Source organism: Daucus carota, chromosome 9, assembly GCF_001625215.2.
Source record: "Daucus carota subsp. sativus chromosome 9, DH1 v3.0, whole genome shotgun sequence".
NCBI lineage: Eukaryota > Viridiplantae > Streptophyta > Magnoliopsida > Apiales > Apiaceae > Daucus > Daucus carota.
In genome coordinates, this window is record NC_030389.2 from 27905931 (window position 1) to 28050109 (window position 144179).

The window sequence follows — 144179 nt, forward strand, 5'->3', positions numbered from 1 at the left end:
ACATCTCAAAATGGCAACTCGAACTCAGCAAATCCACAATCGACACTAACTACAAAACTCAACGAAAAAGCCGAGGCGACTCAGTAAGACGCGACTCAGTACAAAACAAACGCAGCATAACTCTCGACTCAGTACGACAAGCTTCGAACAGCCAAGAACTCGAACAGAAAATTGAAGACCAAATCGCCAAAGGCTCAGCGAAGAAAAAGCAACGAAAACAGCACAAACTTGATTACAAACCCAGCGAAAAACAAACTCAAAACTCAACAACTCTACGCAATCGAAACAAAACTTAGTAGAAAACGAAGCAGAACAAGCAAGAAACAACTCGGAAACTGGGGACTCGAACAAACAAGCAACGAACAAAACTCAAACAACTGACTCGGAAAAATGGTTACTCGACTCAGTTGAACCCAGCAACGAAAACGCAAATAAAAGAGAAGAAAAACAGAGCAACGCAGACCAATACTCAGTGAAATCAACTACAGCAAAAACTCGGAAAAAATAAGAAAAAGGGTTTGATGGGTTTGTTTAAGCAAAACGAAAACAGGTGAGCGGTGGGTTTATGTTTTGTTAAAACAAAAGAAACAGAGTAAATCGGGGCTATGAAACGAGGGTTGTAAATCTGATTTTTAATTTTTTTAAATTACTACTTAGCGATTTAAACAATAAAAGCAAGAATAAGAAAATTTGGGGTTTTAAATCCAAACCCTAACACAAATTGATTTTGTGCTAGGACTTAGTTGACTATTTCAAGAGATCATAAATCTACACTAATCACAAGCTCAATGACTTCTTTTTTTCCCAAAAAGCAATTAAGCATATGGTGGTACTAAGAAGCAACATTTCACTTGGAGCAAGAAAATTAAGACAATACAAGATTAAGCTAAAAGAAGATTTGCATTAAAAATAAAAGTGTTTACAAATATGGTATGAAATTGAGAGAACAAAAGAAGATCTAGCACTATACTACCTACCAACTAGGAAAAGACTAGGTTAAAAAGATGATGATTACAAGTAAAGGGGGTGGGGGTATTTATAGCTAGAAATGTAGGGTTTAGGGGTAGGGTGGCTAAATCTAATCCATCCATGTGTGATGTGTGTTGGGTAAATCATAGCCATCCATGTGCCCTCTTGCTTGCCAACTCTCTTTGATTTTCTTCTTTTCTTTTCTTTTTCTCCCTTTTTCTTGCATTTTCTCTTCTTTCTTTATTTATCTACCATTTCCTGAAATAAAATAAATAAACGATTAATACTACAAAAATAAACAAAAAATAGGCACTTAAATATGCAAAAATATGGACTAATCAAACTTCCCCATACCTATCTTTTGCTCGTCCTCGAGTAAAAATCAAAAGAAAATAAAATAAACTAAGAAAACTAGATGCGATTCCTAGGCTCCTTTTCGTAGGCGTGACGGGTGATTTTAGGTTCACCAACCCGTTAAACTCGTAGACGATCTCTACAAGAGGATTTTTGTCTCCTAAGGGTTTACAGAAGATATACCCATAAAATCTTCGAGACATTCTAGCAAGTGTCTACTCGACTCTACTCTAATTTCATTGGTGTTAACAAAAAGCGTTTTTAAGGAAAATACGACTCAAAGACTCTTTTACTAATAATCAAGATACAGTCGTCTCTAATCTACTTGAATCGACACAAAAATTTACTAGAAATCCAAGGAGTGTAAGTAATTTAAGGCCTTTGATGGATCCTAATTGTCTAAGAACATTTTCTCTTTTTCAACCAATTTTGAACTGACCCAATCTCTATCGAAACAAATATCTAGCCAAACTTCACAAACTCTTATTCCTTTTTTTTTTTTTTTTGCATTGACTTTATTTTGTCCGTTTTCTTAGGCAAACAATGTTACCCATGTAGCGAGCTTTGGGTCAGTGACTCCCAAACCAAACGGTCTTAGGGCACTAGGTTTTGAAATCCCCCTACGGACTTAATTGCTCGAGTAACAAAGGCCACAAAACGAGACTAGTCAATCTACTTTTGCCCATTTATCTAAAGATTTTATCTATAAAGAACAATGGGTATTGAAGTAGTTATTCTTCTCTTTTTTTTCTTTTTTTCTTTTTCTATCTCTTTTTTTTCTTCTATTTTTTTTTTATTCGCAAAGGTTCGATTCGACATTGTTTCAACATGTGGGTTCTCTCTCAGGTATCGAATAATATCACTAGACAATTTCTCCATCAAAGGTCTCTTGCAAAGTGTGTGCCATCTTGGAATTTAGAGTACAAATCGGTCGATACAAGCTTCAAAAAGACAACCTTACTCAACTACGTTTAAATTATCTAAAAGACACTACATATATATACTTTACGAAAACATGCTAAACACCAACTACTCCTAAAGTTCGAGTGAGGGAAAGACAACTTAGCTAAAAGTATCTCTATTTTTGGATTTTCTAATTTTTTCATTTTTTTAGGGTTTTTCATTTTTTAAGAATTACACTAAAGCCCTCCCCATACCTAAATCATGCATTGTCCTCAATGTATGCAAAAGAGAGAATTGAAAGGAGAGAGTAAAGAGAAAATACCTGAAATGGATATGAAGGGGATTTTTATTAACTACTGAAGCAACTTACATGATCAAGGGTCGACGAGGTGGATGACCTCTTCCTCCGAATCAACAGGTAATTCTAAAAATGGTTTAAGGCGTTGACCATTAACTTTAAAAACATTACTATTTTTAGGATCCTGAATTTCAACAGCACCATGAGGAAACACAACTTGAACAATGTAAGGACCGTCCCATCTAGAACGCAACTTGTCGGGAAACAAATGAAGCCTAGAATTGTAGAGAAGAACTTTTTGGCCGGGAGAAAAGGATTTTCTCAAAATGGTTTTATCATGGAAGGCCTTGGTTCTCTCTTTGTAAATTTTAGCATTTTCGTAGGCATCATTTCTAAGTTCGTCCAACTCGGTCAATTGCAACTTCCGATGACTACCGGCGGTGGGTAAGTCGAAGTTCAATTCTCTAATGGCCCACATGGCCCTATGCTCTAACTCAACCGGCAAATGGCAAGCTTTACCATACACGAGTCTATAAGGAGACATTCCTAAGACGGTCTTAAAGGCGGTCCGATAGGCCCATAAGGCATCTATCAACTTGGTGGACCAATCCTTCCTATTCGAGTTGACCGTCTTTTCTAAGATTTGCTTAATTTGCCGGTTCGAAACCTCTACTTGGCCACTAGTTTGAGGATGATAAGGGGTAGCAAGCCTATGAGTGATGGAGTACTTCTTAAGAAGTGACTCGAATTGACGGTTTTTAAAATGCGTCCCTTGATCACTAATGATAGCCCTAGGAGTTCCAAATCGAGAAAAGATATTCTCTTTAAGAAATCGGAGGACAACATTGTTGTCATTGGACCGGGTCGGAATGGCTTCTACCCACTTAGAAACGTAATCAACCGCGAGAAGTATGTAAAGGTGGCCAAATGAATTAGGAAATGGACCCATGAAATCTATGCCCCACACATCAAAAAGTTCAACAACAAGGATTGGGCTCATAGGCATCATGTTTCGCCTAGTGATTCTTCCCAGATGTTGACACCTACTACATGCGGAACAATACTCGGCGGCATCCTTAAACAAACTAGGCCAATAAAAACCGCATTGGAGGATTTTAGCGGCGGTCTTCTTCGCACTAAAATGCCCTCCACATGCTTGATCGTGACAAAATGAGAGGATGCTATGAAACTCACTATTTGGGACACACCTCCTAATGATTTGGTCGTGACAATGCTTAAAGAGATACGGGTCGTCCCAAAAGAAATGTTTCACTTGAGAAAAGAACTTGGCTTTATCATTTTTGGACCATGTCGAGGGAATGTCACCGGTCGCTAGGTAATTGACTATGTCGGCGAACCAAGGGAGAGTGGAAATTGAGAGAAGGTGTTCGTCGGGAAAGGACTCGCTTAAAGGCAAGTCGTTAGTGGATTCAACCACTAATCGAGGGAGGTGATCGGCGACAACATTCTCACAACCTTTCTTATCCCTAATCTCTAAGTCAAACTCTTGGAGTAACAATACCCACCTAATCAAGCGGGCTTTTGAGTCTTTTTTAGAGAAAAGGTACTTAAGGGCGGCATGGTCGGTGTAAACAATGATTTTGGACCCGATAAGATAAGAGCGAAATTTTTCTAAGGCAAAGACTACGGCTAGAAGCTCCTTCTCAGTGGTAGAGTAATTGAGTTGGGCATCATTTAAGGTCTTACTAGCGTAGTAAATGACATGAGGCCTCTTATCTATTCGTTGTCCTAAAACCGCTCCTATCGCATAATCGGATGCGTCACACATGAGCTCAAAAGGTTGGCTCCAATCGGGAGACTTCATGATCGGGGCCGAGGTCAATTCTCTCTTGAGGTCTTCGAAGGAATGAACACACTCGCTTGTGAACTCGAATTTGACATCCTTAGCTAGAAGGTTGGTCAAAGGTCGGGCCTTTTTGCTAAAATCTTGGATGAATCTACGATAAAATCCCGCATGTCCAAGGAAAGAACGAATTTCCTTAACGGACTTGGGAGGAGGGAGATTAGCTATTAGGTCGACCTTAGCCTTGTCTACTTCGATTCCTTTTTTAGAAATTTTGTGTCCTAAAACGATTCCCTCCTTGACCATGAAATGACATTTCTCCCAATTTAACACTAGATCCGTTTCCTCACATCTTTTCAACACTCGATCTAGATTGTTAAGGCATTGGTGAAAAGATGGACCAAAGATGGAAAAGTCATCTATGAAGACTTCTAGAAAGTCACCTATCATTTCCGAGAAGATGCTAGTCATGCACCTTTGGAACGTGGACGGGCCCGTGGTTAGGCCGAATGCTAGACGTCTATAAGCGAAGGTTCCAAAAGGGCAAGTGAAAGTGGTCTTTTCTTGGTCTTCGGGTGCAATCGGGATTTGAAAATATCCCGAGTAACCATCTAAGAAGCAATAAAACGCATGACCCGCTAACCTCTCTGGCATTTGATCGATAAAAGGCAAAGGAAAATGGTCTTTCCTAGTGACGGCATTGAGCTTCCTAAAGTCTATGCACATTCTCCAACCGGATTGGACACGTGTTGGAACTTGCTCATTGTTCTCATTCGTCACTAAAGTGATGCCCGATTTCTTAGGCACTACATGGACGGGACTCACCCACTTACTATCGGAAATGGGATAAATGATCCCATTGTCTAAGCACTTAAGAATCTCTTTCTTAACTACCTCCATCATGGGAGGATTTAACCTCCTTTGAGGTTCTCTCACGGGCTTTGCATCTTCTACCAAATGAATCCTATGTTGGACAATCGCCGGGCTAATTCCTTTAATGTCCGAGATGCTCCACCCTATCGCTCCCTTATGCTTTCTAAGGATTCCTAAAAGTTCTTCCTCTTGTGATGTAGTCAAATTAGAGGCAATGATAACGGGATAAGACTCATTAGGGCCTAGAAAAGCATACTTAAGAGTATCGGGAAGAGGTTTGAGTTCTACTTCCGGCGGTTGTGACTCAACGGTTTTATTAGAAGATGGCAAAGGCTCGGGTTCAACATCACGCTCTTGACTCGTTGTAGGAATGGTGGATTCTAACATTTGGTTGACCTCATGTGTGTAGTCGGAAACATCCCAATCCTCTCCAAAATGTTTTAAGCAAAATTCAAGGGCATCTTTGGGATTCATGAGATCTTGATCAACTATTTCATCAATTAGATTAACGTCCATAGGTTGATCATAGAAATCATCGGATTGTTTCCCTACATGAAAGATGTTGAGGTCGATTGTCATGTTGCCAAATGTTAGCTTCATTAAGCCATTCCTACAATTAATCAACGCGTTGGATGTAGCCAAAAAGGGTCGTCCTAGGATGATGGGAATTTGATTCTTTGGGTTCCTAACCGGCTCGGTCTCTAGGACGACAAAATCTACGGGAAACACAAAATCACCTACTTTAATTAGCACATCTTCGATCATTCCCTTAGGAATTTTCACGGATCGATCGGCTAATTGAAGTGTGACATTGGTTTGTCGAAGCTCCCCTAAACCTAAAGCTTGGTAGACAGAATATGGGAGGAGATTAACACTAGCCCCGAAATCAAGTAACGCCTTATCCACAAAAGTTTCTCCTATGACACATGAAATTGTAGGACAACCGGGGTCCTTGTATTTCACAAGAATTTGGTTTGAGAGAATCGAACTAATGTGAGAGGTAAGGAAAGCTTTCTTAGGAACATGGTTGGTTCTCTTATGGGTACATAACTCCTTAAGACACTTAGCATATGACGGAATTTGTTGAATTGCATCTAAAAGGGGTATGTTGACCTTGACTTGCTTAAACACTTCCAAAATCTTCTCCATTTGAGCCGATTGCTTCGGTGAAATAAGTCTTTGTGGGTAAGGGACTCTCGGTTTATAGACTACTTCACTTTGCAACTCGGAATTCGGTTCCGAGTTTGGGTCACTCGACTCCTCACGGGCTTTTGAACACTCGGGTTTGTCGTGATTAATGGTAGTGCGGGGTGGACTTGGGTTAGAAGTCGAATCCCCTTTCTTACCAAGGTTCTCACCAACGTGGGTATCAACTTGTTTACCTGACCTAAGAGAAATGACCGAATGCACATTATCCGGGGGTCTTTGATTAAGTGGAAATTTTGGGTTCGGCTCCGGTTGGCTCGGGAATTTGTTCTTTTCTCGCTCACACAACGTGCTTGCTAATTGACTCAATTGGGACTCTAACTTAGAGACGGCTTGCACATTCGAATGCAAAAGTTGCCTATCTTGAGTTAAAGTTTGCATGAAGGTTTGTTGGGATTGAGTCAAGTTAGTTTGCGATTTCACTAAGGCCTCTATGCTCTTTTCTAAGGAATTGAGTCTCTTATCCGAATCATTAAACCCGGGAGGACTTAACGGAGCTTGACTCGGGTTTTGATAATTCGGAAAAGAGTTAGGATTGGGCCTTTGAAAATTAGGTTGTGGGGCTTGAAAATTTTTCCCTTGGTTCCACGAGAAATTCGGGTGATTCTTCCACCCGGGGTTGTAAGTAGGTGCAAAAGGATCATTTCTAGGCTTAGGTTGAAACATCGCGTTCACTTGCTCAAAATCTTGAGATTGTTGGATCTCGGGATGGGGAGCATTATAGTTCGGGAACATAGGCATGGATGAAGGGCCACTATGAGACTCCAAAGCTTCGAGTCTCTTAGTAAGGGTTGCTAATTTGGCATCGGTTGCCACATTGTTTCCTATCGAGTGCAAACCCCTAGAGCTAGACGCCTCGATCGACTTTTTAGGTTCCCTAGTAGACTCCCATAACATTGTTTTCTCGGCTAAGTCCTCGAAAAATTCCCACCCTTGGTCCTCATCTTTTTCCATGAATTTGTCTTGGCACATAGACTCTAACAAAGCGGTTGTTTGACTATCTAAGGCCTCGTACACAATCTTACAAAGTCTCCATTTCTCTATTCCATGGTGGGGGTATTGTGATAAAAGATTTTTGAAACGATCAAAGAATTTCCAAAAAGACTCATTTTCCCTTTGATGGAATTGATTTATTTCATTTGTAATTCGAGTCGTTTTGTGGTTTGGAAAATACTTTTTAAGAAACATTACCACAAAGCCCTCCCAAGTGGAAATAGAATTGACGGGAAGACTATACAACCATTTTTTAGCATTTTCTTTTAAAGCAAAGTTGATTAGTCTAAGCCGAATGGAATCTTCGCTCAATTGTTGGAGTTTTTGCAAACCGCAAACCTCCTCAAATTCTTGGATAAAAAGATAGGGATCCTCACCATCACTCCCTAAAAATTTAGGCAACATGCTAATGAGATGTGCCTTAATCTCGAAATTATTCCCATTAACGGGAGGAAGGGTGATGCACGAAGGTTGAGCGGAACGGGACGGGTAACAGCGGTCTTTAAGAGACAACGCCATGTTTACTATCGGTTCGCTAGCTTCTATGGGTTCGGAGTCGGAAGAGGATGAAGACGGGATTTCGATTATCGGTCTAACTAATCTAGACGTTTCGTTCCTAACCCAAGTAGTTCGCATAAACAAGATAGTAAACACGTAGCAAATAAGTGCGAAGAAATAAAACAAACAAAAGAAAGGGTGTAAAAGTGAAAGAAAAACTTAATTCTAGGGTTCCCTAATAAAAATGAGCTAGACCTTGCTCCTAACGTTAAGGACCACCAAAAACTCGATAAATCCAAAATTATTCGGACCGGTTTGGCCAGTTTGGAGCAGGCATTGCCAAGAGGCCAATCTCCGCGCTTAGACACCAAACCTTAATCGGCCAGGTAAGCTTTCGCTTGCCTTAGACACCGAAAAGTCAGAATAATTAAAGATTACCTCGTTGTTAGGTCCAATCAGACGTAGAAGGGGGGGGGGGTTGAATACGTCGTACCAATTTCTTCGATTTAATTTAATTGCGGATAATCTTTGTTTCAGTCCATGTTAAATCAATCGTAAATAAATAACTCCAGCAAGTCGGGGAATATTCTTTGTATTAGAAATAATCCTCGGGTGCTACAAATTCCAACACAAGTGTCGGCTGCAGAGACTACAATCACTCTATTACAAACTCTCGATAAACACGATCTTCTAATTTAACTCTCAAGAATGTGTATAGTGTGTGCACTTACAAAGTGTGTAGTTGTTTTCAAATGAAAACACAAAGCTCTATTTATAGGCTTTCCAACAACTAACCATGGTTAACGAGTTCGTCCTGAACGACTTGAGTTCGTCCTGGACGGATTCGTTTTATAAAAATAAAACTAACTCCCCAAGTCTTTAAGAAGTGGCGCCACTTCAATATACATATATAAATACATATATATATATATATATATGAAAGTTGCGCCCAAATGCATCCATACACCACTGGAAGTCAACAGGTCCAATCTTGCGCCTATACAGTGTCCTCCTGTAGCAGTACTTAGAAAAAATTCTAAGTGAATTGAAGTTGCGCCAAGGGCAAGAGTGGAGGCGCAACATTTGACTAAAGTCAAATGTTGCGCTTGAATGAAAGTGGCGCCAGTACTGTGTACACAGTTAAGTGTACTTAGAGAAAAACTCCAAGTAGGTGAAGATTGCGCCAAGGTAATGACAGGAGGCGCAACATTTGACTTTGTGGTCAAATGTTGCGCTCCTTTCTTCTGTATACTTAGAACAATACTTAGCCAATATACTGATGAATAAACCAAGCGCAAGTTTTGACTTTTAGTCAAACTTGGCGCCTGATTCATTCACAGTGTATGCATGGTTTGCATACTTAGAAGAATATGCCTTAGCCTTCCCATTTGTACCACTTATTAAATATATATATATATATATACATATATATAGAATTAATTGTGTTTAAATAATTACTTGAATTATTTATGTTCAAGTAATTCACAATTAATATAAATATATATATACATATGTATATTAATAAATTCTTTGGCAATATCTTGGAGCAGCTCGATTGACTTGATCAATTAATCCGTTGATCGAATCCACTGAATACTTTCGTACGTCCTGACGTCCTGTGCACTGGTCTGGTTCACGAACGACTCGAACTGAAATAATTCTTTGAATCCTTTGCTTGATAACATACTTGATTAGTCATTCCGGGTTAGATGTTGCTTCGATAAATTTGATTATAAATAATCAAAATAAATATACTGGAATCTTCTGGTCTTTGATACTTGATCTTCAGACAATCTTGATAGCAGACACATTGAACTTTATTCTTCACTGAGGCTTGAACATATCAATGAACTTCTTTCAGTGGACGGATGCTCGTCTCAGATATCTTGATTGTCTTTGTCTGTTCGTATCGAATCTCTAACCTGTAGATTCCTGTATTATACTTACGTATTGTTTCCTGTCTTTCGTTGTGTTGAGTTATCGTAATTACATTTACGTTACATTATGCTTTACAATCTCCCCCTATTTGATTGTTAGAGTTCGACAAGCAAATCCTTTAAGAGGATAACTCAACTGACACAATGAAAAAGCATACTAATTTAAACAGGAAATAATACTAAGTACAGTCTGGATTATATCTAACATTTTCCAGAATTCAAAAGTAAATACAAGCAGCCATTTGTTCCTCTAGTCTGAACTAATCTGTCCTTGGTTTCTTGGCTCTTGCATTCAGCAGCTTCTGCTCAGATTTCCTTTTTGCAGCTTCCTCTATTCTCTTCTGAGTAAGCTTGTTCTCAATTTCTTCAATCCTAGCAGTGATGGTACTCAGTGCCACTTGCTCCAGTGTATTCTCAGGTGGAGGTTGCTCTAGATTTTTCTTCATCTTCTCTAAAGTTTGCAGGTGAACCATCTTCTTCAACTTCTTAAAAGTGACATTCATCTCCATTCCTTCAATTTTCATAATGATCCTTGATGGATGAGCACGAACTCTAGAAGTGTTGTGGACAGTCTCTACAGCTTTTCTTATCTCCAGAAGATCAATCAAATCTTTGAGCACACTCTTGTCTTCTTTTACCACTGACCACTTAACAGCTTCAACTGCACGAGTGATTCTTTTGGAATTGAGTTTTCCAATCTCTGTGAGTGGTATAGCAGTGACTTCAGAGTCTTTCTTCTTTTTGAATATTACAGATGTAGGATTGTAAGTAACAACAGGTGCATTTGGATTTTCAGGAATTTCAGGGTTGAGTGGAGGCAGTGGATATGGTGGTTGACGATTGATGGCTGACAAGTCTAAGTCTCTCAGAGCAGCAAAGTTCAGACGATAAGCATATAGCAATTCAGCAGTTAGTCTTCCCTTGCTAGTCCTTGAACACTTCTCCCTGACTTGAGCTTCCAGATATTTCAGTATACGAGGATTATATGTTGACAATGCTTCATCAGTGAGTCCAATACTCTGAATCATACCATCCTTGAAATACTTGATAACTGAAGGCTTGTCATGAATTTCAACTCCAATGTCAGAGATCCATTCTTCCACCATATCTCTGAATATTTCATTATGCTTTCTGCCGGTTGAGATGATCTTGTTTCTTACCACAAACAGCTCAGTTAAAGAAAGATCTCTGAGAAACTGACTTGACACATGCTTGAGTCCATGGCCTTCTCTCTGTAGCTCAAATGATATGTTTACCATCCATCCTCTCCTGGGAAGAACAGCAACAGACACAGTAGAAATGATATCATTTAACACCTCGTGATAATCATGTAAATCTTTGTAGTTGTTCCTGAAGGAGTCAAAGATATCCTTTACTTCGTCATCATCATTATCTTGAGTGACCTCTGGAAAGTCAAACACAGATCTAGCAGCATCCCATTCAGCTCCATCTTTATGTATGTTGGCAAGTCTCCTTTCCCTTCGAATCCGTCTTTGGTTTTCTAACTTCTCCCTTGCTCTCCTTTGCTCAGCATAATCCCTAGCAACATCAGCAATGTCTTGTGGATTTGCAATTTCAAACTCTTCAGCAGGAAAGATATCATTGTGATATGCAAGTTCATCAGCAAAGACTTCAGTGTCTGGGATTTCTCCTTCTTCAAGATCTTCATTCTCAGCACCAACCATCCTAATCACCCTGTCATCCACAAATTCAGGGATGTATTCATCATGACTGTAACTGAATTGATGTTTCAGAGCAGAATCAATCAGTTCTTCAGACACCCCTATTATCACCCTCTTTCCTTTTGCTTTTTCTGCTGCTCTCTCCCCTTCAGTTGAGTAATCCTCTCTGGAAGATTGAGATGCCAGCAACTTAGCCTCCTGGGCAGCCAACCTCTGTTCCATTGTTGATTTGATTTCTACTAACTCCTCCCGTAGAACAAGATTCTCAGCTTCTAGATGTTGAACTTTGAACTTTAGAGCTTCAAATTCTGTCACAGATACAGTTGGAATAGCATATTCAAGTGCAGGTTGGGTTGAGGGGTTCTCACTAGTACGTTCTGCAGGTGTTTCTCTTATTTCACTCAAGACTAGATCACTCAGTGGGTCAGAGGGTTTCTGTATATCACTTTCTGTTGGTGTTTCCCTCTCACTCAAAGATGTTCCAGTAGCCTTAGATGTACCTGCAGAAGAAATCTTCTTAGCCCCTTCTAGAGAGGTCACAGAAGGTGCAATGAAGGTTCGTGAGCCTTCGTCCTCAGTTTCCTCGTCAGATGAATCTGAGTCATAAGAAACAAGTTGCCAACTACTCGAAGGTAGTGAGTCCTTAGTTGGATCCTGAGTTGGAATCTCAGGGTGGGTAGACACAGGGCTCGAAGGATGTGATCCTTGAATTGGCGAAGCACCCTGGTTTCCCACAACTGCCTTTGACGGCGAAAGACTTTGTGACAAGTCCTCTATAACTGGCACACTTCCTGATATGAAGGGCTCAGAAACAGATTGTCGTTCACCTTCGAGAGGTGAAGAGTCCTTTGAAGGATCTGGGAATGTTCCTCCCAGGGGGGTAGACAAGGATGTAGAAAGTGGCATTTCACCCAAGTTTCCCCCAGAAGCCTGTGAAGGCACTTGACCCTGAATAGGATCAGTAACAACAGTGTCTATCCCTGACATGGACGACAAAGTGTCAGCAACCGTCAATTCTTCGAAAGTGTGTGCAACCTCACTGTGCATAGGAGTAATATTTGTCTGAGGTGGTGAAGAAAAAGACAGATCTGCAGTTGTCTCAGATTCTATTCTCCTTTCATGACTAGGAGACAGAGCTGCAGTTTCAGAAACAATCTCCTTATGTGGTGCACTTAAGGCACTTTCTCCCTCTCTCTCAGAAATATGAAGTGGTTGGCTGAGGGGTTGAGAAGTTTCTGCTACAATTGTTTGTGAGGTGGTGCCTTGGTTATGAACTTGGGGGATTTCAAATTCATTGGCACTTGTGATAGGAGGTGAAAGCTGATTGGAATCCAAAAGATTCTGAACCCAATCAGGTGCACTAAAGGACAAGTTGTCAGAATCAGAAGGGATACCTGACTGCAGCAAAGGATTGTAGGTGTTGGTGAAGAGTTCATCAATGTCCACCATCACATCATCTGAAGGTGCAGCTGCAGTGGTTGGAGCAGGACTAGCCACTTCATCTTCAGAATCAGTGGAGTTGTCTTGTAAGGAATCCTCTCCTTCAGATTGAGCATTGTCATCTGAGGATGTCTGTGCATCTTCCATTATCACCTCTTCTTCCATTTGTGAAGTTTGAGTCTCAGAGATATCAGCTTGATGAGATGACTCAGGGACTTCAGTACTTTGAGTTTCAGGGGCCTCCTCTTCCTGAACCACTGGATCAGCAACATTTTGAATGTGGGGTGGAGGCACATTTTGATTGTTCAGGAATTCTTGCATTGCCTCCGGAAGAACCACAGCTTCATTGTTGGAGTAGGTTTGATGGTTTTCCAGCATAGAAATGACCCTGGTAGTCATGAAAGAGCATATGACATTGTCTATATTGGGATAGACAGCTCTTTCAGCAGGAGTCAGCATTTGGTTGAGCACAATCTGAAAGAACCTAGGATAGAGAAGTATATTTCTGTTTTTCCTGAGGGAGTCCTGAAAAGCTCCCATGATCAAGTGTCCCAGATTTATCCTTGTATTCTGAGCTATTGCAATTCCAATTTCTTGATTGAAGATTGTAATCCCATGGAACCCTCCAGTCTTTGGTGCAAATACATGAGAAATGGAATTAAAGAAGAAATTCCACTCTCGAGGTAAGTGCTTCACATACATTTTGCCTGGAAGATCACCATTCTCCCTCTGGCAATGAATAACAAAGAAAAAATTTGTCCTTTCAGCCCTATCTGGAACAGCTTCAAAGTTCTCTGTTGGAAGTTGCAGAGCAGTGTTCAGGGTGTTCTCAGTAATTGACAGCGTTCGTCCCTGAATTTGACAAGTAATACCAAGTACCTGTCCTGCATTCACAACAGAAATAGAAGACAAGAAATCTCGTAGAAGAGATTTGTTAAGATAAACAGATTCGGTCATAGCAAATCTAGCATACGAGAATTCAGACATATAACGAACCCAGCGTCGATAATTCGCTTGCGTAATTAAATTATTATTTTCAACAATAGTGAAATTTGTTTTCGGAATCTCAAGATTTGCAGCCATTTTTAATTGAAATTAAAAATGATTATAAATTTCGTTTCACGAATAAACACGAACAAATATTCACTTTATGTCACGAAAATAATTAATTAATAACGTTCCGAAAAACCCTAATTCCAAGAATTTTAGAATTCGATGAAATTCAAGTATGATGTTCTACTCGAAATTCTAAGAATTATGGTTACGGTTATGCAAATTATGGACACCTAAAACTAGTTCAAATCAGTCCAAGAAGCTTAAAGGTTTCGAAAAACCCTTTCGAGAAACGTCGATGGATCGTAAAGATGCTCGGTTCAAATCAAAGCTCTAGTCAGTGGGATCACAAAACTGGTTTCAAATCGAAAAATGGACAAGATTTCAAGGTGTTTTTGGTCGATTGAAAATGGCAGTTCTCGGGTTTTGAAGAGCAGTTCGTGAAGTGTATGTATTAGAGTGGCGTGTGTATATGTTGATAAAGAAGAAAAGAGCTAAGTGTTGGTATATATACACACAGAGAAACGAGAGGCGCAACTTGGTTAATTACCAAGTTGCCCTCTATGCTATACACAGGGAACTCATACAGGCGCAATGATGGAAAAGACGAAACTGCCCTCTATACATGTGACTGTATAGAGGCGCAAGTTTGTACTTGGCCGAAAAAGAGAGAAGTAGCAGTGTACAGCCAAAGGAAAAGTCATTGGCGCAACATTTGACTTTTAGTCAAATGTTGCGCTTGATTTTATACTGTTAAAGACTTAAAAAAAATCCTAAGTCCAAGTCAGTATTTGCACGTATATATGTACTCTAGGCGCAAACTTTGACTTTTGGTCAAAGTTTGCGCTTCAACATACATAGCAGCAAACTTGTCAATTTTAAAAAAAAAAATCAAAGTTAATATAGAGAAATACTTTGTTCGAGACAAAATATTTTGATAATCAACTTCAATAAATCACAATTAATTTAAATAAAGTTGAACTAAATTAAAATTAGTCAACACATATCTAAATAAATTATGCTGCAAATATTTTAATTAAAATTTAATTAATGGTCAACTTAAAATAATTTGAATTGCTTCAAATCCATTAATCAAATATAATTAAAATATGAATTAAATAAACACTAATATTCATTAATTGAATATAAGCACTTAAATAATTCAAGAAAATTAATTCTAAATATCTACCACTTAGCAATTAATCACATAATCACATAGAATCATGCAAATCATATAAATCATGGCAAATAATTAAAACTAATTATCAGAAAATTATGTAAAATACTGGATGCACTTTGTAAATTCACAAGTCCTGAAAATATGGACATTTTAAAACTTGTGAACTTACGAACAAATTGCAGTTATTTCTTGTCTAATTAATTAGACATATTTAACATCCCAAGTTCACCAACCAGTCTAGAGAAAGTGGATTCGTCTAGTGGTTTAGTGAAGATGTCTGCAATTTGTTGATCCGTAGGTACGAAGTGTAACTCTACTGTTCCATTCATGACATGCTCGCGAAGGAAATGATACCTGATATCAATATGCTTTGTCCTGGAGTGTTGAACAGGATTGTTGGCAATGGCAATGGCACTCGTGTTATCACACAGAATCGGAATTTTATCCAACAGGAGTCCATAATCTTGTAGTTGATTCCTCATCCACAAGATTTGAGCACAGCAACTTCCAGCAGCTATGTATTCAGCTTCCGCTGTAGACGTAGACACGGAGTGTTGCTTCTTGCTATACCATGACACCAACCTTCGTCCAAGAAACTGACAACTTCCTGAAGTACTTTTCCTATCAATCTTACATCCTGCAAAGTCAGAATCTGTATAGCCAATCAGATTAAAACCTGTATCTTTAGGGTACCAAATCCCTAGATTGGGGGTTCCCTTAAGATACCTAAAAATACGCTTAACAGCTATAAGATGTGACTCTTTAGGATCAGCCTGGAATCTAGCACATAGACAAGTTGCGAACATGATATCTGGTCTACTAGCAGTTAAGTATAAAAGAGAGCCAATCATACCTCGATACTTCGTGATGTCAACTGACTTACCAGATTTGTCCTGATCAAGTTTGACAGCAGTTGGCATATGGGTTTTGGCAGGAGATGCTTCTTCCATTCCATATTTCTTCAGAAGATCCTTGATGTATTTAGATTGGCAGATAAAAATACCGTCAGGCTTCTGAATAACTTGAAGTCCTAGGAAGAAGGACAATTCTCCCATCATGCTCATCTCATACTTGCTCTGCATTAACTTAGCAAATCTCTCGCACAAAAGATCATTAGTAGAACCAAATATAATGTCATCGACATATACTTGTACAAGAATTATATCATCCTTATGCTTTTTATGGAAAAGAGTTTTATCGATGATACCTTTGGTGAAACCATTTTCAAGTAAGAACTTGGAAAGAGTGTCATACCAGGTTCGAGGGGCTTGCTTCAGGCCATAGAGTGCTTTGAAGAGAAAGTATACGAAGTCTTCAAGTTCTTTGTCTTCAAACCCAGGGGGTTGTTCAACATAGACTTCCTCTTCCAGATCACCATTCAGGAATGCACTTTTCACATCCATCTGATATACTTTGAAGTTGGAGTGTGCAGCAAATGCTAAGAACATCCTGATTGCTTCAAGCCTAGCAACTGGAGCATAGGTTTCATCATAATCAATTCCTTCTTCTTGTGAATAACCCTTTGCAACCAGTCTTGCCTTATTCCTCGTAACAATACCATCTTCATCCAGTTTGTTTCTAAAAACCCATCTAGTGCCAACTATAGATTTTCCTTTAGGTCTTGGCACCAGCTTCCAAACTTTCTGCCTTTCGAATTGATTGAGTTCTTCCTGCATTGCAGATACCCAATCTGGATCACTTAGAGCTTCTTCAACTTTCTTTGGTTCTATCTGAGACAAGAAACCAGCAAAGTTGCATTCATTCTGAGTTGCTCTTCTAGTCTGCACTCCTGTGTCTGGATCACCAATGATTTGTTCAACAGGATGGTCTCTACTCCATACCCTTTGTCTTGGCAGATTCAATCTTGATGATTCACCAAAATCATAGTTGTGTTGAGTGTGATGACTAGTAGATCCACTTTGACTTACTCCCCCTGAGCTGATGTAGATTCTATTTGATGATCCTCCACTTTGACCACTGTGACCATGATGATCATTTGTATTGTTACCAATACTTCCTCCAGATGGTTCAGGATCAGCATTTCCTTCATTTGAATTAGGTTCCCTTATATCAGCTTCAGGTTGATCTTCTCCTAAATAGATGTCTTCTAAATTCTCAAACTCCAGAGAATCAGATTCATTTTCTTTTTGGAGACTTGGGAGTTTGGTATCATCAAATCTTACATTGATACTTTCAATCAGTTTGTCGTCATTGATCAGATAAACCCTGTAGGCCTTAGACTCCAAAGAATAACCCAGAAATATGCCTTCTTCAGCTTTGGCATCAAACTTTCCCAAATGCTCTTCTTTTAACACAAAGCATTTTGCACCAAACACATGAAAGTAACTCAGTGATGGTTTTCTGTTGGCCATTACTTCATAAGGAGTCTTATCCAAATCCTTGTTAATCAGGGTACGATTTTGAGTGTAGCAAGCAGTGCTTACAGCTTCAGCCCAGAAATAGATTGGAAGTCTTGATTGACTAATCATAGTCCTTGCTGCTTCAATCAAGGTTCTGTTCTTCCTTTCTACGACACCATTTTGTTGTGGAGTCCTTGGAGCTGAATACTGACGAGAGATGCCCTTATCAGTACAGAAGTTATTAAGAACAGCATTACGAAATTCTGTTCCATTATCTGATCTGATTGCCCTTACTGGCAGATCTGCTTCCTTTTCAATCTTCTTGATATGATCAATGATGACGAGTACTGCTTCATCCTTTGAATGTAAGAATAATACCCATGTGTATTTTGAGTAATCATCGACGATCACAAGAGCATATCTTTTTCTTGATATAGAAGGAATGTTGACTGGTCCAAACAGATCCATATGAATCAGTTGAAGGGGTGAACCAATATCAGTCATGCCTTTGCTCCTGTGTGATGCTTTCTTTGACTTCCCTTTTTCACATGCATCACAGAGTCCTTCTTGACAGAATTCTTTCTGTGGCAATCCTCTCACAAGTTCCCTTTTGACTAAAGAGTTCATAGTCTTAAAGTTCAAGTGTGAGAGCTTCCGATGCCATAACCAACTATCATCAGCAGAGGCCTTGGTGTAGAAACACTTGACCTCCCCCTTACTTGCTGAGTCTATGTCGGCTATAAACAAACTTGATTTTCTTACACCACGGAGTGTAAGATCCTTGTTCTTCCGGTTCTGGATTAAGCAAACTTCCTTCTGAAAGATTACGTCGTATCCTTTGTCACAGAACTGACTGATACTCAGTAAGTTGTGCTTAAGTCCTTCCACCAGAGAGATATCTTCAATGATGACATTTCCAACTTTCAGCTTACCATATCCCGTTGTAAAACCTTTGCTGTCATCTCCAAAGATTACAATTGGGCCGGTTCTCATCACCACATCTGTGAGCAGGGACTTTTCTCCAGTCATGTGTCTTGAACAACCACTATCAAGAACCCACACAACTTTACTTTTCCTTCCTGTGCCCTGCATTCACAAATGGATTAAACTTTCTTTGGTACCCAGACATTCTTGGGTCCAGGTGATTTAGTAGAAACAGGATTATCAACAGAAACTGGTTTAACATGTGCTTGTTCAGGGGTGACTGGACTCTTCTCCTTTTTAGTCTTAGCAGAGGTGCTTTTAGACTTGGAGTTGGGAGTTTCCTTCTTCTTAGAAGGACTAGCAGTCTTTGCCACAGGGGCAACAGGAGGTGCAGGAATATTCATATTCATGGTAGATGGTGCAGAAAAAGATGCATTCAACATGGTAAAGCATGCAGACATCATATTCATAGCACATAGCATGCAACCTACTCTACCACATGGCAAATGAACAGCATTCATGTTAACAGTATTAGGCATGCTAGAAACAGAATTATCTACTTTAATCACTTTACATGCATGAGTAAGATGATTAGTAGAATTGCAATTATTACAAACCTTTCTAGCATTAGAATTCCTAGACTTGGTGTTCTTAGGATCTAACTTGCCATTCCTGTTGTTCTTCTTTTTGTTGGAACTAGTACTTCCTAATCCAGTTTTATCTGAGTCATCTCTGACTTGGGAATTAGAAGGTACATCTTGTGATTCCTGTTTTACTTGAGGCTTAACAACTTCCTCATTTTTCAACTCTTCCTTGATGACAAGGTCTTCTTCTATCAGAGGTTCTGTTTGTGCCATTCTAAAGATAGGGGTCTTGGTGTTCTTCAGAATTTTAGGTACATTTGTTCCTTCAGGAGCATTTGATTAGTCCATATTTTTGCATATTTAAGTGCCTATTTTTTGTTTATTTTCGTAGTATTAATCGCTTATTTATTTTATTTCAGGAAATTGTAGATAAATAAAGAAAGAAGAGAAAATGCAAGAAAAAAAAGAAGAAAAGGGAAAAGGAAAGAAGAAAAAAAAAGAAAAGTTGGCAACTAAGGGACACATGGAAGGCTATGATCTACCCAACACACATCCCACATGGATGGATTAGATTTAGCCACCCTACCCCTAAACCCTACATTTCTAGCTATAAATAACCCCACCCCCTTTACTTGTAATTATTTTTTTTTAACCTAGTCTTTTCCTAGTTGGTAGGTAGTATAGTGATAGATCTTCTTGTGCTCTCTCAATTTCATACCATATTTGTAAACACTTTTATTTTTAATGCAAATCTTCTTTTAGCTTAATCTTGTATTGTCTTAATTTTCTTGCTCCAAGTGAAATGTTGCTTCTTAGTACCACCATATGCTTAATTGCTTTTTGGGAAAAAAAGAAGTCATTGAGCTTGTGATTAATGTAGATCTCTTATTGTAGATTTCATTTTAGTAAGAAGTTAAATTCTAGCACAAAATTTAATTTGTGTTAGGGTTTTAAATTTTCAGATTTCTAAAAGTTATATAGTAAGTTAATTCGGTAGTTTTATTTTATTAATCAGCAGCCCTTTTGTGTTCATTTATTCAGCCGTTTTTATGATATTTTTGTTTTGTTTCTTTTAAAGCAAACCCAGTACTAACTCCTCTGTTTTTCTCGCATCACCCCCTTCCCCTGTTCTGTTTTCTTTTGCGAGCTGTAGCACCGAGTTCTGTTCTGTTTCTGCGTAGTCATTTTATGCCGAGTTTAATCACTGAGTCAGTCCCGAGTTTGCCGAGTCATGGTTTTCTTCTTCACTGAGTTGTAGTTTAATTTTGTGTTGCTTGTCTGAGTTTGCGATGAAAACGAGTTGCTGTGTTTTCTTTCCTGTTTCACCGAGTCACTTGTTCGTTCAGAGCTGAGTCGTGTTCGTCGTTTTAGTCCTGTTTTCTGTTTGAGTCGAGTCAGTGTGTTTAAGTTGCTCGAGTCCCCGAGTCGCTGTTTCTTGCAGCTGAGTTATCGAGTCATTGAGTCCTGTGTCTTTGTTGTTTTCAGCTTTTAGTTTCGTCTTTCCGAGTCAGGTTCTGAGTCGGGTTCTTCTTTAAATTTTCTGCTGGGTTTTGTGTCTTCGAGTTGCTCTTCTGGGTCGAGTCTAGCGAGTTGCCGAGTTTGCTGCAGTTTAGTGTATTTGATTAATTTAGGATGTTATTTTGTAAGCATCAGTGACTCGATTTTAGTTCAAATTTTTGGTCTGTTGATTTCTTTATTTTTGGCCGAGTCTGTTAATCATGTTGTTCCCAAGTTGTGGCAATTAGTTTTGAGTTCAGTTTTATTTTATTGCTTGCTGGGATTTATTTTAGTTTGGTCGAGTCACCGATTTGGCCTGCTTAAATTTAAAGTGTGACTTGGGGTAAATTGATTCACGATAGTTTAAGTTTAGTCTAGGTTCATTTTTATTAAACTATCACAGGATTGATTAGTTGGTTTTCAAGCTTTTAGACTTCGATCTCAAATTTTTGGTTAGTTAATTTTAAATTAGTAATCAACTTGCCTTTTTGGTTAGTGAGTCAAATCCTAATTTTAAAAAAAATGTTCTAATTCGCCTAGATTTTAAGTAAAGGATTTGCGAAAAATAATTTTAATCTCTGTGGATCGAATCATAAATATTAAAACGGTGATCGTGCGCTTGCGATTATTTTTAAAATCTCTTTTCGAGCACATCAAGTTTTTGGCGCCGCTGCCGGGGATTATAATTAATTTTTCGCGTCTTTATTTTTAATCTTTCGGATTAGTTTTTTTTCTCACTATTTTTTGTTCTTTATTTCGAGGAGGAATATTCGGGTATCGTGGAGTAAAGTGGACAAATTTTTTCTCGGATTTGGAAGCTTGCTTTGGTAACCCGTATCTCTCCACTCTTGTTTTTCATTTTTATTTAGAAAATCACAAACAAATATGAAAATTGAAAAACACAAACAAATTAAAAATTTTAAAATCCAAAAAATATTAGTTAGAACTACATAATTGTGCATCATGCATTTAATCACTTAGGGCACATCATTTAGATTTTAATTTTTGTTTTTTAAATTTTCGTACCTATAATTGTGGTGATCGCTGGAGGACCCTAAGGTGCGTTAATTTCTTTCTTTCTCTAGATTAGGACACGTAGTTTAAGCATCCATATTTGTTTACCGCTTTTATTATCTCGTTGTGTGGTGCATCATTTTAAATAAATCTTAAGGGCAAAACCCACTCACAAGATAAGGGAAGGGATTTCATCACTCTTTCCTTGGCCCACAACGATTTAATTACTTCATTTTGCATTTACCTAGCCTTTAATAAAATTGAATTAGACGTGAGCCCCTAGGATTTCGCGCTCAACTAGGAAGGTATCTAAAAGACGAGGTAATCTTTAATTATTCCGACTTTTCGGTGTCTAAGGCAAGCGAAAGCTTACCTGGCCGATTAAGGTTTGGTGTCTAAGCGCGGAGATTGGCCTCTTGGCAATGCCTGCTCCAAACTGGCCAGACCGGTCCGAATAATTGTGGATTTATCGAGTTTTTGGTGGTCCTTAACGTTAGGAGCAAGGTCTAGTTCATTTTTTATTAGGGAACCCTAGAATTAAGTTTTTCTTTCACTTTTACACCCTTTCTTTTGTTTGTTTTATTTCTTCGCACTTATTTGCTACGTGTTTACTATCTAGTTTTTGCGAACTACTTGGGTTAGGAGCGAATCGTCTAGATTAATTAGACCGATCATCGAAATTCCTTCTTCGTCCTCTTCGGACTCCGAACCCATAGAAGCTACTGAACCGATAGTAAACATGGCCCTTTCACTCAAAGATCGTTGTTACCCATCTCGTTCAAGTCAACCTTCGTGCATCACCCTTCCTCCGGTAAATGGGAACAATTTTGAAATTAAAGCTCATCATATTAGCATGTTACCTAAATTTACCGGGAGTGAGGGTGAGGATCCTTATCTTTTTATCCAAGAGTTCGAGGAAGTTTGTTCCCTCCAAAAGCTCCACCAACTAACGGAAGATTCGATTAGACTTAGGCTCATTAATTTTGCGCTTAAGGAGAATGCAAAAAAATGGTTATATAGTCTTCCCGTTAATTCTATTTCCACGTGGGAGGGGTTCGTTGTGGTGTTTCTTAAAAAGTATTTTCCAAATCATAAGACTACTCGAATTACAAATGAAATAAATCAATTTCATCAAAAGGAAAATGAGTCTTTTTGGATTTTCTTTGACCGCTTCAAAAATCTTCTCTCACAATGCCCCCACCACGGAATAGAAAAATGGAGACTTTGCAAGATAGTTTACGAGGCCTTAGATAGTCAAACCACCGCGTTATTAGAGTCTATGTGCCAAGGTAAATTCATGGAAAAAGATGAGGATCAAGGGTGGGAATTTTTCGAGGATTTAGCGGAAAAGACTATGATGTGGGAGTCAACTAGGGAGCCCAAAAAGTCAATTCAGTCATCTAGCGCTAGGGGCTTGCATTCGATAGGAAATAATGTGGCAACCGATGCCAAACTAGCCACCCTAACTAGGAGACTTGAAGCTTTAGAAACTAGTAAATCTCCCCCACAAATGTCGATGCTTGCTAATTACAATTTTCAAAATCCCGGAACCCAACCTTCGCACGAACTTGAACAAGTAAATGCGATGTTCCAAAATCCTAGGAATGATGCATTTGCACCCACTCATAATCCCGGGTGGAGAAATCACCCAAATTTTTCATGGACCCAAGGTCAAAATTGTCAAATTCCTCAACCCAATTTTCAAATGAATCAAGGGCCAAATTCTTTTCCAACTCCTCAACAAAATTTTCAACAAAGGCCCAACCCAAACTCTTACCCAAATCAAGGTCCAAATTCATGTCATAACCCAATTCAAACTCCTTTGAATCCTCCCGGTTTCAATGATTCGGATAAACGCCTCAATTCTTTAGAAAAGAGTTTGGAAGCCTTAGTTAAATCGCAAACTAATTTGACTCAATCACAACAAACCTTCATGACAACCCTAACCCAAGATAGGCAAATTTTGCATTCTAATGTGCAAGCCGTGTCTAAGTTAGAGACCCAATTGAGTCAATTAGCTAGCGCGTTGTGTGAGCAAGAGAAGAACAAGTTGCCAAGTCAACCCGAGGTCAATCCTAAGTTTCCTCTCAATCAAAGACCTCCCGAGAATGTTAATGCGATTATTTCTCTAAGGTCGGGAAATCAAGTGGATAACAAAGTTGGTGAGAACGTTAATGAAAATGAGGAGTCGATTCCTAAAACAAGCCCATCTTTGTCTAGCACTAATCATGATAAGCCCGAATGTTCTAGAATCCGTGAGTCTATGAGTGAACCTAGTCCCGGGCCCGTTTCTCAAAAGCCCAACGAAGAAGTTTACAAGCCAAGGGTTCCTTACCCACAAAGACTCATTCCTCCTAAACAATCGGCCCAAATGGAACAAATCTTAGAGGTTTTTAAACAAGTCAAGATTAACATTCCTCTTTTAGATGCCATTCAACAAGTTCCTTCTTATGCTAAGTGTCTAAAAGATTTGTGTACCCATAAGAGAACCACCCATGTTCCAAAGAAAGCCTTTTTGACCTCTCAAGTAAGCTCGATTCTTTCGAATCAAATTCCCGTAAAATATAAGGACCCCGGTTGTCCTACAATTTCTTGTGTCATAGGCGATAAATTTGTGGATAAAGCTTTACTTGATTTAGGAGCGAGTGTGAATCTTCTTCCTTTCTCGGTCTACCAAGCCCTAGGTTTAGGGGATCTCAAGACCACCAATATGACCCTTCAACTTGCCGATCGTTCTATTAAAATGCCTAAGGGGATTATTGAGGATGTGTTGATAAAAATCGGTGATTTTATCTTTCCCGTTGACTTTGTTGTTCTCGAGACTCAACCCGTCTCGAATCCTAAGAACCAAATTCCTATCATTTTAGGACGACCTTTTCTCGCTACATCCAATGCCTTAATCAATTGTAGGAATGGTTCGATGAAACTCACTTTTGGAAACATGACCATTGATTTAAACATTTTCAATGTAGGAAAAGAACCCAACGAGCTTTATGAGCAACCTATAGGGGTTAATGTGGTCAACAAGTTTGTCACATGGTCTAGTTTTGAGGATAGTGAGATTGAGTCTCTTCTCAACGAGGATTTCAAAGTCAACAACGAGAACAATAGGGAATATCATGAGTCGTTGAAAGATTTGACCTCAGAGGAGTTGTTAGGAGAATTGAACGATATTTGTTCAAAATGGGAGACTCCACCCGAGATTGTTCGTGTTGACCCTAGGCCCGATTTAGAGAGTCACATAGGTGAATCACCTACATTTGACTCATTGTTCCATCATTCACATAGCGCCTTAGGGAAGGATGACGTCGTTTCTTACATCGTTCTTAGTGATTTATCCCATGACCAAAATTTAATTGTCTCTAATTTGCTTGATAATAAAGAAGCATTAAGTTGGTTTAGGGAGAACATTAGTGATACTTGTCCTATAGGGATGAACGATTGCCACATGCTAGAGAAAGTCTTTGTGCATAAAAATTTTCGAAAACATTTTGATTCTTTCTCGAAGCTTCCTCCCATATTTCCTTCCGGAATTGGTTGATTTGGTTCCTTCTTCCAACCTTCCCTCATGAAGTTCAGGTATGGGGAAGGAAATGTGTGCGTGCGTAGGTCGTGTTAGTGTTTCGTTTGTTAATAAAAATCCCCTTCATATCCATTTCAGGTATTTTTCCTCTTTACTCTCTCATTTCAATTCTCTTTTGCATACATTGAGGACAATGCATGATTTAGGTATGGGGAGGGCTTTAGTGTAATTCTAAAAAAATGAAAAAAACCTAAAAAAATGAAAAATTAGAAAAATCCAAAAATAGAGATGCTTTAGCTAAGTTGTCTTTCCCTCACTCGAACTTTAGGAGTAGTTGGTGTTTAGCATGTTTTCAAAAAGTATATATATATAGTGTCTTTTAGATAATTTGAACGTAGTTGAGTAAGGTTGTCTTTTTGAAACTTGTATCGACCGATTTGTACTCTAAATTCCAAGATGGCACACACATTTGCACAAGACCTTTGATGGAGAGATTGTCTAGTGATATTATTCGATACCTGAGAGAGAACTCACATGTTGAAACAATGTCGAATCGAACCTTTGCGAATAAAAAAAAGAAATATAGAAGAAAAGAAAAAAAAAGATAGAAAAAAAAAAGGGAATAACTACTTCAATACCCATTGTTCTTTATAGATAAAATCTTTAGATAAATGGGCAAAAGTAGATTGGCTAGTCTCGTTTTGTGGCCTTTGTTACTCGAGCAATTAAGTCCGTCGGGGGATTTCAAAACCTAGTGCCCTAAGACCGTTTGGTTTGGGAGTCACTGACCTAAAGCTCGCTACATGGGTAACATTGTTTGCCTAAGAAAACGGACAAAATAAAGTCAATTCAAAAAAAAAGAAAAAAAAAAAGAGGAATAAGAATTTGTGAAGTTTGGCTAGATATTTGTTTCGATAGAGATTGGGTCAGTTCAAAATTGGTTGAAAAAGAGAAAATGTTCTTAGACGATTAGGATCCATCAAAGGCCTTAAATTACTTACACTCCTTGGATTTCTAGTAAATTTTTGTGTCAATTCAAGTAGATTAGAGGCAATTGTATCTTGATTATTAGTAGATAAATCTTTGAGTCGTATTTTCCTTAAAAACGCTTTTTGTTAACACCAACGAAATTAGAGTAGAGTCGAGTAGACACTTGCTAGAATGTCTCGAAGATTTTATGGGTATATCTTCTGTAAACCCTTAGGAGACAAAACTCCTCTTGTAGAGATCGTCTACGAGTTTAACGGGTTGGTGAACCTAAAATCACCCGTCACGCCTACGAAAAGGAGCCTAGGAATCGCATCTAGTTTTCTTAGTTTATTTTCTTTTCTTTTGATTTTTACTCGAGGACGAGCAAAAGATAGGTATGGGGAAGTTTGATTAGTCCATATTTTTGCATATTTAAGTGCCTATTTTTTGTTTATTTTCGTAGTATTAATCGCTTATTTATTTTATTTCAGGAAATTGTAGATAAATAAAGAAAGAAGAGAAAATGCAAGAAAAAAAGAAGAAAAGGGAAAAGGAAAGAAGAAAAAAAAAAGAAAAGTTGGCAACTAAGGGACACATGGAAGGCTATGATCTACCCAACACACATCCCACATGGATGGATTAGATTTAGCCACCCTACCCCTAAACCCTACATTTCTAGCTATAAATAACCCCACCCCCTTTACTTGTAATTATTTTTTTTTAACCTAGTCTTTTCCTAGTTGGTAGGTAGTATAGTGATAGATCTTCTTGTGCTCTCTCAATTTCATACCATATTTGTAAACACTTTTATTTTTAATGCAAATCTTCTTTTAGCTTAATCTTGTATTGTCTTAATTTTCTTGCTCCAAGTGAAATGTTGCTTCTTAGTACCACCATATGCTTAATTGCTTTTTGGGAAAAAAAGAAGTCATTGAGCTTGTGATTAATGTAGATCTCTTATTGTAGATTTCATTTTAGTAAGAAGTTAAATTCTAGCACAAAATTTAATTTGTGTTAGGGTTTTAAATTTTCAGATTTCTAAAAGTTATATAGTAAGTTAATTCGGTAGTTTTATTTTATTAATCAGCAGCCCTTTTGTGTTCATTTATTCAGCCGTTTTTATGATATTTTTGTTTTGTTTCTTTTAAAGCAAACCCAGTACTAACTCCTCTGTTTTTCTCGCATCACCCCCTTCCCCTGTTCTGTTTTCTTTTGCGAGCTGTAGCACCGAGTTCTGTTCTGTTTCTGCGTAGTCATTTTATGCCGAGTTTAATCACTGAGTCAGTCCCGAGTTTGCCGAGTCATGGTTTTCTTCTTCACTGAGTTGTAGTTTAATTTTGTGTTGCTTGTCTGAGTTTGCGATGAAAACGAGTTGCTGTGTTTTCTTTCCTGTTTCACCGAGTCACTTGTTCGTTCAGAGCTGAGTCGTGTTCGTCGTTTTAGTCCTGTTTTCTGTTTGAGTCGAGTCAGTGTGTTTAAGTTGCTCGAGTCCCCGAGTCGCTGTTTCTTGCAGCTGAGTTATCGAGTCATTGAGTCCTGTGTCTTTGTTGTTTTCAGCTTTTAGTTTCGTCTTTCCGAGTCAGGTTCTGAGTCGGGTTCTTCTTTAAATTTTCTGCTGGGTTTTGTGTCTTCGAGTTGCTCTTCTGGGTCGAGTTGCCGAGTTTGCTGCAGTTTAGTGTATTTGATTAATTTAGGATGTTATTTTGTAAGCATCAGTGACTCGATTTTAGTTCAAATTTTTGGTCTGTTGATTTCTTTATTTTTGGCCGAGTCTGTTAATCATGTTGTTCCCAAGTTGTGGCAATTAGTTTTGAGTTCAGTTTTATTTTATTGCTTGCTGGGATTTATTTTAGTTTGGTCGAGTCACCGATTTGGCCTGCTTAAATTTAAAGTGTGACTTGGGGTAAATTGATTCACGATAGTTTAAGTTTAGTCTAGGTTCATTTTTATTAAACTATCACAGGATTGATTAGTTGGTTTTCAAGCTTTTAGACTTCGATCTCAAATTTTTGGTTAGTTAATTTTAAATTAGTAATCAACTTGCCTTTTTGGTTAATGAGTCAAATCCTAATTTTAAAAAAAAATGTTCTAATTCGCCTAGATTTTAAGTAAAGGATTTGCGAAAAATAATTTTAATCTCTGTGGATCGAATCATAAATATTAAAACGGTGATCGTGCGCTTGCGATTATTTTAAAATCTCTTTTCGAGCACATCAGCATTCTCAGTTCCTGCTGAAACAAATATGCCTTCATTCTCTTTTCTCTTCTTTCTTTTAGCTCTTTCCAAAGAACTATAGTCAAGGCCAATAGCAACCTTCTTATCAACCCTTTGACTATCCAAGATCTCTTTCTGTAGAAAAGCAGAATTCTGATAGGCCCTAAGCTTAGTTTCTAGGTCAGCAATCTGAGACCTAAGGGACTCCTCAATTTCTGCACTACACTTCTCCTTATTCTCTAGATATTCAATTCTATCTTTAAGGTTAGTGTTCATGAGTTTCTCTAAAGCTAATTCATCTACTCTTTCTTCAAGTTTAGCTATCTTTAGAGAAAGACTACAGTTATCTGATTCTGAAGCTAATAAACTAGTGTGCAAGTTATACATCTCTTGACCTAGTTCATTTATAGTCTTTTTATAATCAGCAGTAGTCATGTCATCAACAGAAATTTCAGGAGATACCTGAGATGGAGATTCCTCGACAGTGTCAGCCATTAATGCAAATGCATAATTGCTCTGGACAGGTTCATCATCAGAATCTGTGTCATCCCAGCTTTTTCCCTCAGCAATGTAAGCCCTTCCTTTGTGCTTGGCCACCATTGCTTCCAACTTAGCTTTTAGCTTCTCATTCTCTTTCTTCAGATCCTCATAAGAATTCTTCTTCTCATATGAGTTGCTTCTAAACAGGAGCTGCTTTGGGTTTCCTGCACTCTGTTGCAAAGTGCCCTAAGTCATTGCAGTTGTAGCATCTGACCTTGCTCTTGTCGTACATGTTTGGTTTGAAACTGCCAGTACTCTTTGACCCTGACCCTGAGTATCCTCCTTTACCCTGAAACTTGTTCCCTGAAGCTTTCTTGTACCGGGGGTTCTTTCTGAACTTGATATGCTTAAACCTTGCAGCCATATAAGCCATTGACTTATCTTCCAGCTGCTCCAGCTCTTCTTGAGTGTAGAACTCATCCTCCGGTTCATCAGAAACTTCATCAACTTCAGCTTCTACAATCTCAGTAATGGTAGAAGGATAGTCAGCTTTGATGAATGAACAATCACTCTGAGCAACAGTGTGATCATTGATACCATATTCAACTAATTGTTGATAACCAAAGTATGGTTGATCAGCAATAAGTGCAGTGGTCTTCTGTAAGGCCATACTCTTGGATTCTGTTGATCCACCACCATATATGATCTTTCTCTGTTCAAGTTCCATCTCAAACGTCTTCAGTTTTCCAAACAGCTTTTCCAAAGTCATAGTTCTGAAGTCGCTTCTTTCCCGGATGGTCTCTGTCTTTACAACTAGATGGGGTGGCATCACAAATGAGAACTTTCTGTTAATCTCTTTCTGTGGGTAAGTCTTTCCATGCAGGGTGAGTTCATTCAACAACAGCATGAACCTCTCATAGATTTGAGAAATGTTCTCTCCAGGTATTGCCTGAAATGCTTCATATCTGGCAATTAGCATATCGTATCTGTTTTCCCTGACTTCTTCAGATCCCTCCATCAATGCCTCAATAGTGTCCCACATCTGCTTTGAAGTTTTCAGACTTAGTATCAGATGTGTCATTGTCTTGGTCATTGATTCAACAATTATGAGTTGCAGATTATGATCATGTGCAACATATTCCTTATCAGTGTCAGTGTATTCACTTTTCTCTTTTGGAACAGACTTCTGTGGAATACGAACACCATTTTCAACAGATTCAGGAATAATCTTCATAGGCACAAATGGACCATTTTCCAGAATCCCAATGAACATGGGATTTGCAACTCTGATGTACAGCAACATCTTCATCTTCCAGTTGTTGTAGTCATCCTTGTCAAATGGAGGTACTTTGATTCCTAACTTGTGTGTCGACATTATTATCAGATAAAATTACGATTGTACGGACAGCTAGCTTTTCAGATTGGTTACGGATCTCAGATCTGTATATCGATCAGCTAAGCTCTGATACCAATTGTTAGGTCCAATCAGACGTAGAAGGGGGGGGTTGAATACGTCGTACCAATTTCTTCGATTTAATTTAATTGCGGATAATCTTTGTTTCAGTCCATGTTAAATCAATCGTAAATAAATAACTCCAGCAAGTCGGGGAATATTCTTTGTATTAGAAATAATCCTCGGGTGCTACAAATTCCAACACAAGTGTCGGCTGCAGAGACTACAATCACTCTATTACAAACTCTCGATAAACACGATCTTCTAATTTAACTCTCGAGAATGTGTATAGTGTGTGCACTTACAAAGTGTGTAGTTGTTTTCAAATGAAAACACAAAGCTCTATTTATAGGCTTTCCAACAACTAACCATGGTTAACGAGTTCGTCCTGAACGACTTGAGTTCGTCCTGGACGGATTCGTTATATAAAAATAAAACTAACTCCCCAAGTCTTTAAGAAGTGGCGCCACTTCAATATACATATATAAATACATATATATATATATGAAAGTTGCGCCCAAATGCATCCATACACCACTGGAAGTCAACAGGTCAAATCTTGCGCCTATACAGTGTCCTCCTGTAGCAGTACTTAGAAAAAATTCTAAGTGAATTGAAGTTGCGCCAAGGGCAAGAGTGGAGGCGCAACATTTGACTAAAGTCAAATGTTGCGCTTGAATGAAAGTGGCGCCAGTACTGTGTACACAGTTAAGTGTACTTAGAGAAAAACTCCAAGTAGGTGAAGATTGCGCCAAGGTAATGACAGGAGGCGCAACATTTGACTTTGTGGTCAAATGTTGCGCTCCTTTCTTCTGTATACTTAGAACAATACTTAGCCAATATACTGATGAATAAACCAAGCGCAAGTTTTGACTTTTAGTCAAACTTGGCGCCTGATTCATTCACAGTGTATGCATGGTTTGCATACTTAGAAGAATTTGCCTTAGCCTTCCCATTTGTACCACTTATTAAATATATATATATATACATGTATATAGAATTAATTGTGTTTAAATAATTACTTGAATTATTTATGTTCAAGTAATTCACAATTAATATAAATATATATATACATATGTATATTAATAAATTCTTTGGCAATATCTTGGAGCAGCTCGATTGACTTGATCAATTAATCCGTTGATCGAATCCACTGAATACTTTCGTACGTCCTGACGTCCTGTGCACTGGTCTGGTTCACGAACGACTCGAACTGAAATAATTCTTTGAATCCTTTGCTTGATAACATACTTGATTAGTCATTCCGGGTTAGATGTTGCTTCGATAAATTTGATTATAAATAATCAAAATAAATATACTGGAATCTTCTGGTCTTTGATACTTGATCTTCAGACAATCTTGATAGCAGACACATTGAACTTTATTCTTCACTGAGGCTTGAACATATCAATGAACTTCTTTCAGTGGACGGATGCTCGTCTCAGATATCTTGATTGTCTTTGTCTGTTCGTATCGAATCTCCAACCTGTAGATTCCTGTATTATACTTACGTATTGTTTCCTGTCTTTCGTTGTGTTGAGTTATCGTAATTACATTTACGTTACATTATGCTTTACACTCGTCTTTTAGGTACCTTCCTAGTTGAGCGCGAAATCCTAGGGGCTAACGTCTAATTCAATTTTATTAAAAGGCTAGGGAAATGCAAAATGAAGTAATTAAGTTGTTGTGGGCCAAGGAAAGAGTGATGAAATCCCTCCCCTTATCTTGTGATTGGGTTTTGCCCTTAAGATTTATTTAAAATGATGCACCACACAACGAGATAATAAAAGCTATAAACAATTATGGATGCTCTAAACTACGTGTTTTAATCTAGAGAAAAGAAAGAAATTAACGCACCTTAGGGTCCTCCAGCGATCACCACAATTAAAGGTACGAAAATTTAAAAACAAAAATTAAAATCTAAATGATGTGCCCTAAGTGTAAAAATGCATGATGCAACACATATGTATTTCTAACTAATATTTTGGATTTTAAAATTTTTAATTTTTTTGTGATTTTCAATTTTCAGATTTGTTTGTGATTTTCTAAATAAAAACGAAAAATAAGAGTGGAGAGATACGGGATACCAAAGCAAGCTTCCAAATCCGAGCAAAATTTGTTCACTTTACTCCATGAATCCCGAATATTCCTCCTTGAAATAAAGAACAAAAAATAGTGAGAAAACAAGCTAATCCGAAAGATTAAAAATAAAGGAGCGAAAAATTAATTTTAATCCCCGGCAGCGGCGCCAAAAACTTGATTTGCTAGAAATAATACCTTTAATAATCGCAAGCGCACGATCACCGTTTTAATATTTAAGATTCGTCCACAGGGATTAAGATTATTTTCGCAACTTTAATTATTAATCTAGGCGGAAAAGAAATAATTGATTTTTGGAAGATTGGGATTTATAGAAATTAATTTAAACTTAAACTAAAATTAAAACCACCAATTCAAGACTTACAAATTAAAGTTAACTAAGAATTTTTCAGCATGGTATGTTTGATAATTAAGCTGGCCAATAATAAACCAAATTCCATTTGACAACTAGGTACTACTGTGATCAAAACGTGTAAAGCCTGTAAAACAACCCCAGTGACTCGATATTAACAAAAGGACGCATACTCAGATTCAACGAAAACAAACTTTAACAACATCGACTCAGCTCAAATAATTCGATTAACAAGAAACAGAACAAACTGGAAACTAAAAAAAAGGGCTCGACTAAGCCAAAAGAAATTAAACACAACCACTCGAAGAACTAATCTCAGCCAAGAAACATATAAAAACAGGTTTCAACACTAACTCGGAGAGAAAACAGGACAGCGATTCAAGAGAACAACTCGTGACTCGGCCAGAAAACAAACGACTCAGCTATAGCCTATAGGAACTCAATAACAATCAGACTCGACTCCTAACTCGTCAGCTACTCAACATCTCAAAATGGCAACTCGAACTCAGCAAATCCACAATCGACACTAACTACAAAACTCAATGAAAAAGCCGAGGCGACTCAATAAGACGCGACTCAGTACAAAACAAACGCAGCATAACTCTCGACTCAGTACGACAAGCTTCGAACAGCCAAGAACTCGAACAGAAAATCGAAGACCAAATCGCCAAAGGCTCAGCGAAGAAAAAGCAACGAAAACAGCACAAACTTGATTACAAACCCAGCGAAAAACAAACTCAAAACTCAACAACTCTACGCAATCGAAACAAAACTTAGTAGAAAACGAAGCAGAACAAGCAAGAAACAACTCGGAAACTGGGGACTCGAACAAACAAGCAACGAACAAAACTCAAACAACTGACTCGGAAAAATGGTTACTCGACTCAGTTGAACCCAGCAACGAAAACGCAAATAAAAGAGAAGAAAAACAGAGCAACGCAGACCAATACTCAGTGAAATCAACTACAGCAAAAACTCGGAAAAAATAAGAAAAAGGGTTTGATGGGTTTGTTTAAGCAAAACGAAAACAGGTGAGCGGTGGGTTTATGTTTTGTTAAAACAAAAGAAACAGAGTAAATCGGGGCTATGAAACGAGGGTTGTAAATCTGATTTTTAATTTTTTTAAATTACTACTTAGCGATTTAAACAATAAAAGCAAGAATAAGAAAATTTGGGGTTTTAAATCCAAACCCTAACACAAATTGATTTTGTGCTAGGACTTAGTTGACTATTTCAAGAGACCATAAATCTACACTAATCACAAGCTCAATGACTTCTTTTTTTCCCAAAAAGCAATTAAGCATATGGTGGTACTAAGAAGCAACATTTCACTTGGAGCAAGAAAATTAAGACAATACAAGATTAAGCTAAAAGAAGATTTGCATTAAAAATAAAAGTGTTTACAAATATGGTATGAAATTGAGAGAACAAAAGAAGATCTAGCACTATACTACCTACCAACTAGGAAAAGACTAGGTTAAAAAGATGATGATTACAAGTAAAGGGGGTGGGGGTATTTATAGCTAGAAATGTAGGGTTTAGGGGTAGGGTGGCTAAATCTAATCCATCCATGTGTGATGTGTGTTGGGTAAATCATAGCCATCCATGTGCCCTCTTGCTTGCCAACTCTCTTTGATTTTCTTCTTTTCTTTTCTTTTTCTCCCTTTTTCTTGCATTTTCTCTTCTTTCTTTATTTATCTACCATTTCCTGAAATAAAATAAATAAACGATTAATACTACGAAAATAAACAAAAAATAGGCACTTAAATATGCAAAAATATGGACTAATCAACAACCCATATGGTAAACCACCAGATGACTTACCCTCAACGGAATCCAACATATTTTTCAAGATTAAATCAGGCAAATCAAATTTCCTACCAACCATAATCATAGAGACCACAACAACATCTTGCGAAGACAAATTCGAACGAGTTCCAAGCCTAGGACTAACATTTTCAATTGACAACTTAAATAGAGCATGAGCTAGAGGAATCAATTGAGTAGTAGACGGAAATGCATTCTCAGAAACATTATCAAGACCCGTGAGAACCTTTAACTGATCTTTATGAGTAAACCCTTCAACATCTTTAGGACCTCTCTTAGTGTGAATAGTGAGTGTGGAGGGTGGGATTTTAAGAATAGCCCCCAAAAACATAGATGACAAACAAATCTTAACATCCGACACATAAGACACATACTGATCAGATCCAACCGACTGCAAATTTGCATAAAACTCCCTAACTAAAGCAGGGTAGCAAGTTTTAGGCAAATCTAACAAAAACGATTGAAACCCCAAATCTTCAAAAAGCTTAACAATACCGCAAGTAGAAAAAGCTTTTCCAGAAATAGGCTTATCCAAAATGACCTTGCGACCGGCGAGGCCACGAACAGCAAGAACCTCAGGTCGAGGCTTCTTCTGAGTAGATTCAAGCCCGATCTCATCGCGATTCACCCCAGAGAACTCATCGCCGCTGTCCACAGTAACCAGTTCATCGTCTTCTTCATCAATAAGCTTTCGCTTATGTGAAGTGGTAGAAGGCTGAGGAGTGTGGGCTTTGACATTAGCTCTTGTCTTCTTCCTCATTGCAACACGGAGACCGATCGAGGCTATGGTGAGTACGAAGAGTTTTCGGAGAAGTAGCGATAAAACCTTAGCGTCTCGGGGAGGTGTATATTTGTAGTTGAAGAGGCGTGGAAAAAGGATATATTTTAACACCCGTTTAACAATTATCAGGGGAGTAGTTTTAGGAATAAAATTAACCGAACTAAAATTTCTAAGATAATTCATGTTAATCTACAAGATTCCGAATAACTAAAAATTGTTAACAGTCCTTATCACTTATCACATATATATATACATGAAACTAATTTGAATTTTAAAACTTATCATAAATTACATAGATAAGCACATAATCACGTATCAAAATTCAACACAGAAATTCATCGTTCTAAGCATATAACGGTAACATCATTTAAGTACACAGATTTCAAATAAACACTTAAACTGACCAGCATGCAAAATAAATAAAAATTATGTGAAATGCTAGTAGTAAGCTGATATTACTCGGACCATGCTTAAGAGCCTGCTGACTGCACATCACACATACCCAATTCCCTTCTCAGCACAATATATCGTTCTTCAGGAAGAGGTTTTGTGAAGATGTCAGCTAACTGATCTGCAGTAGCCACGAAAATTAGCTTGACAGCACCCTTTGCAACATTATCTCTCAGAAAATGATGTCGAACATCAATGTGCTTTGTCCTTGAATGATGGACTGGATTTTCTGAAATGTTGATTGTACTTGTGTTGTCACAAAAGATTGGAGTTTGCTTGCACTTGATTCCAAAGTCCTTCAATTGTTGTCTCATCCATAGCATTTGAGAGCAACAGCTACCTGCTGCTAAATACTCCCCCTCAGCCGTAGATAGAGCAACTGAAGTTTGCTTCTTGCTTAACCAAGAAACTAAGCTTTGACCCAAAAATGCACAAACACCACTTGTACTTTTTCTACCAGTTTGACTACCTGCATAATCTGCATCACTATACCCAACAAGATCAAAAGCATTTGTGATAGGATAGAATAAACCCAAAGTAATAGTTCCACTTAAATATTTAAATATTCTTTTAACAGCTTGTAAGTGAGAATCCTTTGGTTTTGCTTGAAATCTAGCACAAACACAAACACTATACATAATATCAGGTCTAGAGGCTGTAAGATAAAGTAAACTACCAATCATACCTCTATACATTCGAATATCAACATCTTTACCATTATCATCTGCTGTCAGCTTGCTGACAACGCTCATTGGTGTTGATTTCGCCTTAATATTCTCATATCCAAATCTTTTGAGTAGATTCTTGATATACTTGGATTGATGCACATAAATTCCTTCTGGAGTTTGCTTAATTTGGAGTCCTAAGAAATAATTGAGCTCTCCCATCATGCTCATGTCAAACTCACTATGCATGCACTTTGAAAACCACTTACACAAAGAATCATTAGTAGATCCAAATATAATATCATCTACATATATTTGAACAACTAATATGTCTTGACCTTTAAAGATAGTAAACAAAGTAGGATCAATTTTACCTCTAATGAAACCATTTTTGATCAAAAATTCACTTAACCTTTCATACCATGACCGAGGTGCTTGCCTTAACCCATATAGTGCCTTCTTGAGCTTGTAGACACGGTTGTGATATTTTTCATCCTCGAATCCTGGTGGTTGCTTGACATAGACTTCTTCCTTTAGATATCCATTTAAGATTGCACTTTTGACGTCCATTTGATGTAGCTTGAACTTCTTGTAGCATGCAAATGATAATAGCATCCTAATAGATTCCAATCTTGCAACCGGAGCATATGTTTGATCAAAATCAATTCCTTCTTGCTGATTGTATCCTTGTGCAACAAGTCTAGCTTTGTTTCGAGTGATAGTACCAAATTCATCAACTTTATTCTTGAACACCCATTTGGTTCCAACAATTGAAGCATCCTCTGGTGGATCTACAAGTTCCCAAACATCACATCTTTTGAATTGGTTGAGTTCTTCTTGCATTGCCATGATCCAATTTTCATCTTGTAAAGCTTCTTGAACATTCTTTGGTTCCTCTTGAGCTATGAAGGCCGCATAAGCACAAATGTTGGCTTGAGCTTTCCTTGTCTTGATTCCAGCTGATTTGTCTCCAATGATCAACTGAGGAGGATGATTCTTCACTGTTCTAGTTGATTTTGGTAGATTATGTTGAGCTATGACCTCTTCGTTCCTTGTAGTCTGCCTAGGAGGAGTCTGATCAACAACATTTTGGCTTGCTGATGTAGTTTGACTTCTGGATTCATCCAATGTGAGCTTTGACATCTTATCCAAAGTTTCTTCAAGAGATGGAGTGGATTCAGTAGCTTTATTGCCTTCTGAAGTTGTGGCAGTTGACTTGTCAGCTTGCTGATTTCCAGTTTCCTGTACTGTCAGCTTGCTGCTAGTACCTGTACCTGCACATTCTTCCTCATCCCTTGCAAGATCATCAGTAGACTCTTGAAATGAAACGTCAATAGACTCTTTAACAGTATGTTTAGCAAGATTATACACTCTATAAGCACGACTTGTTAAAGAATAACCCAAAAATATAGCTTCATAAGATTTAGAGTCGAATTTACCATCCCTATCAATGGTTTTGAGTGCGAAGCACTTAGATCCAAAAACCTTGAAGTAGCTGATGTTAGGCTTCTTTTTCCTTAGCAATTCATAAGGAGTCTTGTTGAGAATTGGCCTGATAAGCACTCTGTTAAGAACATAGCTTGCTGTGTTGACAGCTTCTGCCCAAAAGCTTCTTGGCAGCTTGCTCTCCTGCAGCAATGTCCTAGCTGTTTCTTGTAAGGACCTGTTCTTACGCTCTACAACTCCATTTTGCTGAGGTGTACGAGGTGCTGAGAACTCATGTGAGATTCCTCTTTCTTCACAATAAGTTATGAAGTCTTTTTGGAATTCCCTACCATGATCACTTCGAATACCTACAAGTCTTGTATCTAGTTTGTTCTCAAGCAACTTGATTAGTTTCTCAAATTCATTAAAAGCACAATCTTTAGTACGCAAGAATAATACCCAAGTGAATCTAGAATAATCATCAACAATAACAAAGGCATATTGTTTACCTCCAATACTCTTATAAGCTTCGGGACCAAAGAGATCCAAGTGAAGAAGCTCTAAAGGTTTAGAAGTAGATACCATTTTCTTTGCCTTATGTGGAGTCCTTGTTTGCTTTCCCAATTGACAAGCAGAACATGTCTCCATCTTGACATACTTAAGCTTTGGTAATCCTCGAACAAGCTTCTTTGCTGACAGATTGCTGAGATGATCCATATGAGCATGTCCAAGCCTTCTATGCCAAATTTCTGGATTATTATCCACAGCTGCTAAGCAAACACCTGCCTCCTGTTCTTCAAAGTTCAAAACATATATATTTCCTTCTCGTTTTGCAACTAGAGGAGATTTGTTAGCACCAACAAGTATAGTACATTTATCCTTACCAAAGTTAACAATATGACCATCATCAAATAACTGACTTATACTAAGCAAGTTATAAGTAAGACCTTTGACATATTGTACCTTGTTAATAGAAATGATATTATTACCTATAGTTCCTTTGCCAAGAATAGGAAGAGTTTTGCTATCACCAATTGTGACACGTCCACCCTTCTTCATCTTCAAGCTTAAAAACTGTGATTTGTCTCCACTCATGTGCCTAGTGCATCCAGTATCCAATATCCATTGATTTGGCTTTACTTTAGACACGAGACAAACCTACAAAACAAACACAAACAACTCAACGTTTTGGTACCCAAATTTTGTTGGGTCCAACAGTGTTAGATGATAAAACATATAGAACATTTAGATCAGATTTCTTGATCCACATTTGGACCACTTTAGAACTCTTCTTCCATGTTCTGCTGGTCTTATCAGCATACTGTCCTGGAGCTGTCTTCTGTCTGTTTCTGTTGTCAGCATACTGTCTGTGAGCTGACTTCCTTTTCCAGCTTGCTGATTGAGTATTCTTCATTGGACAATTATTAGCAAGATGACCCTTCTTTCCACACTTGTGACAAGTCACCCAAGGCATGGCATAATTATATGGAATGCCATTTTTCCCTTCATATCTCATTGATGATGTGGATGTAGAAGCTGCACCAATGCCTCCTTTGTCATGAGAACCTTTAGCTTGTTTCATCATGGATTTGAGACTTTTGTCCCCTTGAACAAACTTTCCCATGGCTTTCTGAAGATCTTTAACTTCTTGCTCCAATGACTTGATCTTTTCAGCTTGAATAGAGATTTCGGCTAAGCTTTGGGTCTTGCTTAACTCGAATGCCTCCAAGCTTACATCTTTGGCTTTAAGATCTGCTCTCAGCGAGCTGAGTTCCTTCATGAGTGTATCATTCCTTCTTTGGATTTGCATGTTGTTCCCTTCAAGTTGTGAGATTTGTTCCTTGAGAGTAGCAATGATTCCACTACTTGCCTTGGCACTCTTTTCATTCAGGAAATCACCTATGACTTTCTTCAAATGAACATTTTCTTTCTCGAGCTCATAGTTCTCATTCTTTAAATCAATGAGTTCCATAATTGATAGACAACTCTTATCCTGCATGGTTAGTTCACAAGATGTTGTATCAATAGAATGTAATTCAGAATTAATAGAATGTACCTCACTATTAGTCTCTGAATCTGAATCAGTCGTCTCTATTGAGCCATCGAGACCAACAAGAGCCAAGTTAACCAACTCATCACTTGAAACATCAGAAGCTGATTCATCTTCATCATCACTCCATGTGAGAAGTGCCTTTGATTTCTTTTTGTTCTTGTAATCAGCTTGTTGTTTAGGCGTCTTAGACTTGTTTTTCAGTTTGTAGCAATCCCTTTTGAAATGTCCTTTCTTGCCATATTCGAAACATGCTTCATCTTTTGGATCTTTCTTTGCTCCAAATGCTTTGCCCTTTTCTCTTTTCATCTTATTCTTCTTTTCGATCATTCTTTTGATTTTTCTGGACATGAGAGCTAGATCCTCATCTGATTCTGTTTCCTCATCTGATTCCAGCCTGCTGGCAGTGGAGTGAAGTGCAAGATTCTTCATTTTCTCAGTAGGCAGCTTGCTGCTTTCTGAGCTGTTAGCTTCAATTTTAGCTTCAAATTGTTCCAACTCAGCAAATATAGCTAGGTGATCCATAGTATCAATGTTGAGAGCTGACTCCAATGCTGTGACCTTGGCACCATATTCGAATGGAGCTGCATTTAGAATGTTCATGTTGATTTCCGATTGAGGAATCTTTTTGCCAAGTCTTATAAGGCTATTAAGAGTAACTTGGAATCTAGCTTGGCTTTCCCGAATTATGGATTCTCCCTTCTTGATAGCGAAGCTTCCAAATTCTTTCATGAGCTTTCCGAGCTTGACCTTCTTTAGACCTTGTGAACCTTCATGATACGTCTCCAATGCATCCCAAATTTCCTTTGCTGTTTTGAGAGAAGAGACCTTGTCATATTCAGCTTGATTCAGCCAATTGATCAATGTACTCCTTGCTTTTCCATTGGCAGCAACCTTTGATAGCTCGTCCACTGTGAGAACATCAACGTCCTTGACTTTGCCATCTTTATCAAGATATTCATATGGACCTCTTTGCACAACTCTTTGCATTAAGGGATCTCTGGATAGATGAGCCTCCATTTGGCCTTTCCACCAATTGTAATTGTCAGAACCCGTGAGGAGAGGAGCTCTAAAATCGGACTTTCCCTGAAAGTTATCAGCCATATCGATCGATACTATTCCTGTTACAGAAGTATTAGTACAAACCTCACTCTGATACCAATTGAAATTACACACCTAGAGGGGGGGTGAATAGGTGTTATGGCTAATATACCCGATTTTTATAAGTTACCGAATAATCATTCTGTCAATGACAGCCTGCTGTTAATTTTCAGAGTAAACTGTTAGCCTGCTAATAAGATAAATGCAATGCAGATAATGTAAAGCAGTATGCTAGCAACACCAAGAATTTTAGCCAGGTTCGACCCCTAACCCTAATGGTCTACGTCCTGGTCCCCTACCAACTGGTAAGAGATTATATTATTAATCAAGAAATGTCAACGATTACAAGATTCAATAATATAACTCCCTTTCTCCCTTGTTCCTGTTATCAGCCTGCTGAAACCCCTGAACCACGAACCAAAAGCTCTCCAAGACCTATACTTCCCAAGTATACTCTTCTAGCTAACTAGTCCCCTTGTTCCCTTGTTTCACAAGCTGGATACACAGCAACAAAACATTACACCTTGAACAATACAATGAATAAGTGTAATACAACTGAACTATGAACTCTCAATATAGATATATATACGAATATAAGCACTAGAGCTCAACAAAAGATTTAGCAATGTAAAGAGTTGTATTTCAGAAAGCTTGGTGTGTTCTCCTTCTTATCAAAACCGAAATCACACTCAAGTATATATACATCACACTAACGGTCATAATCCAACAAATTTCCAACGATCTTGGTAACAACCTCACGTTTAAATTTGACTTGAACAATGAACGTTTGGATGACATAAGTTTACTGAGTAAAAGATAATTCACGTTTAAAAACATCTCAGTAAGATATTTAAATAAAGTTCAACAGTTTTAAACTAGATAGGAGTTTTAGATAAGATCAATTTGAGATAAAATCTCCTATTAGTTAGGAAAACGTTTTTGAATGAAAACTCTTTATAAAACTAAGCTCTAATATTTATATAAGATATATACAAATATTAGAATCCTTACAAAGTCGTTTCCTATTAATTCTCCATGAAAATAGACTTTGATCTTTATCCGAGTGTTTCTCTGTTCACGCTATTAGCCTGCTGATAGCTTGTAAATCATCCTGTAAGCTTGCTGACAGTTATAATCATGCTAACATCCTGAAATACTGTTAGTTCGCATAAACAACCTTTGATAGCATGCTAACACATATCAGTTTCATGTTATTAGCTTGCTGTTAGTGTCATCATCAAAGCCTTGAGAGTATCATGACCCCGACCCTGTTACCAAAAGGTTGCAATGAAGCTAAAGACTACTCTCCCACTATATGTTTACTTATGCATATATGCATATATAATTTGTTACTCAGAAAATAGAGATAAATCCAAGAAGCCATGCATATATAATTTGTTGCTTCCTAGAATAGAGCAATAGATGTCATGCTCTTTCTTTAATCACCAGTTCCAAACATATGTACATTATAACTTATAAGATTTTTGGATACAAAACACTTGGAACATTAACATTTTCTTCGACAACCTAGTTATTTTCACTATATACTTCCTAAGCCGCCTGATCATTAGACTATCCACGACAATCTATCTCACATATGTGATATATTAATCAAAAATCGATCATGTTTTCTCCTTTTTTCATATGTTAAAGCACTTTCTGCTAACCAAAATAAAGTGCCAGAACCTAGAAGCCTTCTGTATTTACGAAGCATATGCGTTACTGCTTATGGCATGTGGCTTTTTCCTTTGGCTGCATAGTGTTAATGTGGAAACGGTGCCCGAGAGTAGTAGTACACCTTTTTTCTCTGTTGAACCCTCGGTTACAGAAAAATCCTGCAAAATAGGCGTTCGACCAATTGAATTTTGGATAAGAATAAGAGTTATCCTAGGCAAATGGAATAAGAATTTACTTCTACTACAATGTGAGCCAAGAAGATTATACAGAAGCTATGTTCATTTTCAGTATTCAAAATATGTTTTTATCCCGATTCACTACAGAAGAAGTGCACATTGGATTCCTATCAAAATCGCACAAGTACTGGGATTCGCAGGCACCAACCCATACCTCTATTTGTATAATGGTAAATTACACCAAGAAAAATGAAATTAAAAATTTGAACATTTGTTCATGATTTTATCCTAGCAGAATAGACTTCTTTTTTCTTTAGCAAACGATATATTACAGGAGAAGACTGCTTAGTACCTTTGCAAAATGCATGCTGAATATGGTACAGAGTAAAGCCTGGTTTACAAAATTATAAGTTTGTCGGTAAAGATTCATTAAAAGATTCCTGAGTAAATCTACATTGTCATATTTATGATTATTTTCTACCTTTGAATATTGTTGCTGGAGAGGTACCACGATACAGATTTCTTCTTGTGAGGCCCCATAGCCAATCTCTAGGAACAACAATTGGCCTCTCACTAGATTCATCGTCAGCAAATACCTACACAAACCTCTTCTACTCAGTAAGTAAGATCACAAGAAGTACAATATGGCTTTAAAGTCGCCTTATCTTCGTAATGAGATGTTAAAGTTTCAACCCTTAGAGGAGGCATGGCGAGTAAATTTAAATTCTGCAATTAACCAATACCAAAAAAGGAAGAAATAACCATTGACTCACCTCATTAACCTGAAAGTATGTGCCATTAAGGGGAAAGGTTCCATGATTTGCGGAACGGACAGGAATCTACCCACAGATGTTACAAATGTTAGACTTTTAGTGTGATCACCACGTATAAAAGTTAATACAAGATTAAATAATTGCATGTGTTGTTACATTCCTTACCAGAAGAGTTCCACAAACAAGTGATTCACAATCAGGTTCAGAACAATTGCATACAATATTATAGCGGACTTGTTTTCTTGTGGATGAAGTATGGGAAACAGAACTTCTATGTTTACCTGATACCATACCGTTTATGATAAACGATACCACACCATTTATGAGAAAATTAGTGAATAAAAAGAAAGCTTATATCTTTTTACTTCTACGTTAGTTTTACCCCAATTACAGTATGAATTGCCAATCTAACAATATCATATAGCTGCTTATGCATCGTCATTGAATATTCACCTTCATTCCAAACTGCGAAAAGATATGGAGATGGATCATCTGGATCCCGTTTATCCACCTGACATATTTTCAAAAGGAAGGAGTGTTAGAGGCTTTGTAAAACGATAAATGCGTTCGGCATGAGTCAGTAGACTTACATCATCTAGAATAGGATGATCATCTGGAAGCTCATATCTGCAATAGGTATACAAAGATTAGCTTTGATTCATGTTTCTGCAGGTCAGCTTTTATATTAATAGATCATGAATCTCAACGAATGTCAACTATCTTCGGCAGAATATACAGTACAGTAATGTATTGTAAATTAGACTTTTACATTACAAAGTATACTTACACTTGGTGCACAGTCCTTAAGCGGCCCGCATGCTTAAGTGGGGGCATTGGCAGAGCATTTGATGAATTTAAAAGAGCCAATATCTTTGAATTTTCTCCTTCAAATGAAATATTGCTCCCCTTTGCATATTCTATAATATTATTCATACATGCTTCACTGTCAATTCTGATGATAGGAATGTCGTCATCATCATAATTCCCGAAATCATTAAGTTCATTAGAAACTTTAAAAAGATCTTCAATATCTTCTGGTTCAGAAGGCCCTGGGGAAGCTGGATATTCAATAATAGGTTCACACTTTTGTCTAAGATGTTTTGAGCCTAGTTTAGAAAATATGTGTTGGTATTCTCGATCAGATACGTCAGGATCAATCTGCAGTACCAAAGGCGTTTTCGCAACAAAGTTTTGGGTGGTCACGATATCTTTTCTCTCAGGTGAAGGAAGGTCAAGTCTGTGACTGCAATTAGAAAACTTGCAAGTTACTAGATGTAATTAAGACGTACAATCCCAGAATATAGATGACAGTCATTCACCATAGAAATTTCTAGGAAATAATATTACTTTAAAATTCACAGGGCTCTCTACAACATTAAAAAATAATGCATGTATATATTCTTTCACAATTAAATGAAGCACATTATAGCACAACACTGGAGTCAAAAGTTTTGTAAAAATATTTTCCTTCTACACTTGTCTACATGTATTAATATATAGGATGTACAAGCTTTCTCATTAGATTTATTCTAGATTTCTATTATAATATTTTGAATTTCAGATAGTCAAATATTCTTTTTTCTGTACAAATAATTTACATAGTAATAACAACAGGCAAATGAGTAAGAAGAAATAATATCACATAAGCGGATATATGATTTAATACAGGAACAATTTGGCAAAAAATTGTGATGCAAACCTTGCAAATGCACTTGCAAAATATTTGCACTCTCCCCTCATTGGGCATGCATTGCAGTTAGGTTTTCTCTTCGTACAGAAAATCTGAACATGGAGTGATCTTATCATTGTTACAATAATATACTAATAAAGGATTTGTAAGGGGGGAAAAAGGTAGAGAGCAGACCTTTCCGAATGTAATTAGATGATAATGCAACAAATATCTGCACACAAGTCACTAATATATCATTAAAAGTTTTCAATTTAAAACAAAAATCCAAAGTCTGTTTAATGTTTCGAATGGAGCCATATAATTTAAAATATTGTCTACTTTCTCCCCCAATCAAACTGTGTAATTTTTTGATTTACTTGTGATTTGGCAGCACAAGATTTTTAAACTCTGGCTCCATAAGTTAGTAACACTGGTCATGCACTGAGTGCATGAACTCAAGTTAACTGAAGTTATATTTATAAAATTAGTCAAGATAGGTCAGAAAATTTACAGTTTTTCTTGATCAAGAGTGCATAATCGGGGATACAAATATTTCTGAATACTATTCACCACAGGGTACCTGTATGATGTTGACACTATTAAATTAGTCTTTACAAAATTATGTTGAATACATTATTATAGATAAATTCTTACATTTCTAAAAGATGCATTTGGAGTCCCTCCGGAAGTGGTTTCAAAGGGACCCATCCTAGCCGAACTGCTACTCGACGAACATTTGTGTCCACCTTTTTGATAGAAGAGTTAGAAAAATTGAGTGTTGCTCTACACTTCTATAAGGTAATGCGTCTAAACACTTGATACTTACTGGGAAGGCAACATGGTGAAGCGTCAAAAGGCGAATGCATTCCACACTTTTTAATCCAATTCCAAAGATGTTCAGCAAGTAGGTCCTGAGTGCATCAAACTGAAAAATTAATACATTTGATTGAGCAATAAATGTTATTATATCATAAGATGTTTTCAACTATGTTATGTTCTTTATATCTTTAACAAAACAAAACATTTCTTATTTTCATTTGAACTATTCGGGCTGACTCGCATACTTTGCTTCTTCTGGTGGAACATCTCTAAGCCACTCAAGATCTGGACACCCTTGTTCTTCAACGATTTTATTAAGAAAGTCCTTGCAAAACATTTAGAGATATCTGACAAAGTATCTTCGAAGGAAATTCAAACTAGAAACAAAATAAAAGCTTTTTGAACAATCCAAAATCTTGCTAATAATTACATACCTTGATTTTTCCAGCAATGACATTGTTCATTCCTTGATCTTTAATTATCTCCGCAACTTCATCAACATTTGCTTGTCTAACAACTTCCCAATCAACAGCATCCATGGTTTTATCATCCCTTGCTCTTCTTGTACTTTGGTTTTTTTCTTATATTATCACATGATGTGCTAGGTTCTTTCGTTTCTTCATCCTTGTATTCAATTTCTATGTACGAGGGAAGTTGAGAATTGAATTTGAGACCTCTTTTTGCAGTAGGAGCAGTTTTGCCACGGCTGGGCCACAGAGCAGAATTCTCTGGCTCTGAATTTTTGCTTTGACCATTTAATTTATGGTTTGGGAATCGCGCAGCTAAAGACCTGAAGGCTGAGCTGAAAATTGAAAACAATCATGATGATTATATTAGTCAGACATGTCAATAAGGATTAATCAACTTTATGGTTACCTCGAAAAGTGATCACAAACATTCTGGGTCAGGAAAGCTCCCACCACTGAATCAACTACTGAACTTTTCCAAGGCGAAAAGCTTCTATTGCCTATAACATTTATCTATTTCAGACCTCTATTTTCTTTGCCAATAAAACATATTAAAAAAAATAAACTTGTTGCGTAAGGCATCTTGTTGTAACAAAGAAGATCAAAACTTAGAGAGGTGGGCTTCTGTAATCAAACAAACCGACCATTTTTTCCAATGAAGTCAATAGAACACAACTTCTTATGCCAGATTCCCAGGATTAAAACTAACAAAAGAACCTAGTGTTACATGTTTTAGGCACTTATTTTTTGTTCTAGAGGTAGAGGAACCATACAAATGCCTGAATATACCAATGAGATTCTATAACCGAATGCTTTGATATATTATAAGTTAGCTATTAAAGATAAACTACACTGGATGAAAACAACTCTGAGCTGCCAGTGAAACATATGAATTATTAGTTAATTTTAAGTCTTTAAGAGGATTTGCAGTCTTTTTAAAACAAAATTAGTCAAGATTTAAGGATTAATCTTAATATATGGTGTAACTAAAATAAAACATCTATAACATAAAACTTAAAAATTAGTAGTCATATCTCAGATGTGATGGTTTGGTCAAGGGTGTTAAGGGAAAATAATATAGCATTAAATGAATGATGTACTTTTAGTAACATGGAATACAACTATACCTTGAATCATGCCAACAGTGGATATGAATGACTCGACTCTGATTCTTGTTAAATTTCTTTCCCTATCCCAGTATTCCTTCTTTTTAGAGTCTGCCTCTGCTTCTTGATCCAAAAGAATTCCTCCAGATGACATAAGCAAGTTATAAACTCTCTCCGACTCCTCATTAAGATCAACCTTTGCGTGAAATTTGTGTTTCTTATTAAGTTCAACTGACCTGCCTACATTTTGCTCTCGGAGCCCAACTTGGCCAATATATTCATCAAAAAGTTGTAGTTTCCTCCATCTCCTTTCGTTATTCTTTTCTTTGGCTGCAAGTCCAACTCTCTTGCCAACTTCAGCATCATGATTCGTGGTAAAAGCCCCCTCGCTTTTATGAAGTTGCAGCAGAGCCTCCTTAGGAACAGATGTCACATTTGTCAAGGGCCTTTGAATACTTCCAGCTAATCTTCTTCTCTTCATTTTTACAGCCGAATACATATCTAGAATTTCCAGTGCAGTCTGGCTCTCTTCAGTGGTGCAATATAGCTTCGTATTCAGATTCTCACCATTATCAGATTCACCTAGCTTCTTAATTAGTAGTATACCCTTGTCGGATCTCTCCCCAACTTCTGCAGTTTTCACATTCCTGCACGAAGATTCAAATATATGCACAAGTCTTTTTATCCTTCTTTTTTTGCGCTTCTTCAGGAATTTTGGCACACTATCTCTGCTATTTATTAAGCTCTGGGATGTCTTATGATGAACTGGAAAAAAGCATTGTTTATCCACTTCTTGAATCAAGTCTACAGTAGCAGCTTGATTATCCTTGTTTTCAAATCGATTGCATCCATCTCCTGCTCTATTTTCCATGTCAAATTTTAAAGCTCGCTTGAATGATTTAGTAGCAACCTCACTTTGAATATTTTTTAAAGAATCGGCAACAAGTTTTGAGCAACTCTTTCTGATGTAAGTCCTCTTTGTTTGTGCCTTACGAGTAGAACTCACTACAGGAGTTCTGATTTTGAGATTTGATTTGGACACTCGAATAGTAGGAGTGCGTTTGGTATTGTCTTCATCATTCAATATTTCGGGGCTACATTTTTTCAGCTTAGGTTTTTGATCTAGCTTGTCTGTACAACTATTACGCTTCTTAATAGGGTTCTGCTTCAATGGGGTAGCACTGTTACGCCTCTTTCTAACATATTGATTAATTGGAGTGGAAGGAGCAGATGCAGGAGAAGAAAAGCCAGCCACCACAGTCTGCAAGCTCTGTGTAGTTTGAATCTTATAATTCTCATCTTTGGAACAAGCCACTTCTCCAACAACACTCTTTACTTGTAGTGCATCGCCTGAGTAAAGATTCAGAATATTCTTAGTACTTTCGTATTGATTTGAGTTGAAAAACAAAAAGCAGAATTATTCCTGGAGGATGGTTAGATTCTAGAATGGTCTTATTTTCACTGAATGGCAATGAAATAAAAACTACATGAATGACATCACAAATTCAATTCTGAGTTTGAGAACAGCGCAACTAAATCAAATAAATAATTTTCCTTTTAAAAAAAATCAAATAAATAAGTTGATCAAACAATAGCGGGCCATATGCGCATTGAAGATAGAGGTCGCATGCTGAGAATAAAGTAAAGCAATTAAAAGGGCAACATATTTAAAAACATTGCAGAATTAGGGTTCTTACCATGAGGCATTTCTTGGAAACTTTCTCCGGTCTGAGTTCCAAAAATATCCACAGAGAATTTTATTGTTGGCAGATCCCCTTGCAGAAGAGTCGTGTTTGATGGTATGCAGATATCATCTTCTTGTACAAACTTTTTCTCTGCCATTTCTTTTATTACTTTTTCTTGACTGTTGTCCTGTATATTGCAACCAAATGTTAGTCACCTCCCTCTACTAAAATGTCGCTCTGATACCAACCTGTGGCGCCCTCCAAACCCGGGTCAGAAGTTTGGGGTCCACAACATAACATAAACCTGTAATTAATATAATATATACAGTGACCCTTAGCTGTCCATGGATCGTAACAGGTTAAAGTATAAAACAAGCCACAACATAACTTTAATTATTACAAACCCAATCCCAAAATATAAACTTAATTCTTACAAGCTTACACATCATTTGTGTCTTGTTATTCAAACTAATACATATATATATAAAAAGCCAGTTGCCGCTGATAGCTCTCTTCCTCTCCTAGCCTGGAATCCTGGCCTTACCACTAGCCTGAGGGTCATCGTTACCAACTTTCTCTGCCTTCACTGGAAAGAACATAAAATACCGCAAGAGTGAGCTAACCAGCTCAACAAGTATAACAATATCAATTTAAAATATTAATCATAAGCTGAAGGAAACCAGTGTCTCACGGAATCAATCTCAATACCAAGATTTGTTTTTAGAACATTGATTAGAATTGGATATTAAATTTATTTTTAAAAATCAAAGGTTAGGCTGCTGATCAGTCAGACACTAACCCCGAGCAGGTCCCACCATGCTCGTTTACTGGATCCAAGGCACACATTGGCCTAAAGCGACCACTCATCTGGTCTGACCATTCATTTGGTCCAAGTTTAGAAAACTATCCAATTCTATCACAATCAAGATGATCAATAATATTATTCAATAAAATAGAAGCATCAACATCATAAATGAACTTTGAAGCAGAAGCAGACTACTATTCAAAGTGTCTCAGATGGATCTCAAAGGAGGAATGAGAAATATCTTCATGGTTTAGCAATGAATCAGACATTGCCTTATAGGAGGGCAAGGCATATCAAAGTTTAGTGCTTTGATGAAGAAGGTTTCTAGGTTCACAAAAAGAATTCAAGTATAAATGAATGCTTTTAGGATCAAGAAATTGGAGTTTATGGAAAGAATCAATCAACTGTAAAGTATATGTCATAACAGATGTTATTTGGGGTTGATCAACTGGTTACGGTCTGAAAGAAGAGTGATTGATAACTGGTTGAGGTATCGAGGGTATATTTTTGAAATGAAATTAGGTTCTTATGGTAATCATTTAGAAGTTTTAAAGATAGAAGGTTTACAATTGAAATAAGTTTCGTAGCAGGTGTCAAAGAATCGGTCAAAGGTTCAAGAATCAATAAGGTAAGTAGTCCATAATATAGTTCAAGAAATCTGGTTGAAGGTTCAAGAATCAATAGGATAAATAATCCATGCTATAACTCAATAGGTCACAGGACTTTATCAGAAAGTTCACTAAATAATCACAACAGATACAAAATATAATTGAAGGAAAGTCTGAGGGAAACTTGCCTTATATAGCTGATTTCAAGTTTCAACTACGCTTGCTCGCTATACTACTCTATCACCACTTGCTTTCCCTTCCTACGTTTCGCTTCTCTGCTAATCACAACAATCATCTATCAATATATGACTTCATACTATTCTTATTATCACACCTTCGCAACGAGTTCCTAACTACCCTTCGTTTCATTTAAATCCGACTTACGGATCAAAAGATATATCCAACCAATACTATAATGTTCATGAAGACATGTAACACATCAATCAGATATCACATAACACGTATCACATAAGATATTCGATGAAATTTATTTTTTCAAAGAAGGTTTGAAGTCAAAAGGATTTTTCTGGCATTTAATATGGATTTTAGAACATTTTTCGGAATTAAAACGGGTCAAAGAATCATTTTATAAATAAATAATCAATTCTGGATACTCAAAATCAAATCCGAACTCATTTGAAATCAATTAACGAGCTTCAAACATACTTTAGAATAATATTTCAAAGCTCTAAACTATTTTTCGGAATTTTAAAATCATTTAAAATAATTAAAACTAATTAATAAATCAATTAAAATTAATTAATAATTAATTAAAACAATTAATCAATTAATATTTAAATTAATTGACTAATTATAATAATTAATTACTAATTAAAATTAATTAATAAATTAAATCAGAATTATTTTTGAATTAATAAATAATTAAAAACTATTTTTGAAATTAAAATAATTGATTTTGAAAATAAATTGAAAAGGTTTATTTTGTAAATAATTGAAAGTTTACACAAGGGTGCAAACTGTCAGGTTTTGAAAATATGATATGATCAATGAAAGTTTAGAAACCTCGGTGACTAAAAGTCACCATCTTCAAAAGTACGGTGACCAAACAGCATAACCGCCGCCGGTCACCGTCTGCATCGCCGGAGATTGATCTCCAGGCCTTAGACTACTACCAAAATCTCCAGATCGGTTATATCAGCCACCAGGAACCGATTGGTGGCTTCAAATTCTACGGGAGTTAAGCCGTTTGCCCGGAAAATCCGGAAGAAACTCGCCGTCCGGCGAGTTCTTCGTTTCGCCGATTCGGCCAAACTCCAGCTCCTCCGCTTGATGTGAAACCCGTAAACAATTCACTACCACACCCTGAATATGCCCGTACCCTTCGATCATTCCCAGAATCATCAAAACTCGAAATCCCAATTCTCCATTAAAAACATTCAAGAACACATATAAACTCTAATTCAAGAATTAAACCTTAATTTGGACCTGTTATCGTACTCCAAATCAAACATATGATATACCAAAATGATCAGGAGAACATTATCTACCACATACAATCATCAAAACACATAAACAACTTCAAAATCAAAAATCCCTAATTTAATTTAAATGACTTCGAATTAAAAACCTTAAATCCCTCCTCACCTGTAAATCTCTTGATGTTTTTGATGCTAGAATCAGATTCTACTCCTCAAGACCTTCGATTTGGATACTTGAACGCTGAAATCTGAGTCCGATAACGCTTCCAAATCTTCGTTTGAATCTCAAGAACACGAAGAACACTCTCTCGATAACCTCGTGTTTAACTGAGATTATGATTTCCCCGATGAATTAAGGTGCGGTTAAGGTTATTTATAGTTATGAAAAATTAATACCCCTTTGGATCATATATGACACGAAAATACAATGTTTAATAGCTTTATATAATAAAACAGGTCCAATCGGTACCGGTTTTCTGGATAACTATCAAAACAGGGCTTTTTAATCAGTCATTAGTATGCGGGTCCCACCGCAATTATTACAAGATAAGAATGAATTAAAAATATCTAGTTTCACGTTTATCGAGACAAACAGATAATTATCGAATACCGAAAAACTCCGCCGGACCGGCTCCGGAACAAACCGTACTCCGGATCGAAAAAGTCAAAACATGAAAAGTGTCCGGAATACTCAAATTAGGCTAAAGGTGAATTTTGTTGAAATTTTCGGGAAGAAAAATCTCGGTACCGTTACAAGTTGACGGTTTTCGTAAAATCAAAATAATTAATTAATTAAATGTAATATACGTAATTAAATCCATAAATCCAATATAAAATCATACGACAACACATAAATCGATATGAAAATATCTAAATAAACTATATTTCGTACTGAACATATAAAAATTGATATTCCTCAAATTTAATCAGAAATGCATAACTAAATTAATAAAACAGGAACCAATTAATTCACAGAAATTTATATAATATTCATACAATATTCATTAATCATTCAAATAATTACACGGATAATCCCAGATGTTACATCCTCCCCCCCTTAAAAGGATTCTGTCCTCAGAATCGCTTAGGTGAACAAATGAGGGTACTTTTCACGCATATCACTTTCTAATTCCCAGGTTGACTCTTCAACCTTTGGGTTTCTCCACAATACTCTTACTAAATTAACTACCTTGTTTCTTAACACCTTCTCTCTTCTATCTAGGATTTCCACTGGCCTTTCTACATACGATAAATCTGCCTCGAGTTCTACCGGCTCATACTCTATCACATGTTTCGAATCTGGATTATACTTCTTAAGCATCGATACATGAAAGACGTTATGAATGTGCTCCATTTGCGGGGGTAACGCCAATTCGTATGCTACTTTGCCTACACGCCTCAAGATTTCAAATGGCCCCACGTATCGGGAACTTAACTTGCCTTTCTTTCCGAATCTGGACAGTCCTTTCCATGGTGACACCTTCAGTAATACTGCTTCTCCGTCTTCAAATTCTACGTTCTTCCGGAATTGATCTGCATAATTTCGTTGACGACTCTGTGCTGCAATTAGTCGTTTCTGAATAATTTCAACGACTTCCTTTGTTTGTTGTACTAATTCCGGTCCAAGTATCTTGCGTTCTCCGACTTCATCCCAATATACTGGCGATCGACATTTGCGTCCGTAAAGAGCTTCATAAGGAGGTATCCCAATACTTGCGTGATAACTATTATTGTATGCAAACTCCACTAAAGGTAGATGTTCGTCCCAACTGCCTTTGAAATCGATTGCGCAAACACGTAACATGTCCTCGATCGTCTGAATAGTTCTCTCACTTTGGCCGTCTGTTTGTGGATGATATGCCGTACTCATATTCAATTTGGTGCCCAAGCATTCTTGAAAACTTTTCCAAAATCTTGAATTAAATCGTGGATCTCTATCTGATACAATGGATACGGGGACTCCATGACGAACTACAATCTCTTTCAAGTACATATGAACTAATTTATCCAAAGAGAATCTCTCATTGATCGGAAGAAAATGAGCTGACTTGGTTAATCTGTCCACTATCACCCAAATGGCATCATGGTTTGCTTTGGTCCTTGGTAATCCTACAATAAAATCCATAGCAATATGTTCCCACTTCCATTCTGGAATCTCTAAAGGTTGCAATAATCCACTTGGTCTTTGGTGTTCTGCTTTCACTCTTTGACACGTATAGCATTTACTCACCCATTCTGCAATCTCTCTTTTCATGTCTGGCCACCAATAGTTCTTCTTTAAATCTCTATACATCTTAGTGCTGCCTGGATGAATTGAATATTTGGAATTGTGTGCTTCCTGCAATATGTCATTCTTTAACTCTGTCACCGGTGGAATCCATATCCTGGAAGAAAATCTAAAAATCCCTTGATCATCTTTCTGTGTACATAACTCTTCTCCTACTAACTTGTTGATGACAGAGTGATAAGGATGGTTGGTGCTGATGATGATGATCTAGAAGAAGGAGAAATCCCTGACAATGAAGTCTTTGCTGATGAACTTGCATATCACAATGACATCTTCCCTCCTGAAGAGTATGAAATTGCAAATCCTCAAGATATTGCTGATGTCTCTAGAGATTTTGTTGAGCAAAGGAGAGCGAGGGAGAAGTTAGAAAATCAAAGACGGATTCGTAGGGAAAGGAGACTTGCTAACTTGCACAAAGATGGAGAGGAATGGGATGTTGCCAGGGCTGTGTTTGATTTTCCAGAGGTCATTCAAGAAAACAATGATGATGAAGTGAAAGATATCTTTGACTCCTTTAGGAACAACTACAAGGATCTACATGACTACCACGAGGTGTTAAACGATATCATTTCTACTGTGTCAGTTGCTGTTCTTCCCAGAAGAGGATGGATGGTGAATATATCATTCGAGCTAAAGAAGGAAGGCCATGGACTCAAACATGTGTCAAGTCAATTTCTCAGAGATCTCTCTCTGACTGAGCTGTTTGTAGTAAGGAATAAGGTCATCTCAACAGGCAAGAAGCATAATGAAGTATTCAGAGATATGGTGGAAGAATGGATCACTGATATTGGACTGGAAATTCATGACAAGCCTTCAGTTATCAAGTATTTCAAGGATGGTATGATTCAGAGTATTGGACTCACTGATGAAGCATTATCAACTTACTCTCCTCGTATACTGAAGTATCTGGAAGCTCAAGTGAGAGAAAAGTGCTCGAGGACCAGCAAGGGAAGACTAACTGCTGAATTGCTATATGCTTATCGTCTGAACTTTGCTGCTATTAGAGACTTGGACTAATCAGCAATCAATCGTCAACCACCATATCCACTGCCTCCACTCAACCCTGAAGTTCCTGAGAATCCCAATGCTCCTGTTGTCACTTACAATCCAACATCCATCATATTCAAAAAGAAGAAAGACTCTGAGGCCACTGCCATACCACTTACAGAGACTGGAAAATTCTCCTCTAAAAGAATTGCTCGTGCAGTTGGTGCTGTTAAGTGGTCAGTGGTAAAAGAAGACAAAGGTGTGCTCAAAGATTTAATTGATCTTCTGGAAATAAGGAAAGCTGTAGAGACTGTTCACAACACTTCAAGGGTTCGTGCTCATCCATCAAGGGTCATCATGAAAATTGAAGGAATGGAGCTGAATATCACATTCAAGAAACTGAAGAAAATGGTCCATCTACAAACTTTAGAGAAGATGAAGAAAAATCTGGAGCAACCACCACCTGAGAATACACTGGAGCAAGTGGCACTAAGTACCATAACCGCAAGGATTGAAGAGATTGAGAATAAACTCACTCAGAAGAGAGTAGAGGAAGCTGCAAAGAGGAGAGCTGAGCTCAATCTGATTAATGCAAGAGCCAAGAAAGCAAGGAAAGATTAGTTCAGGCTAGAAGAACAATGGCTGCTTGTATTTACTTTTGAATTCTGGAAAATGTAAGATATAATCCAGACTGTACTTAGTATTATTTCCTGTTTAAATTAGTGTGCTTTTTCATTGTGTCAGTTGAGTTATCCTCTTAAAGGATTTGCTTGTCGAACTCTAACAATCAAATAGGGGGAGATTGTAAAGCATAATGTAACGTAAATGTAATTACGATAACTCAACACAACAAAAGACAGGAAACAATACGTAAGTATAATACCGGAATCTACAGGTTGGAGATTCGATACGAACAGACAAAGACAATCAAGGTATCTGAGACGAGCATCAGTACACTGGAAGAAGTTCATTTATATGTTCAAGCCTCAGTGAAGAATAAAGCATAATCAGTTTCTGCTATCAAGATTGCCTAAAGATCAAGTATCAAAGACCAGAAGATTCCAGTATATTTAATTTGATTATTTATAATCAAATTTATCGAAGCAACATCTAACCCGGAATGACTGATCTAGTATATTATCAAGCAAAGGATTCAAGGAATCATTTCGGTTCGAGTCGTTCGTGAACCAGACCAGTGCACAGGACGTCAGGACGTATGAAAGTATTCAGTGGATTCGATCAACGAATTAATTGATCAAGTCAATTAAACTGCTCAAGAAATGTCAATGAGTTCAATTGATATATATATATATATATATATATATATATATATATATATATATATTATTAATTTTGAATCACTTGAATTAAAATAAATTCAAGTAATCATTTAAACACAATTAATTATATATATATATATATATATATATATATATATATATATATATATATATACATATGAACAAATAAGAATGACATGGGAAGCGCAAGTATAGCATTTAGAATTTCTTCTAAGTGCCTTACTCTGTACTCTGTAAAGAGAAGTAAAGCGCAAACTTTGACTTTAGTCAAAGTTGGCGCCACTCTCTTTCCCTTCTACTTGGCGCAAGTCTTCATCCATGAAGAAATGACTAAGTCCCTGTATACACTGTGCTATTCATCTGAAGTGCAAACTTTGACCAAGTCGAAGTTTGCGCCTCCAACAGTATTCTCTACTTAGAATATCTCTAAGTCCATTTCGCTGTGTACACTGATGAGCAAGCGCAATGTTTGACTGGAAGATTGCGCAACCTTTGACCTGAAGGTCAAGCGCAAGTCTTGACTTCAAGAATTATCAATTCTCTTCTAATTCACACAGGGAAGCCACAGGAGAGCACTGTACAAGCGCAAGGTTTGACCAAGTTTGACTCCCAGTGAAGAATGTGTGTATTTGGGCGCAACTTTCATATATATATATATATATATATATATATATATATATATATATATATATATATATATATATATATATATGTATATGTATATGAAAGTGGCGCCACTCCAAGTATACATTTGAGTTGAATTTATTTTGGACAATTTAATTCGTCCAGGACGAACTCAAGTCGTCCCGGACGAACTCGTTAACCATAGTTAGTTTTTGCTCACCCCTAATAAAATGCATATATTAAATCACAATTCAAGTAAAATCAAAACTGAAATATACACAAAAATAAACTAATTCTCAATATTAAAAAAAATGAGAGCTAAACACACATCAAACTCCATGAGTTTCTCTTTGTATATGATTGAATCACATGTATACATAATGCAGTCAAAATATCTAAAATCACAACCTAAAGTTGAATTGACTTTATATTAAGTAGTTAAACACTATTTTGTGTAGTGTTTTGTAAGAAATAATAGAATAAAACGTTATTTCGTATATCGTTTTGTTGGTATTAAAAGAGTTAACGCTCCTTCGTGTATCGTTTGTATAAATTGAACATCATTTCAAATACATGTCTAAATGATAATTATAATCTCTTTTACATAATTTGATATTTTTAATACATTTATTATTAAATTTGTGATATGAAATCTTTTTCTCAATATTTTTTATATGAGTATTCTCTTGTCAAATATTAAAAAGTTTACGATATAAATAGATGAAATATTTTGTTGAATAAAATAATCACTTATATAATTCATTTGCGAGTACATAAACTTAAAAAAAAAAAAGAAGAAAAACGGTAAAAAAGAGAGAGAACAAAGATAGTAAAGAAAAAGTGTATCTGCAATACAGGCGGCCTATATAAAGATTGCATAAGCAAGCAGCAGTAGCAGCAAGCGAATCAGACTCGGAGGCGACTCCATTAGGTCATCTTCACTTAAACCCCTCAATTAAAACATCACACACACATCAATCAACACACATATTCGTATCTCTGAATTGTGGATTGATTAGTTGCAATGGGAGGCTTAGAGTTAGTTTCAGTAGCTGATGAATTCTCGATTGAATTCATGGAGAAGCGTGAACGAGATTTGGGAATTGATATCGGGAGGCGCAGGTTCTGGACTGATGTCGCGCATCGAATCGATAATCAAGGTCCATTTCACTCTATACATTTCCGTTCATAATTTCTTTGTGTCTTAGGGTTTAGGGTTTAGGCCAAGATAGAAATTTGACAAACTCGTAGGATTGCCTTGTACTATTTTTAATTTAAAAGTTGATGTCTGCACTGGTTACTATTATGGGACAAAATTTTTTTAACTATTAAGCCATCTATCAAAGATTGATTTATTGAACATCACTTAATTTTCTCTTCTCCGACCACAAACAATGTTATTCTATATATAAGTGTATCCTAAAGTTTAAAATTCTAACTTATTGTGGCAGTCAAATTCAATTTTTTTTTACTAATTGGTGGCAGTCGAATTCATGCCACATGTTAAAATTTGTCCTCCCTTTTTATCAACAGCCTCTGGACTTGTAAATAGTAATTAAACAATTTTAAAGTATATTTTTGGACTTGGTCAAATTTAGAATTCAAGAAACAGATTCAGTACAATCTAAATCCACCATAATTTTAGATGCAAAGTTTCCCATTTTGGTATGTTCATCTAATTTGCATAGAGAAGCTGGGAAAGCTGGCTATGTAACTTCAAAAGATTTCGTTGTTATACTGATATAGCCGCGTTTGACTTGCAGAAATGACTGCTGAGGTTGTATCGCTGTTAGTAGATTTAATCTTCAAAACTTTGTATACATATGATGAAAGAAGATCAAGAAACGCTGTGGACAGTGTTATAGTAAAAGCATTAAGGGTGGATAGTTTTATGAAAAGCTTTGCAGCCACAATTGTGCAAGTGATGGAAAAACAGTCAAAGTTGCAGAATCATATCGGATGTTACAGACTTGTCAAGTGGTCATCTCTTCTTTTATGTAAGAGCCTGTTTCCTTCAATATCAAAAAATGCTTTGTGCAGAGTAGCTTCAGCTCAGGCATCAGTCATTCATATTGTTAAGATGCAAGGATCTCTGCGTGAGCAAAGGGATTGCAAGAAAACAATTTTCAGTTTGTTCTCTGAGGTAGTTCATCTATAGTACACCTGTCATGCTAAGATTATTGCCAACCAGTTCATATTAAATCTTACTTTCCTTTCTACCACATGCATCATACAGTCACCACAGATCTACAAGACATACATTGAGGAACTTAAGGATTCGAGGATTCCTTACAAAGACTCTCCTGAATTATTGTCATTTATACTGGAATACTCACACTCGAAGTCTACGTTTTTTGACCAGTGGAAGGTACTAAATAATTAACTTAAAGGTTTCAAATATTATATCCTTTTATTTATATTCACGGTTTACTCTTATGTGGGGTCACTGGGACATTTTCAAATAGACTTCGTCTCACGAACCATTTAAGATGCCCATAATTGGTCAATTAACATGTGCAATCCTAGATGAGATTCACGGTTGGTTTATAGTTTGTTTATATAAGTATACCATGAGTAAACTTTTATTATGGATGATTGCTGTAAAGGCAACATTGACAGGGTAGAATGTGCAAGAGTTTCAAATTTTTTAATGTTTGTAAATCCTAGAAACTTGTTTAATTCTTCATATCAAATTTGTTACTTTGCAGCCTGTATTTCTCGACATGTATGTAAGAGTAATTCTGAATGTGAAGGAGAAACCCTCAGAAGGCCTATCTGAAGCTTTCAGATCCCTGTTTTCATATCTATCGCATGACGAATTTAAGAGCATTGTTGTTCCATCATCTGTTAAAATGTTAAAGAGGAGTCCTGAGCTTGTGCTGGGATCAATTAACGTTCTCTTAAAATCTGTGAACCTTGATCTGAGCAAGTATGCAATTGAAATTCTCTCTGTAGTACTACCACAGGCTAGGCACGCAGATGAAGGAAGAAGACTTGTCGCCTTATCTATCATAAAGTGTTTAAGTGAAAAATCAAGTAATCCAGATGCCATCGAAGCAATGTTCAATGCCATCAAATCTGTGATTGGAGGTTTGTAAAAAATTTGTGCTTAACAAATCTGGATAAGGTCTTTCTGAAGTGAAGTATCCTTTTTTATTTTTATTTTTTTATTTTATATGATAAATGATGGCAATATTTTAAATATACGGTAGTGCTACATGTTGAATATACTTGCTTACAGATTTATGGCATGATAGGTTCGGAAGGGCGACTTGCATTTCCATACCAGAGAGTTGGTATGGTAACTGCATTGCAAGAATTGTCTAGTTCTTTGGAAGGAAAATATCTCAGCAAAATTTCCCCCGAGATATGCAAATTTCTTTTGTCCTGTTACAAGGATGATGGTAGGTCTCTAAATTGTTCTCTTTTGAGTTCATGCAGTCCCATATATCTGGATTAACCTTCACATTCCTAGAACCAACCTTGTTTTCCGTCCCAATCAGACAGTGTTCTAAGTTCTGCTGATTTTCTGTTTTTAGGAAATGAAGACGTAAAGCTTGCAAGTTTGTCTGCTTTGTCTTCTTGGGCAGCAAGGTCCACAGATGTTATACAACCAGATCTACTTTCTTTCATGGCTTCTGGTCTGAAAGAGAAGGAAGCTTTACGAAGGGGTCATCTTCGTTGCATACTGGGTGTGACTAAGAATGTTGACGCAATTTTGAGGGTCTGGAAAGTTTTCCTCATCGTATCATGTTTAATATAGTTATAGATTCCCATGACCAGTTATCTAAATCTTTCTAATACAAACGTCTTCAGTTATCCCCCTTGGTGGGACCTCTCCTCTTGCTTGTCAAAACTGGTTTTACAAAAGCAGTTCAGAGGTTGGATGGAATCTTTGCTTTGCTTATTCTCTCAAAAATTGCTGCGCTTGATATCAAAACAGGTAGCATTCTGTGAGAAGCTTTCTAAAGATCATTATTCGCGTAGAAGCTGCGTATTTTTCACTATTCCCACAATTTTCTTTTGTAAATGTGTGAAGTTTTCTTGTGGTTTATTACATTTTTCAATCATATTTTATTTGTAGAGGATACCATAGCTCAAGAGAGAGTATGGTCGTTGGTGTCACAAAATGAACCTTCCATTGTACCTATTACTATGGTGAGTTTTATTTGGTTAGCCCCTTTATGTTTGTTCAATGTTCAGCCAATTCAACACTAGACTTTTACTGGCTCTTGTTGCAGAAAAAATACATTTATTCTCTATAGAATGGCTTTTGTCCTTTATTATTTTCATGTACTTAGAGCATCTCCAACCCAACACCAAAACTGTATAATAGTGTCATTTTTGGTGTAAAATCAACTTCAATGTAACTCTGTAATGGTGTAAAATTTACACAAATGAATAATGTACAGCAGATATGGTGCAAGTTTTACACCAAATATGGTCCTTTTCAAAATGACAAGTATCCCTCATTCTTGTTAACAAATGAAATATATTCCCCTTCATGTCCCATTCATAATTTATTATATACGAACAAGACAATTACTTTCAAAGAATGTTAGATAACTATGTCTTCTTTTATACAATATATTCTTTTTGTGTAATATATAGTGCAAATGGGTTGGAGGCTTTGTGGATAGTGTTTTTTTAGCACTAAGTGGTGGTTTGGTTACATATAGGTATTTGCTTCTTATAGGAGGTTATACTTCCTTGGTATATTAAGTTCTTAGGAATTAGAAGTTGGTTGAATATATAGGAAGTTAAATTAATGGAGGTGCAAGTAACCAAGGGGGAGGTGGGTAAGTATATTCCCATGTTTTGTGGGTATTCACACTTCCATGGAAGACTTCCTTTCTTTTTGTCAAACAAACAATCTTAATTTTACATATTTACCAGGATTTTGAACTTTCGGGTATTTACACGTCAACCAAATGACCTCTAAGGCTGCGTTCACTTGGATTAAATGGAATGAAGGGAGAATGGAATGAAATTTGTACTCTTAATTGGGGGTGACTAGGGAATATGTATAAAATTTTCATTCCTTCAGTCATTCCATTCCTACTATTTAAATTAGAGATGTTTTGGAAGGACTGTTCATTCCACTTCTTCATGTTTCTCTACAATTTTCATCATAAGAAATTTAGACCCACTCATTTTTGTCTAAATTAGAAATATGTATAAAATTTTCATTCCTTCAGTCATTCCATTCCTACTATTTAAATTAGAAATCTAACCCACATGTTTTGGAAGGAATGTTCATTCCACTTCTTGATCATGTTTCTCTACAATTTTCATCTTAAGAAGTTTAGACCCACTCATTTTTGTCACTATTGTCTCGTAATTTCTTTATACTCCATAAAATTTCTATATAATTTTCAGTTCCATTGTCTCCTGGTTCCATTCCATTTAAGTTATCACAACCTAATAGTAGTGTAATTTTGACACTATTTTGGTGTTATGGGTTGAAGATGGTCTTATAAACATTTTTATATATAAGGTTTTTCAGTTTGAGAGATGTTTACAATATATTACATAAAGCCCTTCGACATTGCTTTCTGGAACTTTAGAATCTGCGTTTGACACCACAGTTCTCCTGCCTTGGAAGCTAAAAAATCTACCAAAAGATTCTTCCTCGAAGCTACAATCTGTTGATATGGAAAGCTAATACTTCATTTTGGGATAAACCTAAGTTTCACCTTCAACTCAATTCCAAGAAAATTTAATATTAACCCTTTATAACATTGAAATTTTAATTTATATCATTTATTTTCCAGATGATAATCAGCTTTCCAACCACAGTGTCCTACTACAGGTTGACCACAACAATGCGAAACCGACCCTAATTATATTTGCGCTAAGTAAATGTTTTGGCCTACTGTGGCATTGGGTAGATATCAGTGTGTAGTTTGTAATGTTCATATTGAATAAGCGATATTGCCAGCGAAGAAAATGAAACACTGCTGTAAATTCATTGTGTCCCATGCTACCCTATGCTTTTTTTCGTTCTCTGTGGGTTACGGCATACTATTAGCCTTGTCCCCAGTTTCATCTCACCGCCTGTTTAGGACTTGTGCTTAATTTGTCTGTATATTCAAATTTATGGTCTTTTGTGTGTTGAACTTCGAAGTGTTGCTTTACAGAGGCCAGTAATGAAACTTAAACATCAAAGTTATTTTGTGATTCAAAGTCGGCAGTGTGGGACTTCATTGTATAAAGACAGAAGAGAACCAAAAACCTCCACAGTGAAACATGACACTTCAATACTATTATAGTCATGGTGACATCTAAAAGAAAACCATGGAAGATTATAAGATGGTGACATCCAAATGATCTGATGATAAAAAAGGCTGTTCAGAATTGACCCAGTACTTCAAAGTTGCTTCAAGTTTATGAACCTATGTGAAAAATTAAATATGAGCTTTTAATCTGATCGGTTCTTCAATTATTGAACTTATAATTGAACAAGAAAATGGAGAGGGGGGGGGGGGGGGGGGGGGGGGGGTTGTACTTGCTGAATATTACCACGTACTATCTGTCATAGTTTTGACCATATATTCGGTCATTTTTTTTATATTTCTAAGATATTCTTAATTAGACTATGCGAATATGCTCTTTGACCGATAACACTGCTATATCACTAATTATTTAAGCTATTTTACCGAACAGGTCTCTGCTGGAAGTCCAGTAACTGGAGCAATTAACTGCTTAACTTGCAATCAGAAACACCTTCAACTCTAAAATTAATTAATTTCTATATAAGCTATAAACCCAAATTAGTCTTGAGAAGATGAAAGAGTAATGCCTAATTACCTACTAACCAGCTGTCTGTGATCAAATTCTAGACTTGGCACAAGAAACAGAAAATATGTCGTCACTGTTAAATTTGTAATGAATAGCATGGGGTTTTCTAGGTTTCATTGGATGTTCACTTTCTTTCTCCGGGACGGAGAGAGAAGATGCATAGTCTATTTATTCAATTAACCTTGAATGTCTCACCGGGTCTACTACTCACTGCTTGAGAAAAGAGAGATCACATTTAATATCTATATTACATTACGTATATTGCTCGGAAGCTATTTCCTCGCCAAGTAAAGCAATTTGCTATCTAACTTTTGCTTTCTTGTTCGTTAGGCTTTAAAACTATCGGTTGAGGACTGTCTGGCATGCCTTGAACTGGTTGAGGTTTTGCTGGTGGACCATTCACAGAGGTCTTTATTTGTGTGTTTGTGGCGATATTGATTTGCCACATCTTTTTTTGTTTAATACTTTCGTGAAAATTGGTTTCTTAACCTTCATTATTTTGTAAAATATTCTGCAGAGTATTAGAGACACTTTCTGATAAATCCCTTTCTCAGGTTAGGCACATTGAAACACCATTCCCTTCTTTCAATTGATATCTAGCTAAAAATTATCACTAACTATTAAATTTTGCAGCTTTTAATTTTTTTCCTATGTCATCCATGTTGGGACATTCGTAAAGTAGCTCAAATTTCTTTAAAGAAGATTCTTGGTGCTTCTCCACAAATATGTGAAGCTCTTGTAGTTGAGTATTCGAATTATCTGTCTGTTGTTGAAGAAAAAGTTATATTGATGAAGAGAAGGTACAAATTCTAGCTGGATTTTTCTAGCCTTAGATTTTTTATGCTACTAATTTTGGTGGTTCAGACTTTGTCATCTGTCTCTTAGGGTCTTTGTATAAATTGTTTTGGAGCCTGTTTATCTGGATTCTAATCATGTTTGCAAAAGCCTTAATACCTACATAGTTTTGCTGATTTTGTTGTAGGCTACTAATGCTTTATAAGTTCTTTTTTAGTCCTTTTTTTGATTAATTTAATTACATGATCCACAGTGAGACAGAAACTGCTTTGGATACTCAAGTCCCTTTTGTTCCATCTGTAGAGGTTTTGGTTAAAGCTTTGTTGGTAATGGCACCTGAAGTTCTGGCTGCTAATCCTAATACACTTTTACGGATTATAGTCTGCTCACATCATCCATGTTTAGTTACTACAGCAAAAGGAAATGCAGTGTGGAAGGTAACTCTTCTAAGCATAAGTAAAATATTCTGTATTGTCTTTTTGTGAAAGTTAAACCTGATAACCTCTATCACATTTAATGACTTAATGTCTCATACATTCATGCCGTGTTGCTGCTAATCAATTATGATCTGAGGTCTCTTTGTTCAGCTGTCCTTTCTCTTACATTTTTTTGTTCTATATCTGAAGCTGTGCCAATTCTTTTCATATTTAAAAAGGCCCTTGGTTTAATAAAAATGTAAGAAAAGAAATCATAAGTTGCAGAACATGAAATAACAGGATCTTCTAACATTACCACTGGCTATTCATTTTATTGAACTATTTGTTTACTTGATTGGGCATCTGCTAATCAAATTGTCATGGAGAGAAAAGGGTCCCTTATTCCAAGACGACCAACTGATACTGGAAGGTATCAGTAACAGTCATCGGGATGCAAAGTATACGAGACAAATAGTATGCTTAGTTGTATAACGGCAATTCATATTGTGACCCGTGTCACCATTTTCCTAAAATCTGTAATCTCTCTATCTTAATAAAAGTTTCTATTTTACTTTATTATAGTTGGCTATAAATGAAGCTTTTCATTTTTTTATGATCCGAAATATACAGGCTGTCTAAGATTCTTTTTGGCCACTAATTTCATTTGCAGAGGCTGCAGAAGTGTCTGCAAAGGCTTAGTTTTGATATTATTGAGCTGATCATGGCTGACTTGGGCAATATATGCAAGGTAAATCAAAAATTTGTAAGATGACTATTTTTTTAAGCCTCTTAAACCTATAGAATGCAGAATTGAACCACTCTAAAAGTTTCAAATTATATAAAATTACATATTTCTTTAGAACTTCACTCTAGAATTGAATTTTATATAGATGTATTAGTGCTATTAAAGCCGAGAGGCGCACTGAGGTACAAAAATTAAAAACCAGATAGCTTCAGTTGTTGATTGCTGTAAGTTCGAACTACAACATTTGTCATACTAATTGATCAATATGGTCAAACTAATCTATAATTTATTAAACATGCAGAAAACTTATATATTACATCACTTAAAATTGGAACTTTATGCTACAGATTTTGTAATGTGAGTGGTGTATGCATGAATAGTCCGTCCTTAATAGCAGAAATTGCTTTGCTGACAATTACTTGACTTAAATATATAAGTTTATGTGAATATGATTAAATATATGATTTTGCATTTTTTTGGATTGACGTAGTGTACTATTGTAAGATTAGATATAAATTGTATCTAATCATGAGGAATTTAAATCAAATACTCGGACTATGCAATGGAGCTTTATTTTTGAATAAATTAACTTGTTTGTTCCTCATGCTGAGGTGCACACCTCATTAAAGCGTCTTGCCTTGTTCAAAGTGGGGTGAGGGATGTCCGCCCCAGCCTCCAACAGCATTGAACAGTACTTAAATGAAAATTTACTTTTCTTGTGAATTTTGTAGTGTAAGTGATCATTTGGAAGTAGTTCTTGTTTCTCATTAGCCTTACGGAAGTATGTATTCTGTTTGGAAATGAAAAACATGTAGATTGAATTTTTCGATATACATTTACAAGCTTTCTTGTTTGTAGATATATTGTGCTAGGAAGAAGGGTTAGCTCAGTTGGATAATTTATAACGATACATGTGTTTTGTAATTTGTAGGGTTTGCTAGGACCTTTTGGATTAATGAGTTCCAATCATCTTGAACAAGAAGCGGCAATACACTCTCTCTCAACTTTAATGTCTATAACACCTACTGACACCTACACAGAGTTTGAAAAGGTTTTTTTTAATGTTAACTTCATTACACTTAATGTTAATTGCGCAAGAGTGCAGATGATTATGTCTGCTGACACTCTTTTTTCTATCCTCAGCACTTGAACAATCTTCCAGATCGCTTTGAGCATGATAAACTTTCAGAAAATGATATTCAGGTAATGTGCCAGTTTAGCTATCTTTCTTGTTTACAATCAATGTCGTTTAAGAGAAGGCATTGCTGGATCTGCTGGACTTATCTTATAAGTTGGTCAAACTTTCAATAATTTTAAAAAAAAATATTTTTGTACCTAAATAAGTAGCTAGGTTTAGTTTGCAAGGCAAACACTAAAGCTGCTTCACCGAGCGGGCAAGCGCATACATCGCGTCATGAAACCATTGCAATTACCTATCTACTTTCTATGTTTAGCTCTCTCAGTTATTAATGCCCATTTATGTCGTCTCTCTCTTCCCAATTTTTAAAGTAATCTGATAGTATATATAAAAACATCTTTTATGGTAACATTCCTTTTATTATTAAAAACATTCTTGAAACCCATAAATGTACTAGTAAAATAGGCACGTGGCACCTGTTCGTAATCCGAGACACACATGCTCTTTTTGGCCTTCCTTTCAATTGCAGCTGCTTTCGGGATTGCTGTTCTCTTCTTATAAATACAATGGATACATATAGAGAACTTTTCTTTCCCTATATTTTTTATTTGTATTATATGTGGTTCTGTTTCCTTTCTTGACATGTTACCTGCACAATTCTTCCTCTCTAAAACATGAATAATTATTTAATTTACCTAACTTCTATATTGCAATTGCCAACTACTTTGTTATGTAAAAGAGTAGAACTGTAAGTAAAGCATATGCTTTTGCTTACAAGTGGTGAGATTTGAGGTGTTCACTGCATTTACTTCTTGGTAATATTTGGAACTGGAATTTATAGAAATGGGAATCTGCAGTTCTAGTTAGGGTGCAAATTGAGGACGTAATCTTATGCTTAATTGTAAAATTGTTTAATTCACAACCAATTTGAGGTTAGTTAGAAAGCTTTAAGTGAGGACCCGAGATAGTGTGCTGGCTCTGGGTTATTAATATGTTGTAGAAGAGGTGTATAGAAGCCTGTAAAATTTAAGAACTTTATTACTTTTGATGTTTATTGCTTTGTAACCAGGTATAATGTTGAAAATATAATCTTACTGTGAGTAATCTCCCTCATATTTGCCGTGCTAAATGCTGAGTTTTTGTGGCTTCCCTAGCATAAGCTTAATGTTTTCTTCTTGCCTCCTTAAGCTAGTGTTGGTGACATTGTTGCAAATAAGTCCTGTAGGTGGAGTAGGTAATATTACTCATTAATTATTTATTTACCAACAAAAGTTGGAAGATAGGGACATTGTTTCAGTATATCATTTCATTGTGATGGTTCTCAACATGCTTTTATGTCTAATTTTTTTTACTACTGGTTACTGTTTATACAATGTTTATGGCTTCCTTGTCATATTTTATCTTGCTTGTTTATAACACATATACCTGTTCTTCGTTGAATGTGCTCATCCTTTGCTCCTGTTCTGGGTGATGATCCAGTTTATTGTTAGTTAATCGATATGTTGTGTTACCTATCTTCTGGAGGGAAGGGGAGGTTGTTACACATGTAATAAAAGTTGTTTAAGTTGTAATATTCTTTCATCAACAGATTTATCTTACGCCGGAGGGGATGTTATCTACTGAGCAAGGTGTCTATATTGCAGAGCTTGTTACTGGTAACAACCAAAAGCAAGCCAAAGGTCGTTTCCGGGTCTATGATAACGATAATGGCTCGGTAAATGTTGATATATTCTTTATATTTTCCGTCTTCTTGTTTAGCCTCCTGTAGTATTGAAGGAGCATTGTTTACTATGCGTACAGGACAATGGCGCCAGCCATTCAGTTAAGCGAGACTCTTCAACTGCGGGGAAGAAAGATGCAACTAAATTAACAAAAAAGGCTGGCAAGTCGTCGCTCTTTCTGTTATTTAATAGAGTATATTGGTCTATTGTCACTATATGTTTTAGTAACATAATTCAATTTTTGCCTTTAATTATGATCATTGTAGAGAAGGGAAAGACAGCAAAAGAGGAGGCACGTGAACTGCAGCTCAGAGAGGAAGCATGTGTTCGTGATAGGGTCTCATCTATACAAAATACTTTATCGTTAATGCTGAAGGCTCTCGGGGAGATGGCTTTATCGAATCCTATCTTCGCTCACAGTCAGTTGCCCACCCTGGTTAGTCATCTCTTGGTCATTTACTCAGTAACCTTAGTAATTAAGCTTAGGATTTATCTCGAAGTTGGTCCTCAGTTACAAGTATCTACTCAGAGTTTTCTTCCCCATGTTTATGTTTTAGACCAATAATATTTGTAGTCGATTATCTGCTGAGTAATGGTGGGTTGTGGGTCAGCTGAGCTTATTTTATTAGGTGATGGATGTGGGGCATGTGCCAGTTATGGTCTTTTTCCGTTTTCTTTGTATTAGTAAATATCTGGCCTGTACGTTTCTGTTTTGTCATTTGTGCTATCGTGATATTTCGTTGTCAGGTTAAGTTTGTCAACCCTTTGCTTCGGTCACCTATAGTTGGTGATGCAGCCTTTAGGACCATGATTATGCTTGCAAAATGTAGTGTTGCTCCTCTCAATAACTGGGCGCTTGACCTTGCTACTGCACTACGTCTTATTGCGACTGAGGAATCTCATCGTTTGTGCAATATAATTCCTTCGGATGGTGACAGAGTGCCCAAAGGAGGACTATTTTTGGGTCTTTTTGAAAGAATAATAATGGGTTTATCAGTTTCTTGTAAAACAGGCCCTCTTCCAGTGGATTCATTTACTTTTGTCTTCCCGGTAACTTCTCTGATAAGTATACGGATATCTAGGTTGATCTTCTAGATATTTTAACTAATGCCAGATTTCTGTATGTTGTTTTTTTTGGAAATAGATTATGGAGAGGATACTCCTTTCTTCCAAGAAGACTGGACTTCATGATGACGTTCTAAAAATACTTTTCCTACATATGGATCCGATATTACCATTACCGAGGCTTCGTATGATAACAGTTGGGTCAAGTAAATTATACTGCTTAATATTCTACTTCTTGTTGAGTATTACTATTAACATTTATGTTTCTTATATTTTTTGGCAGGTTCTTTATCATGTTCTTGGTGTTATACCTGCTAATCAAGCATCTATTAGTCCAGCACTTAATGAATTGTGTCTGGGTTTACAGCCAGATGAAGTTGCACCCGTATGTATTTTTTTTTAAGCCTCAGTTCTTGATGTTTTTGGTTTGACAATATTGCAATTACATTATCATTTACATCCCATACAGGCTCTGGCTGGGATTTATGCCAAGGACATTCATGTTAGACTGGCCTGCCTTAATGCTGTGAAGTGCATTCCAGCTGTTACCAGCCGCTCCCTACCAAGAAGTGTTGAAGTTGCAACTAGCATTTGGATTGCATTACATGATGTTGAGAAGGCATGTTGTCCTATATATAGATTTATCCTCACCCGAAGTAAAATGTGGTTGCTTTTGTGGCTAAACACCCTACAAACAAGGGATCCTCAATCGAACTATAAATCGTGTAGATAGTTGAGCCCAATATCTATTTATTTTTCAGGCGAGCTCAATATCTATTTGACTACACAGTGTATTAGTCAGTTTTTGCAATAAGCACGGAACAGAGTATATAAATGGCATTGCCTTAACCAATAGAATTGATTGATATTCAGTAGTACCTAAAAGTGCCTTTTAATTTTTAAATATAGTTAACCTGATCTCTTGTTTGGTTCAGCCAGTTGCAGAAGTGGCCGAGGATATATGGGATAGATACGGCTATGAGTTTGGCAGGGATTACTCTGGTCTTTATAAAGCACTCTCACATGTTAATTATAATGTACGTGTGGCTGCTGCTGAGGCATTGGCTGCTGTTTTGGATGAAAATCCAGATACTATACAGGTATAACTTGAAACAAGGAATGGTATTATTAGTTCACTTCTCTTTCTACTAAAATAAAGTTCTAACATTTGCTTTAGGAATCTCTATCAACATTATTTTCTTTATACATCCGCGATGTTGGTTTTGGTGAGGATAATATTGATGCTGGTTGGCTTGGAAGACAAGGGACAGCATTAGCCTTACTTTCTGTAGCTGATGTACTAAGGACTAAAGACCTTCCAGTGGTTATGACATTCTTAATATCTCGGGCGCTGGTACTTGCACTCTCCTTCTAATAACATTATGTTTTAAGCAAAAGCAAAAAATTGCATGTCTTGTCATGCTTGATATGTTATTGTTTTGTGCTTTCTTTGTGTAGAATTGGTCTTATTGAGTAATAACATTATCAAGGGTAAAATAGCAGCATAACGTTGCATGTTTGTGTACCTCTTATTTTATAAAAAATGGACTCATATCCGGATAAAAGCACACATTTCCCTAATCTTATAAATAAGTATTTATGGGGTATTCAGCATTCTTAATTGTCAAAAATAATAGTTATTTCTAGAAAAAAGTTTACGTTTACATACTCTTTTCTAAGAAAGGAATAAAATCCTCATTTGTCTTTAGTTGGTGCTTTGCTAGTTCAAATTTCTTTGCAGTTACGTTGTAGTTCCCTTTTAAATCCATTTTTAATATTTGTTTGTGTGATATACTGATATTATAGTTACCGTTCCAATGTTTTTTTTTTTTTGAAGTAAAACCGTTCCAATGTTTTATATTGTAAAACTTGAATTCTTTAATAACGTGATAGTTAGGTGATATAAATAAAGTGAGTTGGGAAAAAAAAATGAAGGAGGAACAAAAAGAATCAGAAAACCGTCAAGCTCTTATATTATCAGTAGAATATGGACAATTTTGAATGTGAAAGATGGGGATCTGGTGTATTACATTGTTTTGGGAGATTGGAACATATATACTTAAGTGTAGCCAAGCAATATTGGAATGTATATTTAAGATTCCTCATCTGCTGACGCCTGACTAGGTCCTAGCGCAGGTGTAAAAACTTGATGTCTTGGAAATTGCTATTGATGTAGTTGCTAACTCTTCTATGAGGAACATAAAGAATACAATTACTGTGAATCCTAAATTTTGCTGCTTGTTTGCAGGCTGACAGCAACTCAGATGTTCGTGGTAGAATGCTAAATGCCGGAATAATGATTATTGACAAGCACGGAAAAGATAACGTGTCTCTGTTATTTCCCATATTTGAGAATTACTTGAACAAAAAGGTTTGCAATGTTTGATGCATCTTTTAAACTCTGTCATTGCAACTTTTTTTAAATGCTTATTGACAAGTATGTACCTTTTGAAAGTTTTAATATACCATTTCTATATTAAGGCATCAAATGAAGAAACATATGACTTGGTGCGTGAAGGTGTGGTTATCTTCACTGGTGCTTTGGCTAAACATCTGGGCAAGGTGATGTTCCTGTCCATATTATTATCGAAACCCACATAATAGCTTATTTTAGTATTTAAACATATATTATTGAACAGGATGACCCGAAAGTGCACGCGGTTGTAGAGAAATTATTGGATGTGATAAACACTCCATCCGAAGCTGTTCAAAGAGCAGTTTCAGCATGCCTATCTCCACTTATGCAATCAAAAGAAGTATGTATGGGGGGTGCACTCTGAATTTAACTGAAATTTCTAAATTTTCATAATTTCTCGTACACCATAAATGGTTGTGTTTATTTTGGACATAATATCTGTAGTAAAATTGTCTTAAATAATTATGGTTGTGGATGTTTTGTGTATCACTACATGTTATACTTAGGTGTTTTCTCGTTGCTTCATTGTGTGCCACATCTTCTTTTACTAACCCACACATTTGTATAATTTGATGCATCCGTTTTATACTCTTTGAAGAACATTAAATTTTTAGTAATCTGTATATAGAGTATCATCCTTTGCTTATTGGTTCTAAAGTATCTCTTATTTTCTTTAGTTACTGTCAGTTGTTCCATAGTTATCAATGAGTCAAATTAGGCGAATGCATTTTTCTAATCATATCATAACCTTAAACTCTTTAATAATGAGCGAATATGTTGAGGCAGGTCAATGACCTTTCAGGGGTAATTGGGTTATTACTTGGTCCCAGCAGGTAGAAGCTAGAGAAGTTGAACGGTTGTGTAAACTGATATTCATGTGGAGGAACTTTTTCTGACTTGTTGGGATGATGAGATGGTCATCCTTAACCTAAAGTGTATAACATTATTTCCCTATCAGTAAAATGTAGTGTTGGAGGAATTTCATCATCCTTGATTTAGGCTGGTATATATTATTAAATTTTGTCATGTAGAATTAATAACTAATACGACATTTTTTTCCTTGCTGCCTTACAATTTCAATAACTTTCTTAAGCTCGCTGCTCTTCGTTGTTATATATTCTTCTTTGAGACTCTGTTCTAACTTCTACCTGATTTCTAATTGTAATGTACTAGTGTTACTCTTTGCGCTTGCCCAACAGTAGCAATTTGTTCTCAATCTTCGCATACGGTTGAGTAGATCTTATTCATATGTCTCTTTCTTTAATGATTTCTGTATGCAGCACAATACCTACTGATATTTTTTTACTTGATAAATACAGCACTTGCCAAGTGAAACATGAGTAACACGTTTTTCTGTGGGGCATCTTGCTAAGGACCTGTCTAAACCGTTTGATGGAGTGGTATATGTGAGAAGGCCCAAGACAACAGCCCAAACACCAGCGGGCCAGAGCCCATAAGTCCAAAGGGTAATTCAGTCAATGCAGGGGAGTAGGGTTAGTAAATGGCAGGAGTGCGGAGAATAGAGTATCGAATATCTTATGTGTAGTTGTTATCTTTTGGAGACGCCCCCTTCTCGAAGTGTGGGGATTGTAGTTGCTTAATTGGTGAACTCTTATTCTGGGCGTTGTTGGCTTGAATTGCAGTATCTACTTGTTTGTGGTCTATATTAATACTGAATTCTTAGCAATTGGTATCAGAGCCATCGATCTTGTCCTACCTCAGTATGGGTGCCCCTCCTTCCAATCAACATCGCATCGAGCTCCTTGAAGCTGGGTTGGGTGAGTTGCGTACGGCCATGGCTGAACAAATAGCCATTGCGGTCACTTCGGCAACACAGGAGCTGCAACGGTCATTAATTGACCATCTTACCATGTCCATGGATCAGACTTCTCAGCGGTTGGAGGCTCGTATCGCGCGCTCTCGCGAACAGCATGAGATCATGTTTAATTCTCTTAAGGATGAGCAGATTCGATTTCAGGAAGAAATGAAATCATCTTTGACTTCTATTAAGGGTTGGGATCCGACCCATCGCTCTGGGCCGTCATCGAAGCACCACGGGAGCCCACTGTCGGGTGAGGGTGGTGATGGGGGACGACCCGACGGGTCAATGGTGGGGTCGGGTAGGGTTGGAGGGCAACATGGAGTTTTCGGGTCAGGAGGTGAGGATGGGTTTGTGGGTCGGGCTTCTGGGCCGCCGCCCGGGTCGGGTTGGAGACATAAAAAGCTGGATCTGCCGGTTTTCTCGGGTATTAACCCTGATGGTTGGATTTTACGGGCGGAAAGGTATTTCAGTTTCTATCGATTGTGCGAGGAGGATCAGTTGGAGGCAGCCATTGTCTCGTTGGATGGTGACGCATTATTATGGTATCAGTGGGAACATGGCCGTCGCCCGATTCGGCGTTGGGAGGAGTTAAAGGGAATGCTCCTATTGCAATTCCGTCCTTCTTCGTCTGGGACGTTATACGAACAATGGTTGAACCATCGTCAAGACTCGGGGGTAATTGAGTATCGCAGGAAATTCATCGAACTCATGGCACCACTCACAGGAGTGCCCGAAGAGATAGCTAAGGGGCAGTTTATTACGGGATTAAAGGCAGAGATTCGGGCTGAGGTCAGGCTATTGGGCCCCCGTAGCCTCGATCATGCAATGGATCTGTCCGTCAAAGTGGAGGACAAAATCAAAGGGATGCAAGCTCGTAAGGGCGAGTATAAAGCTGGGGGTGCTCAGTATTACTCGGAGGTAGCATTTTCTCCCCAGTCAGGTACTTCGAGCTACTCCACTTTTAAATCACAGTCTAATGCGAGTGTTCCAAGCCCCAAGGCCGTGTCCTCGTTGTCACTAGGTTCGTCTAGTCCCACAGTGTCCACTGCTCGCAGTCCGAGCACTGGTTCAGTTGCCAAGTTGGGGGGTGAGGTTCGTCGTTTAAGTGACAAGGATTTTCAGGCCAAAAGAGAAAGGGGAGAATGTTTCCGTTGTGATGAGAAGTGGAGTGCTGGGCATAGGTGTAAAAAGAAGGAGCTCAGCGTTATTGTGTTACAACCTGAGGAAGACAGTGTGGCAGGTGATGGATCGCAGGGATATTTAGAGGAGGGTAGTGAGCTGGGGGATGAGGTACAGCCAGAGATCTCGTTGAATTCAGTTGTGGGCATTACCAGCCCGAAAACACTGAAACTGCTGGGACAGATAAATGACAAGGAGGTGGTTGTGATGGTGGATCCGGGGGCTACCCACAATTTTATATCAGTGGAGGCAGTGGCGCGTTTAGGCATTCCAGTCTTGCCGTCCAAGTCGTTTGGGGTGGCGTTGGGTACAGGAGAGGCAGTTCAGGGTGAGGGAGAATGTAAATCAGTGGTATTGAAGTTGGCTGGCATAACAGTGGTAGAGGACTTCCTGCCATTACCATTGGGGAATTCGGATGTAATCTTGGGGGTGCAGTGGTTGGAGAAATTAGGAACCATGTCGACCAATTGGAAAACTCAAACTATTAAGTTTCGAATGGGCAAGGAGGATGTCACAATCAAAGGGGATCCGTCGTTGGGAAGGTCACGAATCTCGCTTAAAGCCATGCTCAAGACTTTGAGGACTGAAGGGGCTGGGTTTTTAGTGGAGTTCAACCAGTTGGCAGCGGTGAGGCAGCTCACACCTGCCCAACAAGAGTTACCCCCAACTCCAGAATTTTTAGCAGCAACAGTGGCCAGATTTCAGTCTGTGTTTCATTTACCTGATGGTTTACCTCCGTCCAGGGGCCATGAACACGCCATAGTGCTAAAAGAAGGTGTCGACCCTGTGAGTGTTAGACCCTATCGTTATGCGCAGACACAGAAAGATGAGATTGAAAGATTGATTGGGGATATGCTCCGTGCAGGCATTATTCAGCCATCGTCCAGCCCTTATTCGAGCCCTGTTCTGCTAGTAAAGAAGAAGGATGGGTCTTGGCGCTTCTGTGTTGATTATAGGGCGCTGAACAAAGTAACAGTCGCGGATAAATATCCGATACCAGTGATTGAGGAATTACTCGACGAACTACATGGGGCAAAGTGGTTCACTAAGCTTGATCTCAAGTCGGGGTATCATCAGATACGGGTTAAGGAGGCAGATGTTCATAAAACCGCGTTTCGTACACACGAGGGTCACTACGAGTTTTTAGTGATGCCCTTTGGAATGATGAATGCCCCTGCCACGTTCCAGGCACTTATGAATTCTGTGTTTCAGCCTTACCTCCGTAAGTGCGTCCTAGTGTTTTTCGATGATATATTGGTGTATAGCGCCACTAAAGAGCAGCATGTGTTGGATGTGACTACGGTTCTGTCAACGTTGCAGCAGCACCAACTCTATGCTAATGGCAGTAAGTGTGAGTTTGGCCAGGAGAGGGTGCATTATTTGGGGCATGTGATTTCTCAGAATGGAGTGGCCATGGATGCCGAGAAAGTCCGAGCCGTGAAGGAGTGGCCAGTGCCAAGTAATTTAAGGGATTTAAGGGGGTTTTTAGGCCTTACGGGCTATTACCGTAGGTTCATTGCCGGGTTTGCTGAGCTTGCCAGGCCACTAACTGATCAACTAAGGAAAGACCAGTTTAGTTGGACATCTGAAGCCACGGAAGCGTTCAACCTGTTAAAACAGGCGCTGGTGCAGGGGCCGATTCTGGCGATGCCCGATTTCACCAAGAATTTCATTCTTGAGGCTGATGCTTCTGGTTTCGGTTTAGGAGCTGTGCTGTTACAAGAGGGCCACCCAATAGCCTATTTCAGTAAGGTGTTGGGGCCACGGGGTCGTTTGAAATCGATTTATGAAAAGGAGTTGATGGCGATTGTTCTAGCCGTATTGAAATGGAAGCATTACTTGTTGGGTCGACACTTTGTGATAAGGACCGATCAACAAAGTCTGAAGTATTTGATGGAGCAACGTGAGGTGGGACCTGAATATCAGCGTTGGGTGAGCAAATTGATGGCTTATAATTTCACAATTCAATACAAAGCAGGGCCTGCCAACAGGGTTGCAGATGCTTTGTCTCGTGAATATGGTGATGCAGCTGAGTTGGGAGCCTTATTGATGTCTGGGGGTACTAATTGGAGTGAGTATGCTGATGCGGTTCGGAAGCATGAGTTCATAAGTCGACTGTTCACAGACATACAACAGGGCCATACTGTGCCCGCGGGGTATCACATTGAACATGGGGATTTGAAGTATAAGGGCAGGTTGGTGTTGCCCCCAAAATCAGAGCTGATTGCTACCATACTTCATGCGTATCACGACTCGCCTTTGGGTGGGCATTCTGGAGACTTTAAAACCTACAAAAGGATTGCCACTGACTGGTTTTGGCCTGGGATGCGTAAGGAGATTGCTCAATATGTGAGACACTGTGCCATTTGCCAGCAAGCCAAGTCTTCCACTTTGTCACCAGGAGGCTTGCTTCAGCCATTACCCATTCCCACGCTGGTTTGGGATGCAATATCAATGGATTTTGTGGAAGGGCTGCCTAATTCTCATGGTTGGAATACCATTTTGGTAGTGGTGGATCGCTTAACCAAATACAGTCACTTTATACCCTTGAAACACCCATACACTGCTGGGTCTGTTGCAGAAGTTTTCGTCCGGGAGGTGGTCAAGCATCATGGTTTTCCCACGACCATTGTCTCGGACCGTGACCGTGTGTTTGTGAGCTTGTTTTGGGCGGAGCTGTTTAAATTACAGGGAACACTGCTACATAAAAGCACTGCATACCATCCCCAGTCAGATGGACAAACAGAAGTCGTCAACAAATGTTTGGAAACCTATTTACGCTGCTTTATTCAAGGTCACCCCAAGTCATGGTCCAAGTGGCTGCCATGGGCCGAGTTCTGGTACAACACGTCTACTCACGCCTCGACTGGGTTCACACCTTTTCAGGCCTTGTATGGGCGACCCCCACCACAGTTATTGAGGTATCAGCAGGGGGATACAGCTGTAGTTAGTTTGGAGGATCAGCTGTTGGAGAGAGATGCGATTTTGGATGAATTAAAAGCTAATCTCATTCGAGCTCAGCATAGAATGAAGCTACAGGAAGATCTTTCCCGTCGCGAAGTGTCTTTCGCAGTGGGTGACCACGTGTATTTGAAATTACATCCTTACAGACAGAGGTCTTTAGCAAGGCGCCCCTTTGAGAAGTTGGCAGCCAAGTATTACGGTCCGTTTCTGGTAGTGCAGAGGATTGGTGCTGTGGCCTATAAATTACAGTTGCCTCCGGAGTCTCGCATCCATCCAGTTTTTCATGTGTCATTGTTAAAGAAGTCGTTGGGACCTGCAGCAGTTTCTTCTCCATTTCCCAGGGTGATTACTGATTTGGGTACTGCTGTTAGTACTCCTGAGCAGCTGCTAGGAGTTCGTACTATGCCTACAGGGCCTGGTGGGACAGTAGAAGTACTGATCAAGTGGCAAGGCAAGTCTCAGGAGGAGGCCACTTGGGAACACTTTGATAACATTCATCAATTGTTTCCTACTTTCCACCTTGAGGACAAGGTGAATGTTTGGGCCCGGGGTAATGCTAAGGACCTGTCTAAACCGTTTGATGGAGTGGTATATGTGAGAAGGCCCAAGACAACAGCCCAAACACCAGCGGGCCAGAGCCCATAAGTCCAAAGGGTAATTCAGTCAATGCAGGGGAGTAGGGTTAGTAAATGGCAGGAGTGCGGAGAATAGAGTATCGAATATCTTATGTGTAGTTGTTATCTTTTGGAGACGCCCCCTTCTCGAAGTGTGGGGATTGTAGTTGCTTAATTGGTGAACTCTTATTCTGGGCGTTGTTGGCTTGAATTGCAGTATCTACTTGTTTGTGGTCTATATTAATACTGAATTCTTAGCACATCTCTGCCCTCTAATACCTGGTAGGAATGGGACTAGGACATTAAACTGACTTTTCCAAACTAAATCAATAAATTAGTTTGTTGCAGTTTTCCTCTCATTGTTGCCATGCCAGGCAAAGATGCATCACGCTTCTTTATGCTAAATACAGTGAAAACTCAATTACAAACATTATAACTATAAAGTGCTTGGATAATCGTTTGACCCTCATGGCCCTATGATTTACTTCTAATTTATAATAATAACATGCCCGCGATCTAACCCACTACAGGGCTTAAGATTAATCATATCCGTGCTCTAGTGAAGAAGTTACCTCTGATTAGGATTTCCCAGTGCTGTATATAATTAAATACCCCATTGTAGAATTACCCGAGTATATTGTGTTGTATGTTTTATGAGACTGTGTAGTTCATGACTGTTGCATGACTAATACATGTAATTTATGATAGTAGAAGTAATTATATGAGAAAACTAGAGAATGTGGATGTGTGTCTGTGTGAATGCTAGTAGAGTTTAGTAGATTCAGGTCATATAGCCGGAAAGCCAATACAGTTAAATAATCTTTAGCCTTTTGTTATTGTGCATCAGGTTTAGCTGTCTGTTAAAACCAGATCTATTGAAACATGCTCTACCTCTTCTCTGATTCACAGGGTTTCTCAATAAATCGTATAAAAAATTTATACCACTTGAGCAGCAATTTGGCTCATTATTGTAACCTGTTATTGTTATCACATGTTTCATACAAAATTACTGATAACAGAACAATTTTCAGTTAATGTTTACTGTGTCATCAGGGGGATGCACCGGCGCTTGTATCTAAACTTTTAGATCAGCTGATGAAGAGTGACAAATATGGGGAGCGCCGTGGAGCAGCATTTGGACTCGCGGGATTAGTTAAGGGATTCAGAATTTCTTGTTTGAAGAAGTATGGGATTGCAGCTGTTCTGCGCGAAGGTCTTGCTGACAGGTTTTTTCTCAACAATAATCTTTAGTCCTATCTGTCCTGTCTGTAATTGTGCAAAAGAAGTTCTGACTGATGTCTGAGCCCGAGAACAGGAGAGATGGGATATCCTTCCCGGAAACTATTCTATATGAAAGCAATATTTTTCTGTCTTCATTTGGAACTTTTAAACATTTTGATTGATGAGAAAATTTAGCAACTGACTTTGCAAAATGTTCCTAAATATTTGATCTCCAAAGTCTTGATTACATACATATCTAGACGGTGCTTGTTGTGTTACACGGCGGAAACATAGGAAGCCAGTGTTTGACCAAAATTTATGACAAACAAATCTTTTGTTTAGGTTTCAGAAGTTTATTTTACATAGATGGGGTAGAACAAATACAATGACATTATAATTTTCATGCAAGATCATTGCATTGCCATGAAATTGCATATTGGTGAGTCAAGCATGACTTAACTAAGTTCAGACCTAAAGTAGAGAATAACATATAATAACTGAACTCTGTATTTCTAAGCAAAAACAACCAAATTTGTTCTCAAATAATTTTTTAATTTGAATCCAGAAGTACATCAACGATTGAATACACTGAGGGGGAATATCACATCACATCGAGAAGCATATTGTTAAACCAAGCATGGCTTGTATACCTAATCTGCTGCTCTGACAAAGTTAATTTATGTCGGTGGTGAATAATTTTTTTTTTTCCATAATATCTTGCATTTGCTCTAAAGTATTACCCTAGTGAGTCTTGATTTAACATTATGTGATTTAAATTGATGCAATTATTGCTATACATCGTTAAACTTCTTTATGTTTTGTTTTATGTAATCCATGCTTGCTTAATGCGCAACTTTTAGTTTGAAAGTCCGTTTGCACCTGTTAATGCTGTAAGAGTTTTTTTTTACCATCATTCCAGCGTGTGTGGGGGCTTTTTTTTTTTTTTTTTTTTTATAATTGTTATCTCCTTTTGGAGGTACTTGATGATTGTAAATAGGTGATATATAACTCATGATTTCTTCATTTTTTAATAAAATACAATTGAATTTTAAGGTTTAAAGCATATATGAAAAAATTATCTGAAATCCAATTCATTGACCGATAATAAAGCCAAACTTTTAGTCCTCACATCTCACCAACTTATATAGAAATTCTGTAGTTATTTTTTATTTTATTGTTTAGAATAGTAATTTTCCAATTGCTTACTCTAATTTTGGCATGTAAATGAAGGTCTGTTTTTTAATTTTTGAGATTGTAATTAACTGTTTTATTTAATCATTCGCCTCTGTGAGAAAGTTCATGTCTCTTTTTATTGTACAGGAATTCAGCAAAATGCAGGGAAGGGTCCCTACTAGCTTTTGAATGCCTTTGTGAGACGCTTGGGAAGGTCTTTGAACCGTATGTAAAATCCATCTTATCTGTGAAGTGTTTCTTTTATATTCATATGAGATCAGTATACACATGGTGCTTCTCTTTCCAATTTCAGGTATGTGATTCAGATGCTTCCATTGCTCTTGGTTTCTTTTTCTGATCAAGTTGTTGCTGTTCGAGAAGCTGCGGAATGTGCTGCTCGTGCTATGATGTCTCAGCTCAGTGCCCAGGGTGTTAAGCTTGTTCTTCCATCACTTCTAAAGGTTCTTACTTTGAATATACTGGACCCTTACTTTATGTGTTCTGCATTTTCTTTACACGTAATATAACTCATGCCTCAATTTACCAGGGAAGAGTATTTTTAACAAACTTTCTATAAAATGAAATGGATAACAATAGCTAATTGGAGTGTTTAGTCTGTGCTATTATAGTGTACATGTACGTTTTCTGAAGTACATCCTCTATATCATAAAATCTGGCTTCAATGTCTTTTTCTGGTTAAAAATTGACGAACTTTTTTTTAAAGGTTAGAAGTTTTTTCCTTTTTTTTTTTGTTTTAATTTGAAAGTTATCTAAGTGCAATATTGTTTCTAACTTTTTTTTATTTCTATGTAATTTATAATATAAAAATTTTGCAATGCAGAAGTATTCAAACATAAACTGAAAAGTCAAATCAGTTCTTTAGGGACACGAGTGTTTGCCAATGTGCCTCTTGTATTCATATAATCCTTTAGTTCACTGTTGTAGTTTTTTTTTTTTGTGACACCCTTTTATGTGTCTTGTGATGATGATGTACAGTTAAATTGATAAGTAATTTCAGTGTCTCTTTCTTTCAAGCATTGACTAGTGAGTAAGACTTGTCAGGAGTAAATATTTGAACATCTTGTTTCTTAGTTTTCATCATAACTTATATAAAATATATTACGTCTTCTTCTAGAGGAAATCTGGAAATGTTATATGTTTTATCAGGGAGAAGAGATTGGAGATGATCATTAGCAAGTAGAAACAGCAGATGTGGATGATATGAAATCCTCCTCATAAATAACAAATATTAAAATAGCCACTCCTCGGAAACATAACATAACTCTCAACCTTGTGCAAAACACTCCTCACTGAACCTTAACATTCGCAGCTCTATTTGTTGACTAATTGTGGCATATCCTTCCATCCAAATACACGGAGCTTAAGTTTTTCTGTCATACTAAGCTGTAAACTCATAAAAAATCCTTATATCATGTCATGCTGAAACTTAACAAGAATTTAGCAACTTCCAGGCCACAGGACATTCAATATAAAATGAGTTGTCACACTTATCAGTTATCACACGGAAAACGTGTATCTCTTGAACAAAACTTATATGCAGCATCTTTTCAAAAAATTGGGTTAGATGTTCAGTGTAATAGATGCAAGACCTTCAATATATAAAGAGAATATATTGAAATTTAAATGATACTGATAGAGGGTAATTCCCAAATTAAATAAGAGAAGGGGGGGAAAATAATTAATCCCAGTTTCATCCTGGTTCTAAAAATAATGAATGTTTTAGTAATTTATCAACCTCCTAAAAAGTAAAACCAAGCAAAATTTCCCTACTGAGCATCTAAATGTAGTGTTGAAGATGTGCAATCATATCAGCAGTTTGTTATTATTTTGTTATCTCAACACCCTAATCTGGTAAATGTGTTTATCCAAAGCCTTATCTCTCTGTAACCACTCCTTAGTAGTTTACTTTTCATCTATAACGATTGTAAACGTTGTGATGTACATATGATTGAATGGTAGAAATGCATGCAAATAGATATTTGATTGATACTTTGTCAGTGCAATAACAGTAGAAACCATTTGTATCAAGAAAATATCTTCCTTGTTAAAAGTTCTTTACTCAGGTTACCTGATATATTTCACTCTGTATCGAGTGTCAGATGATGATATATGCGGGTGATTTGTTAATCTAAATTTCAGCATCAAAGTTGAAAGAAGTACCTTTGTTTTATGCTCACCCTTGGTGGATATTTAAGGAATAAGTACTGCTATCTGTCCTAATTAACCTCCTCTCATTCACAAAATTCCTCCAACCACAGTGGCACAAGCTATCTTCTATACCAAATTATGATAGATACAGTGTCCAACTTGCACAGCTTCTCTGGAGCGCTGTAATCAGATTCTACTCCAAGTAATGGATCTGGACTTGATTCACAACTATAGCCACTACTTTCATTTACAGCTTTCCTGGATAATTTGTTTCTACAGCTTATCAACTTCATGTGTGCCAGCAGTAGTACAGGCCCCTGTATGTAGTATACAAAGCCACATTATCTTGAATCAGATGAGGTCCATTTCCATGAATTGTAGGAATAGCTAAATTATAAATGTTATTATCCAGATTACAGAGGTAATTTCCCTCCCATTTGCAGGTATTGTGCCACTATTAAGTAAGTTCTCCAGGAGAGATCTCTCAGAACCAGGATGTTTAAAGTGCATTTTTCTGTAATGGCTCAATATATCTTAAAATTGCATATTTATGTCAGGGTCTGGAGGATAAAGCTTGGCGGACAAAGCAAAGTAGTGTTCAGCTTCTAGGTGCAATGGCTTACTGTGCTCCTCAACAGCTGTCTCAGTGCCTTCCCAAAATTGTGCCTAAGCTGACGGAGGTATAACTTTATATAGGCTCAATAAAGATGTATTATATGTTATTTAGTACACTTCGTTATTTGGGGAAAATGAAAATTACATTTTGATGCTAAGTATACTCTTTTTGTCCTTAAAGGTTTTAACTGATACCCACCCTAAAGTACAGTCAGCAGCACAGACGGCACTACAGCAGGTGATAGCTTGTTAATATAAGGTTTTTGATGCTTTGCTTTCGATCTGTATGCAACCATTTATGTTTTGTGTTCTAGGTTGGGAGTGTGATCAAGAATCCAGAAATTTCTGCTCTTGTCCCTACACTTCTATTGGGCCTTACTGATCCAAATGAACATACTCGATACTCACTTGACATCCTACTTCAAGTAAGAATCAGTGATCATAATATTAATGGTATTATGCACATGAAATTTTCTCATAATCATCTTGGTGTCATTTGTTTTTGTTGCTTACTGCAGACTACTTTTATAAATTCAATCGACTCTCCTTCACTTGCATTATTGGTACCAATTATCCATAGAGGACTTCGGGAGAGAAGTTCTGAGACTAAAAAGAAAGCAGCCCAAATTGCTGGAAATATGTGTTCGTTGGTGACTGAACCAAAAGACATGATTCCTTATATAAATTTGCTTCTTCCTGAGATTAAAAAGGTATATCCTTGTGAAATGATGCCAATTATGCTTCCTACTAAGTGCTACACCTGGCCATCAGTGTGAACAATTTTCTCTTGTACTTTTAAATTATTAGGTTCTTGTGGATCCAATCCCTGAAGTTCGGTCTGTTGCTGCTAGAGCCCTTGGTTCTCTTATCAGAGGAATGGGAGAAGATAAATTTCCAGATCTTGTCCCATGGTTGTTAGACACGCTCAAATCTGATGGTAGCAATGTTGAACGCTCTGGAGCTGCACAAGGACTGAGCGAGGTCAATCATTTATACATATTTGTAGTATCTTATTTCTTGTTTTGTTGTCCTCCAGGACCTCCACTCTATTGCACCCCCCCCCCCCCCCCCTCTCCCTCTCGCTCTCTCTCTCTCTATATATATTTATTTATTTATTTATTTATTTATATATATATGTATATATATTATATAAATATATAAATTATATGATGATTGTTAAATATAAATGTCAGACGATGCTTATTAAATGTTAAAATGGTGTAAATAATTTCTTCAAAAGAGCGGAGAAGTAATGTCATGGAGTGGCATAATGTCTTTAAAAATAAAACTGCCCAAAGTGCACATGATGTGCAATTAATCCCACTCCAGCATACTATTTATACACCCAACCTCACCCCCTCCAGCACACACTATTATACACCCGACCTCTAATGTTATTGCATCTGGCTGGGCAAGATGAATCTGTCATGAATGATAATTTGAAGTCGCAAGAACTGCCAGTTTGTATACCGTTACTTAGAATTCAGAAACAGTTGCACATTCCAGGAACAAATTTGTACTGATTTTAAGTGTAGTAGTTCATGATAAAGTATCTTCCTCTATCTATTTAGTTTTAGGGTTATTTATTAGTGTACAATGTATATAAAACTTCGCTTTTCCAAGTTGAATGTTACAAACGTGGTAGCCATCTTTGATCAGGCCTATACTATGTTTACAAACGGAATTTTACATGACAGTGTACTGAGACTTTAATTTTCTTTCTGTCAGCATCTTATTCTGATAATATTAAATTGACTAAACCTAGTTTTGTTGAACTCTTCAAGATACTCAAAAAATTTTGGTTTCTTGTTAGGTATTGGCTGCACTAGGAACAGATCACTTTGAACGCATTCTCCCTGATGTTATTCGCAATTGCTCTCATCAAAAAGCATCTGTCCGTGATGGTCATTTAACGCTTTTCAAGGTAAATGTCATTGTGACTTTTTTTTACTGTCACTTAAGTGCAACAAAACATCTCTAAAACCCCTCTTCTGTTTACTTTTAATTTCGGGTATATTTTGATTATCTATTCTATTATGTAGTACCTACCTAGGTCATTAGGCGTGCAATTCCAGAACTATCTGCAGCAGGTCCTTCCTGCTATATTAGATGGTAATAGTGCTTCTTTCCTCGGACTTTCATGCCATTTCAGTTATATGTAATCCTGTCTTTCTCACTATTCCAATCTTTTTTGTGAGCTCGTTCTATGATATATTTTATTCTATCTTGAATATAACATGTCTGTGTACTTAAGTCCGTGATTACCTATTATGTCTGTCTTTGTTTTTATTCTTTATTTTATGTAATCCTAATGTTCTATATAGGTCTCGCTGATGAGAATGAATCTGTGCGTGAGGCAGCACTGAGTGCTGGGCATGTCTTGGTGGAACATTATGCAACCACGTATGTTCACTTTTTGATAATGCTTATGTTGTTGATGCAACTAGCAAAAATATTACTTATAATTATAATCTCTCTTCAAATACAAGATCCTCTTAGTATTGGTTTATAATCCATTGTTCTAGTTCGGAAAATACAGCTATATAATCAACTGTAAAAGATACAAAGTGTGTATAGATGGCTAAGGCAAGGTCTACAAGCTGTCTTGTGTTGTAACATATCTCAGATCTTAGTGATCAATTTATGTCTGAGCAATGAGTTTATATCAGGTCGTTGCCTCTACTTCTTCCTGCTGTAGAGGATGGAATTTTCAGCGACAACTGGCGTATTAGACAAAGTTCTGTTGAATTGTTAGGTGATCTTTTGTTCAAGGTATGTATTCCTTATATCTCTCTCTATGTTAATTCTTTTTCGATTAACTTGAAAATTGTTTTGTTATTAAACAAGATATGTATACAGTGGTTTATACATATGTACTTCTGGTGTACCCGTCTAAATAGAGTTGGTTTATGTTCCCCCCCCCCCCCCCCCCCCCCTTCTCCCCTCTCATAGAGTTAGATTATCTTTATTATTCTTTTGTTTCTAAATCGTAGACATCACTTTATTAGGTCTTCTCTACTTGCTGAAAGTTGCTTGAGTTTGTGTGTATAACAGACATTCTCAGTTCCATTAGAACATTGTGGCATTTAGAAAGAAGAGACAATCTTGAGCAAGATGCAAAATTGTTTTCCATGAAGATTTTATATGCAAACAAGTGATTTAACTTGAGGCCAGATATATGCTACACAGTGTTTTTACCTTTTCTTAGGACAGTCTATGCTGATATTAACTTGCAATGTTACACATGCATTTAACAGTAATTTGCTCATTATTTACTGCAAGTCCCCGTAAGTTGGTGTACCTAAGTTATTGTGATGTTGTCCTGGTGAGTTATGAAAGAACTTGCCAAACTGCTAGTCCATCCACTAGCTGACCAAGTAGTTGTTTGTAGACTAAAATTGGAGCGCAAGAGATTATATTATATTGGATATCAACATCTATTTGCCAGTAATTAAGGTAGAAGATCAAATTTTTTTTACTTGTCTTTTGGTGGTCAGATCAAAAGCAGATGAACAGCATTCAGCCAATTACAGTCAACCACTATTCACATGTAGTTTTTGTCATAGATTCTTTAAATGCACAATTTCTCCTAAAATAATTGGGAACACCTGTATATGTACATAGATGAAAAAGCGGGATCAGCTTCATCCAAGTCAGGATGGCTGAGGTCCTGGAAACATATTATATTCTTTATCGTGATATTGTATTATTTTTCTTTATGATAATATTAAATGAGCGTGTTAGGTGCACCTTATTTCGCAAAATAAGTACTTTTCTGAAATAAGTACATATATAGATTTTGTATCTTTAACTTGTTATACTCTATATATGCTTTATATTTTTCTAATACATTGAAGTTTGAACTGTGTCCTCAGTACACTATCTCAATAGCCTCTTATGCATATCATGAGAATATCATTCATATCAGGTTGCTGGAACTTCTGGAAAGGCACTTCTTGAGGGGGGTAGTGATGATGAAGGGTCTAGTACGGAAGCACATGGACGTGCTATTATCGAGGTACTTGGAAAGGATAAGCGTAACGAGGTTCTAGCTGCACTATATATGGTTCGAACTGATGTCAGTTTGAGTGTACGCCAGGTATATGTTTCACAGTATCTTTTTAATCATGTAACTTTGAGATTTCTGAATACATCTTAATTATCTAAGCACTAATCTCTTGCTTATTTTCTCTCTCGAAAACCAGGCGGCATTGCATGTCTGGAAAACTATAGTCGCAAACACCCCAAAAACTCTAAAGGAAATAATGCCGGTGTTAATGAATACATTAATTTCATCTCTTGCATCAGCCTCTTCTGAGAGGCGGCAGGTCTGCAGCTCTCTTTTAAAATCCTTGGCTACCTTAAATTTATATGAATCAGAACTAATTATTCGTGTTGTAAATTGGCAGGTAGCAGGAAGATCATTGGGAGAGCTTGTTAGGAAGCTTGGGGAGAGAGTGCTTCCGTTGATAATACCAATTCTATCGAAAGGGTTAAAAGACTCTAGCACGAGCAGACGACAGGTGAGTCTTTGACTATCGAATTCTTTTGAAGGATGTAATGTCTACAGTGAATGAAATGCTTATGTAAGCTTATGTTCATAACAACCATCTTATTCTACAAACTTTACAAAGGCACCAATTACAGACTCATCCAAAATCATGGTGTTCAATACATAGCCTGCAGTGATTTTTTTGGTATTTTAGATCGTCATGCCACATTAATTAGTTAATTTGTACCATATTTGTTGTGATGATTTGTACAGTGGTAATTGGTGATTTGATTGTTATGTTTTCTGGTGAATTATGCCATGTTATTGATAGAATGTATGGTTGTAACTGCTGATTGGTGCAATTATAACTGGTAATTTGTAAAGTTTGAAGAGTACCCTGTACCCATGCTGGACACTATAGTTGGACACTTGAAGCTTGTTATTTGGCCAAAATCATACTACATGTTGAAATATTGCATTGTCAGACACTAGGACAACTCCCGCTGAGTCTAGGTTATATTAAAGGTTCTTGGTCTGTCCTTTAATTACATCTAATTTACAGGGTGTCTGTATTGGTCTAAGTGAGGTGATGGCAAGTGCTGGTAAGAGTCAGTTGTTGAGTTTCATGGATGATCTAATTCCCACCATACGTACAGCACTTTGTGACAGGTTAGTTGCTGGTCATACAGGTTGCATGAGTTGACAATTATTTTTACTTGCATGTAACTAACCGAGATACTTCATTTAATTCATTTTTTTCTAGTACGCCCGAGGTCCGTGAGTCTGCAGGTTTAGCCTTCAGTACTCTGTACAAGGTATGCATTTTATACTTGGGTAAAGTATATGCATATATATATATATATGTGTGTGGGGTGTGTGTGTGTGTGTGTGTGTGTGTTTTCTGTATGCATGAATGACCAGTCGATTTCCAAATGGTAGAACGCTGGCATGCAAGCGATTGATGAAATAGTCCCAACTCTTCTTCATGCTTTGGAGGATGATAAGTTGTCTGACACTGCACTTGATGGTCTCAAACAAATTTTGAGGTAGGAAATAGTCTTGTAGTCAGCTTCATAATATTCTTATTTCATTAGTTTGAAGTTTACATTTTTATTTTTGTCATTATTTTCAGTGTCAGGACTACAGCTGTATTGCCACATATCTTGCCCAAGCTTGTCCAGCTTCCTCTTTCGTATGTTATTTTTATAAGTATTATATATTTTAGTGTTTTTTTCTGTAAAATACTGTTACTGAACTATATGCATCTTTAATTGCCCGTTTAGTGCCTTCAATGCGCATGCTTTGGGTGCTCTAGCAGAAGTTGCTGGGTCCAGCCTTAACTTTCATCTTGGTACTGTGCTTCCTGCATTACTTTCCGCAATGGGTGATAATGATCAGGTATGTTGAATGTATACATCGAGTCATCGATTATGTACTAGATAGTAGATACTATATCCCTTTGTAATATTGTTGTATATCTGTTCCATTGTTATCACAATCCTCCTATTGTAATTTAGGATATTCAGAAGCTGGCGAGGAAAGCTGCCGAAACTGTTGTCTTGGTCATTGATGAGGAAGGAGTTGACTCTTTAATTGGAGAGCTTCTTAAAGGAGTTGGTGATAATAAGGTTCGACCTGCTTATTTACTAGATAGTTTCACTCCCTCTATTTTACCTCAAATTTCTTATGTTGTACCCTTTCAGGCTTCAATTAGGAAGAATTCTGCATATCTCATCGGATACTTCTTCAAGAATAGCAAATTATATGTGGTTGATGAAGCTCCAAATATGATTTCGAACTTGATTGTTATGCTCAGCGATTCTGATCAATCCACAGTGATTGTATGTCTCTCAACAAATGCATTGTGGATTTCTTTGTGTGCACATTATTTGACCAACTGTTCATCAGGTTTCTTGGGAAGCACTGGCAAGAGTAATTGGCTCGATCCCAAAAGAAGTACTTCCTTCATATATCAAATTAGTTCGTGATGCTGTATCAACATCTAGAGATAAAGAACGTCGAAAGAAAAAGGTAGTTAACAGATGTAATTAGATTCGTGTTGATGCTTCACGTGAAATTAGTATACTACAGATATGACACAGTTGTACAAATTTGTTTTCTGTTTGAATAGGGAGGTCCGGTTCTTGTACCTGGCTTATGTCTTCCGAAAGCCCTTCAACCACTGCTTCCGATCTTCCTTCAGGTATGCTCTCACTCATATCTTACACTACAGTTTTCTAATACTATTGATAACTTGTAGTGCGTGTTTCTATATAATTTTCAAAACATTTATTTATTGCCATGTCTTGGGAATATCTTACTAGCCATTGGTGTCCAGCTCCTGTTTTATTTAAATATCTTTGAGCATCTCCAATCATGAAGAGCCCTTAGCTAAAAATTGAGTTGGCATACCAAAAATAAAAAATATAGCCAATATTTTCAAAAAATCACACCCCAACCATTTACACCCCTTATCTATTATTTTAGCCAACCTCCTATGGATGATTATATTTGTCAAACCTTTACAAGTCTGTAAAAAATCTGTAGGAAGATTACGCATCATTTATTATCATATTAAACTGATGTATTCTATTTTTAACAATTTAAATATTAATAACATACTATTTTTATATTATAGCCAACCAATATAACTAATACCATCGAAGCACAATGTCTTACAGGTTCAGCAAATTTTACATAATGTCTTACAGGTCCAATTTAGCCTAGCCAACCCCATTGGAGTCTGGAGAGGCTCTTACTATGACTTAGGACTTGATTAGTGCTTAATTTTGTTAGTTGACATGTAAATTTTTTTATCTAACTGCAATTTGAAGTTTCCATTGTTTCCTTCCATCTTAGGTACAATATCTGAATTTTAGATGCCTAATTTTTTGTGTAAATAAATTATTGCTGTATGATTCTGCTCTTTATTGAAGAGTAACATCCTCTCTGATCCGAACGAGTAATTACTAATTAGAACCAATTATAATTTCAGGGATTAATAAGTGGATCGGCTGAGCTAAGGGAACAGGCGGCCCTGGGTTTAGGGGAATTAATTGAGGTGACAAGTGAACCGGCTCTGAAGGAGTTTGTCATTCCCATTACAGGGTATGTGCATTTTATAAGTAGACTGAAATAAGATTAGCTTAAAAATTTTGAAGTTTGCGCAAATTTTATTCGTACTGTGTTAATTTTATTACGTTTATGTTATCAATTGCTCTGTGTTGTGAAAGGCACAAAGTTATCTGGTAGTGATATTCTTGTTTGCCTAAATTTCGAGTTGCGAGTTTGTGTGTTAGTTTTAGTGTTTGAAGCAAGCTTATGGTACTTGTGTAAGTCACAACGTTTTGACATGTTGCATACTAACAAAGCAGAATAAATGTCTCACAGCACGTGGAGGGTAGTGAAAGTAGGATTGCTGGACATGCGTGTCTCACATGATAACCAATCTGCATTATTATATTAATCAAGTTTCTCACACAGCTTCATCTGCTGTGCAGTGTGCCATCTACTGTAATCGTACACTATTAATTCACTGGTTTTGTTGTAGGTAAAGTTCCGAAATTAAGAATATGCGTGAAGCAGCAAATGTTGCTTTTAAAGTTGATAAAATGTATCCTCTTTAATTGTCTGAAGAGTGGTAATTTAGGTTGAACGATAACCGTTTAGTAATTATTTAAAAAGGTAGAAAATCCAACAGAAAAGCTATATGCATATAACAGTTTTACTTTTGACAAATATTAGAAGTAGAACACTGAAAAAATAGTAGTATAGATTTAGGATACTTAAGTGCAAAATAAATGATAAATGATACCAAGTTTTGGAAATAAGTGTGTTTATAATGTATACACATCATATACCAGATTCTATAGCAATATACTCAAATTCAGTAAGATATACTTCAAAGTTTTGTAGTGGACAGTAAACAATACGGCCAAATCTATCCTTACCAAAATATTTAAGAGTAAAGTAATATGGCAATATAGCATTAAGTTAATGTAACAAAAATATCAATTTTTACAAATGTCCTGCACTTGTGCTCATGCAAGTTCAAAAGTCAAGATATAATATATCAACAAAATTACACATTTTTACTTGTACAAAGTTTTCATTCTTCATCTTCTGATAATCGGTTATATTTAAATCTCAACTTCCTAGTTTGGTGTCATTTTTTGCATGCTCATTAATCAAATGTTATAAGAACTTAGCAAACTGTTGAGTAGAAGTGTTGAACTGTTAATGATTGCTGTTAAGTCATACGATCTAGATTGATGTCAAAACTCTGGCAAGAGAAATTGTAGTACATGTCTTGATGTCCACTCCAATCTATCAAAATCGGGGAGCTGGTTTGATCAGGTTGCTTTCTTAACATCAGAAAATAGAATGTCTATTTGTTCTTTTAGGGAAACCAAGGTTTTAATGCCGTCTTATATTCCACTAGCACTAGATCCTTCAATTATAGGCTGCAGTTTTGCATGTCAGCAAACATGTCTCCTTTCGCTGGGAATATACAATAATCAAATCCGCTGAAAAACTTATTCTCTGATGGAAGCTTAAAAGTTTTGAAAGATGGAATTGTAGGGTAAGTACATTAAAAAAGTGGACCAGGGTGATTCGAAAACTCACTACGCTTAGGTTTTAAAGTTGTGGAAGGGAGAAAATATGATGGATCAAATATGTGCAACTCATGAACAATTGTTTATATGTGGATAATCAAGTCATATGCATGGAGAATAAAGCCTAATAGCATGACCTAATGGACTTAGGAGAGGTTAATACTGATTTGGTTTGGTGGTTATTGAATTTGTGGTTAATGCTGAGTATGTACTTGGATCACTGCTACAGCTGGCTTGTTCTTTTATCTTTTTAAGCATTATATAAATTTCAGTCTGACTCAGCCGAGGAGTGATGATAGGAAACATTACTGTTATTATGGTTTAGACATATGTTTATCATCGATCAGGCAGTAATAATTATTGGTTTTTATCCTCAAACTTGCTTTAGTATGGTAGGGTCGTTTTGTTGCTACTTATACTTAATTATTCTGTAGTAACTGTTGTTTTTATGGTTATTTACAGACGTGTTATATCTCTGAATATTGATTTTCATTCATATTGAGCATTTTTCATAAGCTAGATATTTGTTCTGTGGTTCGGTTCTTCAAGTAGCTTTGTGTTCCAAGTATTATCCTATGTTAAAGAATATCCTGGCTAGGGACATGATGTTCAAATATTTGAAGTACAAATATGCCGAAATTGTTTGTCTGTTGTCTTTTAATGTTGGCAAGAAAAACGATCTTCCACATAGAATCCGAATCGTTCCATAATCTTATACATTAAAGCCATACAACACCTAACCCACAAGGCCCTCGCCACATTGACGGGGCTGCGCCTCACCTTCAATTGAGGCGTGCGCATATTTCCTGCCTGGTGTTGTGACTTTAAAGCACTATATACATTGTCAAAAGATGCCGAAATATGATTGACCAAGATGTTATGATGTTTAGAACGGCTAGCTTCAGTCTATTAAAAAAATATGTCAATTTTTGGCATTGATGGTTACATTGTACTAATATAAATATTTTTACGACAGGCCTCTTATCCGAATCATTGGTGATCGGTTTCCATGGCAAGTAAAGAGTGCAATTTTGTCAACGTTGTGTATAATGATACGAAAGGGGGGTATAGCCCTTAAACCTTTTCTTCCACAGCTTCAAACAACATTTATCAAGTGTTTACGGGATAACACTAGGTAAGTACAGTGCAACTGATTCATGATACTTCCATTACTTGTAACAGAGCTTTTTGTAGGATGTTGATAACAATTACTGTATCTTATTATTGTGAAAACACCCCAATTCAGGACTGTTCGTTCGAGCGCTGCTCTTGCACTTGGGAAGCTTAGTGCACTCAGTGCCAGGGTTGATCCTTTAGTTGGTGATCTTCTTTCTAGTTTGCAGGTGATACTTGTTAAGTTTCATCACACTTAATTTTAATATTTGTGATAAAAGAAAATTAAGGTTTTGAAATGTATTGGTCAGTCATCGGAAAGTGGAGTCCGTGAGGCAATTTTGACTGCTCTCAAAGGCGTAGTAAAATATGCTGGGAAGAGTGTGAGTAGTGCTGTAAGAGTGCGTGTCTACAGTCTCCTAAAGGATTTGATATACAGCGATGATGATCAAATTCGATTATCTGCTGCAAGCACACTGGGAATAGTATCACAGGTTCGTCATATAATACAAACTGCAATTTTTACTTATCTTCTATGTCCTTGTCAGATCTTGAATTCATAAAGATAAATGAATGATATCTTGATGACTTCTGGCACATTCACTTTATTTTTTCTTCTTAATTATCGAGCGACTCCAAGCCTTTATGTTTTATGACAGTACTTGGAAGATGATCAATTTGTTGAACTGCTTGACGAGCTTACCAAGTCGGCCTCGTCTCCAGACTTTTGCTCCAGACATGGGTCAGTGCTGACCATATCTTCCATCCTGAGGCACGAGCCTTCCAGGCTTTGTGGTTGCACCTTGTTTTCAGAGATTTTGGACTGTCTTAAAGTTGCCTTGAATGATGAAAAGGTTAGCTTACTAGAATTTTATTATAATTAAAGTAGACTTCTCCTATTTGAATTTGATCGTCTTTAATGCTGTTTATTTTGTGTAGTTCTCAGTTCGTGAAACATCTACGAAGGCATTGGGAAGGCTTTTACTCCATCAAACTCTAAGTGAACCTTTAGTCACTAATGCACATTCAGAAATTGTACCATCTATTGTATCAGCCATGCAGGATGATTCGAGTGAAGTCAGAAGAAGGGCATTATCCGTGTTAAAATCAGTTGCAAAAGTATGATCCTAAATCAGTTATAAAAGTCTGTTTTTTGATTGTTTCGCCAAATATACTGTGCATGTGCTGTTCAGCTGATTTTTTTTTTATGACATTTGAAATCCTTACCCAGGCCAATCCGACTGTGACTATGACCTATATCACAGTATTCGGCCCTTCCCTTGCTGATTGCTTAAAAGATGCAAGCACTCCTGTCAGACTTGCCGCAGAGAGGTGTGCATTGCATGCCTTCCAATTATCAAAAGGTTTGTGAATGCATCTATCTATCTATATATGGAGATGTTCTATTTTTTCATTTTTCTTCCACTGCTTGTTATAATATTTGGATATTTTTTACTGCTTGGAATATTCAATACAGGAGGCTTCCTACTTCTTGTAGATGCTTGCAGTATATCTTTATGTTTCTGATTGCTTAAGACTTTTGTAATTATTGTTTATTTTCTATTAAATAATTTTCAGGGACAGACAATATTCAAACTTCACAGAAATTCATAACAGGCTTGGATGCTAGACGCATTTCGAAGTTCCCTGAACATAGGTAATTTATAGGGTTTTTTTTACATGTTCTCCTTAGTTGCTGTGTATTGAAATAAAAGCTTCTAAAAAAGTGAAAACTGTTAAAATATCTCAAAATTAAACGTCCACGGTATTGCAACATTTCTAGTTTTCAAGGGTTCCACCAGTGTGAAGGCAAAAAGAAAAAGAAAAGTACTGATATCTCTTAAACTGTTAAATGTATGTAGTTTTCTGGTCTCCTCAAAGCTATGTGGTTTTTGTATACTCCTTCCTTTGCAGGGAGTTCAAAGTAATCACTTTCATATTTATGTGAAAGTTTGTATAATAAGGTTCTCATACAATACAGTGGTCGACTTCATACCCAATTTTTTCTTCATATGCATTTAAATTTCCATTTAAGCAGAACCTGCTGAGGTAATACATATACTAATTATGAGTGTGCCACATCTCACTAGCTTTGTAGTAGTAGGCCACATTTTAATAATAACATTGAGATCCGCAGTGATCAAACTAACTCACATATTTGACAATTACTCATCTTCTTGGTCTATTCTTTCCACCGTGGAAGCAATTACAGAGGTTTGGTGCCCAATAATCACAACTCACAAGTTGCATCCTTCCATTACTAGATCTGTAGTATGGTCATTTGTTTTAGTGCTATGAGTCAAATCTTTTAAAGCGAAACTATTCAGTGTGCCTTGTTTGTCCATGAGAATTAACGAATATGCTGTTTATAGCTAAGATTTATTTCAAATTATTGCCTATTTTTGTAAGATTTTGCACTGATGTTTATGCAAGTTTTTGCACTAATTTTTCTGTTGTATTTTTTGAGTGCTCATTGAGTTATTATAACTGCTGAAATACTTTTTGATGCAGTGATGACAGTGAAGACAGCGACAATGACTTGTTAATTGGCTGATTTATGTTTTATTTTATTAGAAATTGTTTCACCTTTCATAGGCCTTGCCCTGGTGAAAGTTTTACAGAAGTAATTAACAGCCAGAAGTTTCCCAGCACATTATTTATACCTAAATTAGAACCCATTAAAATGATAGATCCCTGTTTTTCTCGATGTAATTGTTCATGTAGAAATTTTGAACACCGAGTGATAAAAGGGGCGGAAATTAGTTTGTCATAGAAGAGAATTAATGATACCGCAAAGGCCTTCTGTTATGCTCTAGTCATCATGGATGCGATAGCCAAGTGTTGTGATATAATTTGCTGGTGCAATACAATTTTTTGACCTGATGAAAGTATATTACTGTGGTATATACTTGCAATTTTAAGCTGTTTAATAATTATTAATTGGCTAATGCGAATTACATGGCATTTGTTGTGGAATATGGATGGATTCCAGCAGGTATTGAGAATCATCTGTTAAAATTTACATTGTTATCTGTTGTATCTTACGAGATTAGGTTTTGTTTTTTGGAACTTTAGGACTTAGCGGGGGTCTCAGAGATTCATGAACTTTTTTGTAATAAGATAAACAAATCTCAAAGGTGAATTGTATTAGTAAATAATATACATGGCAAAGTGTTTCGAGAGTTGTGTTTGGATCGGATTTAGCTATATCTAAATTACAATCCAAATATTATCGGGTTTAGAAATTAAATTCAAATTTATGGATTCTGGATCGGATTAGATTTTTATTTTCGGGTATCTAAATTTTTAAGTAATGTTGTATAGTTCAAAATTCTTTATACTAGCATATACTAAAACTTTTTCTTATCCAAGCGAAGAATAACACACACAAAGTTCTTTGGAGTCCTCAGTTTAGTTAGTTATCCAGCCGTGATGCCTCCGCGGCCTGTAGTGCTAGAAACACTATTAGGGGAGAGGAGAAAAGCAGTGGTGATATTGGGTGCATGTGTATAGCACTGGTTGGAGAAGACAAACAACCACCGATGGTGGTGGTGAGCGAGGGAGGGAGGGATGGAGATTGACTAGTGTTTGGCAGTGGCGTTAGTGGTGATTATTGGAGTTGATTGTGGTGATGATGGATGTATGCATGTATTTGTTAAATTAAAAACTGCTAATAAAATACTTGAAAGACCACCTATCCAGTTATCCAATATTGGACTTGAAAGATTACCTATCCATCCACCCAATATTGTTTAATCATGCGGTCACAATTAATCTTGTGTGAAAAACTGGAGATAAAAAATAATTCACTCATATTGTAGAAACTCCATAACATAATATTATGTTAAGGGTCATGTTTCATACCAACTGGTTGCCGACAAAGGGTTATCTAACACACTGTATGAGAGCCATTAGATTTAGACTTTAAGGGCTCAGATCCAATTTTGGGTTTTTAATGTATCCGCTGTAAATATCCGCGGAATGAAAGTTTTCCAATATCCGCGGAAAGGGAGAAATATCCGTGGATACATTAAAAACCCAAGATTGGATCTGAGCCCTTTAAAATCTAAATCTAACGGCCTCTGTACAGAGTGTTACCGTACAGTGTGTTTGATAACCCCTTCCCGGCAACCGGTTGGTAGGGAACATGACCCTTATGTTAATATGTTAATTTATTTTTTATAAAATTGCATATGAAATTTATGGTAATATCTTGTTTTTGTTCATACTAATTTTGAGATTATTTGTTTATACTTATTCTTTTAAACAATTATAATATTCACTCTTAATACAGAAAACATCATATTAATTATTTTTTTCATAATGACTTATCTTATTATTCTAAGTTATTGTAATAATATTCTTAAGAATTTCATCTGATTATACTATATTGTAATAATATTTTTAAGAATTTGTTGTATATTTTTATGAGTATCTTAATGAACTTATAATTATATTAACATTTTATTGAACTTCTAATTATATTGTATTAATACATTAAACTGATAATTTTAGAGAAATATATTGATTATTTAATATTTAATTTTAATTATATTTTTAATAAATTAAGTATAATTTTAAAATACTGCAAGAACTAAAAGATATAAAAAAGGTTGTGTGTATGTTAACGCTAGTTTCAGAAAACAGTCCAACACTCTTAATGCTAGTTTTGAAAAGCAGTCCAACACTTTTAATTCTTCATCACTCAATCGGCCCCGCAAGAACAGTTTTAAGACGGTTTTATGTTGGATCAGCGCCGGATCTCAAGACAACAACTAAAATTCAGAAGCATATTTATGTGTTTTATATATGTATAGATGGAGAATTGGTAGTGATATAAAGATATGGATCAAATTTAGAGAATGTTTTTGTTATACAATGAAAAATTATGTAACATGCCTATTTATGTGTTTTATGTATGTATATGTTCAGAATTGTAGTATAGATTGACTGTTTGTGTGTGCTTGAATTGAGTATATATAGAAGGATTAAGCAGTAATAAATTACAACAGTTACAATCAGCTTGTTTGCAAACTATGTAGCCATGGTTGCGAAGTTGCAACCATTATTTAAATACATCAATATTAGTTGTAATTACTAATTGACAAGTTATAAATTAATGTTAATGTTATATTTGGTTGTAGAAAATGGTAAACATGTTTTTATACTACAACGCGGTGGATAATGGGATGAAAACAAAAATTATATCAATTTTAAGGTATATGGGTTGTTTATTCCCAACGATTGTAACTATAATAACTTGGTCGCAACAATATACATCGAACTTTAGAAACTATTGTACTTAAGAATAAAATAAAGTATTAAGCAAGAGATGGATCCCTTCTTTCAAAATAGTTGATGATAGTCAATTCATGTTCTATATGTAGCTGAAGAAAAAGGTATCTAATTACACAAAGTTTTTTTTTTTGCTTGATAAATGAAATGAAAAGTTCTAACTCTTTTGCCACGACACGCTATTTGTTGTGTTTTCAGCCTACACAATCAAAATATGGTGCATCAAATGTCGTTCATAAGTAGTCTGTTGGCACTATTTCAAAAAAATTGACAACATTTATCTTGCTACTTAAATATTCTTGCTTTAACTATTTTTATCAATTACAATTATTGCTGCAAAAGTTGCAAACCTGTTTGTTGTAGTTGCAACCATGGTTGCAACCTTTGTCATTCTAATGGAACAACAATAAATATAACACTTTTGTTTAAACTAATGTTAAATCAACTGCTCAATCCATCAAATGACTCAGTGTTCAATATTTTTGTAATGCCGACAACAAATCTATTATCAATTTGGTGACCAAAAATTGTAAATCCGAAAGGTGATTCATGATATTGCTTCAATAAAATATCACAAATACATGTTCTCCGCATATCTTTATAGGATATATATTTTGTTGTAAAACACGTTTCAGAAAACCTACTTGTCCAAATATAATTGCTGTTTTGTAGAAAATAAATAATAATCCTTATGATTATTGTTCATCATATCATATTACACAAAACCAACAACGATTGTTGCTTATATAGAATTAGCATATTAATTCAGTTGGCAATAAAGACACATAAAAAGTACCTGAATATCAAAGCGAGGAAAATATACCCACAAAGACAGGATCATAATAGGAAGACCAAAAAAGAGAAGGTACAATGTTGCCTGAAAGACGAATATGCCAACTTAACAAGTCAATTGTGGGGATACGGTTAATGAATACATTATAGAAGAACTTGTAGAAACCCATCATCTAAATAAATAATTTAGTTATTTACAAATTACGATGTAAACTGTAAATTGCTAAGTTGATTAAGTTTTAAGTAGTAATGGAATTGATATGGCACGTGTTTTTAAATTTCCAAGTTCTTTTTATTACGAGGAAAATTTCCAAGTTCGAGTGAAGTCAGAAGAAGGGCATTATCCGTGTTAAAATCATTTGCAAAAGTATGATCCTAAATCAGTTATAAAAGTCTGTTTTTTGATTGTTTGGCCAAATATACTGTGCATGTGCTGTTCAGCTGATTTTTTTTTATGACATTTGAAATCCTTACCCAGGCCAATCCGACTGTGACTATGACCTATATCACAGTATTCGGCCCTTCCCTTGCTGATTGCTTAAAAGAAGCAAGCACTCCTGTCAGACTTGCCGCAGAGAGGTGTGCATTGCATGCCTTCCAATTATCAAAAGGTTTGTGAATGCATCTATCTATCTATATATGGAGATGTTCTATTTTTTCATTTTTCTTCCACTGCTTGTTATAATATTTGGATATTTTTTACTGCTTGGAATATTCAATACAGGAGGCTTCCTACTTCTTGTAGATGCTTGCAGTATATCTTTATGTTTCTGATTGCTTAAGACTTTTGTAATTATTGTTTATTTTCTATTAAATAATTTTCAGGGACAGACAATATTCAAACTTCACAGAAATTCATAACAGGCTTGGATGCTAGACGCATTTCGAAGTTCCCTGAACATAGGTAATTTATAGGGTTTTTTTTACATGTTCTCCTTAGTTGCTCTGTATTGAAATAAAAGCTTCTAAAAAAGTGAAAACTGTTAAAATATCTCAAAATTAAACGTCCACGGTATTGCAACATTTCTAGTTTTCAAGGGTTCCACCAGTGTGAAGGCAAAAATAAAAAGAAAAGTACTGATATCTCTTAAACTGTTAAATGTATATAGTTTTCTGGTCTCCTCAAAGCTATGTGGTTTTTGTATACTCCTTCCTTTGCAGGGAGTTCAAAGTAATCACTTTCATATTTATGTGAAAGTTTGTATAAGAAGGTTCTGATACAATACAGTGGTCGACTTCATACCCAATTTTTTCTTCATATGCATTTAAATTTCCATTTAAGCAGAACCTGCTGAGGTAATACATATACTAATTATGAGTGTGCCACATCTCACTAGCTTTGTAGTAGTAGGCCACATTTTAATAATAACATTGAGATCCGCAGTGATCAAACTAACTCACATATTTGACAATTACTCATCTTCTTGGTCTATTCTTTCCACCGTGGAAGCAATTACAGAGGTTTGGTGCCCAATAATCACAACTCACAAGTTGCATCCTTCCATTACTAGATCTGTAGTATGGTCATTTGTTTTAGTGCTATGAGTCAAATCTTTTAAAGCGAAACTATTCAGTGTGCCTTGTTTGTCCATGAGAATTAACGAATATGCTGTTTATAGCTAAGATTTATTTTAAAATTATTGCCTATTTTTGTAAGATTTTGCACTGATGTTTATGCAAGTTTTTGCACTAATTTTTCTGTTGTATTTTTTGAGTGCTCATTGAGTTATTATAACTGCTGAAATACTTTTTGATGCAGTGATGACAGTGAAGACAGCGACAATGACTTGTTAATTGGCTGATTTATGTTTTATTTTATTAGAAATTGTTTCACCTTTCATAGGCCTTGCCCTGGTGAAAGTTTTACAGAAGTAATTAACAGCCAGAAGTTTCCCAGCACATTATTTATACTTGAATTAGAACCCATTAAAATGATAGATCCCTGTTTTTCTCGATGTAATTGTTCATGTAGAAATTTTGAACACCGAGTGATAAAAGGGGCGGAAATTAGTTTGTCATAGAAGAGAATTAATGATACCGCAAAGGCCTTCTGTTATGCTCTACTCATCATGGATGCGATAGCCAAGTGTTGTGATATACTTTGCTGGTGCAATACAATTTTTTGACCTGATGAAAGTATATTACTGTGGTATATACTTGCAATTTTAAGCTGTTTAATAATTATTAATTGGCTAATGCGAATTACATGGCATTTGTTGTGGAATATGGATGGATTCCAGCAGGTATTGAGAATCATCTGTTAAAATTTACATTGTTATGTGTTGTATCTTACGAGATTAGGTTTTGTTTTTTGGAACTTTAGGACTTAGCGGGGGTCTCAGAGATTCATGAACTTTTTTGTAATAAGATAAACAAATCTCAAAGGTGAATTGTATTAGTAAATAATATACATGGCAAAGTGTTTCGAGAGTTGTGTTTGGATCGGATTTAGCTATATCTAAATTACAATCCAAATATTATCGGGTTTAGAAATTAAATTCAAATTTATGGATTCTGGATCGGATTAGATTTTTATTTTCGGGTATCTAAATTTTTAAGTAATGTTGTATAGTTCAAAATTCTTTATACTAGCATATACTAAAACTATTTCTTATCCAAGCGAAGAATAACACACACAAAGTTCTTTGGAGTCCTCAGTTTAGTTAGTAATGCAGCCGTGATGCCTCGGCGGCCTGTAGTGCTAGAAACACTATTAGGGGAGAGGAGAAAAGCAGTGGTGATATTGGGTGCATGTGTATAGCACTGGTTGGAGAAGACAAACAACCACCGATGGTGGTGGTGAGCGAGTGAGGGAGGGAGGGAGGGAGGGAGGGAGATTGACTAGTGTTTGGCAGTGGCGTTGGTGGTGGTTATTGGAGTTGATTGTGGTGATGATGTATGTATGCATGTATTTGTTAAATTAAAAACTGCTAATTACTAAATATTATTGTCATAATGACAGGATTGTACGTTCGTACCATAAGGAGTTTGTGCTGGAGTAGTATATATATATATATATATATGGTGAGACCGTGAGACTCAAAAGAGACTGAGACATAATAAAATACTTGAAAGACCACCTATCCAGTTACCCAATATTGGACTTGAAAGATTACCTATCCAGCCACCCAATATTGTTTAATCATGCGGTCACAATTAATCTTAAGTGAAAAACTGGAGATAAAAAATAATTCACTCATATTGTAGAAACTCCCAAACATAATATTATGTTAACGGTCATGTTCCCTACCAACCGGTTGCCGGGAAAGGGTTATCTAACACACTGTATGGGAGCCATTAGATTTAGACTTCAAGGGCTCAGATCCAATTTTGGGTTTTTACGGAATGGAAGTTTTCCAATATCCGCGGAAAGGGAGAAATATCCGTGGATACATTAAAAACCCAAGATTGGATCTGAGCCCTTTAAAATCTAAATCTAACGGCCCCCGTACAGTGTATTACCGTACAGTGTGTTTGATAACCCCTTCCGGCAACCGGTTGGTAGGGAACATGACCCTTATGTTAATATGTTAATTTATTTTTTATAAAATTGCATATGAAATTTATGGTAATATCTTGTTTTTGTTCATACTAATTTTGAGATTATTTGTTTATACTTATTCTTTTAAACAATTATAATATTCACTCTTAATACAGAAAACATCATATTAATTATTTTTTTCATAATGACTTATCTTATTATTCTAAGTTATTGTAATAATATTATTAAGAATTTCATCTGATTATACTATATTGTAATAATATTTTTAAGAATTTGTTGTATATTTTTATGAGTATCTCAATGAACTTATAATTATATTAACATTTTATTGAACTTCTAATTATATTGTATTAATACATTAAACTGATAATTTTAGAGAAATATATTGATTATTTAATTTTAATTATATTTTTAATAAATTAAGTATAATTTTAAAATACTGCAAGAACTAAAAGATATAAAAAAGGTTGTGTGTATGTTAACGCTAGTTTCAGAAAACGGTCCAACACTCTTAATGCTAGTTTTGAAAAGCAGTCCAACACTTTTAATTCTTCATCACTCAATCGGCCCCGCAAGGACAGTTTCAAGACGGTTTTAAGTTGGATCGGTCCTGGATCTCAAGACAACAACTAAAATTCAGAAGCATATTTATGTGTTTTATATATGTATAGATGGAGAATAGGTAGTGATATAAAGATATGGATCAAATTTAGAGAATGTTTTTGTTATAGAATGAAAAATTATGTAACATGCCTATTTATGTGTTTTATGTATGTATATGTTCAGAATTGTAGGATAGATTGACTGTTTGTGTGTGCTTGAATTGAGTATATATAGAAGGATTAAGCAGTAATAAATTACAACAGTTACAATCAGCTTGTTTGTAAACTATGTAGCCATGGTTGCGAAGTTGCAACCATTATTTAAATACATCAATATTAGTTGTAATTACTAATTGACAAGTTATAAATTAATGTTAATGTTATATTTGGTTGTAGAAAATGGTAAACATGTTTTTATACTACAACGCGGTGGATAATGGGATGAAAACAAAAATTATATCAATTTTAAGGTATATGGGTTGTTTATTCCCAACGATTGTAACTATAATAACTTGGTCGCAACGATATACATCGAACTTTAGAAACTATTGTACTTAAGAATAAAATAAAGTATTAAGCAAGAGATGGATCCCTTCTTTCAAAATAGTTGATGATAGTCAATTCATGTTCTATATGTAGCTGAAGAAAAAGGTATCTAATTACACAAAGTTTTTTTTTTTTGCTTGATAAATGAAATGAAAAGTTCTAACTCTTTTGCCACGACACGCTATTTGTTGTGTTTTCAGCCTACACAATCAAAATATGGTGCATCAAATGTCGTTCATAAGTAGTCTGTTGGCACTATTTCAAAAAAATTGACAACATTTATCTTGCTACTTAAATATTCTTGCTTTAACTATTTTTATCAATTACAATTATTGCTGCAAAAGTTGCAAACCTGTTTGTTGTAGTTGCAACCATGGTTGCAACCTTTGTCATTCTAATGGAACAACAATAAATATAACACTTTTGTTTAAACTAATGTTAAATCAACTGCTCAATCCATCAAATGACTCAGTGTTCAAAATTTTTGTAATGCCGACAACAAATCTATTATCAATTTGGTGACCAAAAATTGTAAATCCGAAAGGTGATTCATGATATTGCTTCAATAAAATATCACAAATACATGTTCTTCGCATATCTTTATATGATATATATTTTGTTGTAAAACACGTTTCAGAAAACCTACTTGTCCAAATATAATTGCTGTTTTGTAGAAAATAAATAATAATCCTTATGATTATTGTTCATCATATCATATTACACAAAACCAACAACGATTGTTGCTTATATAGAATTAGCATATTAATTCAGTTGGCAATAAAGACACATAAAAAGTACCTGAATATCAAAGCGAGGAAAATATACCCACAAAGACAGGATCATAATAGGAAGACCAAAAAAGAGAAGGTACAAAGTTGCATGAAAGACGAATATGCCAACTTAACAAGTCAATTGTGGGGATACGGTTAATGAATACATTATAGAAGAACTTGTAGAAACCCATCATCTAAATAAATAATTTAGTTATTTACAAATTACGATGTAAACTGTAAATTGCTAAGTTGATTAAGTTTTAAGTAGTAATGGAATTGATATGGCACGTGTTTTTAAATTTCCAAGTTCTTTTTATTACGAGGAAAATTACTGGCCGAGGGATGATAAAAATTCTCAAAAAACATTCCATAATGCAAAAAATGCACCAACAATGATTGCAATAAAGTTGGCATTGAGAGTCACCACGACAGTCAATCATTCCAAAACGAATGCAGTCTAGTATAGTAGTGTGAAGAATGTGAAGAATACATACCAAAAGAATCTGATCATTACATAAACGATAATACTATACCCTCCAGCTTTATGGTATTTCTTTCAATACTTTTCCAGAGAAAAGAACATGGACTTACTTAACATATATATATGGTACACATGAGAAAATTGAATTTATCTGGGAAGGTCAAAGCCAGTGCAAAGGCATATTGCAAGGCCGAGTACATTCCTCTGGCTCTTTTTATATAAAAGGCTGTGCGTTTAACATCCATAACTGGCTGCTTGACGAAACCATTTTCATGGTAAGATGCAAAGACTAATTATAAGATACTTTTGCAACAGCTAATTTCTCATGTCTTCATCATTGATCTACTCCCTATAATCCCCTCCTCTCCTCTAATGTCATTGCAGGGATAAAAAATTATAGGTGTGTGTATATATAAGAATCCGTCCTCCCATAACATTACCTGCAGCATCTGCAAATTGAATATGAAAACAACTAATAATGTCTCCAGAAGCAGCAGTCGAACAACTGAAAGTCCCAGAAAACGAAATCATCTGGAAGCTTTTAGAAACGCATGGCAGACGGATTGCACTTCGTGGATACGCAACAACAACATCAGAAATGAGTCCCTGGCCAGTAAGCACAGAAACCCCGAAATGCTGTGCAAATTGCACCACACAACTTATAACATCAAATCCATTAGGTATTTTAAGAAAGACTGTTTCCATTACAGAATGTTTGTTGATGGCATTCATTGACACACCGTTGGTGGTTAAAGACCCATGAGAATTGAACGAATATTGAGCAGCTCCTCCATGCCTCCCTGGAGCTTGAGAGGAGGATCCACCCAAGTTTTTTGAATTACTCATCACTATGAAAATGTTATTGCTGTGAACTAAACAATGAAAGAGAAAAGTATACCAGGAGGCTAGCAATTTATAGATGTTCATGATAAGCCTCCCTATAGCATATATGAGCTGTAATTTGTGATTTTCATTGTTAATATGAGTTTAAAAAGATAATAAGGTATATGAGATTTCACCGTTATTGAATAAAACAGCCGTGTTCATGGAATTTATAGCTAGGGACAGTCTTTTGCACATTTTTTTTCATACATATATATAATCTTTCCAGTCATTGATAGAAGAGATATATATGTGGAATTCGTAATCAACAATTTATGAATTTTTATAAAATATAAGATTTTGATTCTATGCAAAATCACGCGGGGTATTTCAATTGAGATTTTAATGGATTGTTTTTAATATATTTAATTTAATAGATTGTATGTGATTTTGATTTTATGGGAATTCTTCATAAAATGTCATAGAGTTGATATAGATTCTTTAGGATTCGCTTCTTTTAATATATTTAATTTAATAGATTGTATGCGATTTTGATTTTATGGGGATTCTTGATAAAATGTCATAGAGTTGATATAGATTCTTTAGGATTCGCTTCAAAATCTTATTTATTTTGGTAGAATTTAAAAAAACTAAAATACACTTACCAATCCCACAAAATCCATAATTTCATGAAATCCAAAAAGATCAATTAACATTCAGATTTTAATAGATTTTAAACAATCTCAATTGAATACCATAGGATATTTAAGTATAATTTGAAATCCCAATTGAATACCATCAGATTTTGTAGAATAATTTATAATCTTAATTGAATATCTAAGATTTTAAATGAATGGAAAAAATACCTTAAAATCTCAATCGAATACACCCCCTTAAAGTATAATACTCATCCAAAAATATTCAAGTATACTCTATCAAAATCTCGTAAATTATGTTCTGAAAAAGAAAAATAATAATGAGGAAAATCATATATTTGATACCCATCCAAAGAATTCAAGTATACTCTATCAAAATCTCAGAGATTATACTCGATAAAGGAAAAATAAATATGGAGATGTAACAACCCTAAATTTTCAAACACAAAATATTATTTAATAACTTTAATTGTACAAAAAATTACTATTTACGAATAGGCGCGTGTAATGGTTAAATTAAGATTATAACCCTTTGATTAAAGTTATATTGACACAATAAAGATTTAATTATTTATTTTAAATAGCGTGACGAGGAAATAATACATGCACGTGATAATATATTTTTTTTAATTATTGATGAGATTACAAGATACTCAATAATATATATATTGAGGGTAGCTAACTGGATTATTTCTAAATTAATAATGGTAGCAACAAATCTAAATATTTAGATAGTCGCACGCATAAATTATTTGCTTTATTTTCTCAATAGAGCCACTATAGATTGTCATTAAAATTATTTACTAGCTACAATTATTAAGTAGTAAAAATAAAAAGTTAAGAGTGAGTACGTATTATTATAAATAAATAATAGACATAGGAAAGGAAAGAATTTTGTTAGATAACCATATAATCATAAAAGAATTTTTATTTTCCTTTGCTAATGCTAGTTTCAAGGAGTGATTAATGCATAACAATTCCACATCATTTTGCAGGACCTAATTTTGTACATGTATTAGTGGGGAGATCAACACAATATTGGGTACACAAAATGATTTGACATTAACATTAATAAAGATTGTTGGTGTTTACTCAATTATCACTCAACAACTACGTTCTACTATATTTTAAATAGCAACATGGCACATCACTCTGTGAAACAGTTTTGTGCTAATAACATTACTCTTTAATATTTTGAACGATAAGAAGATAACAGGGTGATTTCGCTATGTATTATAATAATAAAATATAGTTAATCCCTAAAGGAAAAATGAATCACAATACTGATTAAAGGTTTGAGCCGTTAACTTTTTTTTATTTTTTTGCTAAACATGGATATTTCATCAAGAAAATAAAAATACACCACAGGCCATAGCCCTAACCAGCCATCATACAAGCATAACATGTGAAACGGGCATATGCCTTCTTAACAGAAGCTAACACTGGAAATTACCTAGAAAAACAAACAACATTAATTGTCATATTATTTTAACGGTAGATATCGTAGTCTCTAAGGACTCCAAAGTTTTTGATAGCCTAACTATATATATATATATATATATATATATATATATATATATATATATATATATATATATGAGTGGAGTTCTGTGGGACACTATCATTTTGGAAATATTGGAGTCCCTAAGATCCACCATTCATTTTTAAAAAAATCCAAAGGCTGAGATTTAAGGACTCAAAAAAACGGCTGACAGTTACAACTCGTTTTTGAAAGCTTTGACGCGCACGACTCTGCAAGTTTCATCCCGCATCATCCGGTGAAGGACACAGCAACGCTATCATCAATCCCCCTCTTCCACGGTGTTTCTCAGTATTTGTAGAGCGATCTCAAGAGCGGAACCTATTGTGCGGAACAAGGCAAAGTTGGGCGAAAATGAGCTCTGGTATGTTATCGAACTCATCACTATGTCCTTCACTTGAGATGCATGTCGAGTTTAGGGACACTTACAAGTCTGGGCTTATGAATTCCGGGGACTAATTCCTGTGGGTGTCCTGCATTCGCAATCGATTAGGGTTTTGGTACTGGGGGAGTTTTTTGTGTCTGAGGGTTTTGTGAATAATATTTTTTGGTGTGTGTTTAAGTCGGGAAATTTGGGTATTTTGTTGTCTAGTAAATGTGGGTTTCTGTAAATGTATAATGCTCTATAGTTCTGCACTGTTTTGTAAATGTAGTATGCTCTGTACTTCTGCACAGTCTATGAAATGGTCTTGTGATTAGGCATTTGCAACTTATGTTTTCCTTTTTTTTGGGTATGTTGCTTGGGGGCTTTGTGGGGGAGGTGTCCTGCAATTAGGATTATGGGTTGTCCCGTAGTTCATGATCTATGGTTTTTATCGTTTTTTTGATTGACTTAATTGCTATTATAAATTGTTTGTGCTTTTGTTTGCTGACATTGCTTGATTACCCATGGCTTATTGCCCCCTAAACTATGTATTTTACAAATAGTGCACATCCTGTCACTTACACGGAAGCATTTTATAGTTTTCTAGTAGTTAAATTAGAATGTAAGATAGATAAATTTTGATTGAGTTTATGTGTTTCAAAAAAATAATCTTACTGAGTTAATTTTGGTATTATCATCTACATCTGTGCTCAGTTTATGGGTAATGTCTATATTAGCAACCTTGTATTTTGCAGTGACTTATATTTTATATACTGCACATCCCCCGAATAACAACTGAAATGTGTCCTGTACTTGTATTTTTACAAATGTGTGAACTGATACATTACCCTATCACTCATTTACTATAAGTGTGTTGTTGAGAATATGCTTGAGTTGTTTTAACTGAGTGCTGCACTGATTATAACACACTACTTTTCATCATGTGGCTAGGTCGAAGGAGAAGCGGGAGACTAATTTCTAGCCCGTGGTTATACAATTGGACGAAGAAGAAACCGGAATACGTCACTATTGATGATGACGGCTCAAGTGGAAGCCATCCTGGGATTGTTTCTGGGGGATCTTTACTGAAGAAAAAAGTTCGCGGAAGCGTGATTGGTAAGTCGCCAAGTGAGGTGACAACACCATTGCCTAGGCTGGACATACGTAGGGAAAGGATGGAGGCAGATCAGATGAGGCAGAACGGTTTGGACGAGGAGGAGGACGATTTTATGACGCCTGCAGAGTGTTTTAAAATGCGAAATCAACATTATAACGCAGCACATAATCATATGTGCAGAACACAGCGAATGACAGCCAAGAACATGTGCAGGACGAAAAACCCACCATTACTTTGTATAGATGCTACGCTAGAAGACAAATACATTACCCATAAAAACGTCCTGCATATATATGTTGTGCACAAAAAAACTATGCAGAACAGGACTTCAAAATATAACACTATGCAGTAACAAACCTACAGATACTTACTTGCGTCGGTCTTGTTATTAGACATTATACACTTTACACAGATTGATCACAGAATGATACCTATTCCCTCCCGAGTTTAAAAGAAGAAAAACTCAGAAAATGAAAAAAAAAAGTTGTTTCGTTGGTGCAGGACATTTCCGCTACTAATCTCCTACAAACACTCTGCGGCAGTTGCAACTTGCTGATAAGGAACGCACGCAAAGTCTGTTCACACGCGCACAGGTGGTTTTCAAAAAAAATAAAAAACTGAAAAATAAAAGATTAATGCAGAAAGTCTAACAACCATTGGATGAAACACAAGATGGAAGGCCCAGATTAGGACTCCAAGGACTCCAAAAAAAATAGGGCTCCATATAACTTTCTTCATATATATATATATATATATATATATATATATATATATATAACAGATTTTGATTCTATGCAAAATCTGGTGGTGTATTCGGTTGAGATTTTAATGTATTGTTTTTAATATATGTATTAATGGATTGCATGTGATTTTTTGATTTTATGCACATTGTTGATAAAATGTTATAGAATAGAGTTGATATAGATACTTAGGATTCAAGCACAATGCTTCAAAATCTCATTGATTTTTTGGTGGGATTTTAAAAAATTTAAAATACACAAAGCAATCCCCACAAAATCCATAATTTTATGAAATCCAAAAAATCCATTACCATTCAGATTTTAATAGATTTCAATTCCAATTGAACACCATGGGATTTTTAAGCTTAATTTGAAATCCTAATTGAATAACCACCCGATTTTGTAGAATAATTTAAAATCTCAATTGAATATCCTAAGATTTTAAAACATTTTAAATAATCCCAATTGAATAGTCTCGGATTTCATTAATGAAAAGAAATCCTTTAAAATCTCAATTGAATACATACTCAAGTATAATGAATTTTAATGCATGTAATGTTAAAAATGTACAATCAGTCAGCCTTTTTTCAAGATTTATGCACACTTCTCCCGAAAGAAAATAATGAGGAACCCAAGTCCAAGGATACAAGCTCACCATCTGCAGCTCCCCACGGAGACATGGAGGAGCTCCTCAATATTCATTCAATTCTGATGGGTCTTTAACGACCAACGGTGCGTCAATGAATGTCATCAGTTACAGTTACAGAAACCCAGAAATGCTGTGCAAGTTGCACCACACAACTTCTGACATAAAATCCATTAGGGATTTCAAGAATGACTGGTTTGCTGATGCCATTCACTGACTCACTGTTGGTCGTTAAAGACCCATGAGAATTGAACGAATAATGAGGAGCTCCTCCATGCCTCCCTGGAGCTGTAGGTATTGGGCTTGTTAAACCTTGTTGGTCTGGTAAGCTTTCAGCCTCAGACTTAGGTTCCTCATGATTTTCTCCCAAGCTGGGAAGTGTCCACGAGGATCCACCGATTTTTTTTTAAATTACTCATCATTGCAAATATGTTATTGTTGTGAACTAAACAATGAAAGAGATAAGTATCTATAGGATGTTGCACTAGGAGGCGAGCAATTTATAGATGTTCACGATAAACATCTCTGACAGCATATATGAGCTATAATTTGTGATTTTTATTGTTTATATGAGTTTAAGAAGATAATAAGGTATATGAGATTTCATGGTTAATGAATAAAACAGCTGTGTTCATGGAATTTATAGACGGGGAAAATCTTTTGCATATTTTTTTCACACAAATAATCATTTCAACTGATTGATAAAAGATATATATATATATATATATATATATATATATATATGCTTGCGCTCAAATGAGAACCCACTTTATGAGAACTGAGAACTAATGTCAGCCACACATTTTTTAAGCCTCAATTAAATCACAACCACACATTATCAATTCTTATTTTATACTTCATATACTTCATATCTTTCATCCCCCCCTCGGCTCAACCCCCCCCCCCCCCCCCCCCCCCCCCGCCCGCGCGACTAAACACTACCACCACCACTCATCAGTAGCGGCCACTCCGCCCACCATCTCCGGTAAGGACAGATCTCAGTTATTAATTTCAATCGATTTGAATATTCTCTGATGAACTTCGTTGATCGAAGTCAGATCTGAAACTACTAGCTCGGTCTGATTTTTTTTTAGAATTTTTGTTAATTTTTTGGTGATTCTGCTTGAATTTTCGTGATTCTGTATACGATGATGTTAAACTTTTTTTTAACATTTTTAGTTTTAATTTGGTGATTTCTTGGTGGTTGTAGTTTAAATTTCAGTCATTTTATTTTAGATTCGGCGGTGGTTGTAATAACGTGGCGGTAATGTGGTTCTAATTGCGATGATACTAATTTTGGTGATTCTGATAATAATTTGGTGATTCTGATGGTGGTTGTATGGTAGTGGCAGTGGTGGTAAGATGCAATCAGGTAAAGAAAAAAGTACTACGATGGTGACGGATGGATATATCTTTATTTTTGTATTAAAATAAATTTAGTGATTCTGCTTTAATTTTGGTGATTATGACAGAGTTCTCAGTTCTCATTAATTATAAGAGAGTTCTCACTGGATATGTCGATGTTTATAAATGTATTTATTTGGGTGATCTTGATTAATGTGTTTGTTCAGGGAGACATGTCAACTATCTTCTTCGATTTCAAGGCAATTAAGATCTTTGTGGTGACGAATGGAGCTGGGCAACTTGAGATGGCATGTCCACACTTGGCACAGGAGCAGCAGGGCCAAGGACAACAAGGCCGTGGTGAGGGCCAATGACAACAAGGCCACGGAGGCTCCAACAAGAAAAAAAATTCATCTAGAGGAGAGGATTATCAGAGTGATGGAAGTGATGAAGATTAAGTTGAAATACTTTATTATTTTTCTCAATTTTTTGAATGAAGACTCTGTAATATCATTAAGAAATTATAGTGTCGTTTTCTAAGACTCTGTAAAGATAATATTTAATGATAATGTCAAGATTTAGTCATTATTTTTAGTTTTAGTGATTTGTGTACATTTTTTAGTGTTTGGTGTGTATATATTTTGGTGCTTTGTATATATATATATATATAGGCTCATGATCAAATAGAAACCACTCTTAAAATAAAAACTAGAAACCAATTTCCCTACCACTATTTATAACTACGGGTATCACTAATTTAAACTGCACCAATCACTGTTTGTTTTTATACAGTATGTAAACAGCGATTTTTTATCAAAATTGAAAAAATCTACTTATCTAAATTATTGATAATCGATTATAGATGATTAATTTCATCCGTAGGAAGGTTCTTGGTGGTAGGAAACCGCAAGAGAAGTTGTATGATGATGGTAAGTAGTCGTTAGTTTTGTAAGTTATGATGAAAAGTGTATGTGACTATTGGTGATGATAGACAATGGTGGCAAGTCATAGAAACGTTTGGTAATGGTGGTAAGAGGTCCATTATTATGATTTGGGTGAAGATGATGGTTATATACGTTAAATATATTTGTATATATATGTTTATATTCACGAGATATGCTATATATAAATTCATGTTCTATATGTAGCTGAAGAAAAAGGTATCTAATTAATTACACAAAGTTTTTTTTTTCTTGATAAATGAAATGAAAAGCTCTCACTCTTTTGCCACGACACGCTATTTGTTGTGTTTTCAGCCTACACAATCAAAATATGGTGCATCAAATGTCGTCTTCAGCCTACACAATCAAAATATGGTGCATCAAATGTCGTTCATAAGTAGTCTGTTGGCACTATTTCAAAAATATGACAACATTTATCTTGCTACTTAAATATTCTTGCTTTAACTATTTTTATCAATTACAATTATTGCTGCAAAAGTTGCAAACATGTTTGTTGTAGTTGCAACCATGGTTGCAACCTTTGTCATTCTAATGGAACAACAATAAATATAACACTTCTGTTTAAACTAATGTTAAATCAACTGCTCAATCCATCAAATGACTCAGTGTTCAAAATTTTTGTAATGCTGACAACAAATCTATCATCAATTTGGTGACCAAAAATTGTAAATCCGAGAGGTGATTCATGATATTGCTTCAATAAAATATCACAAATACATGTTCTCCGCATATCTTTATACGATATATATTTTGTTGTAAAACAGGTTTCAGAAAACCTACTTGTCCAAATATAATTGCTGTTTTGTAGAAAATAAATAATAATCCTTATGATTATTGTTCATGATATTACACAAAACCAACAACGATTGTTGCTTATATAGAATTAGCATATTAATTCAGTTGGCAATAAAGACACATAAAAAGTACCAGAATATCAAAGCGAGGAAAATATACCCACAAAGACAGGATCATAATAGGAAGACCAAAAAAGAGAAGGTACAAAGTTGCATGAAAGACGAATATGCCAACTTAACAAGTCAATTGTGGGGATACGGTTAATGAATACATTATAGAAGAACTTGTAGAAACCCATCATCTAAATAAATAATTTAGTTATTTACAAATTACGATGTAAACTGTAAATTGCTAAGTTGATTAAGTTTTAAGTAGTAATGGAATTGATATGGCACGTGTTTTTAAATTTCCAAGTTCTTTTTATTACGAGGAAAATTACTGGCCGAGGGATGATAAAAATTCTCAAAAAACATTCCATAATGAAAAAAATGCACCAACAATGATTGCAATAAAGTCGGCATTGAGAGTCACCACGACAGTCAATCATTCCAAAACGAATGCAGTCTAGTATAGTACTGTGAAGAATGTGAAGAATACATACCAAAAGAATCTGATCATTACATAAACGATAATACTATACCCTCCAGCTTTATGGCATTTCTTTCAATACTTTTCCAGAGAAAAGAACATGGACTTACTTAACGTATATATATGGTACACATGAGAAAATTGAATTTATCTGGGAAGGTCAAAGCCAGTGCAAAGGCATATTGCAAGGCCGAGTACATTCCTCTGGCTCTTTTTATATAAAAGGCTGTGCATTTAACATCCATAACTGGCTGCTTGACGAAACCTTTTTCATGGTAAGATGCAAAGACTAATTATAAGATACTTTTGCAACAGCTAATTTCTCATGTCTTCATCATTGCTCTACTCCCTATAATCCCCTCCTCTCCTCTAATGTCATTGCAGGGATAAAAAATATAGGTGTGTGTATATATAAGAATCCGTCCTCCCATAACATTACCTGCAGCATCTGCAAATTGAACATGAAAACAACTAATAATGTCTCCAGAAGCAGCAGTCAAACAACTGTAAGTCCCAGAAAACGAAATCATCTGGAAGCTTTTAGAAACGCATGGCGGACGGATTGCACTTCGTGGATACGCAACAACAACATCAGAAATGAGTCCCTGGCCAGTAAGCACAGTTACAGAAACCCCGAAATGCTATGCAAATTGCACCACACAACTTATGACATCAAATCCATTAGGTATTTTAAGAAAGACTGTTTCCATTACAGAATGTTTGTTGATGGCATTCATTGACACACCGTTGGTGGTTAAAGACCCATGAGAATTGAACGAATATTGAGGAGCTCCTCCATGCCTCCCTGGAGCTTGAGAGGAGGATCCACCCAAGTTTTTTGAATTACTCATCACTATGAAAATGTTATTGCTGTGAACTAAACAATGAAAGAGAAAAGTATACTAGGAGGCTAGCAATTTATAGATGTTCATGATAAGCCTCCCTATAGCATATATGAGCTGTAATTTGTGATTTTCATTGTTAATATGAGTTTAAAAAGATAATAAGGTATATGAGATTTCACCGTTATTGAATAAAACAGCCGTGTTCATGGAATTTATAGCTAGGGACAGTCTTTTGCACATTTTTTTTCATACATATATATAATCTTTCCAATCATTGATAGACGAGATATATATGTGGAATTCATAATCAACAATTTATGAATTTTTATAAAATATAAGATTTTGATTCTATGCAAAATCACGCGGGGTATTTCAATTGAGATTTTAATGGATTGTTTTTAATATATTTAATTTAATAGATTGTATGTGATTTTGATTTTATGGGTCATAAAATCTCATAGAGTTGATATAGATTCTTTAGGATTCGCTTCTTTTAATATATTTAATTTAATAGATTGTATGCGATTTTGATTTTATGGGGATTCTTGATAAAATGTCATAGAGTTGATATAGATTCTTTAGGATTCGCTTCAAAATCTTATTTATTTTGGTAGAATTTAAAAAAACTAAAATACACTTACCAATCCCACAAAATCCATAATTTCATGAAATCCAAAAAGATCAATTAACATTCAAATTTTAATAGATTTTAAACAATCTCAATTGAATACCATAGGATATTTAAGTATAATTTGAAATCCCAATTGAATACCATCAGATTTTGTAGAATAATTTATAATCTTAATTGAATATCTAAGATTTTAAATGAATGGAAAAAATACCTTAAAATCTCAATCGAATACACCCCCTTAAAGTATAATACTCATCCTAAAATATTCAAGTATACTCTATCAAAATCTCGTAGATTATGTTCAGAAAAAGAAAAATAATAATGAGGAAAATCATATATTTGATACCCACCCAAAGAATTCAAGTATACTCTATCAAAATCTCAAACTCGATAAAGGAAAAATAAATATGGAGATGTAACAACCCTAAATTTTCAAACACAAAATATTATTTAATAACTTTAATTGTACAAAAAATTACTATTTACGAATAGGCGCGTGTAATGGTTAAATTAAGATTATTACCCTTTGATTAAAGTTATATTGACACAATAAAGATTTAATTATTTATTTTTAATAGCGTGATGAGGAAATAATACATGCACGTGATAATATATTTTTTTTATTATTGATGAGATTACAAGATACTCAATAATATATATATTGAGGGTAGCTAACTCGATTATTTCTAAATTAATAATGGTAGCAACAAATCTAAATATTTAGATAGTCGCACGCATAAATTATTTGCTTTATTTTCTCAATAGAGCCACTATAGATTGTCATTAAAATTATTTACTAGCTACAACTATTAAGTAGTAAAAATAAAAAGTTAAGAGTGAGTACGTATTATTATAAATAAATAATAGACATTGGAAAGGAAAGAATTTTGTTAGATAACCATATAATCATAAAAGAATTTTTATTTTCCTTTGCTAATGCTAGTTTCAAGGAGTGATTAATGCATAACAATTCCACATCATTTTGCAGGACCTAATTTTGTACATGTATTAGTGGGGAGATCAGCACAATATTGGGTACACAAAATGATTTGACATTAACATTAATAAAGATTGTTGGTGTTTACTCAATTATCACTCAACAACTCCGTTCTACTATATTTTAAATAGCAACATGGCACATCACTCTGTGAAACAGTTTTGTGCTAATAACATTACTCTTTAATATTTTGAACGATAAGAAGATAACAGGGTGATTTCGCTATGTATTATAATAATAAAATATAGTTAATCACTAAAGGAAAAATGAATCACAATACTGATTAAAGGTTTGAGCCGTTAACTTTTTTTTAATTTTTTTCTAAACATGGATATTTCATCAAGAAAATAAAAATACACCACAGGCCATAGCCCTAACCAGCCATCATACAAGCATAACATGTGAAACGGGCATATGCCTTCTTAACAGAAGCTAACACCGGAAATTACCTAGAAAAACAAACAACATTAATTGTCATATTATTTTAACGGTAGATATCGTAGTCTCTAAGGACTCCAAAGTTTTTGATCTCTATTGAGCCTAACTATATATATATATATATATATATATATATATATATATAGATTTTGATTCTATGCAAAATCTGGTGGTGTATTCCGTTGAGATTTTAATGTATTGTTTTTAATATATGTATTAATGGATTGCATGTGATTTTGATTTTATGCACATTGTTGATAAAATGTTATAGAATAGAGTTGATATAGATACTTAGGATTCAAGCACAATGCTTCAAAATCTCATTGATTTTTTGGTGGGATTTTAAAAAACTTAAAATACACAAAGCAATCCCCACAAAATCCATAATTTTATGAAATCCAAAAAATCCATTACCATTCAGATTTTAATAGATTTCAATTCCAATTGAACACCATGGGATTTTTAAGCTTAATTTGAAATCCTAATTGAATAACCACCAGATTTTGTAGAATAATTTAAAATCTCAATTGAATATCCTAAGATTTTAAAATATTTTAAATAATCCCAATTGAATAGTCTCGGATTTCATTAATGAAAAGAAATCCTTTAAAATCTCAATTGAATACATACTCAAGTATAATGAATTTTAATGCATGTAATGTTAAAAATGTACAATCAGTCAGCCTTCTTTCAAGATTTATGCACACTTCTCCCGAAAGAAAATAATGAGGAACCCAAGTCCAAGGATACAAGCTCACCATCTGCAGCTCCCCACGGAGACATGGAGGAGCTCCTCAATATTCATTCAATTCTGATGGGTCTTTAACGACCAACGGTGCGTCAATGAATGTCATCAGTTACAGTTACAGAAACCCAGAAATGCTGTGCAAGTTGCACCACACAACTTCTGACATAAAATCCATTAGGGATTTCAAGAATGACTGGTTTGCTGATGCCATTCACTGACTCACTGTTGGTTGTTAAAGACCCATGAGAATTGAACGAATAATGAGGAGCTCCTACATGCCTCCCTGGAGCTGTAGGTATTGGGCTTGTTAAACCTTGTTGGTCTGGTAAGCTTTCAGCCTCAGACTTAGGTTCCTCATGATTTTCTCCCAAGCTGGGAAGTGTCCACGAGGATCCACCGATTTTTTTTTAAATTACTCATCATTGCAAAAATGTTATTGTTGTGAACTAAACAATGAAAGAGATAAGTATATATAGGATGTTGCACTAGGAGGCGAGCAATTTATAGATGTTCACGATAAACATCTCTGACAGCATATATGAGCTATAATTTGTGATTTTTATTGTTTATATGAGTTTAAGAAGATAATAAGGTATATGAGATTTCATGGTTAATGAATAAAACAGCTGTGTTCATGGAATTTATAGACGGGGAAAATCTTTTGCATATTTTTTTCACACAAATAATCATTTCAACTGATTGATAAAAGATATATATATATATATATATATATATATATATATATATATATATATATATGCTTGCGCTCAAATGAGAACCCACTTTATGAGAACTGAGAACTAATGTCAGCCACACATTTTTTAAGCCTCAATTAAGTCACAACCACACATTATCAATTCTTATTTTATACTTCATATCTTTCATCCCCCCCTCTGCTCAATCCCCCCCCCCCCCCCCCCCCCGCGCGACTAAACACCACCACCACCACTCATCAGTCGCGGCCACTCCGCCCACCATCTCCGGTAAGGACTCTTTCGTGCACTCTCTCTTTCTCCCTCTCCCCTATATAAATCTGTTTGTTTATGTATACAGGCAAATGAGAGCATTCAAGCGCCGGATGAAACTCAACGACATCAACTACAACGACGCACTCCAATTCAACCAACCACACGAAAACCGCGCCTTTTCCAAGATATTATCCGATTTACACATAGGTGACCTGGTGGCTACTATTCCTAAACAGAGTTGCCTAACTATGAAAACCTCATGTGCTAGGCACGTGTTCGAAGATTCTGGTCTTGACGGTTATTTCGGCCTTTCCGTAGCCTTAATTTATGAAAAGAGCTTGGGCAATCATTAATTTCAATCAATTTGAATGTTCTCCGACGAACTTCGTTGATCGAAGTCAGGTCTGAAACTACTAGCTCAGTTTGATTTTTTCCATGTTTTTGTTAAATTTATGGTGATTCTGCCTGAATTTTGGTGATTCTATATACAATGATGTTAAATTTTTTCAATATTTTTAGTTTTAATTTGGTGATTCCATGGTGGTTGTAGTTTAAATTTCAATGATTTTATCTTAGATTCGGTGGTGGTTGTAATAATGTGGCGGTGATGTGGTTCTAATTTCGATGATATGGTTGATTTTAGTGGCGATGGTGTTTTTGGTGATTGCAAAAATTAGTGGTCACTTAGTGATTTCAGTCATTAATTTCAATCGATTTGAATATTCTCTGAGAACTTCGTTGATCGAAGTCAGATCTGAAACTACTAGCTCGGTCTGATTTTTTTTTAGAATTTTTGTTAAATTTTTGGTGATTCTGCTTGAATTTTGGTGATTCTGTATACGATGATGTTAAACTTTTTTAACATTTTTAGTTTTAATTTGGTGATTTCTTGGTGGTTGCAGTTTAAATTTCAGTCATTTTATTTTAGATTCGGCGGTGGTTGTAATAACGTGGCGGTAATGTGGTTCTAATTGCGATGATACTAATTTTGGTGATTCTGATAATAATTTGGTGATTCTGATGGTGGTTGTATGGTAGTGGCAGTGGTGGTAAGATGCAATCAGGTAAAGAAAAAAGTACTACGGTGGTGACAGATGGATATATCTTTATTTTTGTATTAAAATAAATTTAGTGATTCTGCTTTAATTTTGGTGATTATGACAGAGTTCTCAGTTCTCATTAATTATAAGAGAGTTCTCACTGGATATGTCGATGTTTATAAATGTATTTATTTGGGTGATCTTGATTAATGTGTTTGTTCAGGGAGACATGTCAACTATCTTCTTCGATTTCAAGGCAATTAAGATCTTTGTGGTGACGAATGGAGCTGGGCAACTTGAGATGGCATGTCCACACTTGGCACAGGAGCAGCAGGGCCAAGGACAACAAGGCCGTGGTGAGGGCCAATGACAACAAGGCCACGGAGGCTCCAACAAGAAAAAAAATTCATCTAGAGGAGAGGATTATCAGAGTGATGGAAGTGATGAAGATTAAGTTGAAATACTTTATTATTTTTCTCAATTTTTTGAATGAAGACTCTGTAATATCATTAAGAAATTATAGTGTCGTTTTCTAAGACTCTGTAAAGATAATATTTAATGATAATGTCAAGATTTAGTCATTATTTTTAGTTTAGCAATATTTTTAATTTTAGTGATTTGTGTACATTTTTTAGTGTTTGGTGTGTATATATTTTGGTGCTTTGTATATATATATATATATATAGGCTCATGATCAAATAGAAACCACTCTTAAAATAAAAACTAGAAACCAATTTCCCTACCACTATTTATAACTACGGGTATCACTAATTTAAACTGCACCAATCACTGTTTGTTTTTATACCGTATGTAAACAGCGGTTTTTATTATCAAAATTGAAAAAAATCTACTTATCTAAATTATTGATAATCGATTATAGATGATTAATTTCATCCGTAGGAAGGTTCTTGGTGGTAGGAAACCGCAAGAGAAGTTGTATGATGATGGTAAGTAGTCGTTAGTTTTGTAAGTTATGATGAAAAGTGTATGTGACTATTGGTGATGATAGACAATGGTGGCAAGTCATAGAAACGTTTGGTAATGGTGGTAAGAGGTCCATTATTATGATTTGGGTGAAGATGATGGTTATATACGTTAAATATATTTGTATATATATATTTATATTCACGAGATATGCTATATATAAATTCATGTTCTATATGTAGCTGAAGAAAAAGGTATCTAATTAATTACACAAAGTTTTTTTTATCTTGATAAATGAAATGAAAAGCTCTAACTCTTTTGCCACGACACGCTATTTGTTGTGTTTTCAGCCTACACAATCAAAATATGGTGCATTTATCTTGCTACTTAAATATTCTTGCTTTAACTATTTTTATCAATTACAATTATTGCTGCAAAAGTTGCAAACATGTTTGTTGTAGTTGCAACCATGGTTGCAACCTTCGTCATTCTAATGGAACAACAATAAATATAACACTTCTGTTTAAACTAATGTTAAATCAACTGCTCAATCCATCAAATGACTCAGTGTTCAAAATTTTTGTAATGCTGACAACAAATCTATTATCAATTTGGTGACCAAAAATTGTAAATCCGAAAGGTGATTCATGATATTGCTTCAATAAAATATCACAAATACATGTTCTCCGCATATCTTTATACGATATATATTTTGTTGTAAAACAGGTTTCAGAAAACCTACTTGTCCAAATATAATTGCTGTTTTGTAGAAAATAAATAACAATCCTTATGATTATTGTTCATCATATTACACAAAACCAACAACGATTGTTGCTTATATAGAATTAGCATATTAATTCAGTTGGCAATAAAGACACATAAAAAGTACCAGAATATCAAAGCGAGGAAAATATACCCCCAGAGACGGGATCATAATAGGAAGACCAAAAAAGAGAAGGTACAAAGTTGCCTGAAAGACGAATATGCCAACTCAACAAGTCAATTGTGGGGATACGGTTAATGCAGACATTATAGAAGAACTTGTAGAAACCCATCATCAAAATAAATAATTTAGTTATTTACAAATTAAGATGTAAATTGTAAATTGCTAAGTTGGTTAAGTTTGAAGTAGTAATGGAATTGATATGGCACGTGTTTTTAAATTTCCAAGTTCTTTTTATTACGAGGAACATTTCCAAGTTCGAGTGAAGTCAGAAGAAGGGCATTATCCGTGTTAAAATCATTTGCAAAAGTATGATCCTAAATCAGTTATAAAAGTCTGTTTTTTGATTGTTTGGCCAAATATACTGTGCATGTGCTGTTCAGCTGATTTTTTTTTATGACATTTGAAATCCTTACCCAGGCCAATCCGACTGTGACTATGACCTATATCACAGTATTCGGCCCTTCCCTTGCTGATTGCTTAAAAGATGCAAGCACTCCTGTCAGACTTGCCGCAGAGAGGTGTGCATTGCATGCCTTCCAATTATCAAAAGGTTTGTGAATGCATCTATCTATCTATATATGGAGATGTTCTATTTTTTCATTTTTCTTCCACTGCTTGTTATAATATTTGGATATTTTTTACTGCTTGGAATATTCAATACAGGAGGCTTCCTACTTCTTGTAGATGCTTGCAGTATATCTTTATGTTTCTGATTGCTTAAGACTTTTGTAATTATTGTTTATTTTCTATTAAATAATTTTCAGGGACAGACAATATTCAAACTTCACAGAAATTCATAACAGGCTTGGATGCTAGACGCATTTCGAAGTTCCCTGAACATAGGTAATTTATAGGGTTTTTTTTACATGTTCTCCTTAGTTGCTCTGTATTGAAATAAAAGCTTCTAAAAAAGTGAAAACTGTTAAAATATCTCAAAATTAAACGTCCACGGTATTGCAACATTTCTAGTTTTCAAGGGTTCCACCAGTGTGAAGGCAAAAAGAAAAAGAAAAGTACTGATATCTCTTAAACTGTTAAATGTATATAGTTTTCTGGTCTCCTCAAAGCTATGTGGTTTTTGTATACTCCTTCCTTTGCAGGGAGTTCAAAGTAATCACTTTCATATTTATGTGAAAGTTTGTATAAGAAGGTTCTGATACAATACAGTGGTCGACTTCATACCCAATTTTTTCTTCATATGCATTTAAATTTCCATTTAAGCAGAACCTGCTGAGGTAATACATATACTAATTATGAGTGTGCCACATCTCACTAGCTTTGTAGTAGTAGGCCACATTTTAATAATAACATTGAGATCCGCAGTGATCAAACTAACTCACATATTTGACAATTACTCATCTTCTTGGTCTATTCTTTCCACCGTGGAAGCAATTACAGAGGTTTGGTGCCCAATAATCACAACTCACAAGTTGCATCCTTCCATTACTAGATCTGTAGTATGGTCATTTGTTTTAGTGCTATGAGTCAAATCTTTTAAAGCGAAACTATTCAGTGTGCCTTGTTTGTCCATGAGAATTAACGAATATGCTGTTTATAGCTAAGATTTATTTTAAAATTATTGCCTATTTTTGTAAGATTTTGCACTGATGTTTATGCAAGTTTTTGCACTAATTTTTCTGTTGTATTTTTTGAGTGCTCATTGAGTTATTATAACTGCTGAAATACTTTTTGATGCAGTGATGACAGTGAAGACAGCGACAATGACTTGTTAATTGGCTGATTTATGTTTTATTTTATTAGAAATTGTTTCACCTTTCATAGGCCTTGCCCTGGTGAAAGTTTTACAGAAGTAATTAACAGCCAGAAGTTTCCCAGCACATTATTTATACTTGAATTAGAACCCATTAAAATGATAGATCCCTGTTTTTCTCGATGTAATTGTTCATGTAGAAATTTTGAACACCGAGTGATAAAAGGGGCGGAAATTAGTTTGTCATAGAAGAGAATTAATGATACCGCAAAGGCCTTCTGTTATGCTCTACTCATCATGGATGCGATAGCCAAGTGTTGTGATATAATTTGCTGGTGCAATACAATTTTTTGACCTGATGAAAGTATATTACTGTGGTATATACTTGCAATTTTAAGCTGTTTAATAATTATTAATTGGCTAATGCGAATTACATGGCATTTGTTGTGGAATATGGATGGATTCCAGCAGGTATTGAGAATCATCTGTTAAAACTTACATTGTTATGTGTTGTATCTTACGAGATTAGGTTTTGTTTTTTGGAACTTTAGGACTTAGCGGGGGTCTCAGAGATTCATGAACTTTTTTGTAATAAGATAAACAAATCTCAAAGGTGAATTGTATTAGTAAATAATATACATGGCAAAGTGTTTCGAGAGTTGTGTTTGGATCGGATTTAGCTATATCTAAATTACAATCCAAATATTATCGGGTTTAGAAATTAAATTCAAATTTATGGATTCTGGATCGGATTAGATTTTTATTTTCGGGTATCTAAATTTTTAAGTAATGTTGTATAGTTCAAAATTCTTTATACTAGCATATACTAAAACTTTTTCTTATCCAAGCGAAGAATAACACACACAAAGTTCTTTGGAGTCCTCAGTTTAGTTAGTAATGCAGCCGTGATGCCTCCGCGGCCTGTAGTGCTAGAAACACTATTAGGGGAGAGGAGAAAAGCAGTGGTGATATTGGGTGCATGTGTATAGCACTGGTTGGAGAAGACAAACAACCACCGATGGTGGTGGTGAGCGAGGGAGGGAGGGAGATTGACTAGTGTTTGGCAGTGGCGTTGGTGGTGGTTATTGGAGTTGATTGTGGTGATGATGTATGTATGCATGTATTTGTTAAATTAAAAACTGCTAATTACTAAATATTATTGTCATAATGACAGGATTGTACGTTCGTACCATAAGGAGTTTGTGCTGGAGTAGTATATATATATATATATATATGGTGAGACCGTGAGACTCAAAAGAGACTGAGACATAATAAAATACTTGAAAGACCACCTATCCAGTTACCCAATATTGGACTTGAAAGATTACCTATCCAGCCACCCAATATTGTTTAATCATGCGGTCACAATTAATCTTAAGTGAAAAACTGGAGATAAAAAATAATTCACTCATATTGTAGAAACTCCCAAACATAATATTATGTTAAGGGTCATGTTCCCCTACCAACCGGTTGTCGGGAAAGGGTTATCTAACACACTGTATGGGAGCCATTACATTTAGACTTCAAGGGCTCAGATCCAATTTTGGGTTTTTAATGTATCCGCTGTAAATATCCGCGGAATGGAAGTTTTCCAATATCCGCGGAAAGGGAGAAATATCCGTGGATACATTAAAAATCCAAGATTGGATGTAATACCCGGGATTTCGCGACTTATATTTCGAATATTATATGCAGATGTGTCATTTTATGTGAAATTAGAAAATAAATAAATATTATATTATATTCCAGTTGGATGAGGTGCTATATGATTTATGAATATGAGCCAACGATCAAAGAACCGAAAAATGATTATTTACGAGGATTTAAACGAGAAATGAATGAGTAATAAGTTTCATGGGAAATATATGGGTACATGATTTTGTGACCCGTATGTGTTGATACGGTTAAGTGGATAAAGTGAATATGACTGATAAAGGATATCGGATTGTACGCAAATGACGGAGATAGAAAAGTGTGAATAATTATAATTTGAAACATTAATTAAGTGAAAGTATGAAATAATTGTGGAATGTATGACTATGTGCTCTATGACTTGTATGTATTGGAATATGTGATTGATGTGGTTTTAGATAGTTTTAAATATTTTATTGTGTGAAAATATGAGTATACGAGCTCTTACATATTTTTGTAAAATATTTGAGATGTGATAAAATCATGGAATTTGCCTTATTATCTCTAGAATATTCCTAGACACTTTCTAAAAATAATCGTTGAATTTATTTCAGTGATTTACTATTTCAAAATGATTTTATATTCATTATTTTGATTATCGAGCATTATCTTGTAAAATTCATATAAAATAATCTATACACTCAAAAATTATTTTAAAAAATATGGGGAGAAAGATAATTTCATGATCTTTATTTTAAAAATAAAATTTGAAGCTCTCCAAGCTGTTTTAATATAATTTTCTAATTTACAAGCTAATTTTTCAGTAGTTTTGCAACAAAAAGATATGAAAATAAAAATTTTAGCTTTGGGGCCAAAAGACCATTATGCCCCTGCGTTTTTCCCCTTAAATCAGACCCCCCACCCTCATTTTCTTCTTCCGGGTCGCGAGCAAAACTATCCAAACCCTATCTCTTTTGTTTCTCTTATCACTATATACAAACTATTGCTCTCTGTTATGGCCAGATTTGTCCCTGGTAATCTTATAGAGGGCGCGCCCTTGGCGGGGTGATCCCGTGGGCGCGGCCTTCGGATATTAGAAGACATGTCTGACCTGTTGAGACGACTCATGGGACAAGACATCGAAGATGAAGGGCGCGCCCTCAGGGGTCGCGCCCACATGGGGACGCATTGAATGAGAGGGCGTACCCCTTGGAGGTGTAACCTCTATGGGAGGTGTGACCTCTATGAGAGGTTTGACCTCTTTGAGAGGGCGTACCCCTTGGAGGTGTAACCTCTATGAGAGGCTTGACCATATTTGGCCACATTTGGCCACGTGAATTGGGAGAGGGCGCGCCCTCCGCGGGTAATCCGGGAGGCGCGGCCCTTTGTCTCAAGAGCACGATGTCACGTGTCTGAAGTGTGAAGAGAATGAGGAACAAGGGTCAAGGGAGCGCCCTCCGTGGTCGCGCCCACAGGTGATGAATGTGTGTGAGGTTGAGTGAGTCTCGATGACGACCCTTCCGAGGGATACGAAGATTTACCCTTCCGAGGGATATGAAGACTAGTGCCAGAGCTCATCTGGTAGTTATCAGGCTCATCTGGTAGTTCCCGGGTTACGTCCGGGCGTGATCTATAATCCCCAGTCCTGCTATCTGTCGGGTTGTCCTCGTGCGGGGGCCTGGGGTGATCATGGTTGTAGAAGGCCCTCAGGGGTAACACGAAGGCCGATCATATGTCCGGGTCCTGTATTCTGGTGAGTTAGTCCTCATTGGGGGACTGGGACGATCGTGTAACTTGGCTCCTCAATTGTCTTATCTCTTAGTGAGAACCTTCACTAGGGGGTAAGGACGCGTCCATACGCCTCATGGAAGTGGTTACGACTCTATCCGATGTCTCCTCCATGTTACGAAGAGTAGCGGTTAGTGTCACCTCTCGTAGTGGAGGTGATGCCGTATCCGTGATGTACTTGGACTAGGATTCTAAGGTAGTGGTCTCAAAGCTTACTTCTAACTGGAGTAGGATTCTAAGTGATAAGTCTCCAACCCACGGTTGGTCTTATCCCCAAGAGGCCTAGTCCTGATCAAACTAGGACTCCTGGTTCTATAGAACTACGTACGGCTTGATCCCCTATATAAAGGGGTACGTAGGCACATCAAGGGGAGATATCGAGAGTTGTGAGAACGAGAGCAGAAATATATTCCCTTGATCTCAGCCACCCTCAAACAAACAACCACCACTCTCCGGCGACCAAAACCACCGTCACGGATCTTGATTCCGGCCATGAACCTCATCTTTGTTGATTACCAAATTCCTCTATCAACAAATTGGCGCTAGAAGGAGGGGCTATTCAAGATCATCATCTTAAGAGGAAGAGATGTCACACGACGGAGATTCGCACGTAGAGGAGGATCGTTTTCCGGCAGGGCGATGGCTAGAGCACAAGAGAAGAGGAGACCTTCATCGGGAGTTTGAAGGAGGACGATCAACAACGAAATTCTAGGAGGTAACCTAATATGCGAACAAGGTATTCTGGACCGGGGAGTCGGTGAAGGATGCGATTTTCGGAGACCTAACACTTACGAAGAGGGTACACCTCCCCCGAATAGGGTACGCCTCCCCCGGACAGAGTACACCTCCCCCCGACAGGGTACGCCTCCAGGTGATGTGGTGTCCGTCGACCACCATGAGGAATGCATCCCTTGACACCTACGAAGAGGGTACGCCTCCCCCGGACCGAAGAACCTAGGTGGAGGGAGTATGGACTTTTCCAAGCTTATACGGTGGCTTGGAAGTCGAGAAATGAAGCGAAAAGAAAGAAAATCACGAGCGCCCTAGAGCGCCCTGGTAGCGCCCGGAGTCTGCCCATGTGGCACGCCCGCGCCCGGGAGCGGCGCGCCCGCGCCCTGGAGCGGCGCGCCCGCGCCCTGGGTGCGCCCTGAGAGCGCCCGCGCCCTGGAGCGGCGCGCCCGCGCCCTGGGTGCGCCCTGGGAGCGCCTGCGCCCTGGAGCGGCGCGCCCGCGCCCTGGGTGCGCCCTGGGAGCGCCCTGGGAGCGCCCGCGCCCGGGAGCGGTGCGCCCGCGCCCTGGGTGCGCCCTGCGAGCGCCCGCGCCCTGGAGCGGCGCGCCCGCGCCCTGGGTGCGCCCTGAGAGCGCCCGCGCCCTGGGTGCGCCCGCGCCCTGGAGCGGCGCGCCCGCGCCCTGGGTGCGCCCTGGTAGGGCGCCCGCGCTACCCCGATTGTGGAAAGTTTCGTTTTTTAGGTCCGTTTGGATTAGCTGCTGGCCCGGTCAACTTAAGGCACTTAAATATGAATTAAAGGAAGAAAAAGCCTTAAACACCTCCCCCGGGCAGGGTACACCTACCCTTGACAGGGTACGCCTCCAAGTGATGTGGTGTTCAATTACCACCGCGAGAAACGAATTCCCTAACACCTTCGAAGAAGGCGCACCTCCGGGTAAGATTCTCATAATGCTTTCGCATGTTATTGCTAACAAGTCTGTTGTGGTTTGAGTCATTACGAGAAGGAGATCGCCTCCTTGGAAGCCTCAACGGTTTTCTAAAAGGGCGCGCCCTCCCCAGAGCAAGTAATTTGAGGTTCGCGAGAGGCGCATGTTGAAGGCCTGACCACATGTGGTGATATGAACGGGAAAGTTACGAAGGGCGAGTTATTGAGATGGAACCTAGCTCAAAAAGTCGTAGGAGTGCGCGCCTTCCCCTGACCGGGCACGCCCTCAGGTAATACTAGACTCCTTCGGTATTTGGTTCCCTAAGACTACTACATGTATAAATTCACAGGTAATATGGTGTTACCTTTAAGAGAAGTACACCTTTTCTCCGTGAGGAGTAGTCGCACTTTCCTCCAACAAGGCGCGCCCTCCTAAAGGGGTACGCCATATCCAACCAGTATTCTATCAGAGAACGAATTGCGCGCCTCCCTCTGACAGGGCGCGTCCTCTGGTATGTCTGATGCATTAATTGCTTCATATGATATTGTGTGAAGACAAACATACTCAGGAAGGAGCTGTCCATCTTGATGAGAGCGCGTCCTCCGTTCTATATGAACGTAGCATGATACCTACAAGGTCTTTGACCATGATACACTTAAGGCCTTTCAAAAGTTGCCTAATTATCAATGACCAGCTCTGGGTGCTATGAATTTTAACCATCCATGATACGCTCTGGACACTATATTTGCGCGCTCTGGATCTTACATATCCATGATATGCTCTGGGTAACGCTTTATACTATTGATTCCCCATTAAGCTATGAGCTCTGAGACCCGTGCGATGCACCGGAGTTATATAAACCACGATAAGATTCGTGATGCCCCATATGGGATGATGTATGGACTGGGGAGTGGTCCTTTTGAATTTCTTAAGCAAGTGATTCACGCGTGAAAAAGTAAGGTTGCGCCAAAGGCCGCGCCCTCTACTTAATCCTTGGAAAAGATCAAAAGAGCCCATGTTACAAGTAAGGCTGCGCCCTCTGCTTAGGCAATTCTTTAGAAAAAAAGGGGGTCATATTATAACAAGGCGGCGCCGTTTTGTAAGTCGCGCCTTATATGTACTGTTCCTAGGTACCGTGGACACAATAAGGCTGAAAAACAGCCACCAACCTTCGCACCGCGAAGGCGCGCCCTTCTTTTGTTGAAGTTCATTGGCGCGAATGTTATGGTTGAATGTGTTCTTTGGAGGGAATAAGCGAAGCTGCGCCACTGTCAACGATAGATAGGTCGCGTCCCCTGTTTTCTTTTATAAAGATTGCTCATTACTTATGAACACATCATAAAGATGCGCCAGCCTCATGTCTAGCCACTTTGCTAAAATAATCAAAGATACCGACATTATATACTTGCAAGGTCTGTGTACAACCTGCATCTTGGAATGTCGAGGAATAATAGTGGCTTATGTCGCGCCTCTATGCGCAGACGCGCTTTCGAAAGAGGATGTGTGGTATGGGGTAAAAATTTCCCTGATATCTCCAATATCAAGAAAATTTGGGGAGTACTTGTTATGGCCAGATTTGTCCCTGGTAATCTTATAGAGGGCGCGCCCTTGGCGGGGTGATCCCGTGGGCGCGGCCTTCGGATATTAGAAGACATGTCTGACCTGTTGAGACGACTCATGGGACAAGACATCGAAGATGAAGGGCGCGCCCTCAGGGGTCGCGCCCACATGGGGACGCATTGAATGAGAGGGCGTACCCCTTGGAGGTGTAACCTCTATGGGAGGTGTGACCTCTATGAGAGGTTTGACCTCTTTGAGAGGGCGTACCCCTTGGAGGTGTAACCTCTATGAGAGGCTTGACCATATTTGGCCACATTTGGCCACGTGAATTGGGAGAGGGCGCGCCCTCCGCGGGTAATCCGGGAGGCGCGGCCCTTTGTCTCAAGAGCACGATGTCACGTGTCTGAAGTGTGAAGAGAATGAGGAACAAGGGTCAAGGGCGCGCCCTCCGTGGTCGCGCCCACAGGTGATGAATGTGTGTGAGGTTGAGTGAGTCTCGATGACGACCCTTCCGAGGGATACGAAGATTTACCCTTCCGAGGGATATGAAGACTAGTGCCAGAGCTCATCTGGTAGTTATCAGGCTCATCTGGTAGTTCCCGGGTTACGTCCGGGCGTGATCTATAATCCCCAGTCCTGCTATCTGTCGGGTTGTCCTCGTGCGGGGGCCTGGGGTGATCATGGTTGTAGAAGGCCCTCAGGGGTAACACGAAGGCCGATCATATGTCCGGGTCCTGTATTCTGGTGAGTTAGTCCTCATTGGGGGACTGGGACGATCGTGTAACTTGGCTCCTCAATTGTCTTATCTCTTAGTGAGAACCTTCACTAGGGGGTAAGGACGCGTCCATACGCCTCATGGAAGTGGTTACGACTCTATCCGATGTCTCCTCCATGTTACGAAGAGTAGCGGTTAGTGTCACCTCTCGTAGTGGAGGTGATGCCGTATCCGTGATGTACTTGGACTAGGATTCTAAGGTAGTGGTCTCAAAGCTTACTTCTAACTGGAGTAGGATTCTAAGTGATAAGTCTCCAACCCACGGTTGGTCTTATCCCCAAGAGGCCTAGTCCTGATCAAACTAGGACTCCTGGTTCTATAGAACTACGTACGGCTTGATCCCCTATATAAAGGGGTACGTAGGCACATCAAGGGGAGATATCGAGAGTTGTGAGAACGAGAGCAGAAATATATTCCCTTGATCTCAGCCACCCTCAAACAAACAACCACCACTCTCCGGCGACCAAAACCACCGTCACGGATCTTGATTCCGGCCATGAACCTCATCTTTGTTGATTACCAAATTCCTCTATCAACACTCTCTCTTGAAGGTGAGACTTGATTTGAGTTTCTTCTCATCTCCATCTTCTTGATGCTTGCTCGTATGTATGTATAGTTGTATGTATGGACTGATTTTTGAAGAACTCACTTCGGGTCGGGTTTGATTTCTGAAAATATGCTTCGTTTTTGATGAAATTAGCATGGGGCTTTGGCTTAAACGATTATTAATTGGTGGAACCCGTGATTGGAGACCCGATTCGGGCACCTCCGGGTTTTGCCGCCGCCGGTGATGAGCTCCGGTGAGCTGGCGGGGGCGATGATGCTACTTTGAGTCCAAAAGTATTCATATTATCTCGTCTAAATGTGAAATCCGAGTTACATGTTGGATTTTGTAAAAGTTTTGTTGATGTTTCAAAAAGGGTTTAATCAGTTTGGTTATGTGTTGTTGGTATTTGATTAAATGTTTTGTGTTCATATGACGAGTATATTATGTTATTATGTGTTTATATTTTTTTCGGAATAAAGTGGAGTGGCTGCTACTGTAAATCAGTTCGTTCAGGGCTTATATGAACTCCGATTCTAAAATAAATGACATATTTGGATTCCTTGCGAAAAAAATAGCTGGGATAGGCTCTTGAATCATGTTAATCGGATTAAAAATGAATGAGTTATAGGCGGTCAAAGTTTGGCCATGGCAGTTGACTTCGAGGAGAGAGAAATTCTGGTTGATGTGATGAAGAAGATGGTGACGTGGCGAGCTGTCATTGGCTTGAATATTGAAATCAGTATTTAATTTATTTGAAGGGCTATATGAATGATTTTGAAGAAGTGTTTAATATGAAAATTTAAGTAAATGAATTTCCAGATTTATTGGAATAATTAGATTTTTGGTTTGAGTTATAAAATTATAACTTTGGTATTAGTTAAATGGTTAAAGATGAGACAATAAAGTTGTTGGCTGGTTTTAAATGATGCATATATATGTATATTCTTTGTAATAGAAATTTTACTTGATCATGATGTTGTTTTTGGTTGTGAGTGTCGGCTTGAGTCCGACTGGAAGTTGATAAAACAAAGGAGGTGCTGCCAGAATTTTTATATATAATAATAATAATAATAATTTCTAGAGGCGCATCTATGTATTTTATTAACTTACCTGTTTATAATATATTATGTGACAAATGTGGTTATTTGTTACGTGTTACAGTTATATGTGATTATATCATGTGTATTTGTATGAAGTTTATATACGAGTAAATGACACGCGAATCGATGGGGTAGATTAGTTGAGACATTCTAAGTGAATGTTAAGTATTGAAAGGGATACTAAAGTGAGCGTTATTACGCGTGTAGATTCGAAAGACGAGGTCGCGAAGCTTAGGAAAGGAAAGGCTCCATTAGGTGACAGTTAGAGGATTGCTTTATCAAGTGGAAAACGAGTTAAGGCAAGTAACTTTCCCCTCTATCTCTTAAGCAACTTATTGATAAATGATGGTAAGTACTGTCACCCCTGAACTATCTTTTGAATTATGAAAGCCTGATTTCCTTTATCATTGAATCTATTGTCTCACTTTTGAATGCGAGCTCTTTCATGAAGATCATGCTTCTGTATCCGGTATATTCTTATCTTGAAATACCTATCTTTTGATCGAATGATATTTTCTTTCCATATACTTGACCACCACAAGTAAATGGAATTTGTTTCTGTAAATGAAACTAAGAATGATTTTAGACTTGCAAGTGATTGCGAATGTCCTAATGATTTGAAAGGTTGGCAAGGTTTTTGAAAAAAAGAAAGATATTTCTTTTAAAGAAGAAAGTTTTTCCAATTTAATGGTTTTCCACGGAATTCTATAGATTGGAGGCGTAAGTGGCCGAGTAACGCCGGTCCAGCTAATTGATTATGAAGACCAGTGAGGGCTGGCACATTATGAAGACCAGTGAGGGCTGGCATTTGAAAGACTAAATATAATGTCTTTCCGGGTACCCTATTCACGTCCAGAGGGACTGTAAAGTCCGGTATGGGGATTGTACGTGGCTGATCACCCGTGCAATCCAGAGCGTTATACACTCCAATCGAGTAAAGTATTTTATGAAAAGAAATGTCCAAGTGTTGGACTGTTTTGAAAATGAGATGGTTTTTGTGATGGAAAAATAAAGTTTTGATGAAAGGTTTAATTTGAAGGAAAAGTTATGAAAAAGGAAATTTTACAAAAGTCTTGAGAAGAGAAATGTTTTTATGAATTAATCATTTACAAAATGATTTCTATGGAATGATCATGAACTTTGAATATCTATTATGACCCTTGTAACCTTAGTTAATAACTGAAAACCCTCCATCTTATTTTGTTAAATTGTTTAATTTATTTGTTCTTTATAGTTACTTGCTGAGCTTTTGTAGCTCATTTTGTTGTTTATCTAACCCTGACAGCTAAGCAAGAGGAAGATGGCCAAATCTAGGTGCTCAGTTCGTTAGACTGTCTACATCCCCCTCTCTGTTTCGTTAGATTACTTTACCAGCTCAGGTAGAGGACGCTTTGGATAGTCAGTGGGGAGTAAGTATGTTAGTATGGACCGTTGTAAACAGTACCTTTGAGATGTTTTATATAAGTCCAAGTCGGAATTATGGTTGATGCTATTTATTAAGGGTTTGTAATAAGTTTATAACTTATTATTTTGGTTAGTAGTTGTAACTTGTTTCATACCATCACCTGTTAAAGATCCTTGTGGTGTAAAGGGGTTGAGTATTTATATTGCTAAATCCAGGTTGTGCATGTTAAAGTTGATTTGTGACTCCTCAATCTAGGCCCCGGATTGGGAGGGCGTCACATTTTATATATGTATAGATGGAGAATTGGTAGTGATATAAAGATATGGATCAAATTTAAAGAATGTTTTTGTTATAGAATGAAAAATTATGTAACATGCCTATTTATGTGTTTTATGTATGTATATGTTCAGAATTGTAGGTTAGATTGACTGTTTGTGTGTGCTTGAATTGAGTATATATAGAAGGATTAAGCAGTAATAAATTACAACAGTTAGCTTGTTTGTAAACTATGTAGCCATGGTTGCGAAGTTGCAACCATTATTTAAATACATCAATATTAGTTGTAATTACTAATTGACAAGTTATAAATTAATGTTAATGTTATATTTGGTTGTAGAAAATGGTAAACATGTTTTTATACTACAACGCGGTGGATAATGGGATGAAAACAAAAATTATATCAATTTTAAGGTATATGGGTTGTTTATTCCCAACGATTGTAACTATAATAACTTGGTCGCAACGATATACATCGAACTTTAGAAACTATTGTACTTAAGAATAAAATAAAGTATTAAGCAAGAGATGGATCCCTTCTTTCAAAATAGTTGATGATAGTCAATTCATGTTCTATATGTAGCTGAAGAAAAAGGTATCTAATTACACAAAGTTTTTTTTTTTTGCTTGATAAATGAAATGAAAAGTTCTAACTCTTTTGCCACGACACGCTATTTGTTGTGTTTTCAGCCTACACAATCAAAATATGGTGCATCAAATGTCGTTCATAAGTAGTCTGTTGGCACTATTTCAAAAAAAATGACAACATTTATTTTGCTACTTAAATATTCTTGCTTTAACTATTTTTATCAATTACAATTATTGCTGCAAAAGTTGCAAACATGTTTGTTGTAGTTGCAACCATGGTTGCAACCTTCGTCATTCTAATGGAACAACAATAAATATAACACTTCTGTTTAAACTAATGTTAAATCAACTGCTCAATCCATCAAATGACTCGGTGTTCAAAATTTTTGTAATGCTGACAACAAATCTATTATCAATTTGGTGACCAAAAATTGTAAATCCGAAAGGTGATTCATTAAATTGCTTCAATAAAATATCACAAATACATGTTCTCCGCATATCTTTATACGATATATATTTTGTTGTAAAACAGGTTTCAGAAAACCTACTTGTCCAAATATAATTGCTGTTTTGTAGAAAATAAATAATAATCCTTATGATTATTGTTCATCATATTACACAAAACCAACAACGATTGTTGCTTATATAGAATTAGCATATTAATTCAGTTGGCAATAAAGACACATAAAAAGTACCAGAATATCAAAGCCAGGAAAATATACCCCCAGAGACGGGATCATAATAGGAAGACCAAAAAAGAGAAGGTACAAAGTTGCCTGAAAGACGAATATGCCAACTCAACAAGTCAATTGTGGGGATACGGTTAATGCAGACATTATAGAAGAACTTGTAGAAACCCATCATCAAAATAAATAATTTAGTTATTTACAAATTAAGATGTAAATTGTAAATTGCTAAGTTGATTAAGTTTGAAGTAGTAATGGAATTGATATGGCACGTGTTTTTAAATTTCCAAGTTCTTTTTATTACCAGGAAAATTTCCAAGTTCGAGTGAAGTCAGAAGAAGGGCATTATCCGTGTTAAAATCATTTGCAAAAGTATGATCCTAAATCAGTTATAAAAGTCTGTTTTTTGATTGTTTGGCCAAATATACTGTGCATGTGCTGTTCAGCTGATTTTTTTTTATGACATTTGAAATCCTTACCCAGGCCAATCCGACTGTGACTATGACCTATATCACAGTATTCGGCCCTTCCCTTGCTGATTGCTTAAAAGATGCAAGCACTCCTGTCAGACTTGCCGCAGAGAGGTGTGCATTGCATGCCTTCCAATTATCAAAAGGTTTGTGAATGCATCTATCTATCTATATATGGAGATGTTCTATTTTTTCATTTTTCTTCCACTGCTTGTTATAATATTTGGATATTTTTTACTGCTTGGAATATTCAATACAGGAGGCTTCCTACTTCTTGTAGATGCTTGCAGTATATCTTTATGTTTCTGATTGCTTAAGACTTTTGTAACTATTGTTTATTTTCTATTAAATAATTTTCAGGGACAGACAATATTCAAACTTCACAGAAATTCATAACAGGCTTGGATGCTAGACGCATTTCGAAGTTCCCTGAACATAGGTAATTTATAGGGTTTTTTTTACATGTTCTCCTTAGTTGCTCTGTATTGAAATAAAAGCTTCTAAAAAAGTGAAAACTGTTAAAATATCTCAAAATTAAACGTCCACGGTATTGCAACATTTCTAGTTTTCAAGGGTTCCACCAGTGTGAAGGCAAAAAGAAAAAGAAAAGTACTGATATCTCTTAAACTGTTAAATGTATATAGTTTTCTGGTCTCCTCAAAGCTATGTGGTTTTTGTATACTCCTTCCTTTGCAGGGAGTTCAAAGTAATCACTTTCATATTTATGTGAAAGTTTGTATAAGAAGGTTCTGATACAATACAGTGGTCGACTTCATACCCAATTTTTTCTTCATATGCATTTAAATTTCCATTTAAGCAGAACCTGCTGAGGTAATACATATACTAATTATGAGTGTGCCACATCTCACTAGCTTTGTAGTAGTAGGCCACATTTTAATAATAACATTGAGATCCGCAGTGATCAAACTAACTCACATATTTGACAATTACTCATCTTCTTGGTCTATTCTTTCCACCGTGGAAGCAATTACAGAGGTTTGGTGCCCAATAATCACAACTCACAAGTTGCATCCTTCCATTACTAGATCTGTAGTATGGTCATTTGTTTTAGTGCTATGAGTCAAATCTTTTAAAGCGAAACTATTCAGTGTGCCTTGTTTGTCCATGAGAATTAACGAATATGCTGTTTATAGCTAAGATTTATTTTAAAATTATTGCCTATTTTTGTAAGATTTTGCACTGATGTGTTTATGCAAGTTTTTGCACTAATTTTTCTGTTGTATTTTTTGAGTGCTCATTGAGTTATTATAACTGCTGAAATACTTTTTGATGCAGTGATGACAGTGAAGACAGCGACAATGACTTGTTAATTGGCTGATTTATGTTTTATTTTATTAGAAATTGTTTCACCTTTCATAGGCCTTGCCCTGGTGAAAGTTTTACAGAAGTAATTAACAGCCAGAAGTTTCCCAGCACATTATTTATACTTGAATTAGAACCCATTAAAATGATAGATCCCTGTTTTTCTCGATGTAATTGTTCATGTAGAAATTTTGAACACCGAGTGATAAAAGGGGCGGAAATTAGTTTGTCATAGAAGAGAATTAATGATACCGCAAAGGCCTTCTGTTATGCTCTACTCATCATGGATGCGATAGCCAAGTGTTGTGATATAATTTGCTGGTGCAATACAATTTTTTGACCTGATGAAAGTATATTACTGTGGTATATACTTGCAATTTTAAGCTGTTTAATAATTATTAATTGGCTAATGCGAATTACATGGCATTTGTTGTGGAATATGGATGGATTCCAGCAGGTATTGAGAATCATCTGTTAAAATTTACATTGTTATGTGTTGTATCTTACGAGATTAGGTTTTGTTTTTTGGAACTTTAGGACTTAGCGGGGGTCTCAGAGATTCATGAACTTTTTTGTAATAAGATAAACAAAATCTCAAAGGTGAATTGTATTAGTAAATAATATACATGGCAAAGTGTTTCGAGAGTTGTGTTTGGATCGGATTTAGCTATATCTAAATTACAATCCAAATATTATCGGGTTTAGAAATTAAATTCAAATTTATGGATTCTGGATCGGATTAGATTTTTATTTTCGGGTATCTAAATTTTTAAGTAATGTTGTATAGTTCAAAATTCTTTATACTAGCATATACTAAAACTTTTTCTTATCCAAGCGAAGAATAACACACACAAAGTTCTTTGGAGTCCTCAGTTTAGTTAGTAATGCAGCCGTGATGCCTCCGCGGCCTGTAGTGCTAGAAACACTATTAGGGGAGAGGAGAAAAGCAGTGGTGATATTGGGTGCATGTGTATAGCACTGGTTGGAGAAGACAAACAACCACCGATGGTGGTGGTGAGCGAGGGAGGGAGGGAGATTGACTAGTGTTTGGAAGTGGCGTTGGTGGTGGTTATTGGAGTTGATTGTGGTGATGATGTATGTATGCATGTATTTGTTAAATTAAAAACTGCTAATTACTAAATATTATTGTCATAATGACAGGATTGTACGTTCGTACCATAAGGAGTTTGTGCTGGAGTAGTATATATATATATGGTGAGACGGTGAGACTCAAAAGAGACTGAGACATAATAAAATACTTGAAAGACCACCTATCCAGTTACCCAATATTGGACTTGAAAGATTACCTATCCAGCCACCCAATATTGTTTAATCATGCGGTCACAATTAATCTTAAGTGAAAAACTGGAGATAAAAAATAATTCACTCATATTGTAGAAACTCCGAAACATAATATTATGTTAAGGGTCATGTTCCCTACCAACCGGTTGCCGGGAAAGGGTTATGTAACACACTGTATGGGAGCCATTAGATTTAGACTTCAAGGGCTCAGATCCAATTTTGGGTTTTTAATGTATCCGCTGTAAATATCCGTGGAATGGAAGTTTTCCAATATCCGCCGAAAGGGAGAAATATCCGTGGATACATTAAAAATCCAAGATTGGATCTGAGCCCTTTAAAATCTAAATCTAAGGCCCCCCTACAGTGTATTACCGTACAGTGTGTTTGATAACCCCTTCCTGGCAACCGGTTGGTAGGGAACATGACCCTTATGTTAATATGTTAATTTATTTTTTATAAAATTGCATATGAAATTTATGGTAATATCTTTTTTTTTGTTCATACTAATTTTGAGATTATTTGTTTATACTTATTCTTTTTAAAAAATTATAATATTCACTCTTAATACAGAAAACATCATATTAATTATTTTTTTCATAATGACTTATCTTATTATTCTAAGTTATTGTAATAATATTCTTAAGAATTTCATCTGATTATACTATATTGTAATAATATTTTTAAGAATTTGTTGTATATTTTTATGAGTATCTCAATGAACTTATAATTATATTAACATTTTATTGAACTTCTAATTATATTGTATTAATACATTAAACTGATAATTTTAGAGAAATATATTGATTATTTAATTTTAATTATATTTTAATTATATTTTTAATAAATTAAGTATAATTTTAAAATACTGCAAGAACTAAAAGATATAAAAAAGGTTGTGTGTATGTTAACGCTAGTTTCGGAAAACGGTCCAACACTCTTAATGCTAGTTTTGAAAAGCAGTCCAACACTTTTAATTCTTCATCACTCAATCGGCCGTTTTAAGACGGTTTTAAGTTGGATCGGCGCTGGATCTCAAGACAACAACTAAAATTCAGAAGCATATTTATGTATTTTATATATGTATAGATGGAGAATTAGTAGTGATATAAAGATATGGATCAAATTTAAAGAATGTTTTTGTTATAGAATGAAAAATTATGTAACATGCCTATTTATGTGTTTTATGTATGTATATGTTCGGAATTGTAGGATAGATTGACGGTTTGTGTGTGCTTGAATTGAGTATATATAGAAGGATTAAGCAGTAATAAATTACAACAGTTAGCTTGTTTGTAAACTATGTAGCCATGGTTGCGAAGTTGCAACCATTATTTAAATACATCAATATTAGTTGTAATTACTAATTGACAAGTTATAAATTAATGTTAATGTTATATTTGGTTGTAGAAAATGGTAAACATGTTTTTATACTACAACGCGGTGGATAATGGGATGAAAACAAAAATTATATCAATTTTAAGGTATATGGGTTGTTTATTCCCAACGATTGTAACTATAATAACTTGGTCGCAACGATATACATCGAACTTTAGAAACTATTGTACTTAAGAATAAAATAAAGTATTAAGCAAGAGATGGATCCCTTCTTTCAAAATAGTTGATGATAGTCAATTCATGTTCTATATGTAGCTGAAGAAAAAGGTATCTAATTACACAAAGTTTTTTTTTTTTGCTTGATAAATGAAATGAAAAGTTCTAACTCTTTTGCCACGACACGCTATTTGTTGTGTTTTCAGCCTACACAATCAAAATATGGTGCATCAAATGTCGTTCATAAGTAGTCTGTTGGCACTATTTCAAAAAAATGACAACATTTATTTTGCTACTTAAATATTCTTGCTTTAACTATTTTTATCAATTACAATTATTGCTGCAAAAGTTGCAAACCTGTTTGTTGTAGTTGCAACCATGGTTGCAACCTTTGTCATTCTAATGGAACAACAATAAATATAACACTTTTGTTTAAACTAATGTTAAATCAACTGCTCAATCCATCAAATGACTCAATGTTCAAAATTTTTGTAATGCCGAAAACAAATCTATTATCAATTTGGTGACCAAAAATTGTAAATCCGAAAGGTGATTCATGATATTGCTTCAATAAAATATCACAAATACATGTTCTCCGCATATCTTTATATGATATATATTTTGTTGTAAAACACGTTTCAGAAAACCTACTTGTCCAAATATAATTGCTGTTTTGTAGAAAATAAATAATAATCCTTATGATTATTGTTCATCATATATTCATATTACACAAAACCAACAACGATTGTTGCTTATATAGAATTAGCATATTAATTCAGTTGGCAATAAAGACACATAAAAAGTACCAGAATATCAAAGCGAGGAAAATATACCCACAAAGACATGATCATAATAGGAAGACCAAAAAAGAGAAGGTACAAAGTTGCCTGAAAGACGAATATGCCAACTTAACAAGTCAATTGTGGGGATACGGTTAATGAATACATTATAGAACAACTTGTAGAAACCCATCATCTAAATAAATAATTTAGTTATTTACAAATTACGATATGATGTAAACTGTAAATTGCTAAGTTGATTAAGTTTTAAGTAGTAATGGAATTGATATGGCACGTGTTTTTAAATTTCCAAGTTCTTTTTATTACGAGGAAAATTACTGGCCGAGGGATGATAAATATTCTCAAAAAACATTCCATAATGCAGAAAATGCAGCAACAATGATTGCAATAAAGTCGGCATTGAGAGTCACCACGACAGTCAATCATTCCAAAACGAATGCAGTCTAGTATAGTAGTGTGAAGAATGTGAAGAATACATACCAAAAGAATCTGATCATTACATAAACGATAATACTATACCCTCCAGCTTTATGGTATTTCTGTCAATACTTTTCCAGAGAAAAGAACATGGACGTACTTAACATATATATATGGTACACATGAGAAAATTGAATTTATCTGGGAAGGTCAAAGCCAGTGCAAAGGCATATTGCAAGGCCGAGTACATTCCTCTGCTCTTTTTATATAAAAGGCTGTGCGTTTAACATCCATAACAGGCTGCATGACGAAACCATTTTCATGGTTAGATGCAAAGACTAATTATAAGATACTTTTGCAACAGCTAATTTCTCATGTCTTCATCATTGCTCTACTCCCTATAATCCCCTCCTCTCCTCTAATGTCATTGCAGGGATAAAAAATATAGGTGTGTGTATATATAAGAATCCGTCCTCCCATAACATTACCTGCAGCATCTGCAAATTGAACATGAAAACAACTAATAATGTCTCCAGAAGCAGCAGTCAAACAACTGTAAGTCCCAGAAAACGAAATCATCTGGAAGCTTTTAGAAACGCATGGCAAACGGATTGCACTTCGTGGATACGCAACAACAACATCAGAAATGAGTCCCTGGCCAGTAAGCACAGTTACAGAAACCCCGAAATGCTGTGCAAATTGCACCACACAACTTATGACATCAAATCCATTAGGTATTTTAAGAAAGACTGTTTCCATTACAGAATGTTTGTTGATGGCATTCATTGACATACCGTTGGTGGTTAAAGACCCATGAGAATTGAACGAATATTGAGGAGCTCCTCCATGCCTCCCTGGAGCTTGAGAGGAGGATCCACCCAAGTTTTTTGAATTACTGATCATCACTATGAAAATGTTATTGCTGTGAACTAAACAATGAAAGAGAAAAGTATACTAGGAGGCTAGCAATTTATAGATGTTCATGATAAGCCTCCCTATAGCATATATGAGCTTTAATTTGTGATTTTCATTG

General features: G+C 36.3%; 6 protein-coding genes across 8 annotated transcripts; 4 read left to right on the top strand and 2 right to left on the bottom strand.

Moving 5' to 3' along the window:
- Positions 1-42552: 42552 nt before the first annotated feature.
- LOC108202031 (DNA glycosylase/AP lyase ROS1-like) lies at positions 42553-46639 on the bottom strand. Its single transcript, XM_017370395.2, has 15 exons — positions 46509-46639; positions 46320-46399; positions 46082-46166; positions 45910-46001; positions 45767-45835; positions 45451-45487; positions 45286-45368; positions 44374-44829; positions 44177-44213; positions 44040-44097; positions 43752-43867; positions 43587-43652; positions 43295-43409; positions 43166-43204; positions 42553-42795 (listed from the first exon to the last, which is right to left on the bottom strand). The coding sequence occupies exons 1-15, from the start codon at positions 46611-46613 to the stop codon at positions 42680-42682; spliced, it is 1554 nt and encodes a 517-aa protein (XP_017225884.2). The 5' UTR covers positions 46614-46639; the 3' UTR covers positions 42553-42679.
- A 93-nt stretch (positions 46640-46732) lies between these two features.
- Positions 46733-49521, bottom strand: LOC108201378 (uncharacterized). Its single transcript, XM_064085581.1, has 4 exons — positions 49345-49521; positions 47669-48997; positions 46951-47041; positions 46733-46871 (listed from the first exon to the last, which is right to left on the bottom strand). Exons 1-4 carry the CDS (start codon positions 49487-49489, stop codon positions 46835-46837), a joined length of 1602 nt encoding a protein of 533 aa, XP_063941651.1. The 5' UTR covers positions 49490-49521; the 3' UTR covers positions 46733-46834.
- Positions 49522-58237: 8716 nt separating this feature from the next.
- On the top strand, positions 58238-97362 carry LOC108201930 (protein ILITYHIA). 3 transcript variants are annotated; one of them, XM_064084332.1, is made up of 60 exons: positions 58239-58543; positions 59147-59526; positions 59620-59751; positions 60092-60473; positions 60641-60787; positions 60923-61107; positions 61200-61326; positions 61468-61541; positions 64515-64591; positions 64702-64738; positions 64818-64984; positions 65233-65416; positions 66066-66143; positions 67072-67191; positions 67284-67343; positions 68867-68992; positions 69079-69160; positions 69266-69435; positions 69747-70049; positions 70144-70260; positions 70348-70449; positions 70534-70687; positions 71004-71164; positions 71242-71418; positions 72313-72435; positions 72546-72626; positions 72704-72820; positions 80113-80285; positions 81601-81678; positions 81767-81914; positions 84180-84302; positions 84419-84475; positions 84552-84662; positions 84756-84947; positions 85045-85218; positions 86051-86161; positions 86280-86349; positions 86562-86640; positions 86907-87009; positions 88166-88336; positions 88443-88565; positions 88647-88760; positions 89292-89398; positions 89493-89544; positions 89669-89775; positions 89862-89921; positions 90013-90127; positions 90247-90357; positions 90433-90570; positions 90638-90760; positions 90861-90932; positions 91725-91837; positions 94322-94480; positions 94592-94688; positions 94770-94952; positions 95118-95312; positions 95398-95577; positions 95690-95822; positions 96037-96115; positions 96970-97362. In XM_064084332.1, exons 1-60 carry the CDS (start codon positions 58408-58410, stop codon positions 97010-97012), a joined length of 7893 nt encoding a protein of 2630 aa, XP_063940402.1. In that variant the 5' UTR covers positions 58239-58407; the 3' UTR covers positions 97013-97362. The 3 variants fall into 3 exon arrangements, with proteins under 3 accessions (XP_063940400.1, XP_063940401.1, XP_063940402.1); XM_064084330.1 differs by having other exon boundaries at positions 58238-58543; positions 70144-70449; XM_064084331.1 differs by having other exon boundaries at positions 58238-58543; positions 70144-70449; positions 90256-90357.
- A 3661-nt stretch (positions 97363-101023) lies between these two features.
- LOC135149161 (protein ILITYHIA-like) lies at positions 101024-102815 on the top strand. The gene is made up of 3 exons (XM_064084131.1): positions 101024-101156; positions 101371-101449; positions 102305-102815. The coding sequence occupies exons 1-3, from the start codon at positions 101042-101044 to the stop codon at positions 102345-102347; spliced, it is 237 nt and encodes a 78-aa protein (XP_063940201.1). The 5' UTR covers positions 101024-101041; the 3' UTR covers positions 102348-102815.
- A 21005-nt stretch (positions 102816-123820) lies between these two features.
- On the top strand, positions 123821-125662 carry LOC108192526 (protein ILITYHIA-like). Its single transcript, XM_064084105.1, has 4 exons — positions 123821-123866; positions 123978-124110; positions 124325-124403; positions 125259-125662. The coding sequence occupies exons 2-4, from the start codon at positions 123996-123998 to the stop codon at positions 125299-125301; spliced, it is 237 nt and encodes a 78-aa protein (XP_063940175.1). The 5' UTR covers positions 123821-123866; positions 123978-123995; the 3' UTR covers positions 125302-125662.
- Positions 125663-137596: 11934 nt separating this feature from the next.
- On the top strand, positions 137597-139453 carry LOC135149152 (protein ILITYHIA-like). The gene is made up of 4 exons (XM_064084111.1): positions 137597-137655; positions 137767-137899; positions 138114-138192; positions 139050-139453. Exons 2-4 carry the CDS (start codon positions 137785-137787, stop codon positions 139090-139092), a joined length of 237 nt encoding a protein of 78 aa, XP_063940181.1. The 5' UTR covers positions 137597-137655; positions 137767-137784; the 3' UTR covers positions 139093-139453.
- The last annotated feature ends 4726 nt before the right edge of the window (positions 139454-144179 follow it).

What these genes read in the sequence shown, in the direction of transcription:
- LOC108202031 (XM_017370395.2), bottom strand. Translation starts at nt 46,613, where the DNA reads ATGGATGCTGTTGATTGGGAAGTTGTTAGACAAGCAAATGTTGATGAA. An exon ending in ACTCTTGATCAAGAAAAACT is followed by an intron (nt 45,488 to 45,766) that starts GTAAATTTTCTG and finishes ACTTGTGTGCAG; the next exon opens with ATATTTGTTGCATTATCATC. An exon ending in ATCATCCTATTCTAGATGAT is followed by an intron (nt 44,098 to 44,176) that starts GTAAGTCTACTG and finishes AAAATATGTCAG; the next exon opens with GTGGATAAACGGGATCCAGA.
- LOC108201378 (XM_064085581.1), bottom strand. Translation starts at nt 49,489, where the DNA reads ATGGCAGAGAAAAAGTTTGTACAAGAAGATGATATCTGCATACCATCA. An exon ending in TTTCCAAGAAATGCCTCATG is followed by an intron (nt 48,998 to 49,344) that starts GTAAGAACCCTA and finishes ATCTTTACTCAG; the next exon opens with GCGATGCACTACAAGTAAAG. An exon ending in CACTGTTGGCATGATTCAAG is followed by an intron (nt 47,042 to 47,668) that starts GTATAGTTGTAT and finishes TAAATGTTATAG; the next exon opens with GCAATAGAAGCTTTTCGCCT.
- LOC108201930 (XM_064084330.1), top strand. Translation starts at nt 58,408, where the DNA reads ATGGGAGGCTTAGAGTTAGTTTCAGTAGCTGATGAATTCTCGATTGAA. An exon ending in CATTTACTTTTGTCTTCCCG is followed by an intron (nt 70,050 to 70,143) that starts GTAACTTCTCTG and finishes TTTTGGAAATAG; the next exon opens with ATTATGGAGAGGATACTCCT. An exon ending in GTGGAACATTATGCAACCAC is followed by an intron (nt 86,641 to 86,906) that starts GTATGTTCACTT and finishes AGTTTATATCAG; the next exon opens with GTCGTTGCCTCTACTTCTTC.
- LOC135149161 (XM_064084131.1), top strand. Translation starts at nt 101,042, where the DNA reads ATGACCTATATCACAGTATTCGGCCCTTCCCTTGCTGATTGCTTAAAA. An exon ending in TGCCTTCCAATTATCAAAAG is followed by an intron (nt 101,157 to 101,370) that starts GTTTGTGAATGC and finishes AATAATTTTCAG; the next exon opens with GGACAGACAATATTCAAACT. An exon ending in TCGAAGTTCCCTGAACATAG is followed by an intron (nt 101,450 to 102,304) that starts GTAATTTATAGG and finishes TTTTTGATGCAG; the next exon opens with TGATGACAGTGAAGACAGCG.
- LOC108192526 (XM_064084105.1), top strand. Translation starts at nt 123,996, where the DNA reads ATGACCTATATCACAGTATTCGGCCCTTCCCTTGCTGATTGCTTAAAA. An exon ending in TGCCTTCCAATTATCAAAAG is followed by an intron (nt 124,111 to 124,324) that starts GTTTGTGAATGC and finishes AATAATTTTCAG; the next exon opens with GGACAGACAATATTCAAACT. An exon ending in TCGAAGTTCCCTGAACATAG is followed by an intron (nt 124,404 to 125,258) that starts GTAATTTATAGG and finishes TTTTTGATGCAG; the next exon opens with TGATGACAGTGAAGACAGCG.
- LOC135149152 (XM_064084111.1), top strand. Translation starts at nt 137,785, where the DNA reads ATGACCTATATCACAGTATTCGGCCCTTCCCTTGCTGATTGCTTAAAA. An exon ending in TGCCTTCCAATTATCAAAAG is followed by an intron (nt 137,900 to 138,113) that starts GTTTGTGAATGC and finishes AATAATTTTCAG; the next exon opens with GGACAGACAATATTCAAACT. An exon ending in TCGAAGTTCCCTGAACATAG is followed by an intron (nt 138,193 to 139,049) that starts GTAATTTATAGG and finishes TTTTTGATGCAG; the next exon opens with TGATGACAGTGAAGACAGCG.